We start from the raw sequence: 144,179 nt of genomic DNA, 5'->3' as shown, positions 1-144,179 counted from the left end.
ATAAAGGATCTATCTAGATCCTGTGGAGAGACGGGAGTTTCTTGTGGGTGAAGTTCAGGAAATAGCTTGAAGGTGACAGGGGAAGACTCAGGCCCTGGGTGCCAGGCTGGGTCCTAGAGGTCCTCATCACACATCACTCACTAGGTTCCCTGAGCCTCTCAGGGGTCCTGGTCATGTTTAACATTCAAGGTCCTGAGTGATGTAGCAGTCAAGGTCAGACTTCACTCAGCCAGACTGGTCCCTGCATCCACAAGGCCTGCAGTCACCCCTGCACAAGGCCCCACATTCACAAGGCCTGAATGTGACCCATCACACTGACTTGGGATCTTGACAAAGGCAGCTGGTTCTATAGTTGGAATCCCAGGCGAATATACAGCAGGCCATATAGACTCTCAGTACCTTGTTTTTTCCCACTTGGAAAGTAGGTGTGGATCTTCCTGGCCCACTCTCAAGCAGTGTTCCTTCAGTTGTCTGAGGATGGCCTTTCAGGTGTGATAGAACTCTGGGATGTAGTGGGATTTCTGATGATGATGATTTCACTTGCCTCTTGTTTTACTGAGGTTCTGGTTCCACTTACCGTCTCTTCAGTCCCACATCACCCAGTGTCTGCTCAACAGTCCCAAACATGTTTTTGGGGGTGTTTTGAGGGTGCTCCCCACTTTCCACAGGGTGGCTGCTTGCATGCGGCTGAGCTTGAGGTCTGGGAGTGTAGCCATAGCCATCAGCTCCCTTCCCCTCTGCTGAAAGCTGTCTCTGGAGATCAGGGATGTGTCCTGGTGGATTTCCAGGGCTGCCTGTGGATGGAGTCAGGCCCAACTAGGCCACTGTCCTTGTCAATTATCTCCAGGATTGGGGCCTTTATCTTCTATGCCAGTCCTTGCACACTTGCTCTTGAGCTGGGCTTTGACTGGAAAACTGGGAAATGGTATGCTGTGGACCAAAGGGAATAGGGAAATTTCCAGAGTCTCATGTTTATCCATGTATCCATGAACTCATTTACAAACCAGGATTGAAATTCCACATCTATAAATCTGACTTAATCTGGATACATTTAGAAAGTGTTCTTAACGCTCATTTGTAGTCTCTTCTTTGGATAAAGACTTGTCCTCTTTTTCTCTAATACGGATATTAAACTCACACCTGATTGGCCTAGCACAAGTGATCCCAGTGAGCTATCTGTGACTGTTTTTATGAAAAGGTCCTGGGGCCTCATGACCTCCTTGACCTTCTAGAAGGTCCTACGGTGTTTCTTCTTCAGCAGTTACCCCTTACTTGGGAAGTAGGGTACCACTCTGCCCGTATGGTCTGACTGGCAGAGACCACTTGACATCTGCTTAGCCCCTTCTGAGTGTTCCTTTGCCCGTTCTCCTACCTTGAGGTATCCCAACCACCCTCATTTCCTGGAAGAAGACAGGATGAAACATGCCCTTAATCTGGGGTTATCATGAGGTCATAGCACCCTAGCCAGTCTGGCCATCATGATGTCACAGGACATAAAATTATCTGTACAGGCCTGTGGCAGATGGGAAAATATGAGTGGGTGGCTATCTGCCTCACGAGATCCCACTTATGATGGCCTCAGCCTGCATAGGGGAACCCAGGAATGCAATGCCTGGACCCCTTGGGAGTGCCTGGAGCTGCTCCCATACAAGCCCTATATAAGAGCCTCAGAGGGCTGGGCATGGTTGGGCACATGGTGCCCATGGGTATCTGCTCCAGTCTCTAATGGCTCCAGGCTGACTTATGGGGAAACAGCCACTGAACCTAGGTCTGAGCTCCTCAATCACTGTGAGGTATGCTGGGCACTTTTCTATCTGTAGCTAACCAACAGATAACCTTAGGTATGTGGGACTTTTTTTTTTTTTTTTTTTTGAAAATTATCCTCCAGTGAGCAGGATTGACAGAGGAATGTGAGAAGGATGACAGACCTCAAGTCAGCCAATAGCCTCATTTCACGTTGTCCCTTGGCCTGTCTACTTTGGGATCCCACCACCTCCAGGGTCCAGGTAGAAAGAGAGGAGGATCCTCTTACTGGATTTCAATTTGTATTTTCTGCACACAGGGTTTGGGGATGGGGAGGGGAGTAGCAAATAGATGACTGTGACTTTTGTTTCTCTCAAGCTGAATCAAAGTCTGATTTCCAATGGTTAAGTCCTTGATAAGGTTCAGGGCAGTTGAGGTTCCTGGTGATGGTAAAGGATCCTCCCTGCAGGAACATGATGGAGTGAGAATGACAGGGTGACTGGTCAGAATGACCAGGCCCCCAGGATACAGAGCTGCCTCCCTTTCTCTTGCCCTCCCTATTTTAAAAATCTATTTTCCAAATGTTATTTTTATTCCAGTATAATTGCCATAGTGTTAGTTTCACATGTACGATATAGTGATTCAGCAATTCCATAGTAACCCAGTGCTCATTATGATACATGTACTTTTAAAATTTTTTAATGCTTATTTTTGAGAGAGAGAGAGAGAGAGAGAGAGAGAGAGAGAGAGAGAATGAACATGAGTGGGGAAGAGAGAAGGAGACAAAGAATCTGAAGTAGGCTCCAGGTTCTGAGCTGTGAGCACAGAGCCCATTGAGGGGCTCCAACCCACAGACTGTGAGATCATGACCTGAGCTGAAATTGGGTGCTTAACTGACTGAGCCACCCAGGCGCCCCATGATACCTGTGCTCTTAATTCCCATCACCTATTAACCATTCCTCCCACCCACCTCCCTTCCGGTAACCATCAATTTGTACTTTATACTTAAGAGTCTGTCTCTGATTTCGCTTCGCATTATATTCTAGCTCCATCCACTTGTTGCAAATGACAGATTTCATTCATTTTTATGGCTGAATGCTATTTCACTGTATGTGATACACATATCTACACACCACATCACCTTTATCACATCAGTTGATGAATGATTGGAGTGATTTCATAATATGGCTGTTGATAATGCTGCTATAAGCATAGGGTTACATATTTGGATCAATATTTTTATCTGTTGAATAAATACCAGTAGTGCTATTATTAGATCTTAGTGTACTTCTATTTTTTATATCTTCCACAGTGGTGCACCAGTTTGCATTCCCACCAACAGGGCAAGGGGATTTCAGTTTCTCCACATCCTCATCAACATTTGTTTCTTGTATTGTTGATTTTAGCCATTCTGACAGGTGTGAGGTGATATCTTATTGTGGTTTTGACTTGCATTTCCCTGCTAAGTGTTACGCATCTCTTCATGGGTCTATTAGCTATCTGGATGTCTTCTTTGGAAAAGTGGCTATTCATGTCTTCTCCCCATTTCTTAACTGGATTATTTGGGGGTTTTTTTGGTGTTAAGTTTGGTTAAGTTCTTCATAGATTTTTGGATAGCCCTTTATCTTATATGTCGTTTGCAAATATCTTCTCCCTTTCTGTAGGCTGCCTTTAGTTTTCTTTATTTTTCCCCCCACTGTGCAGAAGCCTTTTGTCTTGAAGTCCCAGGAGTTCACCTTTGCTTTCATTTCCCTTGCCTTCGGCAATGTATCTAGTAAGAAGTCGCTGTAGCCGAGGTCAAAGAGAATCCTGCCTGTGTTCTCCTCTGGGATTTTGATCGTTTCCTGTCTCACATTTAAGTGTTTGATCCATTTTCAATTTCTTGTGTGTGGTATAAGAAAGTGATCCAGTTTCATTCTTCATGTTGTTGCCCAGTTTTCCCAACACCATGTATTGAAGAGACGGTCTTTTTTTTTTTTCCATTGGATATTCTTTCCTGTTTTGAAGATGAGTTGACCATATAGTTGTGAGTCCATTTCTAGGTTTTCTATTCTGTTTCACTGGTCTATGTGTTTGTTTTTATGCCAGTACCATACTGTCTTGATGACTACAGCTTTGTAATATAGCTTGACATCTGGAGTCATGATGCTTCCAGTTTTGTTTTCCTTTTTCAGAATTGCTTTGGCTATTTGGGATTTTTTCTGGTTCCATACAAATTTTAGGATTGTTTGTTCTAACTCTGTGAAGAATGCTGGTGGTAATTTTATTGGGATTGCACCAAATGTCTATATACTGCCCAAAACAATCTACACATCTTAACAATGTTTTTCCAATTCATGAGCACGGAATATTTTTCCATTTCCTTTGTCCTCTTTAATTTCATGTCCTTTATAGTTTTCAGAGTACAGATCTTCTACATTTTTTCTTTATAATTTTTTTGATGTTTTACTTATTTTTGAGAGAAAGACAGCATGAACAGGGAGGGGCAGAAAGGGAGACAGAGAATCCGAAGACAGGCTCCAGGGTCTGAGCTGTCAGCACAGAGCCCGACATGGGGCTCGAACCCACGAGCCATGAGATCATGACCTGAGCTGAAGTCAGACGCCCAACGGACTGAGCCACCCAGGTGCCCCTGGATCTTCTCTTTTTAAAAAAAAATTTTTTTTAACGTTTATTTTTGAGACAGAGAGAGACAGAGCATGAACGGGGGAGGGTCACAGAGAGAGGGAGACACAGAATCTGAAACAGGCTCCAGGCTCTGAGCTGTCAGCACAGAGCCCGACGCGGGGCTCGAACCCACAGACCGTGAGATCATGACCTGAGCCGAAGTCGGACGCTCAACCGACCGAGCCACCCAGGCGCCCCTTCTACCTCTTTAGTTAGGTTTACTCCTAGGTATCTTATTATTTTTGGTGGCCTTGAAAATGGGATGGATTCCTTGATTTTTTTTTTTCCTGCTGCAATATTGGTTATAGAAGTGCAACAGATTTCTGTATGTTGATTTTATATGCTGTGACTTTGTTGAATTCATGTATCAGTTTAGCAATTTTTTGGTGGAGTCTTTCCTATTTTATTTGTAGAGTATTATGTCATCTGCAAATAGTGAAAATTTGACTTCCTCCTTGCCAATTTGGATGTGTCTGGCTGAGGCTAAGACTTCCAGTACTATGTTAAACAGTAATGGTGAGAGTGGACATCCTTGTCTTGTTCCTGACTGTAGCAGAAAGGCTTTCAGTTTTCCCATTGAGGATGATATTATCAATCATCAATGGGTCTTTCATATGTGGCCTTTACGATGTTGAAGTATGTTCCATCTATTCCTACTTTGTTGAGGGCTTTTATCAAGATTTGAGGCTATATTTTGTCAAATGATTTCTCTGCATCTATTAAGAGGATCATTTGGTTCTTAACCTTCTATTAATGTGGTGTATCATGTTGATTGACTTGCAGAACCACCCCTGCAGCCCAGGAATAAATCCCACTTGATTGTGGTGAAGAATTCTGTTAATGTACTATTGAATTCAATTCGCTAATACTTCATTGATAATTTTTACATCCATGTTCATCAGGGATATTGTCCTGTAATTCTCCTTTTTAGTGGGGTCTTTGTCTGGTTTTGGAATCAAGGTAATGCTGTCCTCATAGGAAGAGTCGAAGGACAACTTCTAAACTCAATCTTTTTTGAAACAGTTTAAGAATAGGTATTAACTCTTCTTTAAATGTCTGCTAGAATTCCCCTGGGAAGCCATCAGGCCCAGGACTCTTGTTTGTTGGGAGATTTTTGATTACTGATTCAATTTCTTTGCTGGTTATGGGTCTGTTTAAAATTTTCTATTTCTTCTTGGTGCATTTTTTGTAGTTTGTGAACTTCTAGAAATTTGTCCATTTCTTCCAGATTGCCCAGTTTGTTGGCATGTTTCATAGTATTCTCTTACTGTTTGTATTTCTGTAGTGTTTGTTGTGATCTCCCCTCTTTCATTCATGATTTTTATCTATTTAGGTCCTTTCTCTTTTCTTTTTGGTAAGTTTGGCTGGGGTTTTATCAATTTTGTTAATTCTCTCAAAGACCCAGCTCTTAGTTTCATTGATCATTTGTTTCTATATCATTTATTTCTGCTCTAGTCTTCATTTTCCTTCTGGCGTGAGGCTTTATTTACTGGTCCTTTTCTAGCTTTCTTAGGTGTAAGGTTAGGTTGTGTGTTTGAGACCCTTCTTGCTTCTCAAGATAGGCCTGTATTACCATATGCTTCCCTTTTAGGACTGCCTTTGCTGCATCCTAAACCATCCTCTCACTTTTAATCTGCAGTTGTCTTTGGGTCCGAAATGAGTCTCTTGTAGGCAACACGTAGATGGATTTTTTTTTTTTTAATCCATTCTGCCACTCTGTCTTTTGATTGGAGTGTTTCGTCCATTTAAATTCAAAGTAATTATTGATACTCCCATTTTGTGTTTTGTAGTGTTTCTCTGATCCTTTCTTGCTCTTTCATGGTTAGCTCTCTAGTGATCTACTTGGATTTCTTTCTCTTTATTCTTTGCATATCTATTACTAGATTTTGATTTGTGGTTATTAGGTTTGTATGTAAACTCTGCATATAGCAGTCTATATTAAGTTGATGGTTGCCTATGTTTGAACCCATTCTTCACTCCTCTCCCCTCCACATTTTAGGTATCTGGTGTCATATCTTATATCTTATTACATGAATGCCTTGAATTATTTTTTACAGAAATACTTACTTTTACTGTTTTTTTTTTGTTTTGTTTTGTTTTACTTTTCATACTGACTTATGGTCTTTCCTTTCCACTTAAAGTCCCCTTTAATATTTCTTGTAGGGCTGGTTTAGTGGTCATGAACTCCTTTGACTTTTGTTTGCTTGAGAACTCCATATCTCATTCTATTCTGAATGATAGACTTGCTGGATAGTTTTTTGGCTGCAAATTTTTTTCCTTTCAGCACTTTGAATATATCCTGTTACTCCCTTCTGGCCTGCAAAATTTCTGTTGAAAAATCTCATGATAGCCTTATGGAGTTTTCCTTATATGTAACAGTCTTCTTTGCTCATGCTGCTTTTGAAATATTTTATTACTTTTTGCCATTTTAATTACCGTGTATTGGTGTGGACCTCCTAGGGTTGATTTTTTTTTTTTTTTCCAGGGGGTGCAGGGGGAGGGAGGGAGGGGTGATCTCTATGCCTCTTGGATCTGGATAGGTTTCTTTCCCGAGATTAGGGAAGTTTTCAGTGACGATTTCTTGACTTTTTTCAGGGATTCCTTAATGTGTATGTTATGCTTGATGGAACCACTGAGTTCTCAAAGACTATTCTCATTTTGAATACTTTTTTTCCTCTCATTGGCTCAGCTTGATTTCTTTTCATTACTCTATTTTCCAGGTGGTCATTAATTCATTTCTCTGCTTCTAGCCTGCTATGTATTGAATGTGTTTTAAATTTCATTTATTGTGTTAATCAGACTAGTTTTTAAAATCTCTTTGTGAAGAGTCTCACTAGTGTCCTTCACTCTTTTCTCAAGTCCAGTGAGTATCATTATGGTCATTACTTTAAATTTGCTATCGGGCATATTACCTATGCTGGTAATATAGGTCTTTTCTATCATTTTGTCCGGTTCTTTCATTTGGGACATATTCCTTTTTCTCATTTTACTTGCGTGTCTTTTTTTGTGTTAGGAAAGTCAGCTGTGTCTCCTGCTCTCAAAGGTGATGGTCTTATGAAGAGGTACTTAGTGCCCTGCAGTTCAGTGTCCCCTGTTTCCCCAAGACCTGGTGCTATAGGGAGTGTCTCCTCTGTGTTGTGTATGTTCTGTTGTTGGGTCCTGGCCTCTTTTTCCTTCAGTGCAATTGTTTACAGAGGATCTCTCTGCCTGTTGTGGGCAGTGTTTAGCTCCCAGCCAGATGGGGTACATTGAGTAATGTGCGTGCTGGTTTGCTTGTGAAATGTGACCTGCCAGAACCAAGGCCCTACAAAAGGTGCAGGTGCAGAGACCTGGTGCTGGCAAGATTTGCACCAGTCTTTTGGGGGATGGGGCACACATTGCCAGGACTGAGGTATGTGTGACTGACTGGAATGGGAAGATCTGCCAAAGCACAGGGTGGGTACAGCTTAAGTAGCAACTTAAGTAGCGAATGTTGGTGCCCTGTTGGTTCCTCTAGCTGGCTCTGTGTGCAGAGTGGGGAAGTGGTGTCTGCCTCTCCAGGCCTCACACTGATAGGAGTAAATCACCCTTCCTCCTGTCTGCCTTTTGGGTTTTTCAAACTGCTGCTTCCATGCTCTATTTCCCAGGCCGTTTGTCCTGCTGTCTCTTTAAGGGAGGAGACTCTGCTTCCTAATGCTCTCAGAGCCAAGCCAGCTGATTTTTAAAATTCCAGGCTTTAAGTCCTGCTGGTTCTAAGAATTCATTAGGTTAAACCCGTCTCACTTTCAAAGCCAAATGATCTGGGGATTCATCCTCCTCATACAGGCTTGCTGGTGTGATACTGTTTTTCACCCTTCTGTGTCACTGGCTCCCTCCCCATTGGAGACGGCCATGGTCCTTTGGCTCCCAAACCCATGTCTACCCTTCCCTACCCTTGTTGTAGTCTCTTCTCTACCTGTAGTTGTGGAGTTTGTTCTGCCAGTCTTCAGGTCACTTTTCAGGTAATTTACACTGATGTGAGTGTTACCTAGTTCTAGTTATGGGACGAGGTGAGCTTAGAGTTCTCCTATTTTGCCATCCACACACACAGCACCCCACTATCCCTATCTTTTTTTTTTTTTTTTTTTTTTTTTTTTTTAGATCCTCTCCAAGCCCTGGCTACAAGGCAAAATCAGAAGATGATTTATTTACATATCCACTGTTTATTGGATTTGGGGAAGAGAAGTGTGTTGGGATCTCTCATTTTTCCAAATAGATTCCAGTGAAGGATGTGGATCATACCAGGGGAGATGGACTATGCTGCTGGGATATGGAGGCTCCTGAGAGAAAGGCAGGAAAGGGCATGGTCATGACCATGCAGGGTTCTGGGATCAGGCCTTTCCTGATGGTACCTGTGGATGTTCCACCTAGATCACAATTGGGGTAACGACAGCACTCTCCAAATGGAAGGTGGGTGGTAATGGACTGGAGCTGGTACCTTGAGATGGGAGACAGCTGCATTTGTAGGGAAGACCTGAGAGAGGGATAAAGGCACATAGAGAGCTCTTGAAGGCACTACTTACCTTCTCCCTGAATCTTTGCCTAAGGCCAGGCCACTCCTGTGGGCCATATCCACTCTGAACAAGTCTTCAAGGCCAATGCTTTATTTGGCAGGTTAATACATTTTAATGAAACTAAGTTATTAAAAACAAACAAACAAAAAAAACCTTTTATGAATGTTTAAAACCCTTAGCCTTCTGGGAACTATAAAGAGAGCGGTAGGAATATATCCTTGTGTAGATTAGTTTGAATTTATTTTTTTTAATGTTTTATTTTTGACAGAGCATGAGTGGGGGAGGGGCAGAGAGAGAGGGAGACACGGAAACCAAAGCAGGCCCCAGGCTCTGAGTTGTCAGCACAGAGCCTGACGTGGGCTCAAACTCATGGACCATGAGATCATGACCTGAGGCAAAGTCAGATGCTCCACTGACTGAGCCACCCAGGCGCCCCAGATTAGTTTGAATTTAAAGCCAGAGATGAACATTTTGAATTTGTGACTTAAACTCAATCAGCTTCCATCTTCATCAGCTTCTTCCTTAGTCGTCTTCCTCAGGTAACCAAAGTCAGCCTTGTCCCTGCTTCCTGTCAAGTGCCTGGTTTTCTGTCTGGTAGACCTCTTGGTACAATAATGGCCTACAGCCCTGGACAAAGCTTTGGTGACCAACTGGCTATATTTCCTCCCAGGGTGTCAATCCTGTGAAATCAGTCTGATTTACAATACTTAACTTCACTAGAAAACAAAGCCAATATTATTCAAGGGCACCACATTCTCCAAGTCCCAACAAGTAAAATATCCAATGCTGACTTCTAAAATCAGCAGGCACACAACCCCCTACAAGCAGAATCAGTGAGAAATGACATAGGGTGGAATCAGTAGGACTTGAAAGCTTCTCTGACCACAGCAGTCTATTTATCAAGCATGTAGGGAAAGCATGAGCACAGGAGGTAGGACAAGAACCTCATCAGGACTTAAATGGAATATTGGAGATGCAGAATAGAGTGAGGGAGCCCACAGATCAGAGCAGACCCACAGTCCCCTTAACATCAGGAATGTTGCAGGACCAGCCCAGGAAGGTGTCAGGAGCAGCGTGTAGCAGCTTTGTGTGTTGGGGCCTCACTGCTGAGAGTCTGTCTCCAGCTCTGAGAAGTGCAGCTGGGTCAAGGAGGCTACCACCTGCTCTGCCAATGAGGGTAGTAATAGCACCACCCACCAGGCATGTCTTGAGGATCAAATGCATCCGTATTTGTAAGGTACAGAGAACTGTGCATGGCACGTATTTCTCAGTTGGGAAAATGCTTGTGTAATGAGATAAAAGACAAGTGACTTCTCGTCAACACACAGGAAGCTGCCTCCCTGGGATGTGCCTCCTTTTCATTCCTGAGTTTTCCCTGTGATACATCTCTTGGCAGCAACTAGGCTGTATGCAGAGCTCATAGAGCTGGCACTTACTCTGATTTTTCTGGAATTTGAGAGTCAGGAGTTCCTGAGTATAGAAATGTGTTTGCTGTCGGCGTCTGGCTGGCTGTTGCAGGTGAAAGCCCAGTCACTAGTAAAAGTCTTGGATGTGATAGACCTGTCCCGTGCACAGAATAGCTGGTCAGCCTACAGTTAAGACAATTCCCTCTAGAACCAGTGTTGTGCCCTGGGAGTGAGCCTCAGTTCCAGGGAGAAGTTCTGAGAGGAGTCTCAATGCTCCCAGGTGCCCTGATCTGTGCCCATCCTTTGTTCCCCTGAGTTACGAGCATTTTGCATTGCAAAGGAAGAGAACTTCTATCTCATCCACCTGACTGAATCAGGCCAATCCATGAATCCTGTGGTTAAGGACTCAGGACGTGGGATACATCTCCTAAATCATTTACCCTGAACTAGGTTTTGACTGGGCTCCTGGGAGAGGGTGCGTCTGATCACAAATAGGGCAGTGATTGCAGTGTTCACGGGCTCCACTCTCCAAAGAGCAAAATGAGCGGTTATGGTGTTGGTAGAAATGCACACCCTGATACCTGAAGTCTCTATTTCCCTGACATTTCCAGGATTTTGACTCCATGATCTATGATCTGAAAGCTGCTATGATGGATACGCAGTTTCTGTGCAGGAAGACAGGGAGAAGGATGATGGGTCCCAAGGCATCAGAAAGCTGTTTTCTCCCTGCCCCTTGGTTTCTATGTTTATGTTACCCACTCCCCAAGCCCCAGACAAAATCAAGAATTAGATGTCTTGTTCAATTATGCATCTTACTTTCATTCTGTTGGGTTTGGGGCCATGACCTCCCTTGTCAAGTGCAGTGGGGTTCAATGTTCAAATTGTCTTAAAGTCAGGGTCAGAATAGTCATCAGAGTGGCTGACTGCCTCTCGGGTGGGGTCTGCTGGGGAAGAGGCAGGAAATAGGTATGGAGATACCATGGACAGCTAAGGGGGCAGGGGTCTCCCCAGGGACCTTAGGATGTTCCATGTAGGTCACATGGGAGGGCCCACAGCATCTCCTCATAAGGAACAATTCCTGAATTCCTTTTCCCTCACTCACAGCTTCAACTTAAGCAGAAACATTGAAATCCTAGAACACAAATACTTAGTTATGAACTAGTCTTTCTATAGTAGAACTAAAAACTCCTGGTATGAAAGGCCACCCCCATAAACAGCCATAGCATTCTGATGGGGACTCTGCTTACATGGTCCCTGGTATGTGGACCAAATCTCTTTGAAACTTTCCAGGACAGCAGTTTCTTTCTTCCATGTCTGTCTACTGGATAGATCAGATCAGGCTGATGTCCCTCCATTATCCATACTCCAGGCACAGTAATCTTCTGCACTATCTTTAGTATAGGGAGCTGGCTTTTGCTGGGCAGCTCTGCTCCTTCTGTGTTAGTTGCACATCACCGATCAGGGCCATTCATCAAGCTGGCTCTTCCCCCTGACTGAGGTGTCTATCACCTTGTGCATAGAGGCCATCCGACTGTGACCCCTTATAGGATGTCCGCCCCCCACCCCTGCAGTCTGTCATTGATCTCAACCCACACTTAGGAAATTCCAATGCCCTTCCCCTGAGACCTGTGGGAGGTACCAGATGCCACTAGAGGGCACTAGGGACACCAAAGGGCTGGTGGAGGGTCTATAGTGAGGGAGGCAAGGCTCCTCTAGCAAGGCACCCTCTAGTCTGGGTGAGGCTTCCTCTCAGCACAAAAGAAGTGGTCAAGTCCACTTCTCCCACTGCTCTGCAAGGTCAGTGATCTTTTGGATTATGTCTCTATGTGAATTCAAATGCAGAACAGCTTTTCATCCCTGATGCTACAGTGGACTTCTCTTCGAAGTGTTTCAGGGCTGTTATGTTGTGCTGGGGTGCGGGGAGTTGTATTTTTCAAAAGACTCTGAGTGATACAGTAAGGGCGGAGATCAACTCCCTAGAGGAACATTATGTACATTGTCATAAGCTGCACCTGAGAGCAGGGCCTTCCTGGCACCTTCTTACCTCACTGTGCTCAAGATGGGCAGAGACTTCAAGAACTGATCACACCTAGGCTGTAGATTAGAATTAGTGTATCTGGCAAGGCTATCCCAGTGCTGGTGAGGGTCCTTTCCTCAATGAGTTTGTGATAATCCAGCTGGGGCCCAAATATCAGCAGTTCTGAAGGTCCCAAGTGATTCTAATGTACAATCAAGGTAGCAAGGCTCAGCTGCAAGATGGTTCAAAATGGCTAGGTTTTTACTTCTTTTCTTTTCTTTTTTTGAGAGACTAAAGATATTTGTAAGAATCAGAGCATTTTGGGAAAGAGGATGAGGGCCATACCTAGAAATTCTTCTTGAGATTGACTCTGGAGGGGTGTGTGGATTTGATGAGAATGTGTATTTTTAGAGGTCTTTAAGGACATGAGGAAATGCTTGTGTCTAGCTTTAAAGCTTATGGCATATGATCACTGTAAAGGAAATTGTGTGTCTTGCCAATGTAAAATAACATTTTTAGTAAAATTATAACAACTTGAGCTAAAATCTGCCTGGGTAAATCCATTTAAGTTCTTGGCTGAATACTTGAATACAAGGGGGCACTGTGTTAGTATCTTACAGGCAAAGCACTTAAAGTGAATGAATATATTAGATTTTCCTGGAGGAAGGTCTTTACAGGTCAGAACTGTGGGTTCCCGGGTGAGCCCAGGACAGTTTATCAAGTGCCGTGGAAGTGACTGGAAGTGTTTGGAGAGATCAAGTCACCTCATATTCCTGGATGACAGAAGGAAAATCCTATTTCAATGGAGACGAAAGGTCAGAGGGATAAGGGGGGCAGAGAATAAAACTGATTTGGGTTAAAATTGCCTCAAACATTGTCTCAATGTGTGATGAAAAGCTGAGTGTAGGTGAGACAAGGCTGGGGTCAGGGGATTCAGACTCACAGAGGGACCGCTTTTGTGCTGAGAGGGAGCCTCACCCAGACTAGAGGGTGCCTTGCTAAAGGAGTCTTGACTCCCTCACTATAGACCTCCAGCCCTTTGGTGTCCCTAGTGCCCCCTGGTGGCATCTGGTACCTCCACAGGTCTCAGGGGAAGGGGTGGAGACCAGGTGGCCTTGACTGCAGGGTCTTCCAGGTGCAAACCTGGATCAGAGTAGCATGTTGATTCCTGCTTCCTTGGATTCTTCTTGAAATCTGAGGGCAGCCAGTTGTGTCTAGTAGACCTCTAGGTGGGTGGTGGGTCAGGGAAGGGTACCAGCCTACAGCTACTGTAGGTACAAGACCTATCTATGAGCCAAGATAGAATACAGGTCCTGGTGAACCTGGGGTTGATGCTTCCTTTCTGTGCCCTGGAAGAAAAATCTTTGAACAGCTTGGTGGGACAAGTACTTGGAGCCCAGGACTAGTTGGGTTCAGTCAGCAATGCTTCCACTTGTTCAGAGGTCCTTCCAAGGGGACAAGCTCAGAGACACGGTGACTAGACTCTAGTCCCCCCACATGTATCTGAGCCCATGATTGCTGACTAATCTGTAGGGGGCTTGCCCACTCCATGGGTCCTAGCAGAGTCCCTCTCTGGGCTTTGACACACAAGACAGAGGGTCCAAGTCCCTGAGGATGTTCCTTTTCATATCCTGGCCATTCACAGGTGTCCTCTGATGACCACTAGGCCAGCTCAGTTTTCCTGCAGTTTATGTTCTGCATAGGAAAGCAATATTTGTCAAAAGACTGAATCCTAGTGATTGATATTCTTAGTAATAGAGTGATGAATTGTTAATGGCAGCTTTTCAAGAGAATGATTCAGGTAAGTTGGGATTTAAACTGGGAGAGGAAAAAATTCACTTCTCAGCAGAATTAGAGAAATAGATGCAAGACACAGTGACCCAACATATCCAATATACAGGTGTGCATATACACAGCACAGAAACAGTATAATGAGTCAGAGTATTTAAGAAACCTCAGCTCAATGTCAATGAGAGGATGAGGCACACTGCTGGTAAATGAATGGTCGATGCTGCCCTGCTGGAAAATGCAGAAGGCGGGATGGAAGAGCTATCCTCTTGGAATGTGCAAGTTACTCCTTGAAGGTTCACGAGGTTCTGAGCACTAAGAATGAATGAGATACCAGCCGGAGAAGGGTGACTGATCTCCAGGCCCCAGAAAGCTGAGCCCCTCCCAGCTCCTTGGCTTCCCAGTCTCTCTCCTCTAATCACGGCCACCAAGGAGAAGGAGATAAAGCTTGTCTTGTTTCCATTGTAGATTCTATCTCATGACACTAGCCTTGGGGAAGGAAGAGTTCATGGCTACAGGGGACTGTGCTAATATCTTGTCTCTCCAATGGAATCAAGATACTCTAGAGAATCTCAAATCCTCCAGATCTGGTTCACAGGAGAATTTTAGTTCTGCTCCTGGGGAGAGCTGGCAGCTTCACTTGGGTATAAACTCAGGAGATGGATGTGTTGGTGACTAGGGAAGACTCAGGCCCTGGGTGCCTGACTGGGTCCTGGAGATCCTCATCACCTATCACATACTGGGTCCTCTGAGCCTCTGAGGGGCCCTGGTCATATTTAAAGTTCAAAGAACAGAGCAAAGTAGGAGTCAGGGCCAGAGTGGCCTCAGCTATGGCAGCTTCTGCAGCTATGAAGACTGCAGTCCATGAATGTGACCCATCCCACTTGCTTGGGGAACTTGGCAAAGGCAGCCAATTTCAAAGTTGGAATCGGGAGTCTGAGTACATTGCAGGTGATGCAGACTTCATGACCTTGCTGTTTCCACTTGGCAATCAGGTGTGCCCTGTCCAGCCTTCTCTTAGGCAGTGTTCATTGAGTTGTCTGCTGATGGCCTTCCAGGTGTGACAGAGCTCTGGGAGGTAGTGAAATTTCTGGTCATGGACCTTGAACATGGGCCAAAGAGATCCCACTTGCCTCTTGCCTGAGGTTCTGGACCCACATGCCTCTTCAGACTCAAGTCACCCAGTGTCAGCTCATCAGCCCCCAGCCATGTGAGGGTTGGTATTTTCCAGGCTGCTCCCCGCTTTCCACAGGGAAGCCACTTGCATGGGGCTGAGCTTAGAGGTCCTAGAATGTAACCGAAGCCATCAGCCTCCCTTCTGAGAGCTGTCTCTGCAGCTCTGTGTCCTGGTGGATTTCCAGGGCTGCCTGTGGATGGAGTGGACCCAACTCGACAACTGCCCCTGTTGATTCTAGGATCAGTGCCTTTGTCCTCCTCTGCCAGTCCTTGCACACCTGCACCTGAGCTGGGCTTTGACTGGAAAACTGGGAGATGTTGTGCTGTGGACCAGAGGGAAGATGGGCGAGTCCAGATTCACGTGTTCAAATAACTTTCGAGAAAACCATTCACAAACCTGGATGGAAACTCAATGTCTATATATTGGACCACATTTTGAAAGTATTCCCAAAGCTTCTTGATAGCCTAGCCTCTTTGGCCAAAGAAGTAACCTATTTTCTCTAATATGGATAGAGTTGGTCTAACATGGGTGATACCAGTGATACCAGATATGATACCAGATATGCAGTTGTCTTTAAAGATGGGTCCTGTGTACTTCATTGGGCAGTGTCCCTTCCAGAAGTTCCTCTAGGGTTTCATATTCAATAGGTGTCACCTGACTGGGGAGGTAGGGTACCACTCTGTCCATATGGTCTGTCTGGCAAAGCCTGGTTGGCATCGGCTCAGCCCAGTGAGTGCTCCTTTGTCAGGTCCACTTCCTGGGCATATCTCACACACACCTTCTAGAGGAAGGTGAATGAACTCTGGCTCATCCTGAAACACAGCACCATGGCAAACCTTTGATACTGTGAGTATATTCCATACTATCACATGATGCAGAAATGTCCCTGGGGTCCAGTGGCAGATAGGAAAAAAGTGGTTCAGTGGGTATCTGTATTTTAAACCTCACCTCAGGATGTCTCAAACTTGCATAGGGGGTCCTCAGAGATGCAGGGCCTGGATTCCCTGGTGGTGCCCGGGGCTGAGGCTTCTATACAGTCTCTGCAGAAGAGTTTCAGAATGCTAGCCATATTTGGGTACCTAGAGTCTATGGGCATCTGTTTCAGCCTCAGCCTCTTTTCAATACCCCCAGCAAGCCTAGAACCTGACTCCCTGGGAAAGAGCCACTAAGCCTCAGTCTGGGCTCCCCTATCAGGGTGAGGTACACTGAGCAATTTTCTTATCTTCTGGCTTCCTCAGAATTAGCGCCTCTGTTGGTCCCAATCTACTTGGACTTCTTGGTCCAAGTAATCTGAAGTTCCATATACAGAGGGCAAGGAGAGATGGAGAAAAGCGGCAGACCACTCCAGATAGTAGGTAGCAGGTTTAATAAACAAGGGAACATATATGAGAGGCTTGTTTTAGGTGGCCACAAAACAAGTAGATCTCTGCACCCACCTGACAAATGTTTAAAGTTTATAGAGCGGTTTTAACTTGGTTCAGGCATGTATGCCATTTAATTGTTCTCAACACCTTATACTCTCAAAAGTTATGTCCTTGGAACAGCCCCCACAGTGGAGACACTAAGCAGGGTGTACATTCCAAGGACAAGGGAAGAGGTGAGAAGGCTTTGACTGCCCAGGTACTGGTGGAGGGTCAACCAGGGGCCACTCCTCTTGATCCTCTCCCCCAACATCTTCCCAGCCAGAAGACCCAGCAAACTTTTTTTGGATGGAATTGTTCAACTCCCTGGCAGACCATGGACCCTTTTCCATGGTTTTCTTGTCCACGTTGTGCTTCTCAAAGGAGCTAGACCACCAATTTCCTCTTTTCTCTCTTGGTTCAGCTCTGGGTCTAGTCTAGCTCCCGTTCCTGACATCTGTCCCGCACCAGTCCCAAGACATGTTGGTCACAGAGGGCACATTATCTTCAATGAGTTTGAAAATCTGTCAACCTCTGGAAGTTTCTTTTCCAGTCCTCTTTATCCTTCATCTTGACTTTTTTTTTTCTCTTGGGGCTAGGATCCTGCCTTAGGTAGTAAAGGGTCTCTGAGCTCGCCGAGTGTCACCTGTGTTCATTGTGGATTGGGTCTCTGTGGTGGGCCAGTCTGCCTTGCTGTGGAGGAGGCAGGGGATGTCTGTAAGAGCACTCTCCTCTGGGTCCATCATGTGGCCCAGTGGGACCAGCTCATTCCTGTTTTAAGTGTGGCTCCTAAAGAGCATGTGGTAAACACTGGATCCCGGAGGTGTTTTAAATCTTCTGTTCAGGATCCTCACCTTTGTGCATTTCCCCATGTGGATTTTCCATCAGTTCTTCCTGCTCTTTCACTTTCCTGGAAGTCCTAGCTCAGACCATCTGAAGCAAAGCAAAATACAATGTTTTCACAAAATGGTGAAATCAGTCTCTTTCACAGTACTTAACTTCACCACAGAACAAAGCCAATATTATTGAAAGGCACCAAATTATCCAAGTCCCAACAAGAAAAATTTCCTATGCTGATGTGTGTTTATGATCAACAGGCACACAACTCATTACAAACAGAATTGGTGGGAAATGACAGAGGATGGAATCAGTAGGGGACTTGAAAGCATCTCTGATAAATAGACTGCTGTGGTCAAGCATGTAGGGAGAGCATGAGCACAGGAGGTAGGACAAGAATCTCATCAGGACCTAAGGGGAATGTTGGAGATGCAGAATAGAGTGAGGGAGCCCACAGATCAGAGCAGACCCACAGTCCCCTTAACATCAGGAATGTTGCAGGACCAGCCCAGGAAGGTGTCAGGAGCAGCATGTAGCAGATTTGTGTGCTGGGGCCTCACTGCTGAGAGTCTGTCTCCAGCTCTGAGAAGTGCAGCTGGGTCAAGAAGGCTACCACCTGCTCTGCCAATGAGGGTAGTAATAGCATCGTCCACCAGGCATGTCTCAAGGATCGAAAACATCCATATTTGTAAAATACAGAACTGTGCACAGCACATATTTCTTAGATGTAAAAATGTGTAATAAGATAATCCAGCTGTCTTTCCATAAAGCACAGGAAGCTGCCTCCCTGGACTTCCTTCCATTTTTTAGTTTTCCCTGTAATGCAGCCCTGCTGCTGCCTGGAGATGCATTTAGGGCCCTTAGAGCCCACACTGATTTTCTGGAATTTAGGGAGTCAGGAGTTCCCTAGTGTAGGAATGTGTTTGTCCTCTGTCCTTTTGTGTTGGCTGTCTCTGTTGCAGGTGGAGACCCAGCTGCTAGTAAAGGGCTTGGATGTGATTGAGTTCGACCCATCTCACATGCAGGCAGAATGGTCAGCCCGCAGTAGGATGATTCCCTTCAGAACCTGTGTCTGCCCCAGGGGTGAGTCCTGGGCATCAAGACCTCAGTTCCAGGAAGAAGGTTTGCAGGAGGTGGGGGGTGTCTCAGCACTCCCACGTGCCCTGATCTGGACCCATCCCTGAGTCTTGGTATCTTGTACTGCAAAGGAGGATTTTTATCTCACCCACCTGAGTCAGGCCAATTCATGAGTCCAATGTGGTTAATTTAAGGACTCAGGACTTGAGTGACATCTCCTAAATCACTCGCCCAATCCAATACTAGTTTATGAGGTCCTATAACAGAGAGGGTGTGTCTGACCACAATGAAGGCAGTGATCACAGAGCAATATTGAGCGTTATGTGCTAACTGCAAAAGTTCTTGAGGCAAAATCGTGCTCGATGTATTCAGGAAGACATTGCCTTGGAAACTTTGCTCCTTCTGTGTTAGCTGTTCATCACCAACAAATGCCAGTCATTGAGCTGGCTCCTCTGACTCAGGTGTCAGGCACCTGTGCATAGAGGCTTTCTCAGAGGAGGACACCCTCCTAGGCCCTGCCCCCTCATTCTGTCCCGGACCACAGCCAACTCTTAGTAAATCCCAGTGCAGATCCTTGGCCAAGTACATCTCTCCCACTGGTCTCCAAGCTCAGTCAGATCATGGATCATGTCTGTAAGTGAAATCAGATGTAGAATGGTTTCTCAGCCCTGATGCTACAGTGGACTTCTTTCTTAAAAGCCCATCCCAGTGTTTCAGACTTAATTATTTTGGGCCTGAGGCCCAGGGATACGTGTTTGTAAAAAGTGTCTGAGTGATCCAACACAGTCTGGGTAGAGATCTCCTTTAGAGGAACATACCTTCTCATGAGCTACACCTGACGCAGGGGCCTCCTTGGTCTTTCCCACCCCACTGTGCTGCAGGAAGGATCAGGGAATTAGTAACTGAGTCCCACCCAGGCAGTAGACTAGAACTGCCTGGAGAGGCTTTCACAGTGGTGATGGGGTCCCTTTGCAAGTGATTCTGATGTGATGATCCAGGAAGGATCCATAGTGTCAGTGCTAAATGTCTCGGGTGGTTTTTAAAATTTTTTTTTTAACGTTTACTTATTTTTGAGACAGAGACAGAGCATGAACGGGGGAGGGGCAGAGAGAGAGGGAGACACAGAATCGGAAGCAGGCTCCAGGCTCTGAGCCATCAGCCCAGAGCCCGACACCGGGCTCAAACTCACGGACGGTGAGATCGTGACCTGAGCTGAAGTTGGACGCTTAACCGACTGAGCCACCCAGGCTCCCCAAGTCTTAGGTGGTTTTAATCCACAATCTGGATGGAAAAGCTCAGCTTTAAAAGGATTCAAATGGTCAGGTTTTTCTGTTTTTGTTTTTCTTGAGAAATTGAAGAGTTTTATGAGAATCCTTGTGACTTGGGGCAGAGGACTAGGGCCTGACCTAGGAACTCTTGAGACTGAGATGCCCCACCAGGGGTGGGGAGAGGGGCTCAGACAGGTGGCTGCTCTCAAGTCCCAGCAGATCTTCCTGCACCCATGCCAGTCACTTATCTGTGAATAAACTGCCTACCTCATCAGTTCCTAACAGAGTCCCTCTGTCTGCCTTAGACACACTAGACAGAGGCTCCTGTCCCCAAGAATGTTCATTTTTTTTTAAATGTTGCCATTCATATGCACCCTCTAGCAACTCTGTTCTCTCAAGGCTTATAATCCTCATGGAGTATTTGTCAAAGGACTACAAATCTTTTCTTTTCCCAAAGGATTGCAATTCTAATTATTTTCTAATTTTTTTGGTAATAGAAATGTGATTGTGTATAATAAAGTTTTTCAAAAGAAAGACTAAGTCAAGATTTTCTATAAAAACACTCATTTTGATAGGTTTCTCCCAGAAAATGTACAGAAATAGGTGTAAGAGACAGTGAATTTGCAATATAAGAGATACAAATACTTATAAAGACATTATCCCAAAGCTTCTGCTGCTTCTAGAAATTTCAGTTCCAATTTGAAATGGTTTTGAGGATCAATAATGTTAAAGGAAGATGCTGCTTCTGCTAGAAAATGCTGAAGGCAGGATTGAAGCCTCTCCTCTCTGAATGTACAAGTTTTCACATGTTGGTCACTGGGCCTCTGAGCACTAATAATAAGAGAGTGGGGAGGGAGGGATGGCATATCTCCAGGCACCTGGAATCTGAGCTCCCTCTCTGTCCCTTGGCCCCTATATTTTTTTCTCAGTATAATTCTGGGTCCCACCCAAGCCACTGACACCAGGATGAAAAGTGATGAGGGCCACTTACAATTTCACATATTTTCATGACCTCGGGTTGTGGAAGGGAAGGAATCATGTGCATAGGAAACTATGATTTTTCAACTGTCTCAAGTGCAGACAGCATCACATTTAAATGGTCTTTAAGTTCAAGACCTGATTAAGAGTCAGAAGAGGTCCACATCTTCTGCTGGGGCATGAGGTCTGCCAGCACAAGTATGGGAAATGAATGCAGAGATGACCAGGCAGGACCCAAAGTTCATGAAACCCATCTTAGTACTTGGATGTCTTCAATATATTTCACTTGTCAGGGGACTCGGAGCTTGACATTGGAATGTGGATGGGCTTGGAGCTGGTCCTGGGAAGTAGGAGAAGGTCATGTGCACAGGAAATTGCTGAGTGGAACAGACCCTTTCAGGGCTGGCTTAAATGGCCCAAACCCTCTTCCTGGATCACTGCCTCTGAACTTGCCTTCCACAGGAGCCATGACCTCCTTAGCACCATTGCTTTGGGCCCCAGTTGTAGAAGGACAAACTCTGTGATAAGTCCTTTCCAGTCTCATGAAGACAGGACCATGGGCAGAAGCTGGTCTTCTAATTCTGCACTCTGCTCAGGGCACAGTGTGATGGCTGGGCCAGCCCATGTTGGTCACTTAAGAGCCATAAAGTTCAATATAGAAGAAACCTACCTGAGACCTAGGGTCTACTGCAGGGCTTCTCCATAACTATGGGCCAGGGTTCATTTGTTAGCCTTCTGTATAGTCCCGTGTAAGTCCTGCAAAACCATCAGCATCTGGGGACACCGTCGCCAGCTCTTCTCTATGGCCCTGGGCTTGGGCACAAAGGAATCTTTGTCAGGATGGGATTCTTCTCCTTTGTCTCAAGATGAAACTCATTTCCAAAGATTCCCTATTCTTGTAAGAAACTCTAGGTTTCCTGGTCTCTCCAAGGACTGGTCTAGAAGGGACAGAGAAATGTGGATGCACCTTGGCATGACTGTGTATCTGAGTGGTTTTCAGAGATTCTTCTTCTACACTGACAAGGCCCACACATGCCTTTGTCTGCTGGTGGGAGATGATAAATCTTTAAATGGGAATGTCAGGAACTGGCATCACTAGGAGAAGCAATGTCCAATACCTCTACTCACGGGTATGTCAGGAAGCATCTCTGCCTGGATATTGCTTAATAATGAATAGGAGTCTGAAAGCCTTCAGTTAAAAGGATTGTAATTACTGATCTAGAAGGGATCTTCCTTTGTTTCAGGGAGTGTCAACTGTCCTCATGAAAGGCCTTGTTCTCCTTTAGGTTGCCAGGATTTTGTGGACGAAGTCAGAGCTCCAGGTATGTGGAGTCACAGGCCTGTCATCCTCGCAGCTGCCCTGTGGGCTGGAAGGGGAACTTAGGGCTGATGAAGGTGTTGAGGCTAGGACTGGAAATACAGAGAGAAAAAAAAAGTGTCTGTTCAATTGTTGTGACCAGAAAGAAAACCTTGTTTCTTTTTCTTCCATTCTGTGTTAGAATTTTTTTAAGCTTATTTGAGAGAGAAAGGGGGGAGAGAGGGGGGAAAGAGGAGAATCCCAAGCAGGCTCTGTGCTGTCAGCATGGAGCCCAACATGGGGCTTGATCTCCTAACTCTGGGATCATGAGCCAAAATCCAGAGTTGGATGCTTAACTGACTGAGCCACCCAGGGGCCCCTATGTTATAATTTTAGATTTCTGTGAAGAGTCACCTAATGTAAAAAATAGATTGTTTAACATGAAATAGCAGATTCACAGGCAACCCATTATAAATTAAAATATAATATTGAAAATAATGACTTTATTAACACTAAGAACTGAGAAATGTGTCATTTTAAAGTAATGAAGAACCTCAGTCCCAAGTTAGGAATCAATAATTTACCTCAAAATTCTTACAGAGCTTCCCCTTCTGCCTATGATGCAATAACAAGATCCAGATTCCCTCCAGCATCAAACATAAAAAGCCAGATGAATGACATTATCTGCATGTCTCAGACACTGGGCAAAAAGATGAAGGACAGTATCCGGAGGCAGGAAGCAGGTTGGGGTGCCCAGCTAAGAGCTTGCTAAGCTTCCAGGATGCAGTGAGGAGGGGATCCAGGCAAAGAGTGGGGGGAGGTCTCCCTGAAGTAAGGAAATAGGGATGAGAATATGAGGAGGGGAAGGCAGCTGGGAATCCAAGAACAGACTTACAGAGAGGAGGAAGGAGTGGCTGAATTGGGGGGGGGGGGGGAGGTTGAAGAGCAGCCAGGAAGAGGGGTCATTGAATTATCTTCAGGTATAATGGTGAGTGCAAATTGAAAAATAAATTCATTTTCTGGTGCCAAACAGGAAAGATACTACCCCTCCTTTTTCTTTCAGAGCATTTTTTAAAGAACACCTGTATCTGCAAATTCTTTCTCTGTCCTTTGGTATATATTTTTAAAAGCAAAATAACCTTCTTGCCAGCTTTTCATAGATCTAGAATGCCTTTCTCTAGTACCTGGGAGCCATCTCTATAAAACTGCATTTCACACAGAGTGTCCTTCTAACTTCAAATATGCCATTGAGAAACTTCAGAAATTATTCACACAGAGTCTTCTTAATTGTAATCAAGGAAGGTGGAACCCCCTATGCCACCATCATCCTGGGAGGGTAGAGCCTTAACTCCAGCAGGTGCCTGGCTCTAACACACAAGCATACCTTTTAAAATATTAAAAATTATTTTTCCAGGAGAAGATGACAGCAGAGTAGGAGGACCCTAGGCTTGTCTCATTCCACAAACACAACTAGATCAAATCATCCTAAATACCCAAGAAATTGACCTGAAGACTGACAGAACAAATTCTACAATTAAAGGGGGGAGAGGAGACCATATAGAAGAAGGCAAAGACTTAGACAAAGTGCCAAGATGGAGGAATCCATCCCAAATGAAAGAACAAGATAAGGACACGGCCAGAGATCTAGGTGAAACAGATATAAGTAACGTGGTTCATGGATAATTTAAAGCAACAATCATAAGGATACTCACTGGGCTTGAGAAAAGAATGGAAGACATCAGTGAGACCCTTACCACAGAGATGAGTTAAAAAAAAAATCAGAAATGAAGAATGCAGTGAATGAGACTGGAGATGCAATGAACAGCAGTCTGGAAGAAGAATGAATAGGTGATATAGAAGAAAAAACAATGAAAAATGATGAAGTTGAACAAGAGAGAATTATGCAACATGACAATAGACTTAGGAAATTCAGTGACTCCATCAAACAAATATAATAACATTCATATTCTAGGAGTCCCAGAAGAAGAGTGAGAAAAGGGGCCAGAAAATGTACTTGAAGAAATAATAGCTAAAAACTTTTCTAATTTGGGGAAGGAAACAGATATCCAGGTCCAGAAGGCACAGAGAACTCCCATCAAAATCAACAAAAGCAACCCACATTAAGGCATATTTGTAAAACAAAGTGATTAAAAAATCTTAAAAGCAGCAAGACAAAAGAAGTTCTTAACAAGAGAAAACCCCATAAGGCTAACTGCAGATTTCTCAACAGAAACTTGGCAGGGAATGGCATGATATATTCAAAGTGCTGAATAGGAAAATACAGTAGCCAAGAATACTCTACCTAGAAAGGCCTACTCATTCAGAATAGAGAGATAGTGTGTCCCAAATAAAAACTAAAGGAGTTTGTGACCACTAAACTAGCCCTACAAGAAATATTAATGATGACTACATGAGTGGGGGGGAAAAGAGACCAAAAGTGACCAAGACAAAGGATCAGAGAAAATCTGTAGAGACCACAACAAAACAAGTAATAAAATGGCAATAAATAAATATCAATTATTTTGAATGTAAATGGACTAAGGGCTCCAATAAAAAAAAAAAAAGGGTGTCAATGGGTAAGAAAAAAAGACCCATCTATATATTGCCTACAAGAGACTCATGTTAGACATAAAGACACCTGCAGATTGAGGAAGTTGAGAAACAATTATCATGCAAACGAATGTCAAAAGTAATACTTAACATCAGACAAACTAGACTTCTTTGTTATTGTTTTTATTCTGCTTTGGTATCAGCGTTAATACTGGCCTCATAGAATGATTATGAATGTTTCCTCTATTCCAAATTTGTAAGATTTTGATAAATATTGTCATTAGTTTTTTTGTTTTTTGATGTTTGGTGGAATTCAATGAAACCATGTAGTCTTAGATTTTTTTGTCCTGGGAGATGTTTGATTCCTAATTCAACTTTCATTCTTGCTACTGATCTAAGATGATTTCCTATTTTTTGGATTCAAGATTCATGATTCAATCTTGGTAACTTGTGCATTTTTAAGGAATTATCTGCTTTTTTTCTGAAGTTATCTTGGTGTGATAACAGATTACTATAAATAGTATTATACTATGTATTTCTGTGGTATCTGTTGTATTTTCCATTTCTCATTGTTTTTTGCAATGTAAAGAATTGACAACTTAAAAAAAACTGGCCATTACTTTCAATATTTTATTTATAAAAAAAATTATTTCCCCTTTGGTAAAGGTAATTAAACATAAGTGGTAACTCAAGTCACCAGGTGAATTTAAGGTGAATTATGTATAGGGCACCTGGGTGGCCCAATTGGTTGAGATTCTCTTTCTCTCTCTCTCTTGCCCTCCCTAACCCTCCCCAACACTCCCCTGCTCGCACTGTCTCAAAAATAATAACCATTAAGAAATTAAAAAAACCTGTGACAAATGGTGCTGTCAAGTCTTCTTGCTTGAGAACCAGCTGTGCTTTATCTTGAGAAAATGTGATGCACTGGGTTGTCATTCTCTGGCTGAATAAAAGGGTGGGATTCCTTCTGTCTTTGCCATCTTGTTAGTGGATTGTCTGTGATGATTGTCTGGTTTAAATGTATTTAATAATTTCAGGTTTTCTCCCACCTTTGGTGGATAGATTGGTGTGGCAAGAGGTCTTGTTCTTAACTATTTCTTCTCATAGGAAGTGGATATCCTTGTGCTAGAGGGAGCCCAATACCTCAGCGGCAGGAAACTTTCCCCTCCTTATGCAGCAGCCAAGGCCCAGCACCCAGGAAAGGAGGCCACCACCTGCAGTGGAGTCCCTGCTGGAGCAGATCCCCTGAAATGCAGCCTGGAGGGGCCCTGTCTCCTCCTCTTCCTGGCTGTTCACCTCTTGTTGCTCCACAGCAGACCTCTGGGGCCATTGGTGTGGTCCCCTTAATTCTTGTGATAACAAGATGCCGCTGCTCCTGTTGCTTATAACAACACCATGAACATTCATGGGTATGATTGGAAGGGTATGGAGAAACAGAAAATGAAGGAAGATGTGAAGGGTGTGTGTGTGTGTGTGTGTGTGTATGAAAAGTCACATGCATATTTTATAATGTATACCAAACATGAAGTTCATTTTGACAGAACTTAAAGACTCTTTTAACATTCTTTATGGAACTGAACTACTGACAGAATGCCCTGATGTTAGTAACATTTGCTAAGTTCTTATGAAAATAGGCCAGGTTGACATAGTGCATGTTGGTTTCTTCCTTGTATTTTTACTTGTACCTTTAACCTTCTCCAAACTCCTCACCAAAGACAGAGACCTGTAATTATGGTCATGTCTTAACTGTGCCATTGAAAGGAGAATGTATCAACTCAACTTATTTCTTACCCGTGCTGGAGGCTCTGAACAGCTGTCACTTGTCGGAAGTTGTAGAGCTTAAGTAGTGCCCTCATCTGGCCAGATAAGGGCAATGGGTTCCCTCCCATAACAGCTGCTGACTTGGCCTGTCTTGGGCAGCTGTAACTGGGGACAGTTGGATCTCCTCCAGGAAGCCACCTTAGGGAGTTCTCCAAGGTCCCACTATCCCTGTGATAGGCATGGTAGACAAGGAATCTCAAATGTTGGGCAAAATATCATGGCTTCTAATGATGTCTTCGACAGCAAATTCTAGAATCAGAGCCCTGCAGGGACTGTTTGTAAAGCCACCTGCCGGGAAAGGAGAAAGTCATCCATCAATCCACTCTGGGATTTCATGGTACTGTTGCCTTGGTTTGTTTTAGGATTTTTTTTGAGAAATTTTAGGTTTACAGCAAAATTGAGTGGAAGGTATAGAGTTCTCATATGCCCTCATGCATGCATATCCTTCCCTACTACCAACATATTGTACTGAATCTGTAGATCAAGTTGGGAAGAATTCTTGACACTATGGAGTCTTCCTATCCATGAATAAAGATTGTGTATTTAGTTCATGGATTTCTTTCAATTTTCTTTAGTTCATGGGTTGTACCCCTATTTGGCCAGATAAGAGCAATGGGTTCCCTCCCATGACAGCTGATTTGGCTTGCCTTTGGCAGCTGTAACTGGGGCAGCTGGATGCCCTCCAGGAAGCCACCTTAGGGAGCTATCCAAGGTCCCACTATCACTTTATTCTGTGGTAGGCATTGTAACCTTTATTCAGTGATATACTATCATCTTCTATAACCTTTAGTAATTTTTTTTTAAAAATGGCCCTACTATGCAATCCTTCAATCTGGGTTTTATTAATAAGTTACATCCACACATATACTCTTCCCATTACCTGTACCTCTGCTCCCACCCTCACTCCCTGTAAAAGTAACCATTATCAGTTTTGCATTGATTTTTTTTTCCTGCCATTTGTGGTTTTAAAGTATATGAATGTATTAATAAAATATTCTTTCACCTGTATTAAAAGGACATACTTATCATGTTGTATGAATAAGGATTTATTCATTTAAAAGGTTTTTGATATATTGCCATATATTTCAGGTGTGAAACATGATTTGATATTTGTGTATCTCATGAAATCACAATTCTGGTTAATATTCATCACCACACATAGTTACAAATATATTTTCCTTGTGATAACTTTAAAGTCTACCTTCTTAGCAGTGTAATACAATGCAGTAATACAATGGAGTAACACGATGCAATATTATAGTCACTATACTGAATATTACATCCCTCAGGACTTATTTTATAACTAGAAGCTTGTACGTTTTAACCCCCTTCATTTCACTCACCCCAAAATGCTTGCTTTGAACAGATTGGCAATCACTAATCTATCAGAATTGGTTTTTTCTTTTAAGATTCCATATATAAGTGAGATCATACAGTATTTATCATTTTGGACATCCACATACAAAAGAATAAAACTGGACCACCTTCTTACACCATACACAAAAGTTAACTCAATGTATTAAAGACTTGGAGGGGGGCCTAGGTGGTTCAATTGGTTGAGCATCCAACTCTTAATTTCAGGTCAGGTCATGATCTCAGAGTTTATCGGATTGAGCCCCACATCGGACTCCGCGCTCACAGCGTAGAGCCTGCTTGAGATTCTCTTCCCCCACCCCCTCTCTCTCCAAATGAGGAAATGGAAAAAAAACGTGGAATGTAATACCTGAAACCATAAAACTAGAAGAAAACAGGCAGTAAATTCCTTAACATTGGTCTTAGTGGTGATTTTTCCCCCCTTTGGATCTGACACCAAAAGCAAAGGCAATAAAAGCAAAAACAAACAAGTGGAGCTACATAAAACTAAAAAGCTTCTGCATAGCAAAGGAAACCATCAGCAAAATGAAAACACAACTTATGGAATAGGAGAAAATGTTAGCAAATCATTGACTGTTCATACTCTCCATGGGAGCTTCCTGGGTGAAATCTGAAATGGGTCCCTATGTGCAGAGGGTAGGGAGAGACTGAAGAAAGGCAGGAAACTCCAGCTTGACAGGTGGCAGGTTTCATAAGCAAGGGGACTTGCATATGAAGTTTGTCTTGGGTGACCAGAAGATGAGTAGTTTTCCACGTCTGCCCATTAAATCTTAATAGTTTATATATAAGTCTTCACTGAGTTCAGTCACTGAGACCATCTCAAGGCTATGTCCTTGGGGTGGATTCTGGGAGCAGGGAAGGTAAGTGGGCTGCACATTCCAAGGACACGAGGTGCTGTGAGGAGCCTCCAATTTCCAGGTCTAGCTCATGGGTCTAATCATTTCAATGACCTCCTCTAACAATCCAACACTTGTGACCAACTCTTATAATCTCACACTTCTCTTGTGCAGTGTGCCGAGTGATCAGCAATGTGTCCTGTTCCCAATATAAGGATGCCTGGGTGTTTGAATGTCTGTAATCTGACATTTGTAATCTGAGGTAACCTATGAAACCCATTCCAAATCTGGCATCGCCACCATGGCTCTGATGGTAATATTTATAGGGCCATTATGGTCAGCAGTATAATGGGCTGCCTGTGTAGTTTGACAGAAAGGATACCAGTGCCCAGTCTTATTGATGGTGTGTACCACAGACCAAGTTTCTGGATCAGTATAGGTAATATCAGATGAACTAAGAGTACTAGTCCCAGCTCATTTGTTCTCAATGTACTGTTTTTGACCCTTCCAATTCCCTACCTAGAGTGGTGGGTGATACCCATCTTGGTGAGCTACCCACATAATCAACATCCGGGCTGATTTCTTTGTCAGGAATATGAGTGAGCCCACTGTAGAAAGGAATTTGTCAGGTGCCTATCCTGTAACTGGATGCCATAGGAGCAACGGAAGTATAAGGCTGAAGACTGGTACCATTGACTCTTGAACAACAGAGGTTTGAACTGCAAGGTCCGTTGATACACAGCCTTGTTTCAACAAATGCGTTGGAAAACTTTTGGAGATTCGTTACAATTTAAAAAAAAAAACTTGCAGATGAACCATGTAGCCAAGAAGCATTGAAAAAATTAAGTTAGGTATATCGCAAATGAGTAAGATATTTGTGGACGGCAGCCCATTTTATCACTTACTACTGTAAAATATATAAAATCTAAGAAGTTAAAAATCTATCAAAACTTATGTACACAAACACTACCAGACAGCATGTGGTGCCATTTGCAATTGAGAGAAATATAAAGATGCAGTATTAAGTTGTAACTGCATAAACTTAACTTTAGTATACTGTACTGCTGTAATAATTTTATAGCCACTTCCTGTTGCTATCGCAGTGAGCTCAAGTGTGGTGAATATCTGCTTAAAATGCCATATGACACTAATCCATGTCGGCAATTTAACTCTGCAATAAATTGTGTATTGCATTTAAAAGTGATCTCTTGTGTTTCTTGCATATTTTTCATTGGGTTTAGTGCCCTACCATAAACCTCAAATAACACCATGGGACCCATATCAAGTGCTACTAGTGATGCTGGAAGAAGCAGAGAAAAGTCACGACATTATAAGATCAAGGTGAAATGCTTATATGCACCACAGATTGAGGTTTACACCTGCAGTTGCCCACTATTTTAAGGTAAGTTAATCCAGTGTAAGGACCTCTGTAATAAAAGGAAGTTCGTGAAGCCACCACTGCAGCTGCACCAGCAAACACAAAATCCTTGGACTTTTTGGTAAAATATCTCTTGTCTCATACTGAGGGTGCAGTACTTATGTTGGTGCAGAATTGCTACAAGAAAGGCATACTTATAGATTCTAATATTATCCCAGAAAAAGCAAAGTTATTGTATGACAACTTAAAGCAAAAAGCAGGTAAAAAGATATAAAGGTAAAAAGATAGGATATAAAGCTGTAGAATTTAATGCCAACAAAGGATGGTTTGACAATTTTAGAAGTTTGGCTTTAAAATGTCAAGAAAACAGAAGTAGCCACTTCTGCCAACCAAGGGGCAGCACACAAGTTTCCAGATGCCATTAAGAAAACCATTGAGTAGGGGCATCTGGCTGGCTCAGTTGGTGTAGCCTAAGATTCTTGATCTCAGGGTTGTAAGTTCGAGCCCCAAGTTGGGTGTAGAGATTACTTAATAAAATCTTTTAAGGGAGATGGCGGCGTAGGAGGACGCTGGGCTCACCGCGTGTCCTGCTGATCACTTAGATTCCACCTACACCTGCCTAAATAACCCAGAAAACCACCAGAAGACTAGCAGAACGGAGTCTCCGGAGCCAAGCGCAGATGAGAGGCCCACGGAAGAGGGTAGGAAGGGCGAAGAGGCGGTGCACGCTCCATGGACTGGCGGGAGGGAGCTGGGGCGGAGGGGCAGCCTGCCGGCCAAGCAGAGCCCCCGAGTCTGGCTGGCAAAAGCAGAGGGGCCGGACAGAGTGTGTTCCAACAGCAAGCGCGACTTAGCATCTGGGAGGTCATAAGTTAACAGCTCTGCTCGGAAAGCGGGAAGGCTGGAGGACAAAGGGAGGGAGACTTGCTGAGCCTCCAGACGACAGAGCTCAGTTTGGTGGGGAACAAAGGCCCTAGCCAGCGCCATCTCCCTCGCCCATCCCCCAGCCAAAATCCCAAAGGGAACCAGTTCCCGCCAGGGAACTTGCTCACTCCGAGCAAACACCCAACGCTGTGCTTCTGCGGAGCCAAACCTCTGGCAGCGGATCTGACTCCCTCCCACTGCCACAGGGCCCCTCCTGAAGTGGATCACCTAAGGAGAAGCGAGCTAAGCCTGCCCCTCCTGCCCCCCCGTGCACCTTGCCTACCCACCCCAGCTAATACACCAGATCGCCAGCACCACAAGCCTGGCAGTGTGCAAGTACCCCAGATGGGCCATGCCACCCCACAGTGAATCCCGCCCCTAGGAGAGGGGAAGAGAAGGCACACACCAGTCTGACTGTGGCCCCAGCGGTGGGCTGGGGGCAGACATCAGGTCTGACTGCGGCTCTGCCCACCAACTCCAGTTATACACCACAGCACAGGGGAAGTGCCCTGCAGGTCCGCACCACTCCAGGGACTATCCGAAATGACCAAACGGAAGAATTCCCCTCAAAAGAACCTCCAGGAAATAACAACAGCTAATGAACAGATCAAAAAGGATTTAAATAATATAACAGAAAGTGAATTTAGTATAATAGTCATAAAATTAATCACTGGGCTTGAAAACAGTATAGAGGACAGCAGAGAATCTCTTGCTACAGAGATCAAGGGACTAAAGAACAGTCACGAGGAGCTGAAAAACGCTTCAAAAGAAATGCAAAACAAAATGGAAATGACGACGGCTCGGATTGAAGAGGCAGAGGAGAGAATAGGTGAACTAGAAGATAAAGTTATGGAAAAAGAGGAAGCTGAGAAAAAGAGATAAAAAAATCCAGGAGTATGAGGAGAAAATTAGAGAACTAAGTGATACACTAAAAAGAAATAATATACGCATAATTGCTATCCCAGAGGAGGAAGAGAGAGGGAAAGGTGCTGAAGGTGTACTTGAAGAAATAATAGCTGAGAACTTCCCTGAACTGGGGAAGGAAAAAGACATTGAAATCCAAGAGGCACAGAGAACTCCCTTCAGACATAACTTGAATCGATCTTCTGCACGACATATCATAGTGAAACTGGCAAAATAAAGAGAAAATTCTGAAAGCAAGGGATAAACGTGACCTAACATATAAAGGGAGACCTATAAGACTCGTGACTAATCTCTCTTTTGAAACTTGGCAGGCCAGAAAGGATTGGCACGAGATCTTCAATGTGCTGAACAGAAAAAATATGCAGCCGAGAATCCTTTATCCAGCAAGTCTGTCATTTAGAATAGAAGAAGAGATAAAGGTCTTCCCAAACAAACAAAAACTGAAGGAATTTGTCACCACTAAACCAGCCCTACAAGAGATCCTAAGGGGGATCCTGTGAGACAAAGTACCAGAGACATCACTACAAGCATAAATCATACAGACATCACAATGACTCTAAACCCGTATCTTTCTATAATAACACTGAATGTAAATGGATTAAATGCGCCAACCAAAAGACATAGGGTATCAGAATGGATAAAAAAACAAGACCCATCTATTTGCTGTCTACAAGAGACTCATTTTAGATCTGAGGACACCTTTAGATTGAGAGTGAGGGGATGGAGAACTATTTATCATGCTACTGGAAGCCAAAAGAAAGCTGGAGTAGCCATACTTATATCAGACAAACTAGACTTTAAATTAAAGGCTGTAACAAGAGATGAAGAAGGGCATTATATAATAATTACAGGGTCTATCCATCAGGAAGAGCTAACAATTATAAATGTCTATGCGCTGAATACCGGAGCCCCCAAATATATAAAACAATTACTCATAAACATAAGCAGCCTTATTGATAAGAATGTGGTAATTGCAGGGGACTTTAACACTCCACTTACAGAAATGGATAGATCATCTAGACACACGGTCAATAAAGAAACAAGGGCCCTGAATGATACATTGGATCAGATGGACTTGACACATATATTTAGAACTCTGCATCCCAAAGCAACAGAATATACTTTCTTCTCGAGTGCACATGGAACATTCTCCAAGATAGCTCATATACTGGGTCACAAAACAGCCCTTCATAAGTATACAAGAATTGAAATTATACCATGCATACTTTCAGACCACAATGCTATGAAGCTTGAAATCAACCACAGGAAAAAGTCTGGAAAACCTCCAAAAGCATGGAGGTTAAAGAACACCCTACTAACGAATGAGTGGGTCAACCAGGCAATTAGAGAAGAAATTAAAAAATATATGGAAACAAATGAAAATGAAAAAACAACAATCCAAACGCTTTGGGATGCAGCGAAGGCAGTCCTGAGAGGAAAATACATCGCAATCCAGGCCTATCTCAAGAAACAAGAAAAATCCCAAATACAAAATCTAACAGCACACCTAAAGGAAATAGAAGCAGAACAGCAAAGGCAGCCTAAACCCAGCAGAAGAAGAGAAATAATAAGGATCAGAGCAGAAACAAACAATATAGAATCTAAAAAAACTGTAGAGCAGATCAACGAAACCAAGAGTTGTTTTGAAAAAATAAACAAAATTGACAAACGTCTAGCCAGGCTTCTCAAAAAGAAAAGGGAGATGACCCAAATAAAATCATGAATGAAAATGGAATTATTACAACCAATCCCTCAGAGATACAAACAATTATTAGGGAATACTATGAAAAATTATATGCCAACAAATTGGACAACCTGGAAGAAATGGACAAATTCCTAAACACCCACACTCTTCCAAAACTCAATCAGGAGGAAATAGAAAGCTTGAACAGACCCTTAACCAGCGAAGAAATTGAATCGGTTATCAAAAATCTCCCAACAAATAAGAGTCCAGGACCAGATGGCTTCCCAGGGGAGTTCTACCAGACGTTTAAAGCAGAGATAATACCTATCCTTCTCAAGATATTCCAAGAAATAGAAAGGGAAGGAAAACTTTCAGACTCATTCTATGAAGCCAGTATTACTTTGATTCCTAAACCAGACAGAGACCCAGTAAAAAAAGAGAACTACAGGCCAATATCCCTGATGAATATGGATGCAAAAATTCTCCATAAGATACTAGCAAATCGAATTCAACAGCATATAAAAAGAATTGTTCACCATGATCAAGTGGGATTCATTCCTGGGATGCAGGACTGGTTCAACATTCGCAAATCGATCAACGTGATACATCACATTAATAAAAGAAAAGAGAAGAACCATATGATCCTGTCAATCGATGCAGAAAAGGCCTTTGACAAAATTCAGCACCCTTTCTTAATAAAAACCCTTGAGAAAGTCGGGATAGAAGGAACATACTTAAACATCATAAAAGCCATTTATGAAAAGCCCACAGCTAACATCATCCTCAATGGGGAAAAACTGAGAGCTTTTTCCCTGAGATCAGGAACACGACAGGGATGCCCACTTTCACCGCTGTTGTTTAACATAGTGCTGGAAGTTCTAGCATCAGCAATCAGACAACAAAAGGAAATCAAAGGCATCAAAATTGGCAAAGATGAAGTCAAGCTTTCGCTTTTTGCAGATGACATGATATTATACATGGAAAATCCGATAGACTCCACCAAAAGTCTGCTAGAACTGATACATGAATTCAGCAAAGTTGCAGGATACAAAATCAATGTACAGAAATCAGTTGCATTCTTATACACTAACAATGAAGCAACAGAAAGACAAATAAAGAAACTGATCCCATTCACAATTGCACCAAGAAGCATAAAATACCTAGGAATAAATCTAACCAAAGATGTAAAAGATCTGTATGCTGAAAACTATAGAAAGCTTATGAAGGTAATTGAAGAAGATATAAAGAAATGGAAAGACATTCCCTGCTCATGGATTGGAAGAATAAATATTGTCAAAATGGCAATACTACCCAAAGCTACCTACACATTCAATGCAATCCCAATCAAAATTGCACCAGCATTTTTCTCGAAACAGGCAATTCTAAAATTCATATGGAACCACAAAAGGCCCTGAATAGCCAAAGTAATTTTGAAGAAGAAGACCAAAGCAGGAGGCATCACAATCCCAGACTTTAGCCTCTACTACAAAGCTGTAATCATCAAGACAGCATGGTATTGGCACAAAAACAGACACATAGACCAATGGAATAGAATAGAAACCCCAGAACCAGACCCACAAACGTATGGCCAACTAATCTTTGACAAAGCAGGAAAGAACATCCAATGGAAAAAAGACAGTCTCTTTAACAAATGGTGCTGGGAGAACTGGACAGCAACATGCAGAAGGTTGAAACTAGATCATTTTCTCACACCATTCACAAAAATAAACTCAAAATGGACAAAGGACCTGAATGTGAGACAGGAAACCATCAAAACCCTAGAGGAGAAAGCAGGAAAAGACCTCTCCGACCTCAGCCGTAGCAATCTCTTACTCGACACATCCCCAAAGGCAAGGGAATTAAAAGCAAAAATGAATTACTGGGACCTTCTGAAGATAAAAAGCTTCTGCACAGCAAAGGAAACAACCAACAAAACTAAAAGGCAACCAACGGAATGGGAAAAGATATTTGCAAATGACATATTGGACAAAGGGCTAGTATCCAAAATCTATAAAGAGCTCACCAAACTCCACACCCAAAAAACAAATAACCCAGTGAAGAAATGGGCAGAAAACATGAATAGAAACTTCTCTAAAGAAGACATCCGGATGGCCAACAGGCACATGAAAAGATGCTCAACGTCGCTCCTTATTGTCAAAATGGCAATACTACCCAAAGCTATCTACACATTCAATGCAATCCCAATCAAAATTGGGAAATACAAATCAAAACCACACTCAGATATCACCTCACGCCAGTCAGAGTGGCCAAAATGAACAAATCAGGAGACTATAGATGCTGGAGAGGATGTGGAGAAATGGGAACCCTCTTGCACTGTTGGTGGGAATGCAAATTGGTGCAGCCACTCTGGAAAGCAGTGTGGAGGTTCCTCAGAAAATTAAAAATAGACCTACCCTATGACCCAGGAATAGCACTGCTAGGAATTTACCCAAGGGATACAGGAGTACTGATGCATAGGGGCACTTGTACCCCAATGTTTATAGCAGCACTCTCAACAATAGCCAAATTATGGAAAGAGCCTAAATGTCCATCAACTGATGAATGGATAAAGAAATTGTGGTTTATATACAAAATGGAGTACTACATGGCAATGAGAAAGAACGAAATATGGCCCTTTGTAGCAACGTGGATGGAACTGGAGAGTGTGATGCTAAGTGAAATAAGCCATACAGAGAAAGACAGATACGATATGTTTTCACTCTTATGTGGATCCTGAGAAACTTAACAGAAACCCATGGAGGAGGGGAAGGAAAAAAAAAAAAAAGAGGTTAGAGTGGGAGAGAGCCAAAGCATAAGAGACTGTTAAAAACTGAGAACAAACTGAGGGTTGATGGGGGGGTGGGAGTGAGGGGAGGGTGTGTGATGGGTATTGAGGAGGGCACGTTTTGGGATGAGCACTGGGTGTTGTATGGAAACCAATTTGACAATAAATTTCATATATTGAAAAATAAAAAATAAAAATTTAAAAAAAGTCATTGAGTAGAAAGGATATATTTCCTGGACAGGTTTTTTTTTTTTTTTTTTTTTTTTTAGTATGAAATTTATTGTCAAATTGGTTTCCATACAACACCCAGTGCTCATCCCAACAGGTGCCCTCCTCAATGCCCATCACCCACCCTCCCCTTCCCTCCCACCCCGTCAACCCTCAGTTTATTCTCAGTTTTTAAGAGTCTCTTATGGTTTGGCTCTCTTCCTCTTTTTTTTTTCCTTCCCCTCCCCCATGGTCTTCTGTTAAGTTTCTCAGGATCCACATAAGAGTGAAAACATATGGTATCTTTCTCTGTATGACTTATTTCACTTAGCATAACAATCTCCAGATCCATCCATGTTGCTACAAAAGGCCAAATATCATTCTTTCTCATTGCCTACCCCAATGTTTATAGCAGCACTTTCAACAATAGCCAAATTATGGAAAGAGCCTAAATGTCCATCAACTGATGAATGGATAAAGACATTGTGGTTTAGATACACAATGGAATACTAATTGAATTTCTTTCTTTATTCTTTGCATATTAGTGGTTTTGACATAGGTTTACCATTAGGTTTGTATATAACTTCTCTTGCATATAGCAGTCTATACTAAGTTGTTGGTCATTTAAGGTTGAATCCATTCTTCTCTCCTCCCCACATTTTAGGTATGTGTTATTATATTTTATATCCTTTTATTTTGTGAGTTCCTTAACTTATTTTCTACAGAAATACTCATTTTTACCACTTTTGTGTTTCTATACTTCTATACTGTCACTTTTGGTCTCTCCTTTCCACTCAGTCCCTTTTAATATTTCTTGCGGGCCTGGTTTAGTGGTCATGAACTCCTTCAGCTTTTGGTTGTCTGGAACACTCTATTTCCCCTTCTATTCTGAATAATAGCCTTGCTGGATAGAGCATTCTTGGCTACAGAAGTGTCCCATTCAGCACTTAGAATATATCATGTCACTCCCTTCTGGCTTGCCACATTTCTGTTGAAAAATATCTCCTGCTAGCATTATAGGTTTTCCCTTATAAGTTACTGTCTTTTGTCCTCCTGCTTTAAAAAAATTTTCTTCATCACTATATTTTTCCAATTTAATTATAATATGTCTTGCTGTTGGCTTGCTTTTGTTGATTTTGGTGGGAGTTCTTTGTGCTTCCTGGATCTGGGTATCTGTTTCCTTCCCCAGATTAGGGATTAGCTTTTTTTTTTTAATTTTTAATTTTTTTTATTTTTAAAAAATTTTCTGCCTTCTTTTCTTGTTCTGGGACTCCTGTAATACAAATGTTACTACAATTTGATGGAGTCATGGAGTTCCCTAAGTCTATTCTTTCTGTAATTCTTTTTTCTCTTTTGTTCAGCTTGATTTCTTTTCTTTACTCTGTCCTGCAAGTAACAATTTCATTACTCTGCTTCTTCAAGCCTGCTGTTCATTCCATCAAGTGTGTTTTTCATTTCATTTATTGAGCCCTTTATCTCTTCTAGTCCTTATCTCTGTTAAGGGTCTCACTCATGTTTTCCACTCTTAAGTCCAGTGAGTATCCTTATCACCATTGCTTTAAATTCTCTACTAAGCATGTTATATGTTTGACTTAGATCTCTGGCCATGGTCTTATCTTGTTCATTTGTGATAAATTTCCCTGTCTTCTCATTTTGTCTGCCTCTCTGTGTCTGTGTTAAGAAAGTAAGCTATGTCTTCTACTCTTGAAAGTAGTGACATTATTGGGCGCCTGGTGGCTCAGTTGGTTAAGCATCCGACTTCAGCTCAGGTCATGATTTCACAGTTCTTGAGTTCGAGCCCCACATCAGGCTCTGTGCTGACAGTTCAGAACCTGGAGCCTGCTTCAGAATCTGTGTCTCCCTCTCTCTCCGCCTCTCCCCCACTCACACTCTCAAAAAAAAAAAAAAAAGTAAAGTGACATTATGAAGAAGAGGTCCTAGAGAGCTCAGGGTCCCCTGTTCACCAGAACCTGGCACTTCAAGAGAGTGCCCTATGTGTTACACCCTGCTGTTGTGTCTGAGTCCCTTTTCCTTTCAGTATAGTCTGCACTGATTCTCTGCATGTTGTGGGCAGTCCTTGCTCTCTGTGGTGTTAATGGGATACAGGCCAGCAAGCTCTGAAGGGGTGTGCCTTTGGGGAAAGTTGGGACTGGGGTGGTGGTGTTAGCAAAATTTGTGCTAGGCCACTAGCCCTTTGCATCCCCCACGTGTTGCAGGGGTTGGGGGCTGCACACCTGGCAGCTGGGTGCACAAGGCTGGCTGTGGAACATAGTCATGGCTGGGGTCAGCTGGGCTCAGTGCACAACAGTCGGTTGGGGTGTGTGGCCAGGTGAGGTGCAGTGACCAGGCACAGCACGCAGCACTGTGCACCTAGTGGCTAGGCAGGGTGTGTGGCGCTGGCCAGGCACAGCAGATGGCTATGGCTAAGCATGGCACATTGGGTGGATGCGGTGTGGGGCAGCTGTGCACCTCGTAGAGGGCAGGGTATAAGACTTTCACAAAATTTGAAAGGGCTGCTCTTAGGGCTGAGGCTAGCCCTCAGCTGGACTTGGAGTGGGTGCATCCTCCAGAGAACTTATAGGCCTGGCATAGTGCTAGGAGGTTAGGTAGCAAGGGTCTGTGCCCTGCCTCCCACAGGTGGCTCTGTGTTTATGCTCCTGGGCAAGGGAGGAAAATGGCACCTTCCAGCTCCCTTGTTTTCTGGTAAGTTCCCCAACACCGTTCAAAACCAGTGTGAACAGATCTATTTTCCCCTGGTCGTGTGAACTGCTGTTTTGAGGTTGCCTCTCCTCACAGGCTGCAGTCTTTAAGGGTAGGGACCCAGCTATCACTTGACCAGTATGGAGTCAGCTGACTTTTAAATCTCCAGGCTCCAAGTCCCACTGGTTATACCAACTCATGGAATTCAGCCTGTTTTTCAAGACCAAATGTTATGGGGATTAGCTTTCCCTGAGTGAGCTCCCTGCTGTGAGGGCCCTTTCTCTGCCTTCTCCTTGCACACAGCTCCCTCACTCCTGCGGACAGCCTCCCTCTTTCTGAACCTCCTAAACTTTCAGATGCAGCTTCATTTCTACATATTGAGTTGTGGAGTTTGTTCTGCCAGTCTTCAGATTGCTCTCTGGTTTATTTACTCAGATATGGATTACCTCTAGTTGTAATGAGGGGTGGGGTGAGCTCAGGGTCTTCCTACTCTGATGTCTTCCTAAGCTCCTACCCAACTATAATACTTAAATATTTATTTAAAAAATTTTATAATGCTTTTCATTTTTGTGAGAGTGGGAGAAAGAGAGATGGAGTGTGAGCAGGGGAGGAGCAGGAGAGAGGGAGACACAGAATCCAAAGCAGGCTCCAGGTTCTGAGCCGTCAGCACAGAGACCAAAGTGGGCTTGAAATCGTGAACGGCAAGACCATGACCTGAGCAGAAGTTGGACACTTAACTGAGCCACCCAGGCACCACTTATAACACTTATGAAGGTAAATATTTTGAAGGTATTGTGGTATTGAAGGTATTGAAAGGAAAAGGGACTCAGACACAAAATATTTTGAAGGTAAAAAGTGTTAGGAATATTTTTTGTTAAGAAAAACATTTGATTATAAAAGTGAATCAAATCTTAATGTTAAAATTGACTTTAAAATCACAATATGAACTCGTGATTAAAAAAAAAAGACACAACCTACCTCTCTACTCTGAAAAGACATGGAGACAATGACAATCCAATAAACAAGGACCCCTAGCACCTAGATTATGTTCTTTAAATATTATTCTCTACTAAAAAGAACCAAGGATCCTTGGAGAAGAACTGAATCAAAGTATGGGGCAGCACTTGTACAAGAAAAGGTCCTACTAAAGTTCTTGGGGATGAATTGGCATAATATCAGCAAATTTACTTTAAAATATACCAGCAAAAAGAAGGGATAGGTGGATAAAATGGTGGCAAAATGTTAATTGCTAAACTATGTCATAGGCCAATGAATTATGACATATAGACATGAGGAGGACATCACATTTTTATTTTGCTGTTTGAAAACTTTTGTAATAAAATTTAAATTGAAAGAAACTTAATATAAAAAATGTCTAGTTTGACTAGGAGTATCTGCAAAATCCTACTAAAACATCATACTAAATGATGAAATTTCAACTCCTTTTGAGATTTGAAATGAGACTTGGTTATTTGCTATGATAATTTCTGTTAAAAAAAACAGGGTGGGGGATCCACTTCATCAAGCAAGACACAAACTTTTGGCTTTATTGTTCTTCTCTATTATTCCTTATTTCTGTTTAATTTTGAATTATTTTCTTGAGTTCTTAGTTTGGACACTTGATTCATTAATTCAACTTTTCAATTATTTTAATTCTTCAGTATTTATTTTTATTATTTTTTAATGCATGGAACCCAATGCAGGGTCTGAACTCATGACCCTGAGATCAAGACGTGAGCTGAGATGAAGAGTCGGGCATTCAACTGCCTAAGCCACCCAGGTGCCCCAATATCATTTTTAAATGTTTATTTCCATTGATATCTTCTTGTAATCCTGTATTATTTCTAAGTGTATTTTTATTTCACACACACATATTTGATTGTTGGTTTTACCCTTTTCATAGGAACTGCCAGACTGTTTACCAAAGCAGCTGTTCCATTTCACAGTCCTACCAGAAATGTGTGAGGGTTCCAATTTCTCCACATCTTCACCAACACTTACTGTCACAGCTTTTAATTTTTTTATGTTTATTTTTTTAAATTTTTTTAACGTTTATTTATTTTTGAGACAGAGAGAGACAGATCATGAATGGGGAAGGGTCAGAGAGAGAGGGAGACACAGAATCCAAAACAGGCTCCAGGCTCTGAGCGGTCAGCACAGAGCCCGACGCGGGGCTCGAACTCACGGACCGCGAGATCATGACCTGAGCTGAAGTCGGACGCTCAACCGACTGAGCCACCCAGGCGCCCCTATGTTTATTTTTGTGAGAGAGAGACAGAGACAGAGAGAGAAAGAGACAAAGAATGAGCAGGGGGCAGAGAGAGAGGGGTTCAGGCAGAGAGAGAACAGGACAGAGGATAGGTTGGATGGGTTGTTAACATTGCTCGAAAAGAAAAATATTGCATTGAGCCAGTGGTTCTGTTACTGATCGTGAAAGTTGTCCTACACAATAACCCTCCTCTCTCTTGTCTTTTTCACACTAACCACGAATGTTTTCAAAGGTAAGGTCAGGTTAATTTATTTTTCTTTATATTTTATTATTTTGTATTATATTAGAGTATTGTAATCAATTTTTAAAATTTTTTTAATGTTTTATTTTTGAGAGAGCACAAGCCAGGGAGGGGCAGAGAGAGAGGGACAGAGGATCCAAAGTAGGCTCTGTGCAGATAGCAGAGAGCCTGATGTGGGGTTTGAACCCACAAACTGTGATATCATGACTGGAGCTGAGGTTGGATGCTTAACTGACTGACCCACCCAGGCTCCCCAGTTATCAGTTTTTAAACCCATCCTAGTGGGTATGAATGGCATCTCATTATGTTTTTTTTTTTTTTAATCCTTTAAACTCTGCCCATGCTTGTGGTTTATGTCTTTGACCAACAGGTGTTGGTGCTCTGTCCTCTCTCTTGGTTCTGATCTTCCTATGGCTTCCATTTTTGTCTTAGGTAACTCTAAGGTAGAGAAATGCTTGAGTCCCAATTTTATCTTTAGCTTTTTTCTCTTAACAATATTCATACCCTGCCATTTCCAAAGCTCATTAAAAAAATTGTTTTTGTTTTATTTATTTTTGAGAAAGCGAGAGAGAGTATGAGTGGGGAAGGGCAGAGAGACACACACACACACACACAGAATCCAAGAAGCAGGCACCAGGCTCTGAGCTGTCAGCACAGAGCCTGACATGGCGCTCAAACTTATGAACCACAAGATCATGACCTGAGCCAAAGTCAGATGCTTAACTGACTGAGCCACCCAGGCACCCCTCCAAAGCTCATTTTTATTGGAGGGACCAGGTACTTTGCAAACATATTACAAACATATTACAACTAATGCAAAACACTGTTTGATCCATTTATATCAGCAAATCATTTACACAAGTGTTGCTACACTAAGTCACATAATTTATTCCTATGGATAAGTAAGCACTCTTCTCATTTTTCTGGTTGGATAAATTGAGACCTAGGGAAGATAACTTGTATGCCTAAAGTCTCCAAACTAAATAAAAAATTTTATAATAATTTTATTCTCAATATGGTATGGTCAGAGAACATGGTCTGTATGACTTCTCTGAAGTTTGTTGAGACTTACTTTTTGGCTTATTTTTTATAAATGTCCCAAACGGCCTGCTAAAGATTATATATTTTCTAATTATTGATTGCAGCATTTTTTTGTACATTAATGCTCAAAGTCATTAATTGTGCCATTTAAATGTTCTCTATCTTTGGCCAAACAAATATTATCAGCAATCAATATCAGAGCAGGTGTTCAAAGATCACAATGTGATAGATGATTTGTCACTTTCTTGCTAAAGTTTTATCAACTTTTGCTTTGTAAAGTCCATGAACAGTAGGGTCATTAAAATTGAGGTTTTAATATCATAAAATATGTAGCCACAACAATTGATGAACAAGACAAACTGTATGAATATCAAATCTTATTATTGAAAAGTCAGATTTATAAAATGCATTTGTTTGATATAAAGTTTGAAATATAATCTATTATTAGATGCATACAGGTATAGAATTTTTATCTCTCTCATGGATTGTACATTTTTATTATACTAAATACCCTTAACTAATTTTTAAGTCTTAAAAGTCTAGTTCATCTGATATTAGTATAGGTATACCAGATTTTTTAGTTAATATTTGCCAGATGTTTATGTATACTTTACTATGCCCTTATGTTTTAGGCAATACTAAATCCATATAGCTGGATTTAGTATTATTATCACTATTGTTATCATTCAATCTGACAATATTGGTCTTTGATCTATTACATTTAATGAATTAACAGTTATGATTTTCATATATTTGGACTTGTATTTTTTTCTTTCCTCTTTTACATTCACTTATTTCTTCCTGCTTCCAATTTTTTTCCTTTGCTTATTAGGAATTTTTATACTCTACTAGTGGTCATCCTTGACATTTTACCATATAAAACTATAAGACAAACATTTAAAAACATTTTTTTTAATGTTTATTTTTGAGAGACAGAGTGTTAGTGGGGGAGGGGCAGAGAGAAAGGGAGACAGAATCTGAAGCATGGTCCAGGCTCCACACTGTCAGCACAGAGCCTGACATGGGGGCTTGAACCCTCAAACCCTGAGATCAGGACCTAAGCCAAAGTCAGTCGCTTAACCAACTGAGCCACCCAGGCGCCCCATGAAAGACTTCAGCTTTGAAGTCTCCTACCTACATACTACAGTGGTTCAATCTTTCAAATACAGTACTTCATTTTTAATGTCACTAAACAAACACTATGTAACTATTTATGACATTTATTCATTTATTATACCTTTATATAAGCCATCTTTCTGGGATCACTTTTCTTCTATGGCAGTATGATTCTAAGAGTATCTTAATATTTTATTATTTTCTATAAGTACAACTGTAAAAACTACATATTTTTTGGAGGTCATCAGTTCCCTCCATATTGCTGAAACCCACCAGTAGTTTCCTGTGTTATGTCTATTGGATACTTGAGTAGTGACCATGTACACTTCCTTAAAACTCACTCCAATTGCAGAAACCCACAAATATTTGGAAATTCAACAGCACATTTATAAATAATCCATGGGTTAAAAAAGGAAATAACTAGGAAAGAGTATTATAAATGACAGTGTAGATAAAACGGACAAATTCGTAGAAAGTCAAAAATAACAACACTGACTCAAGAAGAAACAAAATTTGAATAGACCTATAACAAGAAACTAAAAAACTGAATAGTTAAGTCCTTCCCCCACAACACGCAAAAATGCTTGGGAGCAAAAATAGGGACTAATGATGAGCACGAGGGATCTCACTGGGGCATAAAAATGTTCTAGAACTGAGTTATGCAAATAGTCCCACCACTCAGTCAAGTTACTAAAAACCAGGCAGGAAGCATCTGGCCAGGTTCTGCTGCACGCGCTTGCTCCCACAGTCAGACTCTGGCAGGAAGTGCACCTGCTGCATTGCACATTGGGGATGGACTTCCGCTCAGTCTCAGGTAAGAGGAAGCAGACAGCTACTGGCCTCCTGTAGAAACGGGGGCGCTGCCTGTCCACACTCCCAGGTGGTCTGAAGGCACTGTGCCCCAGTGCCCCCTAGTGCCCGGGAGGTTTATAGCACTGCATCACGTGCCTGCTGCTGCTGCTCTCCTGCTGCTTTGCTGTCCCCAAAGCTGAAGGCCACAACCCTTGTCCGCTTAGGGACGGGAAGCACTCCTCCCAGGCAGCATGGAGGTGACAGCCCAGCCTCGCCCCTGGTGTCCCCTGTGCCTTCTGCTCCCTCCACCTGTGTTACTGCCTTGCAGCGCCCACACCCTCTCAAAGAGAATGCTATACCTCTCTGCTGGGTGCCTGCAGCCTAAATTTCAGTTCCTTGGAGAAGGAACCTCTACTCTGAGTGTGTATACTCAAAACTGGGTTTACCTCTCAACAAGCAAATATCACTGTAACTGTAACGGTCAAGATCATGGAGGCCAGATACGGTCACCAAGATATAGCAGGGGATCACTCTTCGGTAAATAATGTCTTAGGGTGCTAATGTGAAATAGGGTATGATTGTTTTGGAGAAGAGTGAAGTTTTGGCCTTCAGAGCAGAAAATGAGAAAATAAAACTGGAACTACATCAGTTAAAACAACAATTATCCTCTCAATAGATGCAGAGACAGCATTTGACAAAATACAGCTTTCTTTATAAAAACCCTCAAGAAAGTAGGGATAGAAGGATCATACCTTGAGATCACAAAATCCATATATAAATGACCCAACGCTAGTATCATCCTCAATGGGGAAAACGGAGAGCTTTCCCCCTAAGGTCAGGAAAAAAACAGGGATGTCCACTCTCACCACTGTTATTCAACATAGTATTGGAAGTCTTAGCCTTTGCAATCAGACAACACAAAGAAATAAAAAGCATCCAAATCAGCCAGGAAGAGGTCAAACTTTCACTCTTTGCAGGTGACATGATACTCTATATGGAAAACCCTAAAGATTCCACCAAAAAACTGCTAGAACTGATTCACAAATTCAGCAAAGTCGCAGGATATAAAAATCAATGCCCAGAAATCGCTTGCATTCCTATACACCAACAATGAAGCAACAGAAAGTGAAATCAAGGAATCAATCCCATTTACAGCTGCAACAAAACTCATAAACTACCTAGGAATATATCTAACCAAAGAGGTGAAAAATCTATACACTGAAAACTATAGAAAGCTTATGAAAGAAATTGAAGAAGACACAAAAAAATGGAAAAAGATTCCATGCTCCTGGATAGGAATAACAAATTTTATTAAAATGTCGATACTACCCAAAGCAATCTACGTATTCAATGCAATCCGTATCAAAATAACACCAGTATTCTTCACAGAGCTAGAACAAACAATCCTAATATTTGTATGGAACCAGAAAAGACCCTGAATAGCCAAAGCAATCTTGAAAAAGAAAACCAAAGCAGAAGGCATCACAATCCCGGACTTCAAGCTATACTACAAAGCTGTAATCATCAAGACAGTATGGTACTGGCACAAGAACAGACACTCAGATCAATGAAACAGAGTAGAGAACCCAGAAATGGACCCATAAATGTATAACCAACTAATCTTTGACAAAGCAGGAAAGAATATCCAATGGAATAAAGACAGTCTCTTCAGCAAGTGGTGCTGGGAAAACTGGACAGCGACATGCAGAAGAATGAACCTGGACCACTTTATTACACCAGACACAAAACTAAACTCAAAATGGATAAAAGACCTCAATGTAAGACAGGAAGGCACTAAAATCCTCGAGGAGAAAGCAGGCAAAAACTTCTTTGACCTTGGCCGCAGCAAGTTCTTACTCAACACGTCTCCAGAGGCAAGAGAAACCAAAGCAAAAATGAACTATTGGGACGTCATTAAAATCAAAAGCATCTGCACAGCAAAGGAAACAATCAGCAAAACTAAAAGGCAACTGATGGAATGAGAGAAGATATTTGCAAATGACATATCAGATAAAGGGTTAGTATCCAAGATCTATAAAGAACTTATCAAACTCAACACCCAAAAAACAAAGAATCCAGTAAATAAATGGGCAAAAGACATGAATAGACACTTCTCCAAAGAAGACATCCAGATGGCCAACCGACACATGGAAAAATGCCCAACATCACTCATCATCAGAGAAACACAAATCAAAACCACAATGAGATGCCACCTCACACCTGTCAGAATGGCTAACAGTAACCACTCAGGCAACAACAGATGTTGGAAAGGATGTGGAGAAAGAGGATCTCTTTCGCACTGCTGGTGGGACTGCAAGCTGGTACAGCCACTCTGGAAAACAGTATGGAGGTTCCTCAAAAAACTAAAAATAGAACTACCCTACAACCCAGCAATTGCACTACTAGGTATTTATCCAAGGGATACAGGTGTGCTGTTTCAAAGGGACACATGCACCCCCATGTTTATAGCAGCACTATCCACAATAGCCAAAGTACGGAAAGAGCCCAAATGTCCATCGGCAGATGAATGGATAAAGAAGATGTGGTATATATATCGAATGGAGTATTACTCGGCAATCAAAAAGAATGAAACCTTGCCATTTGCAACTACGTGGATGGAACTGGAGAGTATTATGCTAAGTGAAATTAGAGAAAGACAAATATGACTTCACTCATATGAGGACTTTAAGAGACAAAACAGATGAACATAAGGGAAGGGAAAAAATAAAAACAGGGAGGAGGACAAAGCATAAGAGACTCATAAATATGGAGAACAAAAAGACAGTTACTGGAGAGGGTGTGGGAGGGGGGATGGGCTAAATGGGTAAGGGGAATTCAGGAATCTACTCCTGAAATCATTGTTGCACTATATGCTAATTTGGATGTAAATTAAAAACATAAAACTTAAAAAAAGAAAAAAAAAGAAAAAGAAGTCATACAAGTATAAAACAAACAAACAAAACAATTAAACGGTGTAGTGACCAAAATCTGAACAAATACCAAGTTAGACTTCAATCTAGAAAAGAGCAAAATAATTACATTCATTGAGTAACTGTATTCATTGGAAATAACTGTACTCTGGGAAGCTGCTGGAAATGAGGACAGAAAAGCAGGGCTGCCTTCTCTGCAAGATTAGGCTCTCACCCCGAGACACAGGAGTCCAGGCACTGAGGTGCCAGCCCCCAAACCATGATCCAGTCACATAAGCCTGATAATAAATACAGACCCAGATAAATATTAAAAAAATTTTTTTTTTAATTTTTTTTTTCAACTTTTTTAAAATTTATTTTTGGGGCAGAGAGAGACAGAGCATGAACGGGGGAGGGGCAGAGAGAGAGGGAGACACAGAATCGGAAACAGGCTCCAGGCTCCGAGCCATCAGCCCAGAGCCCGACGCGGGGCTCGAACTCACGGACCGCGAGATCGTGACCTGGCTGAAGTCGGACGCTTAACCGACTGCGCCACCCAGGCGCCCCAAAAATTTTCTAATGTTTGTTTTGAGAGTGCATGAGCAGGGAAGGGGCAGAGAGAAAGGGAGCAAGAAAATCCCAAACAGCCTCGGCACTGTCAGCACAGAGCCTGACATGTGGCTGGAACTCACAAACCATGAGACTGATCTGGGCCAAAATCAGGAGTGGGACGCTTAACCGACTGAGCCCCCCAGGCACCCCAGCAGCGTCTGTGTTTAATGTGCCTAATAGTAGCTCTGGAGTTTTATCCCTATGGATATACTAAAGTATCTAAAGAGGAAAAAAATAAGTTACTAAAAACCACTGGCTATGAAAAAAACAACGAAAAACTCATTCCATCCTTGGAATCACAACTCCCAAGTGATTTTCTTATGATTCTCTGGTCAGGGTGCCAGGGTGGCTCAGTTGGTTAAGCATCCAACTTCTGCTCAGGTCATGATCTCACCGTTCCTGAGTTCCAGCCCCGCATCAGGCTCTGTGCTGACAGTTCAGAGAGTGTGGAGCCTGTTTTAGATTCTGTGTCTCCCTCCCTGTCTCTGCCCCTCCCCCACTCATGCTCTCTCTCTCAAAAATAAACATTAAAAAATCTTTAAAAAAAAGTTATGATTCTTCTGGTCACTCCTGAGTCTCTTCTACAGGGCCATGTTCTTATGTTGTTCCATAAATATAAGGTTTTACAGAGCTCTATTCTAAGCCTTCTGTTGTTTACATTTAGCAAAGAGTTTAAATATATATGTAAATTATATACATATACATACATATATATATATATATATATATATATATATATATATGTTTCTCAAAAAACATCCAAGACTTTAAATATGGATTGTACATTGAAAAATTTTAAATTTCATTGCCAGCCTGTCTTGAATAAGGTCTAAAATTATATTTGTAACTAGCTATGGGACATATGCAGTATGCTATACTGCTAATACAACAGATTTGCAAGTAAAATGCTAATTTTAGGCCTACAAATAGAGACGTTCTAGGGAAGATGTAGAAATACCTTCCCAGATTGCTTCTCTCCCTTCTATTTCTACTACACCCACCACCTCTGTGAGAACCGTTCAAATTCAGAGCCCAGTCTCTAGAGTTCACGTAAACTTATCTAAACCACTCAGGACCTGACAAGTGGCTTTATACCCTGACCTCTGTCTGGTTGCATGGTGGGTATCATCTCAGCTGTTATTCTCTGAAAGTGCAGCCAAACTGAGTGGCCCTACAATTTTGAAGTGAAGGCAACAGTCCCCAATCAGCATGTTCATGTGAATAACTGGAAATCGATGCTATTATTTTCATATCCTTAATAATCCCAATGAAAATGCTATATTCCAGCCATCTCCTTTTTATGTTCTTGACCACAGGAAGATTTTTATGTTTTTGACCACAGGAAGGTTTTTTTTTTTAAAGTTTCTTTGAGAGAGTGAAAGCGAGACAGAGTGCATGCACATGAGCAGGGGTGGGGCAGAGAGGGAATCCCAAGCAGCTCCGTGCTATCAGCACAGAGCTTGATGCGGGGCTCCAACTCACAAACCAGGAGATCATGACCTGAGCTGAAGTCAAGAGCTGTATGCTTAACCGACTGAGCCACCCAGGTGCCCCAAGATTTTTTTTAACTACAAACTACCTGACTCCTCTGCCCCAGAGATTTCAGGACCAAGGAGAGCAACCAGGTGGGGCACTCTGTGAAAGGGACACTCCTTACAAGTTGGCTCTGATCCCAGGGCCATCATCCCTGATCCTTCACTGAGAGGATCACTCAGACTCTGGAGACAGAAGGACCAGGTCTGTGGGTTGTGCTTATGGGCTCAGGGAAACCCCAGGTCCCCACCCTCCCTCCCCCAAAGACAACCCCCATCTCCCAGGAGTGCCCTGAGCCGGACTGGGTGGATACAGCCAGGGAAAAGCCTGAGAGAAGTTGAGGAGCGCCCCCTGCCTATGGCTTTGTTGACTGTCACTGTGCTCACCTAGATCCTGCTTCTGTTTCTGCTCTTGGGACAGGACTGACTTTCAGCACCCTGGAAGGAGCTGGGATGGTTTGTGCCTTCAGCTTTGCATTTTAGGGTCATGCAGAGTTCAAAGATGGCTGTCACAGACTACAGGGTACAGAGAAAACTAGTGCTCTCCTGGATGCTCCTCCAAGTGCTGGGAGGAAAACGAGCCCATTCAATAAAAATACCAGAGACACACACTTATACAAAGTACACACAAAGTGTCTAAACAATTTCCTGCCAGTAAAGCTGCTCACTCCAACTCATAGGAAAGGGAAAAAAATCCACAATCACCAGGTTCCCATCCCTGGAGAATCCAGAGCTGAGTTGCTAGAAGCAGGGTGACCTCTGCACTGCACACTCCATGCTAGGAACCCACAGGGACAGGAGGAGCAGAGAATATCAGTGCAGCTTCCTTCCCTTCCCAGACCCTGGGCTCTGCATCTAGAAAAGCAGGAGCAACTGACAGTAGCTCCAGCTGCTTCCAAAGAGACTTCACAGGAGATGGTCTCACTGGGCTGGTAACCCCTGCACTGGAATGTTGAACACAACTGAGGAAACAGGGACTTGCATCAGTCCTGTGGGACTAGGACAGTTGTCAAGGGCCAGAGGGCTATTATGAGACTTTGCTTGTGCTTAGAGGACACTCCCAAGGGCACTTGCTCTGGGGAATAGGTGAACCAAGCTGCCTCTCCCACCCACCCTGGTAGTGTTTCTACCTGCTCTGGGCAGAGTCACTCTTGGCTCTGGGATCAGTCCTGCCAGGGCACTGCACCTGCATTCCCAACATTTCCTGGGAGTCTCCTTTCCCTAGCCTTTCTTCCCTCACTGGTAACCCTGGGGACATAGGTAGGATGCTCTGTGTTCCCTGTATTCCCCACCACTCCCAATGGTGGAGCATGCTGACCCTGGTCTTCTTGAGCTTTAGTGACTCAAGAGGTTTTAAGAAACATCTGTATGGGAGTGACAAAGTCAAAGAGATTTTAGGGTGGCCTAGTCTCCCGAGATGGGACCCTAGAACACAGTGGGCCAAAGTCCTGCTCTTGGAAACTAAACACATACAGGGACTCTTCCTCTTCCGAGACTAGGCACCACAGGGTCACACTGAGCTTCAGCCCTCCTGGACCACTATGGAGAAGTCTGCAAGCCATTTCTGCTTATCTCTGCAACTTGGGAGAAGTTCAAAATGACACTCCAAGACAATAAGCCTGGTCTTACAGGAAACTGAGAGGTACATAAAAATATTCAAAATGGTTGTCTCATTCCACCAGTTGCCTTTTAAAACAAATTTACAGTCATTTTAAGGGTCTTAATACTTATTAGACAAGAGTTCAGTGGAAGGCAGGAGGAAAAGGTTCATGAAATGTTTTCCCTGGTATCGAACACTACAATTTGGTTTGGTTTTTATGACTGCCTGGGGCCCCACATGCAGCCATACAGGAACCTCAGTCCTTTATCCAGCATGGAAGCTCGCTCTTTGGGAATTGGGGAGAGTCTTCCTGATGCTTCACAGGGGCCACATTCTAGGGAACCTTGTGAGGATAAGCTCCCTCCCACCTGTCATCCACTACTTGCTTTTTCCAGTGTTTTTAAAAATAAGGTAATAATAATTTGGCTTTCATAAATTTAAGTTCATTAATCACTAACTTCCATAATATTTTTTAGAAATGATAAAGTAGAATATAGCCAAATGGTAGCATTAGTATCAATGCTAATATAAAACGCTAATAACAACACTAAGAATTATCTGCAAGGTTAACAGCATACTTAATGGTGAAAGACTGAGTTTTCCCTCTAAGAACAGGAATAAAATAAAGAGAAAAACAGGGGATCTCCTTATCTATTTATTTTGGAGAGAGTGCACAAGTGGGGGAGGAGCAGAGAGAGAGGAGACACAGAATCCCAAGCAGGCTCTGCACCATCAGTGCAGGGCCCAATATGGGGCTCCAACCCACGAACTGTGAGATCATGACCTGAACCGAAGTCATGAGTTGGACACTTAACTGACTGAGCCACCCAGGTGCCCCTCACTGCTTCTCTTTAACACTGTACTCAAGGTTCCAGCCAGAAAAAGAGAGAGTGGGGGGTAAAGAGAAGGAAAGGGTAGCATGGGGAGAGAGAGAGAGAGAGAGAGAGAGAGAGAGAGAGAGAGAGAACAAAAAATAAAAGGCATTCAGGTTAGAAAGAAGTAAAACCATCTTGGGGTGCCTGGGTGGCTCAGTTGCTTAAGCGTCCGACTTTGGCTCAGGGCATGATCTTGCTGTTTGTGGGTTCAAGCCCCATGTCAGTCTCTGTGCTAACAGCTCAGAGGCTGGAGCCTGCTTCAGATTCTCTCTCCCTCTCTCTCTACCCCTCTCCTGCTCATGCTCTCTGTCAAAAATAAGTAAATGTTAAAAAAAAAATTTAAGAAGTAGAACCATCTCTATTTGCAGATGGCATAATTTTGTGTATAGTAAATCCAAAGGAATTAAAAAATATATGAGAATAGATGATTTCAGCGAGGTTGGAAGGTACAAGATTGTATATAAAATCAGTTGTATTTCTTTAAAAGTAAGCAATTTGAAAGTGAAATTAAGAAAGCATTCACTTACAGCAGCATCAAAAAGACAGGTGTAAAACCTGTATATTGTGAACTATGAAACACTGAAATTAAACAAAATTAATAAAATTCAACCAAAACAATCTAAAAAAGAATAAAGTTGGAGGATTCATGTTTCCTGATTTGAAACTTACTACAAAATTATAGTAAGACAGAGTGCAGAGTTAAGATGGGAGAGTAGTAGGGGACCCTGGGCTTGCCTCATCCCTGAAACACAGCTAGATTAACATCAAATCATTCTGAATACCTAGGCAATCAATCTGAGGATTAAGGGAATAATCTGCACAATTAGAGGGGAGAACATGGCAGGTACAAGGTGAGGAGATGTGAGTTGGGGGAGAGAAAAGCCATAGTGCCACAGAGAGGGAGGGAAGTCTTTTCATGGAGGAGAGAGGGAGAGGGAGGGAGGGAGAGGGGGAGAGAGAGGGAGGGAGGGAGAGAGAGGGGGAGAGAGGGAGGGAGGGAGAGAGAGAGGGAGGGAGGGAGGGAGGAAGGGGGGGAGAGAGAGAGAGAGAGAGAGAGAGAGGGAGAGAGAGGGAGAGAGGGAGGGAGGGAGGGAGGGGGAGGGAGGGAGGGAGAGAGGGAGGGAGGGAGGGGGAGGGAGGGAGAGAGGGAGGGAGGGAGGGGGAGGGAGGGAGAGAGGGAGGGAGAATAGTGCCTTGGGTTCAAGCAAGAAAAACACTCCCCAAAAACCAATGACTGGGGAATCAAGAGAAGCTGACTACCGTAAGATTTTACAAGGAGCAGAGTTCAAATTCTGAGGTTTGAAAAGTCCTCACCATTTGCCAGAGTCAAGCCAGAACAGCAGTGGTGCTCCTGGGGAGAAGGACGGTGGAGGCCCGGGAGTGGACACTGTGGTATGCAGATCCCCTGGGAAGCACTGGGAGAGAATGTTCCCCTTACTGGAGTGAATTTGGAAGAAGGTATATTGCCTTTCCAAGGACAAAAGATTCAGTGGGAGCCACCAAGTGGCTCTTCATCAGCAAAGGACATAGGTTTGCACAAAAGGCAGATAACCTGGTCACTGGTTTTGGCTGTGCTTCACCATAAACTCCAGGCACATCCCTGGCTGTGTGATCGCTTTTCTGGGACAGAACGGTGCCAGGCACAGTGCTGCAAGACTCTCCTCCAGAGGAGGGGAACGAGTCTGTGCCTCGCCAGCTCTTTTAAGATTTCGAGTTTTGAATCCCAGCTGTGTGCCAGAGATAAAACACAGGAGAGCTATGGCGCCGGGTGTGTTGACAGCCTGGGCACAGGCAGTTTGAAGGCAGGGATCTGATGGAAGCCTGGGACGCAGGAGGGGAGACTGTTCGCTTGTCTTTGAGGGTTTCCTGAACAGCAGGGGTGCAAGCTCCTCTCCCTAGGGACAAGAGAGCAGGGTGACACCATCTTCTCCCAGCCCACCAGCATGGTCAGGCTGGAACCACTTATCCCAAACCCCACCACCCTGAGCCCTGCAGGGCATCTTTACAAGGACAGGTCTATGAGCCAGATCACAGGCCTCTTGCATGTATCAAGTCAACGGATCATAGAGTGCTCCAAAGCATCAGGTTCAGTTCTGATAGAAATAGGACTAAGCTGGGGTGCTTGGGTGGCTCAGTCAGTTGAGTGTCCAACTTCAGCTCAGGTCATGATCTCACAGTTCATGAGTTCGAGCCCCGCATCAGGCTCTGTGCTGACAGCTTAGAGCCTGAAGCCTGCTTCCAATTCTGTGTCTCCCTCTCTCTGTCCCTCTCCCCCTCACGCTCTGTCTCTTTCTCTCAAAAGTAAATAAACATTAAAAAATTTTAAAAAAATAAATAGGACTAAGCTTTTTTTTCCTCCATCTTTGGAATCAAGCTTATAGTTTGTTTTTTAATTTCCTTTTCTCTTTTTTTGGATCAGGCTTCTTTTTTACCCTTTCTTTCTTTCTCTTTGGAATCAGGCTTATAGGTTTTTGGGTTTTTTTGTTTGTTTCTGTTCTTTTTACTTTTCTTTTTGGATCAGACTTTTCTTTAAAAAAACCAGGCTTATTTTAAAAAACAAATCAAAGCACACCTAGTTAAAGGGTCAAACACTCCCCACGGCAAGCAGGGAGGAGTTCTATAGAGGACTGGCCAGTGGGAATGAGCAGCCAAATCACAACAGCAGAGTGCACACAGCATACACCAGAAACACTTCCTGAAGTGCCAGGCCCTGGACAGTCTTACTATAGAAGTATTCTCAGAAACAGGAAACATAACAAGCTTTCACAACACGCAAAAGACAGAAACCTAGACAAAATGACAAGATGGGAGGAATGCTCCCTAAAAGATCAAGAAGAAATCACAGCTGGGGATTTGCTCAAAATAGATATAAGCAATATATCTAAACAAGAATTTAAAGGAAAAGTCATAAGAATACTAGCTGGGCTTGAAAAAAAGCAGAAAAGACACCAGAGAAACCCTTGCTGCAGAGATAAAAGACGTAAAAACTAGTCAGGCCAAAATAAAAAAATGCTATAACTGAGAAGCAAAACCGACTGGATATAATTACAATGAGGACAGAAGAAGCAGAGGACTGAATAAGTGATGCAGAAGATAAAATTATGGAAAATAATGAAGCTGCAAAGAAGAGTAAAAGAAAACTATTAGATCACGAATATAGACTTAGGGAACTCAGTGATTTTGTGAAGCACAAAAGTATCTACATCATAGGAGTACCAGAAGAAGAGTGGGAAAATGAGGCAGAAGATTTATTTGAACAAATAATAGCTGAGAACATCTCTAATCTGGGAAAGGAAATGGGCATTCAAGTCCAAGAGGCACAGAGAACTCCCCTCAAAATCAAAAAAACAGGTCAAAACCAGGACACATCACAAGCGAAACTTCCAAAACTCAAAGATAAAGAGAGAATTGAAAGCAGCTGGGGACAAAAGGTCCTTAACCTACAAGGATAGACACATAAGGTTAGCAGCAGACCTGTCCAGAGAAACTTAGCAGGCCAGAAGGGAGTGGCATGATATATTCAAAGTGCTAAATGCACACACTAAAATATGCAGCCAAGAATACTTTACCCAGTAAGGCTGTCATTCAGAATAGAAGGAGAGATAAAGAGTTTTCAAGACAAGCAAAAATTAAGTAGTTCATGAACACTAAACCAGCTCTGCAAGAAACATTAAAGGGGACTCTTTGGGTGGGAGAGACCAAAAGCAACAAAGACTATAAAGGAACAATCTATAGGAACAGGCAATACAACGGGGTACTAAATGCCTATCTATCAATAATTACTCTGAATGTAAATGGGCTAAATGCTCCAATCAAAAGACATAGGTTGTCAGAATGAATTTAAAAAACAAGAACCATCTATATACTGCTTACAAGAGACTCATTTTAAACACAAAGACACCTCCAGATTAAAAGTGAAGGGATAGAGGGGCAGCTGGGTGGCTCAGTCGGTTGAGCGTCTTGTGTTCAGCTCAGGTCATGATCTCAGAGTTTGTAGGTTCAAGCCCCACATCAGGCTCTTTGCTGACAGCTCAGAGCCTGAAGCCTGCTTCAGATTCTGTGTCTCCCTCTCTCTCTGCCCTTCCTCTGCTCGCACTCTCTCTGTCTCAAAGATAAACATTAAAAAGAATTTTTTTTTAAGTGAAGGGAGGGATGCCTGGGTGGCTCAGTCGGTTGAGTGTCTGACTTCGGGTCAGGTCATGATCTCACAGTTCATGAGTCCAAGCCCGACGTCGGGCTCTGTGCTGAGAGCTTGGAGCCTGGAGCCTGCTTCCGATTCTGTGTCTCCCTCTCCCTCTGCCCCTCTCCCACTCATGCTCTATCTCTCTCTCTGTCAAAAGTAAATATACATTAAAAATAATAATAATAATAAATAAAAAAAATTTAAAGTGAAGGGAGGGGTGCCTGGGTGGCTTAATTGGTTGAGCGTCCAACTTCATTCAGCTCGGGTCATAATGGGTTCGAGCCCCACATCAGGCTCTGTGCTGACAGCTCAGAGCCTGGAGCCTGCTTCAGATTCTGTGTCTCCCTCTCTCTCTCTGCCCCTCCTCTGTCTGCACTCTGTCTCTGTCTCTCTACAATAAGTAAACGTTTAAAAATTTTAAAAAAATAGTGAAGGGATAGAGAATAATTTATCACACTAATGGACATCAAAAGAAAGCTGGAGTAGCCATACTTGTATCAGACAAACTAGATTTTTTAAAGTATATTTTATTTATTTCAAGGGAGAGAAAGCATGCATAGGAGGGGCAGAGAGAGGGAGAGAGAATCCCAAGCAGGCTCTGCACTGCCAGCATGGAGCCCAATGTAGGGCTCAAACCCACAAACCATAAGATCATGACCTGAGCCAAAATCAAGAGTCAGATGCTTAACCAACCAAGCCACCCAGGTGCCCTGAAACTAGGTTTTAAACAAAGACTGTAAAAAAAGATGAAGATATCAAATAAAGGGGACTATCCAACAAAAAGATCTAACAATTGTAAATATTTATATCCCCAACTTGAGAGAAGCCAAATACATAAATCAATTAATAACTTGAAGAAACTGATTGATGATAATACCGTAATAGTAGGGGACTTCAACACCCCACCTACAAAACAGATTATCTAAGCAGAAGATCAACAAGGAAACAATGACTTTGAATGACACCCTGGACTGGATGGACTTAGGTATATTCAGAACATTTCATCCTAAAGCAGCAGAATACACATTCTTTGCAAGTGCACATGGGACATTCTCCAGAATAGATCACATACTGGGTCACAAATCAGGCCTCAACCAGAACAAAAAGATTGAGATCATACCATGCATATTTTCAGACCACAATGCTATGAAACTTTGAGTCAAACACGAGAAAAAACTTGCAAAGACTAAAATTACATGGAGGTTAAAAAACATCCAACTACAGAATGAATGGGTTAACCAGGAAAAAGGACATGAAGAAATAAAAAAAAAAAATACATGGAAGCAAATGAAGATGAAAACACAACAGTCCAAAACCTTTGTGATGCAGCAAAGGCAGTCATAAGAGGGAAGTATATAAAAATACAGGTCTTACTCAAGAAGCAAGAAATGTCTCAAATATGCAACCTAACCTCACACCTAAAGGAGCTGGAAAAAGAACAGCAAATAAAGCCAAAAACCAGCAAAAGGTAAATAATAAAGATTAGAGCAGAAATAAATAACCCAGTAGAACAGATCAGTGAAACTAAGAGCTGGTTCTTTGAAATAATGAAATTGATAAATCAGACTTACCAAAAAGAAAAGAGAAAGGACCCAAGTAAACAAAATCACAAATGAAAGAGGAGAGATCAAAACTAACACCACAGAAATACAAACAATTATAAGAGAATACTATCAAAAATCACACGCCAACAAACTGGGCAATTTGGAAGAAGTAGAAAAATTCCTAGAAACATATAATCTACCAAAGCTGAAACAAGAAGAAATAGAAAATTTGAACAGACCTATAATCAGCAAAGAAATTGAATCAGTAATCAGAAATCTCCCAGCAAACAAGAGTCCTGGGCCAGATGGCTTCCCAGGGGAATTCTACCAAACATTTAAAGAAGAGTTAACACCAATTCTTGTGAAACTGTTCCAAAAAATAGAAATGGAAGGAAAACTTCCAAACACACTCTACGAGGCCAACATTACCTTGATTACAAAACCAGACAAAGGCCCCACTAAAAAAGGAGAATTACAGACCAATATCCCTGATGAACATAGATGCAAAAATTCTCAACAAGATACTAACAAATTGAATCCAACAGTCCATTAAAAGAATTATTCACTACAATCTGGTGGGATTTACTCCTAGGCTCAGGGCTGGCTCAATATCTGCAAATCAATGTGATACACCACCTCAATAAAGGAAAGGGTAAGAACCATATGATCCTCTTAATAGATGCAGAAAAAGCACTTGACAAAATACAGCATCCTTTCTTGATAAAAACCCTTAAGAAAGTAGGGATCAAAGGAACATACTTTAACATCATAAAGGCCATATAACAAAAGACCCATAGCTAATACCATCCTCAATGGGGAAATACTGAGAGCTTCCCCCCTAAAGTCAGGAACACGACAGAGATGTCCACTCTCACTACTGTTGTTCAACATAGTACCGGAAGTCCTAGACTCAGCAATCAAACAACAAAAAGAAATAAAAAGCACCCAAATCAGCAAGGAAGAAGTCAGACTTTCACTATTTGTAGATGACATGATACTCTATGTAGAAAACCTGAAAGACTCCACCAAAAAATTGCTAGAACTGGTACATGAATTCAACAAAGTTGCAGGATATATAAAATCAAAGTACAGAAATCTGTTGCATTTCTATACACCAATAAAGCAGCAGAAAGAGAAATCAAGGACTCAATCCCATTTACAATTGCACCAAAAACCATAAGATACCTAGGAATAAATCTAACCAAAGAGGTAAAAGATTTGTACTCTGAAAACTATAGAACGCTTATGAAAGAAACTGAAGAAAACACAAAGAAATGAAAAAAACATTCCATGCTCATGTATTGGAAGAACAAATATTGTTAAAATGTCTATATTAGCCAAAGCAATCTACACATTCAATGCAATCCCTACCAAAATAACACCAGCATTTTTCACAGAGCTAGAACAAATGATTCTAACATTTGTATGGAACCAGAAAAGACTCCAAATAGCCAGTCATGTTGAAAAAGAAAAGCAAAGTTGGAGGCATCACAATTCCAGACTTTAAGTTGTATTACAAAGGTATAATCATCAAGTCAGTATGGTACTGGCAAATAAAAAAAAACAAAAAACAAAAAACAGACACATAGATCAATGGAGCAGAATAGAGAACCCAGAAATGGCCCCACAACAACTATATGCTCAACTAATCTTTGACAAAGCAGGAAAGAATATCCAATGGAAAAAAGCCTCTTCAACAAATGGTGTTGGGAAAACTGGACGGCAACATGCCGAAGAATGAAATTGGACCACTTTCTTACACCATACACAAAAATAAAGTCAAAATGGATGAAAGACCTAAATGTGAGACAGGAAACCATCAAAATCCTAGAGGAGAACACAGGCAGCAACCTCTTTGACCTCAGCCATAGCAACTTCTTACTAGATGCATTGATGAAGGCAAGGGAAACAAAAGCAAACAAGAACTATTGGGAGCTCATCAAGATAAAAAATCTCCTGCACAGTGAAGGAAACAATCAACAAAACTAAAAGGCAATGAACAGAATGGGCCAAGATATTTGCAAATGTCCTATAAAAAATACACTTATCATAAGATAAAATGATTGAAAATAAAAGAAAATAAAAATAAATACCAAGAATTGTGAGAACTCACTGAGAGTGTTTGGGCTGGGGTAGGTGACTCTTTGCTGACCTAAATAGCTCTCCAGATATCTTGAGACATTTGTTCCTGCTATGGCCAGGCCATCCTCAGTGAGCAGTGGTGTAAAACCATACAGCAATTTCAGTAGGAGAAGGGCATCTGTTCCTCCCAGCGAGGCTTCTTCTCATAGGCAGAGCAGTCCACCTGGTCTGTCAACACTGGTGCTATCATCTGCTAGCTACATGCCCTTGGGTGAAGGGAACCAAGCCAGCGGCTGATACCCAGATTTTACTTGGAAGGAGTGACTCCACAGAGAACCAACTGGTAGAAAGGTCCACTTCAACTAAATTTGGACTTTATTTCTTCCATCTCCCCTTTGCCTTGAACAACAGTGTAATTTATCATTGGTTTGGAGTAAGTTATTGCTTTAATGGCTAATTAAGAGACATTATCCTACATACCACTGGCTTGTGAAATGGTACTATTATAAATTATAATAGTGAATAGTGAATAGTGAACCTATGTTAAATATACTGGCAAAGACAAAAAAAATATCATGTATTATATAATTCCATTTATATGAAATGCCAATAGGCAAGTTTATAGAAACAGGAACTAGACGAGTGACTAGGGCTGGCAGGGGATGGATAGTGACTGATATGAGAGTTTCTGTTAATTGGTGTAGGGTTTCTTTCTGGGGTGGCGAAAATATTTTTAAAGTAGAGTCTGGCCATAGTTTGCACAACTCTGTGAATATATGAGATGCCACAGAATTTGACACTTTAAAGAGTTCATTTTATGGTATACGAATTATATCTCAATAAAGCTTTTTCATCTTTTTCTTAAAATGTTTATTTTTTGAGAGATAGAGCACAAGTCTGACACTTAACTGAGCCACCCAGGCGCCCCAATAAAGCTTTTTTAAAAAACACAATTGGAGTGCCTGAGTGGCTCAGTTGGTTGAGTGACTGACTTCGGCTCAGGTCATGAACTCATGGTTTGTGAGTTCGAGCCCTGCGTTGCTCTGTGCTGACAGCTCAGAGCCTGGAGCCTGCTTCTGATTCTGTGTCTCCCTCTCTCTCTGCCCCTCCCCCACTCATGCTCTGTCTCTGTCTCAGAAATAAATAAACATCAAAAAAATTAAAAAAAAAACCACACAATTACAGGACACCTGGGTGGCTCAGTCAGTTAAGCATCCGACTTCAGCTCAGGTCATGATCTCACACTTGGTGGTTCCAGCCCCACGTCGGGCTCTGTGCTGACAGCTAAGAGCCTAGAGCCTGCTTCAGATTCTGTCTCCCTCTCTTTCTGCCCCTTCCCCGCTCATGCTCGCTCACGTGCGCTCTCTCTCTCAAAAATGAATAAATATCTTAAAAAAAAAACCCAAACCACAATTGCTGTGGGGCATCTGGGTGGCTCAGTCAATTAAGCATCCAACTCTTGATTTTGGCTCAGGTCATGGTCTCACAGTGGTGACATTGAGCTCCGCATCAAGCCCCTGCTGTGGAATCTTCTTAAGATTCTCTTTCCTTCTCCCCCAGCCCCTCTCCCCTGCTTGCTCATGCTCGCTCTCTAAAAAAAAAACAAAACAAAAAAAAACCCCAAAACCCAAAACATAATTGTTTAAAATTTTCACCAAATTTAAAAGAATGACTTGTGGGCTTCTATTATAAAACTGTTATATTAAGATGCTGGGCTAGGAACATAAATCACCCATAACACTTTAATTGTTATAACTACGTATTTTAATGTGCTTGGCACAAGGGTAAAGTCAGGAATTCAGTGCTCTAGCCTCTGCTCATCTATTTAAATCTTATTTCCACACACTAGTTTCATTACATTAAAGTCTAATGAGTAAATGGTCATCTATTTCTTCTTGCAATTAATTTTTAAAATTATTTTTTAAAGTTTTCAGTGTCTGTAGGACATTGAAGAGGAAATTGTGTGTGTGTGTGTGTGTGTGTGTGTGTGTGTGTATGTCTATACATGAGACATCACAGAGGTCTCATCTCTAAGGGGTGAAAGGTTAACTGGTTGAGACAGCCTCTAAAAGAAATGCATGTCTGAGTGACTGGGTTCTAATCCCAGATCTATCATTGATTACCTGTGAAGCCTTGAGCAAGTTATTATGCTCCCCATGTCCCCATTTCCTCATCTGTAAAAGACAGTGATGATTCCATTTGTCTCCCAAGTTATCCGAGGACTGAGTTACCCGATAAGAAGCACCTGGCAATCTCTTGCTCAATAAAGTGTTGCTATTATTAGTAGTAGGGGTCCTGCTTAATTTATTTATGTATTATTTCCTGCACTCTTTATAGTCTTGTCACTCACTTGATATTCATCAGAAGCTGATTTCTTTAAAGGTGCCCAGACAATGTATAGTTACTCTTAGCTTTGATGGTGAGATTGCTGAGAATCAGAAACTTAAAGTTCCTGACACAGTTCCTAACTCACCAAGCTTGCTTAGAACCCAGGCATTTTGAGTTTTAGTCCAGAGATTTTTTTTTCTCATTTTTTCCCATTAGTCCATTTTTTTGATTGCCCCATACTCAGTAATAGGGAAATGGAGAGGTGGTCAGGAGCAGAGAATTTGTTCAGGAGGGTATATAGAGTGGTTCACTCTCTCTTTGTCAGTGCTTCCATGACAGAGGATGGGGAAGTGAGGACAGGGTCCCAGTGGGGAAAATGGCGGGGGGGCGGTGAGGGGAGACATACAAATGAGAAATGATGCAGGAGTTGCACGGGGCGTTAGGTGAAGGGGTTATACTACCAGCTACAAGTAGTCTCTCAAATGCTCTTTTTAAAAAAATTTTTTTTTCATTTTATGCAGTTTGAAAGAGAGAGAGAGAGCGGGGCGGAGGGAGGGAGGGAGGGAGGGAGGGAGAGAGAGAAAGAGAGAGAGAGAGAGAGAGGGAGGGAGGGAGAGAGGGAGAGGGAGGGGGAGGGGGGGGAGAGAGAGAGAGAGAGAGAGAGAGAGAGAGAGAGAGAGAGAGAGAGAGAGAGAGAGAGAATATTCCAATCAGGCTCCATGCTCAACACAGACCCCGACGCAGGGCTCAATCCCATGATGCTGGGATCATGATATGAGCTGAAATCAAGAGTGGGACACTGAACCAGCTGAGCCACCAAGGTGCCCCTGAAATGCTCTTTTTATCAAATACAAAAAATTATAATATTATAAAAATTATCAGCCATAAGTTTAAAAGCTGTCAATGAAACACATTTTAAATGAGTATTTCTGTGTAATTTAGTGAGTGTTTAGTGTTTCATTTTTTTTCTTTCCAGGCTTATTGAGGTATAATTAACAAATCTAAAAACTATATTTAGGGTGTACAAAATGATTTAATATAGGTATACACTGCAGAAGGATTACTACAATCAAGTAACAAATCCATCACTCACATAGTTACCATTTTGTGTGTGTGTAGTGAGAACCCTTAAGATCCACTTTCTTAGCAAATTCCAAGTATACAATACAGTATTATCTAAGATCAATCTGCTAAATATTAATCTCATTAATACGAGATGCGATTACTCATCTCATTAATACGAGATGCGATTACTCATCTCATTAATACGAGATGCGATTACTCATCTCATTAATACGAGATGCGATTACTCATCTCATTAATACGAGATGCGATTACTCATCTCATTAATACGAGATGCGATTACTCATCTCATTAATACGAGATGCGATTACTCATCTCATTAATACGAGATGCGATTACTCATCTCATTAATACGAGATGCGATTACTCATCTCATTAATACGAGATGCGATTACTCATCTCATTAATACGAGATGCGATTACTCATCTCATTAATACGAGATGAGATTACTCATCTCATATGCCATGCTTGTATAAATGTACATGAATTCTAATCCAAGTATTGATGGCTGATTAATGGTTAATAATGGGTTAACTAACCATTCCATTGAAACTTCTAATTTTTAGTGAATTATATTAAAGCTTCATGGGGCCTTTGGGAAGTGATAAAGTCATGAGGGGTAGGTTCTTATGAATGGGAGTAATGGGCTTAAAAAAGAGTAGTCATGAGAGGACACAGTGAAAAAAACACCTGTCTGTGAAGAAGCAGATACCAAATTCACTAGATACCCAATATTCTGGTTCTGTGATCTCGGACTTCCCAGCCTCTAAAACTGTGAGAAATAAATGTTTGTAAACAAACAAACAAAAAACAAACAAAAAATCTTAAATGAATCCTCAAACTGTTTTTTGTTGTTGTCATTGTTATTTGACTTGCTTTCTCCTCCTTATGATAGATTCCTTGAAGTATTCCATGAAAGAACATGAATATTTATGACCATTGCTACATATAACCAAGGGACTTTTCAAAAGGGTTGTGTTAATTAACATTACCATCAATATAGGCAAGACTACAACAGTTTTACAGCACCACTATGCATACTGCATATTGTCATTAAAATATATTTTCCTACCAAAAATAACAAAACAGTACCTCCTGGATTCCCCTTTAAACTCTTTTGATTATTAGTGAACTTCCACATTTTCCTGCATGATTTTTCCTTCATTATGAATTATTTTCCATTGTGTAGGGCGATGCCATGCATGACAAGACAGCATTTCTGGCTCCTGGGCTAGAAATAACAATATCACCCTCTATCTTGGTCAGTGTGGCAGCCAAAACTCCCCCATATATCTTCACATGTGGCACATGTACTTTTGTGAGATACCAACCATTGCCTGCTGATCTAGCTTAAGATCTGGACCAAACATAGGCCCAAGTATCTATTCCAAGCCTTCTTTTCCTTGAGTTCTACTCTGGTTCCAGTATGGCCTTCAGGGGAAGAGGAGACCTCTTGCCAATAAAGAATTAATAAGGCACCTCTAAGAAAAAACGGCTTTGTAACCTCATTGACCAGTTTGTCCTCTGACACTTACAACAGATTCTGTCCTTGGTTTTCACCTATATTAGAACTTCTCTCAGCACAAAAACAGACACTTAGATCAATGGAACAGAATAGACAACCCAGAAACAAGACCACAGTTATATGGTCAATTAATCTTTGACACAGGAGGAAGGAATATACAATAGGAAAAAAACAGTCTCTTCAACAAATGATGTTGGGAAAACTGGACAGCAACATGCAAACGAAAGAACCTGGGCCACTTTCTTACACCATACACAAAAATAAATTCAAAATGGATTTAAGACCTAATGTGAGATCTAAAACCATAAAAATCCTAGAAGAAAGCACAGGCAGAAATTTCTCTGACATTGATGGTAGCAACATTTCTCTAGATAAATCTCCTGAGGCAAGGGAAACAAAAGCAAAAATAAAATATTAGAACTACATCAAAATAAAAAGCTTCTACACAGAGAAGGAAGCAATCAACAAAGTTAAAAGGCAACCTACAGAATGGAGAAGATGTTTACAAATGACATATCTGATTTGGTTAGCATCCAAAATATATAAAGAACTAATAATACAACTCAACACCCAAAAAAAATCCAATTTAAAAATAGGCAGAAGGTATGAATAGACATTTCTCCAAAAAAGACATCCAGATGGCCAACTGATACATGAAAAGATGCTCAACATCACTTATCATCAGGGAAATGCAAATCAAAACTACAATGAGATATCACCTCACACCCGTCAGAATGGCTAAAATCAAAACCACAAGGAACAACAGATGTTGGTGAGTATACGGAGAAAAAGGAACACCCTTCCAGTTGATGGGAATGCAAATTGGTGCAGCCACTGCAGAAAGCAGTATGGAGGTTCCTCAAAAAGTTAAAAGTACAACTACTTATGATCCAGCAATCACACTACTAGGTATTTACCTAAAAACTACAGAAGCACTAAATGAAAGGGATACATGCATCCCTGTGTTTATTTCAGTATTATTTACAAGAGACAAATTATGGAAGCAGCCTAAGTGTTCACTTAGGATGAATGGATAAAGAAGATGTGGGGTATGTGTGTGTGTGTACATATATATATTCATATGTATATATATATATATTCATATGTATATATATAATATGAATATAATATGGAATATATATAATATGGAATATTACTCAGCCATACAAAAGAATGAAAAGTTGCCATTTGCAACTAAATGGATAGAGCTAGAGAGTATAATGCTAAGCCACATAAGTCAGAGAAAGACAAATACCATATAATTTCACTTATATGTGGAATTTAAGAAACAAATGAGCAAAGGAAAAAAAGAGAAGATGCAGATTCTTAACTATAGAGAACAAACTGATGGTTGCCTGAGGGGAGGTGGGTGGGGTGATGGGTTAAATAGGTGATGGTGACTGCGGTGCATGGGTGGCTCAGTCAGTAAGCATCTGACTCCTAGTTTCAGTTCAGGTCATGATCTCATGGTTTTGTGAGTTCAAGCCCTGCATGGGGCTCCTTGCTGGCAATACAGAGCCTGCTTGGAATTCTCTCTCTCCCCTCTCCCCAACTCACGCAGTCTCTGTCTCTCTTAAAATAAATAAATAAACTTTAAAAAAAAAATAGGTGATGGGGATTAAGTAGTGCACTTGTGATGAGCACTGGATGATGGATGGAGGCTGTGAATCACTATATTGTACACCTGAAATTAATATTACATTGTATGTTAACTAACTGGAATTAAAATTAAAGACTTAATTAAAAAACTAAAAATTTTAAAAAGGAACTTCCCCTCCCTGAAGGAAGCTTTGAGCTCCCCTAGAGAATGAGCAGGCTCAGCCAGCATCTGTTTCTCACTCCAGGCCAAAACTTGGTATCAGAAAAAGGAGAGTGGCTCTAGGGGAGAAGACAGGGAAGGAGAGCAGGTTGGGGACTGGGATTCAGACTGACAATCCACATGTCAGCCTTTAGGTAAAAATTGCTTACACCACCCTGATCTCCAATATGAATGTAATTCTGCCCTTTCCAAACCAAACGCATTAGAGCCTTAACCACAGTCTTTCCACATTATACAAACCCTTTTGCTAAAAGGCAGTAAAATTCCTTTGTTAGCTTACGTGAACACTATTCTCTTCTGCTCATTTTTCATGGATCCAAAATTCTTTTGTGGGGGATCTATCCACTCACGTCTAACTTTTTAAATCAGAGTTATCATGTTTTCCTAACACAGCAAAGGTGCTACAGGAAAGCATAGATTTTGTTTCAGTAAGTGGAGGTCCAGAGTTACTGGATTACAAGAGATTCCATGGCAATTAATTCCTTTAAATTCCAAAATAAAGACTCAGAAATTATTTTTAAAATCTACCAGAATTCCAATTTCAATTTCAACTTCCGTCCTCACAACAGGAAAAAGCTGAACACACTGGACTTCAATGAGTTTTCTTAGATTCATTAGAGAATTAAGGTCACAGGACACACTGCCACCCCAAAATCTGGACAAATCTGCACATACAGAGAATCCCAGGCACGATCAGTTTGCCTGATCTTGTAGTGTAGGAACTGTACTGACAGGACTGCTGGTATTTATAGGCACACATAAATGGAAACTGATGAACCTGATGCCGAGTGTGGTGGGCTAGACTGAGAGTTTATAGCTCCTGGGAATCCAGTCTTTGAGGGGCCCTCAGACTTTCATGGGTTTTATCTCCAGGAATCCCAACAGGTTCTCACAGAGAAGAGAGAAAAATCCTCTTATGTTTTTGGCAGAGGGAGGGGAAAGTAACCATTTTGAAATATGGGTTTTGTCCATAGCAAAGGCATACACTCTAAGGGAAGTCACTTTGCCAGAACCTTATGTATATTTTTAATTTTTTATTTAAATTTCAGTTAATATATAGTGTAATATTAGTTGCTTCAACATTTCCATACATCACCTGATGCTCATCACAACAGGTGCCTTCCTTAATCCCCATCACCTATTTCCCCCCAATCCCCCATCCACCTCCCTACCAGAACTTTATTTGATCTGAGAGAAGGACGATTAAGCAACTCCAAACATTTCTAGCTTTCCTGCCTCATATAAGGGGAGGGGGGAAAAAAGCTAAGAAACGCTTCTAAAGGTCACAGCAACACAACAGGGGAGGGGGGAAAATAAGAAAACTGAAGGCTCTGGCAGTTACAACTATAGCAAACAGTAAACATACCCCCCAAGGCCCCCCCCAAAACTTCACACTAAAAGTCAGTTACTTCAGTTTCTATGACCTGATACATCAAGTCTGGCTTTCAACAAAGCTATAAAGCCCTGCTACAGCCTATAGAAATAGTCTGAAGAGACAAAGCAAGCATCATAACCAGACTAAGATATGATATATTTTTATATTCTCAGTTACGGACTTTAAAATAACTATGATTAATATGTTAAGGACTCTGATGGAAAAAGTAAGTACCAGGTAAGAACAGATGGATAATATGAGCAGAGAGATGGAAGCCTGAAGAATTGAAAGGAAACAGTATTTGGGACGCCAGGGTGGCTCAGTCAGTGAAGCATCCAACTCTTGATTTCAGCTCAGATCATGATCTCAGGGTAGTGAGATAAAGCCCTGTGTCGGTCTCTGTGCTGGGCGTGGAGCCCACTTAAGATTCTCTCTTGGGGCACCTGGATGGCTCAGTCAGTTAAGTGTCCGACCTTCAGCTCAGGTCATGATCTCACAGTTCATGGATTTGAGCCCTGCATCAGGCTCTGTGCAGACAGCTCAGAGCCTGGAGCCTGCTTCAGATTCTGTGTCTCCCTCTCTCTCTCTGCCCTCCCCTTCTCACTCTCTGTCTCTCTCAAAAATAAAATCAACATTAAAAAAAAAAGATTCTCTCTCTTCCACGTGTGTCAAATAAATAAATAAATAAATAAATAAATAAATAAATAAAACTAGAAATAAAAAGACCCTGTAAGAGAGATTAACAGAGGTGAAAAATAATCAGTGAGCTTAAGATAAGTCAATAGAGATGTCTCAAGCTTAAATGCAAAAAAAAAATTTTTTTAAACAGAATAGCTATCCAAGAACTGCTGGACAATTACAAAAAGTATAACATTCACATAATGCTCCAACCTAGAGATCTAGGGTTACTGAATGGATAAAAAACAAAAAAACAAAAACAAGATACATCTGTATGTTGCCAAAAAGAGACTCACTTCAGACCTAAAGACACACAGAGACTGAATGTGAAGGAATGGAAAAAGATATCCCATGCAAATGGAAAAGAAAAAAAGCTGGGGTAGCAATACTTATGTCAGACAAAAAAGACTTTAAAACAAAAATTGTAACAACAGAGAAGGAAGGGAATTTCATAATGAAAAAGGAATCTATCCAACATGAGGATATAACAATTGTAAATATCTGTGCACCCAACATAAGAGCACCTAAATGACACATTAGACCTGGTGGAATGAACAGATATATCCAGAACATTCCATCCCCAAACAACAGAGTACACATTCCTTTTACGTGCACATGGAACATTCTCCAGGAGAGATCACATGTTAGGCCACAAAACAAGTCTCAATAAATTTAAGAAGACGGAAATCATATCAAGCATTTTTTCCAACCATACAGTAAGAAACTAGAAATCAATTACAAGGAAAAAGTGGAAATAAAAAAAAACAACAGGCAGAGGTTTCTAAATGGGTCAATGAAGAAATCAAAGAGGAAATTAAAACCAAATCAACCAAACAAACAAGCAAAAAAACCCACCACAGAGACAAGTTAAAATGGAAAAACAATGGTTTCAAATCTTTGGGACACAGCAAAAGCAGTTTTAAGAAGTTGATAGTGATACAGGCCTACCTCAAGAAACAAGAAAAATCTCAAACTAGCATTCTAACTTTCCAAGTAAAGGAAATAGGAAAAGAAGAACAAAGCTCAAAGGTGGAAGGTAGGAAATAATGAAGATGAGTGTGGAAATAAATGAAAAAGACTTAAAAGGAAAGAGAGAAAGAAAGAAAGAAAGAGAGAAAAAGAGAGAGAGAGAGAGAGAGAAAGAAAGAAAGAAAGAAAGAATCAATGAAACCAAGGCTAATTCTTTGAAAAGAAAATAAACCAAATTGATAAACCTTTAGCCAGACTATTCAAGGCGAAAAGGAAGAGGAACAAATGAATAAAATCAGAAATGAAAAAGAAGTATCAATACCACAGAAATACAAAGGATTATAAGAGCCTTCTACTAAAAGTTTATGCCAACAAAGTGGACAACCTACAAGAAATGGATAAATTCATAGAAACATATAATCTTATAAAACAGAATCAGGTAGAAATAGAGAACAGATCAATTGGTCTGAACAGACCAATTACTAGTAACAAAATTGAGTTAGGAGTAAAACAAAACAAAACAAAAACAAACAAACAAAAACAAAACAAAACAAACACTCCAAAGTCCAAGACCAGGTTGCTTCACAGGTGAATTCTACCAAACAATTATAGAAAATACCTACCCTTTCCAACTATTCTAAAAAATAGAAGACAAAGAAAATCTCCAAATTCAGCACTACCCTGATACCACAAGCAAAGACACTACAAAAATGTCAAACTACAAGCCAATACCCTTGATGAACATAGATGAAAATATCTTCAAGAAAATATCAGCAAACTAACCTGAAATATACATGAAAAGATTATTCCAGGGATGCAAGTATGTCTAATATTTGCAAATCAATCAACGTGATACATCCAATTAACAAAATGAAGGATAAAAATCATATAATCCTCTCAACAGATGCAGAAAAAGCATTGACAAAATTCAATATGTGTTCATGATATAAATTGTCAACAAACTGGGTATAGAAGGAATATACCTCAACATTATAAGGGCCATATTGCAAACCTACAGCTACCATCATACTCAATGGTGAAAACCTGAAAGCTTCTTCTCTAGGATCAGGAACAAGGATGTCCACTCTTGTCACTTTTACTCGATATACCCTAGCCACAGCAATGAGATAAGAAAAAAATAAAAGGCATTCAAATTGGTAAAGAAGTCAAACTATCACTATTTGCAGCTGATACTATATATAGAAAACCATAAAGACCCCACCAAAAAGCTACTAGATGTAATAAGTGAGTTCAGTAATGTTGCAGATACAAAATTAATATATGGAAATCTGTTGCATTTCCATACACTAATACAAAAGTAAAAGAAAGAGAAATAAAGAAAACAATCCCATTTATGATTCCACCAAAAAGAATAAAATACCTAGGAATAAATTTAGCCAAGGAGGTAAAAGACATACTCTGAAAACTATAAGACATAGATGAAAAAAATGAAGTCAGCACAAATGCAAAGATATACCATGCTCATGGAATGGAAGAATTTATATTGTTAAAATGTCCACACTACCCTAAACAATCTAAGGATTCAATGCAAAAGCCCTATCAAAATTCCAATTATATTTTCATGTAACTAGAACAAATACTTCTAAAATACATGTAGAACCACAAAGAACCCTGAATAGCCAAAGCAGTCACGGGAAAGAACAAAGTTGGAGATATCACTACCTTAGATTTCAAACTACACTACAAAGCTATACTAATCAAAACACTATGGTCCTAGCACAAAAACAGACATGCAGATCAATAGAAAAGAATAGAGAGCCCAGAAATAAATCCACACTTATATGGTCAATTAATCTATGACCAAAAAAGGCAAGAATATACAATGGGAAAAGACAATCTCTTCAATAAATGGTGTTGGGAAAAGTGGACAGCTACATAAAATAAAATGAAATTAAAAAAACAAAAAACAAATGAAATTGGACCAATTTCTTATACCATACAATTAAATTCAAAATGGATTAAAGAGTGCTCGCTTTGGCAGCACATATACAAAATGGATTAAAGACCTAAATGTGAGACCTGAAATCATAAAAGTCCTAAAACAAAACATAGAGCAATAATTTCTTTGACATCAGCCTTAGCAACACTTTTTTGGATATGTCTCCTTGCACAAGGGAAACAAAAGCAAAAATAAACTGTTGAGACCACACCAAACTAAAAAATGTTTGCACAATGAAGGTAACCATAAACAAACTGACAAGGCAACCTACTGAATGCGATAATTAATTAATCTGGTAGGGGATTAATATCCAAAATATATATATAAAGAATAAACACACACAAAAAAAGCCTACAAATAATCAGATCAAAAAATGAGCAGAGTAACTGAATGAACATTTTTCCAAAGAAGACATACAAATGGCCAACTGACACATGAAAAGATGATCAACATCATTATCAGGGAAATGCAAATCATTTTGCATAAATGCAAAAACGTCATAAGGAATAAGATATGGAATTGGGAATATTCTTATTAAGGTACCCCCACTACCCATGAAGCAGTCTAGTATTAGCTGAAAGTAGACATATATTAGCTGAAAATGTATATTTCAAATTTAGGGCAACATTAAAAATTTTAAAGAAGTATGCTAAGGAGAAAAAAAATGGAATCATATAAAATGCTCAATTACAACCAGGGAAAGCAGGGTTACCTGGGTGGCTGTCAGTTAAGTATTTGACTCTTGATTTTGGCTCAGGCCATCATGTCACGGTTGTGAGACTGAGCGCTGTGTTGGGCTCTGTGCTGGATATAAAGCCTGCTTAAGATTCTCTTTCTCTCTCTCTCTCTCTCTCTCTTTCTGTGTGTGTGTGTGTGTGTCCCTCCCCTGCATGTGCACACATGCTCTCTCTCAAAATAAATAAATAAACTTAAAAAAAAACAACAACAGAGAAAGCAGAGGGGAATATTTTTTAAAAGAACAGATAAGTAAACTTAAAAAAAACAGAGAAAGCAGAAAAAGAGGGGAATATTTTTTAAAAGAACAGATATAATAGATGAAAAACACTTATAAACATGGTAAATATTAACCCAACTATACCAATTACTTTAAATGTGAGTGGCCTAAATATACCAATTAAAAGACAGAGACTGTCAGAGTAAAATAGGAAAAGACCCACTATATGTTGTCTACAAGAAACCCACTATAAATACAAAGACACATATAGATTAACAGTAAAGGGATGGAGTAAGATATTACCATGCTAAGTCTAATCAAAAGAAAGATGGACAAGCTATATTAATTTCAAAGCCAACTTCAAAACAAGGGATTTATAAGAGACAAAGAGGGACATTACATCATGATAAAGGAACCAATTCTCCAAGAAGACATAATAATAATCCTTAACATGCATGCACCTAACAACAGAGCATCAAACTATGTGAGACAAAAACTGACAGAATTGCAAAAAGAAATAGACAAATTCACTATTATACTTGGAGACTTCAAAACATCTCTTTATCAGTAACTGACCTATCCAGTTGGTAGAAAATAAGTGAGAATAGGGTTTAACTACATAATACCACCAATCAATTGGACATCTATTTGACATCTATAAAATATTTTATCCAACCATAGCAGCATACACATTCTTCTCAAGCTCACTGGGAACATTCACCAGGATATTTCACACTCCGGGCCATAAAAACAGTTAATAATATTTAAAAAAAAATTTTTTTTAATGTTTATTTATTTTTGAAGGAGAGAGAAACAAAACATGAGCAGGGGAGAGACAGAGAGACAGGGAGACACAGAATCCAAAGCAGACTCCAGGCTCTGAGCCCTCAGCACAGAGCCCAACACGGGGCTCGAACTCACGAGCAATGAGATCATGACCTGAGCCAAAGTCGGACACCCAACCAACTGAGCCACCCAAGCACCTCCTTAACAATGTTTTTAATTGAAAATCATACAAGAGTGCAGTCAGACTACAGTGGAATTTAACTGGAACTCAGTAACCTAAAGATAGCTGGAAAATATCAAAAAAATTAGAGATTAAACAACACACTTTTAAATAACACTTGAGTCAAAGAGGAAACAAAAAGAGAAGTTTCAAAATATATTTAACTCAGTGAAAATGAAAATACAACATAGTAAAACATGTAGGCTTCAGTAAAAGCAATGCATATTAGGGAAATTTATAGCAATTAATCCATACATTAGAAAAATAATTTTTTTAATTAGAAACTTAAAATTTCTAAAACCAATAATCTAAGTTTCCACCTTAGAAAAACAGAGGAAAATGAGCACTATAAACTCAAAGCAAACAGAAGAAATAATAAAAATTAGAACAGAAGTCAGTGAATTTGAAAACAGTTAATCACTAGAGAAAAATCAATGAACACCAAACATTGGCTTTTTGATACAACTCTATCAGGGTTAACCAAGAAAAAAAAAAAGAGAGAGAGAGAAATCATAAGTTACAAATACACAAATACTGGAAATGAAAGGGGGTCACCACTATTGATCTCACAGACATTAAAAAGAGATATTACAAATAATTCCATGCCCCCAAATTTAATAGATTCAATAAAATTCTTTGAAAGAAACAAAACTCATGTAATAGAGAAATTCATAAAGAAACTGAAACAATAATTAATAACCTTCTAAAAAGAGAGCAACAAGCAGATGGTTTCACCAGTAATGGTTTTACCACACAATTGAGAAAGAAATAATACCGATTCTCTACAATATCTTCCAGAAAATAGCAGAGAGAACTCTTGCTAACTCATTCTACAAGGCCAGAATGACCCTAACAACAAAAACCATATGAAGACTTTACAAGTAAAGAAAACTACAGACCACTATCTTTCACGAACATAGTTGCAAAAATCCTCAACAAAATGTTAGCAAATGAATCAAAAAATGTAGGGGCGCCTGGGTTGCTCAGTTGGTTAAGTGTCCGACTTTGGGTCAGGTCATGATCTCAAGGTCCAGGAGTTCGAACCACTCCTTGGGCTCTGTGCTGACAGCTCAGACCCTGGAACCTGCATCAGATTCTGTGTCTCCCTCTCGCTCTCTGCCCCTCCCCCTCTCATGCTCACTTGCTCTTTCTCTCTCTCTCAAAAATTGGGGCATTGGGGGAAAAAATTTCAATGTATTAAAAAATTATACATGAATAAGTGGGGTTTATTCCAGGCATGCAAGGCTGCTACAATATTTGAAAATTAATGTAATTCATCACATCAACAGGCTAAAGAAGAAAAATCATACGAAGCACATATATATAAATGCATAAAAATCATTTAAAAAATCCAACACTCATTCATGATTAAAATCAACAAGAATAAAGGGGAACCTCCTCAATATGATAAAGGACATCTATGTAAACCTACAGTTAACAACACACTTAATGATGACAAACTAGATACTTCTAAGACTAGGAAGGGACAGATATCCACTCTTATGACTCCTATTTAACCTTGTTAAAAAATAAAATTAAAGAAGACACATTAAAACTGATACTACAGAGGGGTGCCTGGGTGGCTCAGTTAGTTAAGCATTCGACTTTGGCTCAGGTCACGACCCCTCGTTTTGTGGGTTTGAGCCACACGTCAGGCTCTGTGCTAATGGAGCACAGAGCCTGCTTCAGATTCTATGTCTCCCTCTCTCTCTCTCCACCTCCCCTGCTCTCTCTCTCTCTCTCTCTCAAAAAAAATAAATAAATAAAAGAAACCTGATACTACAGAAATACACAGGATCATAAAAGAGTACTGTGAACAATTACATAACAAAAAATTGGATAACCTAGCAGAAATGGATAAATTCCTAGAAACTTACAACCTACCAAGACTGAATTATGAACAAACAGAAAATCTGAACAGACAGTGCCAAAAGAGACTGAATCAGTGAGCAAAACCTCCCAACACATAAAGCCCCTGGACCAGATAGCTTTCCCAGCTAATTCTAGCAAATATTTAAAGAAGAATTAATGCCAGTTCTTCTCAAGTCTTCCCAATTCATATTGGGAGGCCAGCATCACTCTGATACCAAAGCCAGATAAGGATACTACAAGAAAATTATAGACCAATACCAGTGATGAACATAGATGCAAATATTGTCAACAAAATATTAACAAACTAAATTCAAATGTACATTAAAAGGATTATCCACCAGGACCAAATGGAATTTATTTCTAGGATACAGATACTTGGTTGGAAGACCATGTGACTCTTGATCTCAGGGTTGTGAGTTTGAGCACCATGTTGGGTGTAGAGATTACTGAAAAGAAACAAACAAACAAAAAACATTAAAACAAAAAACAACAATAACAAAAGGAATTCTGACGGTCCTCTTGAATAAGGTAGAGGAAAAGCAGTCCAGCAAGAAAGGAGAAAAATCTCTTCTCTGATGGCTAGCCCTCTGTCTGACATCCCAATTTCCCTCTGGGCCCTTTAGCCTTCCTCTGAGAGTAGAGACCAAAGAAAGAGAAAATTCAGGTTTCTCTTATGAAGAAGGAAGAGGAGTAGAAGGAAAAGAAGAAATAAAGATGTTACATAAGAATGGTGTATATACGGACTTCAAGCTGTATTACAAAGCTGTAATCATCAAGACAGTATGGTACTGGCACAAGAACAGACACTCAGATCAATGGAACAGAATAGAGAACCCAGAAATGGACCCAAAAACGTATGGCCAACTAATCTTTGACAAGGCAGGAAAGAATATCCAATGGAATAAAGACAGTCTCTCCAGCAAGTGGTGCTGGGAAAACTGGACAGCGACATGCAGAAGAATGAACCTGGACCACTTTATTACACCAGACACAAAACTAAACTCAAAATGGATAAAAGACCTCAATGTAAGACAGGAAGGCATCAAAATCCTCGAGGAGAAAGCAGGCAAAAACCTCTTTGACCTTGGCCGCAGCAAGTTCTTACTCAACACGTCTCCAGAGGCAAGAGAAACCAAAGCAAAAATGAACTATTGGGACCTCATCAAAATAAAAAGCATCTGCACAGCAAAGGAAACAATCAGCAAAACTAAAAGGCAACTGATAGAATGGGAGAAGATATTTGCAAATGACATATCAGATAAAGGGTTAGTATCCAAGATCTATAAAGAACTTATCAAACTCAACACACACAAAAAACAAAGAATCCAGTGAATAAATGGGCAAAAGACATGAATAGACACTTCTCCAAAGAAGACATCCAGATGGCCAACCGACACATGGAAAAATGCCCAACATCACTCATCATCAGAGAAACACAAATCAAAACCACAATGAGATGCCACCTCACACCTGTCAGAATGGCTCACATTAACCACTCAGGCAACAACAGATGTTGGCGAGGATGCGGAGAAAGAGGATCTCTTTTGCATTGCTGGTGGGAATGCAAACTGATGCAGCCATGCTGGAAAACAGTATGGAGGTTCCTCAAAAAATTAAAAATAGAACTACCCTACAACCCAGCAATTGCACTACTAGGTATTTATCCAAGGGATACAGGTATGCTGTTTCAAAGGGGCACCTGCACCCCAATATTTATAGCAGCACTATCCACAATAGCCAAAGTATGGAAGGAGCCCAAATGTCCATCAATGGATAAATGGATAAAGAAAATGTGGTGTGTGTGTGTGTGTGTGTGTGTGTGTGTATATATATATATATATATATATATATATATATATATATATATATATATATATCTCAAATGGAGTATTACTCGGCAATCAAAAAGAATGAAATCTTGCTGTTTGCAACTACGTGGGTGGAACTAGAGAGTATTATACTAAGCGAAATTAGAGAAAGACAAGTATCATATGACTTCACTCATATGAGGACTTGAAGGTACAAAACAGATGAACATAAGGGAAGAGAAGCAAAAATCATATAAAAACAGGGAGGGGGACAAAACATAAGAGACTCTTAAATATGGAAAATAAACAGAGGGTTACTGGAGGGGTTGTGGGAGGGGGGATGGGCTAAATGGGTAAGGGGCATTAAGGAATCTACTCTTGAAATCATTGTTGCACTATATGCTAATTTGGATGTAAATTTAAAAAATAAATTAAATTAAAAAAAGGAATTGTGTATATAGCATTGGTGAAAGAAAATGTAAACAAACAAAAAAACAACTGTGGCTTCTTATTTACTCATAAAATTGAGAACACCAACGAAATTGACAACATGGAAGAAAATACATTCAGAAAGAAGCAACATTAAAACAAAAAATAAATAAAATGGAACAAAGAATAATACCCCAGAGGCTTTGAATCTAGATGATTTTACATTTTAGAGATGATTTCCATTGCATACAGAATTTTTTTTAGAAAAAAAACCACAAAAGATGTATATCGATCTAGCTCATTATGCAAAGGAATCTATACCTGAACCTGATAAAGAGGAGGAAAAATATCCTAATAAATAAAATCAGATAACCAAATAGAATCTAAGGTATATTAAATAATGACTAATACATCACGTTGGATTTATCCCAGGGATTCACAGTGGGTCCACTGTGAAGGATTCTATATTACGTATGATGTTAAATGGCAAAACAGGAAAAAGATCCATTTAAATTTAAGTCTTGGTTGAAACCTCATACATTTTCCTACTTTATGTATAAATGAGCACATATATACAAATATCACTAACATGACTAGGATGACGTTTCCCTTCACGTCAAACAGTATCTAAATTAAAGCAAACCCTTGGTGTTCAAACACTATTGGTATCTCCACACCACCTGTGCAAAATCAGGCCGCTTTATTAACACCTTTACGCCACCTGGTTCGAGAAGTGTTTGCCAATGCAGTTAAATTTGAAACCCCAAAAGAGAGGTAAATGTCTTGAACTTTTCCAACACTACTGGAACAAGGAACACATACACAAATATGGTTAAGAATTCAGAAGACGGTTCAGCAAGGTGACTGATACATGAATAAGCAGAAGCTTTCCTATTTGTGACTAATAAAACAATCAAGACAATGTGGTGGAGGGAGGGAGAAGGGCATCGTATTAACGTAGCAACAAAAGCAAATCCCTGGGAGTAATTTTAAGAAGCCACGTGAGAAACTTACAAGCGTTTCCTGAAAATTAGAAAGCATAAACCAGATAAGCAGACACGCGGCAGCTGTTCCAAGACGACGAGACTCAGAGACTCAGTGGCTTCGCCTCTGAAATGGGACAGGCATCCTCAAGGTCAGGAGAGGACTGAGGGACATCAGAAGGGCCCTCTGGAGTTCCGGTTTGGAGCCCATCTGGGCGGGCGTCTCTCCCCTGCTGCTCCGACGGGCTCTACCAAAGCCTTTCCCCGCGGGATCCAAGCCTGCCGCCTCCTCACCAAGACTGCAGCTGAATCAACCCCAGCCAGCCAACTTCTTTCCAAGTCAGAGGCTGCTCCCCTAGGCAACCGCGTGCAGGCGGAAACGCCGCGGAGCATCCTGGGGATTGCAGTCCTTTTGCGCTCTGGCGCACTGACGCTCACCGAGTCCGCAGAAGGGCCGACTTTGGGGAGGAGCTGATCTGGCCCAAATCCCTCCAGCTGTAGAGCCGGGGCAGGGTTAAAAAAAAAAAACCTCCCAAGTGATGGGTTCACTGGTTCCAGTGTCTGCTCTCAAGGGGCCAGGGTTGCTCTGGCCCAAGTTCATCTGTGGGTGCGATGTGGTCTGCGAGTGTGCAGGAAACACCAAGTACGTTGAGAGAAAGCAAAATTTGTTCATCAGCCAATCAACCCTCACGTTTCCAGATCTAGGGTTCTCAGAGTGCTGCTTACAACTCTTCATCAGCTTGTCAATATCTACAAACAAACAGCCTGCAGAGACTTCGATTAGAATTGCACTGAATCTCTGGATCAAATTAGGGAAAACTGACCTCAGAATATTGAGTTTTCTGAGCCATGAAAATGGTATCCTGTATACTTAAGTGTTATCTAGTTATGTTCATTAGAATTTTATAGTTTTCAGCATACAGATCCTGCACATATTTTATTAAATTTATACCTAAATACTGAATTTTGTTGTTACCATTTTAATTAAAAAAAATTTTTTAATGTTTATTTATTTTTGAGAAAGAGGCAGAGTGCGAGCAGGGGAGGGGCAGAGAGAGGGGGAGACACAGAATCCAAAGCAGGCTCCAGGATCTGAGCTGTCAGCACGGAGCCCGAAGCGGGGCTTGAACTCACTAACTACAAGATCATGACCTAAGCGGAAGTGGGACGCTTAACTGACTGACCCACCCAGGTGCCCCAAGACTTGTTTTATATATATATACATGTGTATATATAAAGAACTTTCCTGAGGGACACAAGAGAAGTCTGGAAAAAATGACAGGACACATCTGCGTTTGGATAAGACAATTTAACATTTTAAAGATACCAATAATCCTTAAATTTTTGGCAATTAAAACCCTATGGTAGAGGTGCCAGAACAGACAAGCTAATTGATGGAAGAGAATTAGGTGTCTACAGCTGTCCTGTATATATATGAGAACTTCATGTATGAAAAAATAGGACTTTACAAATCAGTGTTAGACTATGGGATGGATTATATTGGTAAGACTAGCTAGCTGGTCAAAAGGAAATTACATGGCTATTTTGCATGACTGAGCATCCTAAAATAAATTTCAGGTGATTCAGGGTATAATATATTTTTTTAATTTTTTAAATTTTTATTTATTTTTGAGAGAGAGACAGAGTGCAAGCAGGGGAGGGGCAGAGAGCGATGGAGACATGGAATCCAAAGCAGGATTCAGGCTCTGAGCTGTCAGCACAAAGCCTGATGCAGGGCTTGAACTCACAAACTGTGAGATCATGACCTGAGCCAAAGTCCGACACTCAACCGACTGAGTCACCCAGGCACCCCAGGATGTAATATTTTTGACTCAAATAGTGGAGAAAATGTGAGTGAAGCCAGTAAAAACAAAGGGAGATGTCTCCCCTGGGGTTCCTCATCCAAACCACATAATACAGAGAATGAACTGGGTGAACACTTTCTCAATTCTACATAATCAGTACTATTCTAGGTGCTGAAAACAGAAGTTACATACAATTGATACCTACAGCATTAGAGCATGGGCTTACTTCTCTCACAAACCCTTGCTTAGAAAGTCTAAAACACAAAAGAAAACTACCCATTAAGAATCTATGCACAATATAATTGCAAATATGTACAGTACTTTAAAAAGGCCTACAAGGAGAACTTTACAGAAGGAAAGTGGGCTAGGCTCTGTGTTAGGCCAACCAGACAATCAAAACATTAGGCTACAACAACAAACTGCAAATCCTTTGTTTGTAATGTAAATGATTGAATACCTTTTGTTAATATGTTTTTATTCCTGTATTTTGCTATTAAATTTTTTTATAACATTTCCAAGACAAAAAATTACAAGTTTATGCTTTGAAGAATTTATGTAATTAAAATTTCACTAAACTGGGGTCCCTGGGTGACTCGCTCAGTTAAGCATCTAACTTTGGCTCGGGTTATGACCTCATAGTTCATGTGTTTGAGTCCTGCATTGGGCTTTGTGCTGTCAGCTCAGAGCCTGGAGCCTGTTTCAGATTCTGTGTCTCCTTCTCTCTCTGCCCCTCCCCTGCTTGTGCTCTGTCTCTGTCTCTCAAAAATGAATAAACATTAAAAAAAATTAAAAAATTTTTATCACTAAACCAATCTTTCTAGTTTAGGACTTATTTGGGTTTTGACACTGGAGTTGCACCGAGTAAGCATCAGAAATGTAAGATGCTTAAAAATTGCTACACTACTCATCTTGGTTGGGGGCTTGGGTTTGGGCGTTCTTTGGTTTTATTTTAACTTTTCTTTTCAAATGTAAAAGCCTTAAATGTACTGTAAACCTCAGATTGTTGTAAGGCTGGGTTGAGGTTTGTGTACTGTGGCTTGGATGCAGCAGTGGTTGGCCATGGAATAAAGAATGCATGGATCAGAACAACAACAACAACAACAACAACAACAAATGAAAGGCTAAAGCAAAAATAACAAATGGCAAAAAACAGCTGCAACACATATGACCAGATAGTTATATCCCTACTGCACAAAAGCCTCCATCGCTAATAAAAGAGGACCCTATCAATACATAAATGCCTCCAAGAAGTGATGCAGAAAAAATATAAATTGCCAATACGCATGAAACTGTTTAACTCTCACTAGCAGTCGATTAAACGAAAACATACAAATAATCATCAAGGAGACATCACTCTCAGTGAATAAAAATGTCAAAAATGGTAAAGGCCAACAAGGATGGGCTGAAACCAACACTTGGGTACTTTTGGGAGGCATGCAAACTGGTATGATGTTTCTGGAAGGCAGTCTGGCCCAAGGACGTAGTTACATGGGAGAGCAAAAGTATAATAAGGAGGTTTTACTCCAGGCTTATATATAAAACTACAAATAACATGAATATCCAAGCCCTTGGGGCTTATGTACTCAGAATTTTTCTATAAGTCTAACAGTAAGCGAGGTAGGCTTATGTATAAGTAAGTAAATTATGAGTAAAATAAGTACATTATTAGCCATATGGTATATAAATGGTGCCACCAGCTAGGCCACACCATGTTTCTATTAGGAGGGCTCAGGTCAGGGCACTTCACGCTGGTTTTTTTCCTGGGAATGACCTCTTGCGAGCCTTAAGACTCACAATGGCATTTTGGAAAATCAGCCCTAAATCAGATGTTTCTTCTCTATCAGCAACCACATATGTTATGACATGCGGTCGATTAAATTTTGTTTTTACATTAATTTATTTTTGAGAGACAGAGCACAAGTGGGGGAGGAGTGGAGAGGAAATGAGACACAGAATCCGAAGTAGACTCCAGGCTCTGAGCTGTCAGCACAGAGCTTGAAGCAGGGCTCGAGCCCACCAACCATGAGATCGCGACCTGAGCCAAAGTAGGATGCTTAACCGACCAAGCCACTCGGGTGCCCTGACACGTGGTTGATTTTAAGAGTCAGGTTGAAGGTAACGTTGGAGACTCAGATCTTATTTGTTTATTTTTTTTATAAGACATTGGAGAGCAGATCTGTGATGATCAGATTTGCAGGGTCTGGTGGCAATGGGAAAGGCTGGAGCTAAGGGAGTTATTGAGGAGGATTAGTTAGAAGATATGGGGCCAGGAAAGATGAAATTCAAGAGATATTTCTAGAACATTAATGAACAAAAGTTAATGACTGATTTGGGTAGTGGGAGTGGGTGATGGGGGAAAGAAGAGCAGGTAAACTTTAAATCAAAAGCCGTATTGAAATCAGTTAGAAACTGCTGGGTGCAGATCTTCAATTGTGATGTCAATTAATGAAGCCCCAAAAGTTGTATCACGTTCACTAATATCCATTCACCAGTGGCAACAATTGCTTCCATCATCAATACCACCCTTCTACCTGGTTACCTCCACTGAGCATTTTATCTGTATCTTCTAGTAGACTCACCTCTCCACATTCCCTCAACTAATCACCTCAGGATGCCTTCTTCAGATCTCCCATTTTTAAATTCCTATCTCTGAGCTGCCCATCACCAAATTTCTACTTGATCCTTAGAAGGAAGGGAAGCCACCCAGCTTTCCCTGAGTTTCACCAGGGCCACAGGCTGGGAGATTACCTTATCAGCTCCTGTTCAACCTTAGTTCCAGGACTTTGGTGGCTCAAGGCTAAGGGGAAGCATAGCTGGGGGTGGGGGGCAAGGCAGATGACCAGTAGGAGTTGGGTGCAAGGCGGGGTACCAGTCTTCAGACTGGTGGGGCCGAGCAAAGGAACTGCCTGTGGAGGGCTGAGAGGGAAGGGCATGGTTGTAGGGGTGAGGGAAGCAGGTCATGGGTGCAGGTGGTGTTGGGTAGGAGTAGGGACAGGCAGGGGACTCGGGCAAGAAACCAGAGAAGGTGGCAGGAGACAGCTGGGCCAGTGGCTGGAGCAGTGACCGCTCTTGCTTCCTCTGCTTAGCTCTGCGGTTCTGGAACCAGACCTGAGGAAGGGGAAGAATAGCCACATCAACGCCTCTCTCTCAAATAGGTGGCCCTGTCACATCAGAGCCCCCCTCCCCTTCAATGACACAAGCTTCAGGTACAGAGCATAAGCCTCTCTGACCATGCAGAGGAAGTACAGTTCTTCCCAAAGGCATAGGCCAGCTGGGCCTAGATTAACAAAGCAAGACCCACACCATCACTCCCAACCTGTGTCTAAATTTGCCGTACTATGAATTTGGGTGAATTAAGAATATCAACTTCCAACACGAAAGAGATCAATATGACACAATGGCATCTTCCCTCCACAGAGAATAGGAAACTTCCCCTAGGATTATTGATGACGAATTTTATTGTTATAGACAGCTGGATTTAGGGTGGCGGCTTTATACTTAAGATGATTTCTATGGTTCGGATGAAAGGCACATCAGGCTGGCTGAGTCTCAAGGCCATGGTTAGGGACAAGGGTACATATGCATGCAAACGCTAAGATTGAATTTCTGTTGGAATTCACATCACTATTTTTAAAAATGTTTTGTTTATTTTTGAGAGAGAGAAAGAGTGGGGAAGGGGCAGGGGTCGGGGGGCAGAGGATCTGAAGCAGGCCCTGGGGCTTGAACCCACAAACCATGAGATCATGACCTGAGCTGAAATCAAAGGTCAGAGGCTTAACCTACTGGGACATCCAAGTGCTCAGGATTCACATTCCTATGAAGGTTGAGGGTAGGGTGTTGAAAATCAGGTTAGAGCTTAGGGTTACATTCAAGGGACAGTCTCATTTTAGGTGAGGTTATGTTGACTGCTGGGCGAGGCCATGTTCTGGGGAACGTTTAGGTTTGGGTTATAATGCCATATGAGAATTTATACCCCAATAGCTCCTGAGCACCAAATCTACATTTCTTCCCAGGAGAAGTGGGGGATCCTGGGGCATCACCTGGATTCTCGCCTCACTGAGGCCTGTGTCCCGGGCGAGGCCCTCTCGGGCCCAAATGTCAGGGTACTGATTCCTCCCAAAGGCTGCCTCCAGCTGTTCCAGCTGCGCTGGGCTGAAGGTGGTTCGGTGGCGGCGCCTGGAGTGCGGGCGACCCCTCTGTGCACCTTGTGGGGAAAGCCGTGGTCTCCGCACTCCTACACCAGAGAGGTTCCTGTAGGGCCGAGGGCTCATGTCTGAGGATGGAGGGGAGGGGAGAGGTTGTGTGGGGTGGACCCATCCGTCCATCCGGAACCTCGGATGCCGGTCCGCCCAGATCCCCTTTGCCTCCCACCCCCCAAAACCCCTCAGCTCTGTTAAGGAGCTGGATCCGGCTCCGCCTGAGCCCCCACTTCATCTCTGAGTGCGCTTATTCTGGGCTCTCCACCTACATTGTCACCCCTGAGCCTCACTTCTCACCCTGGGCACTTCTGCCTCCTGTAAGTCCAGGCCCATGGAACATTCCCATGCAACACGTGTCCCTCCGTGTGCCTTTCGCCTCTCTGGGAGCATGTACTGTCCTTCTGGGTCTCACCCTCTGGGGCTCTTATTTGCTCTGACACAGTAACAAACTGTCCGGATCTGTAGGACACCTGTGACTTGTTTCCTGCTCTCAAGGCTCATGTTCAATGTCTACGTTCCCTAGACTGCTCCCATCCTCCTCCACCCTTCTTCACCTGGGAAGATGAAACATTCCTCCCTCTTCCACTCAGACACACCCTCCCCTCACCTACATTTCATCTTCTCCCCTGGCCCGGCCCTGGCCCGGCCACCGGGCTGCAGGAACCTGAGCTCGTGGGAAAGGCTTGACTCTCCTCCCTGCAGGCTCACTAAGCCCCCACACTAATTAGTCTGAGAGCCAGCCGGGGAAGAGAGGACACGGAGCGAAAGGAAACACCTGGAAGGCACACACTGAGAAAAGGAGATGTCTGGAGCTGAGGCACCCATCCCCATGGGGACCGAAGGAGCAGCTCCCACCGGGGGCTCAACTGTCCACCTTGGGGACACACGCGTTGAGCCACTGGTGGTCCCCTGCTCTCTTGGGATCCAAAGCCCTGGCCCCTCCAGATGCCCATCTCAGAGGAGGCAGTGCAGTGGGCAAACCACGAGGTCAGGGATGAGGAACCAGATTTCAGCTTCGCCTCTGCCCCACCACCATGTGTGCTGTTCAGCAGTCCATCAATGCCAAGGCTGCGGGTCCAGTCTGTCAAACGAAGACGTTGTCCCTCCCTGTGCTTGCTAAGATGCCCAAGGTTTTTAGCATTCTGGAGGCTGATTTTTATCTCCCCTTCTTGCCTTCCTTGTGGGGAGCCATGCCCTCCCCCAGGAGCCTAAGCATGGAGCCCCCTCACCTGCTGCCTCCTCAGGACCACCCCAGAGATTCACTCACCCACCGTGGAGGTCAGAGTCCCAGCGGCGGGGTAGCCCTCGGGCCAGAGGCTGCTGCAAAGTCGCCCCTTCTTCTGCTTACCCTGCTCACTCCTCCCTTCTGCTTCCATGGCTAACAACAAAGACCAAAAACAGTCCAGGTTCCTGTGTCCCTGAGTCTCTGAGCCCGGGTCAGTCTTTCTCTGGTTCTGTCGTTCCCCTCTCTGCCTGTTTATCTTGCTCCTTCTCCCTGTGTTTATGCCTCTCACTCTCTGGATGGAAATACAGATGGATATCTTTGTCCTTCTCACTGTCTCCCCTATTTTCTAATTTTTTTTCCCTAACTCCCCATTCCTTCACTTGAGTATCATAGCATTCTCTCTGCCTTGCCCCGACCCTGTTTCTCTGTCTTGGCCTATACTTTCCACTGTCTGCCCCTTCTCTCTCTCTCCCTTTGCTCTCAGCTGCCTACTTTCCCAGCCTGCAATCCCACACCACCTCTTTCTCCCTGAGCCTTGGAGGAGTGACCTGCCCCTCGCCCCTGGGGGCCCATCCAATCATTGCCTGGTCACCAGAGCCCCCTTCGTCAGGGGAGGATCACAAGCCGGATGAGGGAAGGTGCTCAGTTGGAGGGTCCAGGGACTGGGGCCAAGAGCTCGTATTCCCAGAGGACCAAGTTCTTTTGTCCTGTTAAATCCCCTCCTGGGAGCAGACAGGATAAGAAGAAAATGCATTCCTCCTAAGACCCTTCCCCAGAACCCCACCGTGGGGAGAGGGGGTGCAGGATTGCACCAGAATGAGGGCCAGGAGTAGGGCCTGCCTGGCATCTCAGCATGTGGGTGAATATCCAAGGATCTGTTTCCAGGTAACTAAAAAACTAAAAGACACAAGTGCATTCTGGCCCCTCCTTGATACCCTGATTCTCAGAATATACTAGACACACCCTCCCCCACCTCAGGACAACCTCAACCATGGGCTGAATCTCCAGGACACCATAGTTCTCAAGGGCTGTCTGCTTTCCTCTCCCAAATGTCACCTCCTCACTCACTCAGAACCCCTGGGACTCCAAGACCTTCCAGGGTCACGCAGACATTCAGAAAACCCTGGCCCTTGAGAGCCTTGGAATTCTGGGTACATCCTGACTGCTTGGACTTTAGGACTCCGTGAGACACTGAGATGCCCACGCCATCCTGACATTCTGAGTCTTCAAGGAAATGCTGAAGCACCTAGGATCCCGGAGCAGTCAAGAAACCCTGACACCCACAATATTCTGCTTCTTGAGATCACTTAGACCCAGAAAGTACATTCTGACATCCCTGGGGGATCCTGACCCTTTAAAGACAACCTGATACCCCAGGACTCTAGGATACTCTAGGACGCACTGAAATCCAGAATGTTCTGCCTCTACTAGAAGATCCCTCTAACCCTGCCATGAGGTTCTAACTTCTCAGGACACCCTACCCCTCATGGAAGGGGCAGTCTGAATCACCACGATCATACTTATCTTTCGCACACATCCTTTTAAAAGCACCCTGACAATTTAAGACCAAAAAAAAAAAAAAATTCTCTAGGATCTTGATGCTTACAGTATGGTCCACAATCAGCAGCATCAGCAGCACATGAAAGCTTCTTAGAAATGCAGAATCTTGGAGTCCACCTTAGTGGGACTAAGGGACAGTCTGAATCACCACGGTCATGCTCATCTTTCGCACACATCCTTTTAAAAGCACCCTGACAATTTAAGACCAAAAAAAAAAAATTCTCTAGGATCTTGATGCTTACAGTATGGTCCACAATCAGCAGCATCAGCAGCACATGAAAGCTTCTTAGAAATGCAGAATCTTGGAGTCCACCTGAGTCCTACTGAACCAGAATCTGCATTGTAACAAGATCCCCAGGATAAACGGGTATCCATTTATTTTCACCAGCTCAGGCTGCCATAACAAAATACCAAAGGATGGGTGGCTTAAACAGTAGACCCTTCTCAAGGTCTGGAAGCTGCAAAAGCCAAGGTCAAGGTGTCAGCTGATTCAGTTCCTGGTGAAAGTTCTATTCCTGGGATGTAGACAGCTGTCTTCTTTGCCTTCACATGGCAGAAATAAAACCACCTTTGGTCTCTCTTCCTCTTCTTGTATAGATACTAATCCCATCATGTGGCCCTTGCCCTCAAGATCTCATCTAACCCTAATCGCCTCCCAAAGGCCCCACCTCCAAATGACATCACATTGGGATTAGGGCTTCAACACATGAATGGAGGTGCAGGAGACACACAAACTTTTGATCCATAAGAGCATTAAAGTTGAGAAGCACTGATGGAAGACACCAACCTTTCTCCCTCTACCCCAGCATATACCATGACCTCCTGGAGCAACCCAAGCCCCCATGACATTCTGATCTCCCAAGACCCAGTAACATGCATCAACTTGAACCTACAAGCAAGTGCTGAATTCTAGTACATCCTGCAGCCTCAAGATACCCTAACTCTACAAGGAAACTGACCAGCTATCTAGTACAGCCTAATTGCCCCCAGGGTACTCTGATATTACAAAGAAACTCTGACCCATTACCCCTGCTCCCCAAAGACACTGAGACACTGCAAGTTTGACTTGACATTTCAGAGAACCATAACCCCTCAGGGGGCTGGAAGGCTTAGAGGCATTTGGTCTTCCAGGGCATCCTGATTCCAACCCCCAATCCTGACCTCCAAGGAAGCCTGACACCCAGGATCCTCTCACCCCACAAGAAGGAGAATAGTGTGGAAGGAAGGAGTATAAGTTCGGAAGCCAAACTGCCCCAGGTTCGAATCCCAGCTGTACCACTTGCTAAGCTATGTGATCCTGGGCTCATTTCTTAATATCTCTGTGCCTCTGCTTTATCATCTGGGGAAAGTAATATGGTTGATTCTCTTTATTTGAGGTAGTCTGTTTCATAAAGTCACTACGAACACTGAATTAGTGGATGTTGAACCATAACTCCAAAAAATAGGTTTCCGAGAGCCTCTGGCCACAACATTTTCATCACCTGATCCATACATAACCTTGTTGTATGTGTTTCTGTTTAAAGATATCTTATTTTAATGTATATTGCTAACTTATTAACGTTGAACCCATGGCCAATGACACTGTGACTCATGCCTGAACGAGGGTTGTCTAACACATGTATTTTCTCCCTGAAGCACATCATGGCTTTCCTGCACTTGAGAACACCGGACAGCTCTTCAACACTATGCTTGGAAGCTGCCTTAACAGCGAAATTACCAGGAAAAGCACAAATATGTGAGAAATGGCGGCACTTAAGAGACCGCAAAAAGACATCTATTTACAGTATGACAGTTAAAACAGGAAGCCAGAGTAGTTGCTCTGTTTGACCTCAGCTGGGAACGCGGCAGCTCAAAGTAGTTGCCTCGCTGCGCACGCGCATTGCTGCAAATGACCATCCAAGTGCCAAAGCGTGTTGCAAAAGGGTACTGACCTTGGGGTTTCAAATAACCCTCAGTGACTTCCCAAATGCGGGATCCACAAAAAATGAGGATCCACTGTACCTACGTGGTGAAGACACAATGATTGAGAGTTAATGGAAGAGAAGCATTTAGGACTGTTCCTTGAACATAATTACACAGGCAAAAATGTTACTTTATTGTCATTCTAATTTTACTACCATCCCTAAGAGCTTCCAGCCCTCAGAGTCATTCTGACCTTACCTGATTCCTGAGTCCCTAGGGCACAGGGTTGAATTCAGTCTCTCAGACACATGAGCCCTCCAAGAAGTTTTGACTTCTGTACCTTATAGTCAGCATGATAGCCTGAATTCACGATGTTCCTCACAACCTTTTAGGACACCCAGAACCTAGACCCTGGACATGTCCAGACAAAGCCGTGGTGAGGTTTGGGACACTCTGACCATATAAGATATTCCCTTACCTTAGGGCGCCTGGGTGGCTCAGTCAGCTAAGCATCCGACTTTGACTCAGGTCATGATTTCACAGTTCATGAGTTTGAGCCTTGCATCAGGCTCTGTGCTGACAGCTCAGACCCTGGAGTTGGCTTTGGATTCTGTGTCTCCCTCTCTCTCTCTGCCCCTCACCCACTCATACTCTGTCTCTATCTCTGTCAAAAATAAATAAACATTTTTAAAAATTTAATAATAATAAAAAAGGATATTCCCTGGCCTCAAAGGATCCAGACACTCAAGGGAATCCTGCCCTCTAGTCCATTCAGAAACACACCCCGCCCCCCCTTGCTCTTATCTTGCAAAGGGCATGCTGACACTGAAAAACCACCCAGCCCCCAAAGCCCAACCCAGGAGATATTCTCTACACACCAGCTGACCCATAGGACATTTGTACCATGTAAAGACATATACTGATCTGCCTAGGCACCCTGACCATATGATGTCCACTGGTACTCTAACCTTCTCAGGTACTCTGACTCTCTCAGTCCCCGGCTTCTCAATAGGTACCCTATTCACTGCCACTTCCCCCTCCCTCCCACACACAGACAGCCCACCAGGACCTCCCAAATCCATGAGGTGATAATTCTTCTTTAAAAAAATTTTTTTTTCATGTTTTTTATTTATTTTTGAGAAAGAGAGAGAGATAGAGCACGAGCAGGGGAGGGACAGAGAGAGAGGAAGACACAGAATCCAAAGCAGGCTCCAGGCTCTGAACTGTCAGCACAGAGCCCTACATGGGGCTCGAACTCAAGAACCATGAGATCATGACCTGAGCTGAAGTAGGACACTTAACCGACTGAGCCACCCAGGCACCCCAAGAACAGTCTTTTTAAAATGATAAGCTTCCTGTGCCAGGCTGCCAGTATGAAGTAAGGAATTCTGCTTAGAAGCAGTGTCTTCAAGATGGGCTCACTCCAGCCCCAGGCAGATCACCAGAGTTAAAGAGAGAAACATTCAAGGACCCTTGCTAAAGGTGATAAGTCAGATTTTATCCAGAACCACTGGAATAGGTGTAGGGATCACTGCAATGGGACTTCACAGTGGGGGAGAGAGAGTGGGCTCAAGGCCAAATTCAGCATGGGCAAATGGGAATTTATATCCAAGCAGCAGAGTGGAGGGCAGTGAATGGAAAATTGCTAGGAAGAAACCTCGGGGGTCGTGAGTGGGAGATTCTAGCTAAAGTGACCTAACAGGATCCTTGCTGAAGACAGGCCAGCGTGGTCAGACATCATCTGGGAGATGATGAAGGATGAGGAATCCTATCAGATTTGGAGGGTGACAGGATATCAAGGTCTGGGAGTTCTGGTTAGACTGACTTTGCAGGTTTCTTGAGAAAACTGGCTTTTATAAGGAAGTACACAGATGGGCCTAGAAGAAGGTTCATGGAGCAGGACTAAGGTTTGAGTCTATGTCACCAGTGAATGGCCTGGGTATCAAAATATCTAAATATCTGCAATATAGGTGGGGTCCCCATCAAGATTTTGGTTTTATAGTAAAAGACAGCTGGATAAAGATTCAGCAAAAATACTTCTGTGGGAAAGACAGTGATTCAGGCAAAATTAAAAAGAATTTTAGAACTTGAGGTGTCAGCTTAGAGCTCTAGAGACATGTATTCCATCCATGCTCGTAACAATAACAACCACAAAAGGTGGACAGGCAGAAATTAATGACTTCTTGAGAACCCATCCAAAAACTGAGGTCACCACTGATGGCGCAAACAGCCATCTTGAAATCTGGGGAGAGAGAGGCACCTTCAATGAGACATGGAACCTGGGACATTTTCTTTACCTGGGACAGAAGTTGCTGCCCTCCTCATAAGTCAGTCAAAACATTAAACTAGAAATTTTGATGTGATGCTAGAGGCCGAGGGTAGGCTAGCTCAAGAGTGGGAAGCTCCCTGAGGCCACAATCATGGGAGGAATTCCTACTTTGTCATAGGCTTTTCTTACAGGAACCCCACCAGGCTCTCCCAGGGAGGATGGGGACAATCTGGAGAGAGCTCCCCCACGGTGCTGTCTTGGAAAGGGGAACAGTTACCATTGCAAAATTTGCCCAGACCAATTCCCTTATCGGAAAAAAAAAAAAAAAAAAAAAAAAAGAGTCTTAATCTGCAGGGGAAGAACACCAGCTGAGGGCATTGATGAAATCCACTGCAGCTGGGGAGATAAACTCCACTCAGACCTAACCCCCATCTCACTTAAATTAACAAAAGGAGCCTCAAGGCATAAAACTGGTAAGAAAGATAATTGGACTTCAGGAAAAGCTCTAATCCTAGAGGAGCAGAAACACTGTGACCAGATCACCCAAACACAGACCCACTGTGTATTCCAAGCACCGAGACTTAATCTCAACATTAGAGAATGCCCCCTGATCTTCCTTTCCCCATTATCATGGTAACAAACCTCCAATAATAATAATTGTGGAGGGGCACCTGGGTGGGTCAGTCAGTTAAACGTCCTACTTTGGCTCAAGTCATGATCTCACAGTTCATGAGTTTGAGCCCCACATCAAGCTCAGAGCCTGGAGCGTGCTTCAGAGTCTGTGTCTCCCTCTCTCTCTCTGCCCTCCCCCACTCATACTGTCTCTCTCTCTCTAAAAAAAAAAAAAAGAATAAAAACATTAAAAAAAGCAATATTTGTGGACTACAGGTGGGAGAGTTCAAGGGACAGACTCTCTCTGGGGATCCACACAAAAGGGATCCCAAGAGGTTAGACAAAAACAAAGAGACTAGAGAAATTTAAAGTTTCTAGTTCCCCTAACAACAACAACTTTCAGAACTGGTAATCATTGGGAAAACAAATCTCAAACACAACCTAGCTTGTGGCTAGATTAACATAAATCCTCATACTAACAGCCTATTACCTCAGTATTTACTACTTTATACAACACAGTCCAGCTTTCAATAAAAAGTTACAAAGCATCCAAAAAGCAAGAAAAAAACACAATGTGAAGAGACAAAACAATGATCATAAACAGACATAACATAGACATTAGAAGTATTAAGGAGTTTAAGATAAATATGATTACTAAATTAAAGGTCTAATGGAAAAGGTAGACAAAATGCAAGATCAGATGGGTAATTTTAGGAGGCAGATGGAAACTATAAAGAAGAATCAAATGGAAGTGCTAGAAATCAACACACAGTACCAGAAATGAAGGATGTCTTTGATTGTCTTATCAGTCAACTTGATGCAGCTAAAGACACAATCAATGAACTTAAAGACAGGATGATAAAAGACTGAAAAAGATAAAGGAATGAAATAAGTGTCCAGTAGGAATGTTAAAGCAACTATTTCAAAAAGGAAGGGACACATGATATCAGTCAGAAACCTAGGTCTGCACAAAAAAATAAAGAGTGCTGGAAAAGGAGTTAAGTGAAGGCAAAGGGGTCTTTTTTTTCTTATTTTTAATTTCTATTAAAGATAGTCACTTGTTTAAAGCAACAATAGTAATAATGTATTTGACTGCACATTTTATAGCATGGAAATAACTACATGGTTACATAAAATGTTCTCTTATGATTTAAATCTCTGTAAAATATAGTCGTTAAAACAACAATATTAACAATGTAGCATGGGGCTTATAATATATGTAAGAGCAAAATGTATGACAAAGATCAGGAGAGGAGAAGTGGAAGTACACTGGCACAAGGTTCTTGTATTATGCATGAATTAGTCTTGTATCAATTTCACGTAGGATGTGATAAGGGAAAGATGCATATTACAAACTGTGAAACGCTGCTTATATTAGAAAAGAAAAACTATACATACATAAAGTCACCACCAATTACACCTTATCTTACAAGTTTATCACTAATACCTCAATAAAGTTGGACAAGAGAGAAAGAGAGAAAGGTCTCAAATCAATCACCTAAATTTTATCTTAACAAACTGAACACATGAATGTCTAGTTGCAGACATTCTGCAAAGTAAGCAGAAGAAAGAACATAATAAAGATCCGACTGTTGACAAAGATTTTTCCCTGGACCAAACTTTAGTCAGGCTCTGGAACCTTCTCTTAGGTCCACTTGTGTACTTCCTTCTAAAATCCAGTTTTACAAGAACCAGGCACAGTCAGTTTAAACAGAATCTCCCACCCTTGATATCTGGCCACTCCCCATAACTGGTAGGGTTCCTCATCTTCCATCATCCTCCAAGTGAGGTCTACTCACTGTGGCCTGTCTTGAGCAAACAATCCTGTTCGGTCGGTTGAACTAGAATCCTGTTCAGTCGGTTTGTTTGTTTATTTATTTTAATGTTCATTCATTTTTGAGTGAGTGAGAGAGACAGAGCATGAGCGGGGGAGGGGCAGAGAGAGAGGGAGACACAGAATCCAAAGCAGGCTCCAGGCTCCAAGTTGTCAGCACAGAACCCGACGCAGGGCTCGAACCCACGAACTCTGAGATTATGACCTGAGCTGAAGTTGGATGCTTAACTGACTGAACCTCCCAGGTGCCCACCCCCCACCCCGTTTGCTCAGCTTAACTAGAGTCCCCCATTACACCTGGTGTCTCCTCTTAGCAATTTTCCAACCACTGCCCTTCACCTTGCTCCTTGACGATAAATTCCCACTTGCTCATGCTGTATTCTGAATTAAGCCTGGCTCTGTACTGAGGATTCTATCCCCCTATTGCAATAATCCTGAATAAAGTCTGTTTTTGCCACTTTAATTAACATCTAGTTCTGATTTTTTCTTTGACAGTGTGAATCAATGAAATAGAAAACAGATAGGTAACAGTGAGAATTAATAAAACTGAAGGCTGGTTCACTAAGAAGATGAAAACACCAGTAAACCTCTAGCGAAGTCAATCAGGAAAAAATAAGACAGAAATGACGAATACAAAGAATGACAGAGGTAAATCAGTATAGATTATACAGATATCAAGTGGATAATAAGAGATTATTACGAACAACTTTATTCCACTAAAGTTGATAAGTTAGATGAAATGGACAGTTTAAAAAATTTTTAATGTTTATTTTAGAGACAGAGAGAGAGGCAAAGCATGAGCAGGGGAGGGGCAGAGAGAGAGAGAGACAAAGAATCTGAAGCTAGCTCCAGGCTCTGAGATGCCAGCACAGAGCCTAATGTGGGGCAAGACCCCACAAACTGAGATCATGACTGGGGCCAAAATTGGACGCTCAACCAACTAAGCCACCCAGGTGCCCCAATGAAATGGACAATTTTATGAAAGACAATCTATCAAAGCTCACTCAACAACAGATAACTGAACTAGCTCAATACCTAATTAATAACGGAATTTGTAGTTAAAAATTCCCCCCCCCCACACACACAAAAACACTTAATGCCCAGATGGCTTCAACTGCTGAATTCTATCAAACTTTTAAGAAATGTATAATAAAACCCTACACAAATTCTTTCAGAAAATTGAAAAGATGTGAATGCTTCCCAATTCATTTTATGAAACATTATAATAACAGACCAATGTCCTTTATGAATACAGATTCAATAATCCTAGACAAAATTTTAGAAACTCAAATCCCATCATATCTGAATTGGATAATACATATGACTATATGGGCTTTACCCCAGGAATGCAAACTTGGATTAACATTAGCAATTCAATCCGTATTATTCACTGTATTAATTAAGTAAAAAAACAGGGCACCTGTGTGGCTAAGTCCATTAAGAGTCCAATTTCAGCTCAGGTCATGATCTCCTGGTTCATGAGTTCAAGCCCTGCATGGGGCTCTGCGCTGACAGTGCAGAGCCTGCTTGGGATTCTCTCCCTCTGCCCCTCCCACTTGCCAGTGACTGTGTGTGTGCACGCTCTCTATCTCAAAATAAATTTTAAAAAACTTAAAAAAAATACAAAGTTAAAAAGGAAAACGATCCCAATAGCCCTAGTAAATGCAATAGACAAAATTCAGTATACATTCATAATAAAACCATTCAATAAAATAACAGAAGGAGATTTGCTCAACTTGATTAAAGTCACATATGAAAAACCTACAGCTAACATCATACTTAATGTTGAAAGGGTGACTATTTTCCCCTTAAAATTAGGAATAAGACAGGGATGTATCTTCTTATCACTTCCATTCAATATTGTACTGGATGTTCCAGCCAGTATAATGAGGCAATAAAAAGAAATAAAAATGTGATGTAATTGGACATATATATTTAATCTTCCTCCCTAGTTCCTGGCACATGAACTTTGAAAACCATTGGGATTTCCTGAGTGGTGGGGATGAAAGGACCATATTTTGTTATGCATAATAATCCCCTTGGATATTACCTAAGTGCATGCTAATGAAGTGACCCTTGGTGTGCCCCAAGATAGCCTCCAGATGGGGGCTGGTTGCCAGAGGAACCAACTAGGTCATTAGACAGTTGAAACCTTTTTTAAAAAATGTTTATTCATTTATTTGGAGCAAGAGGGGAGGGGAGGGGCAGAGAGAGAGGGCAAGAGAGAATCCCAAGCAGGCTCCACACCGTCAGCACAGAGTCCCATGCGAGGCTTGAACCCACAAACCATGAGATCATGACCTGAGCCAAAACCAACAGTTGGATGCTTAACTGACTAAGCCACCCAGGTGCCAGACAGTTGGAACTTTTAGCCCCAGTTCCCCAACTCCAGGGAGGGAGGAGTCACTAGAGACTGAGTTAATCACCAACGGCCGATGATTTAACCATTCATGCCTACATAATGAAGTCACCATAAAAATTCCTAAACAACAGGATTCAGAGAGCTTCAGAGAGCACCTGTGTGTCAGGAGGGTGGCACACCCCAAACTCCATGGGGGCAGAAGCTCCTGCATGAGGGCCACCCTTGGCCTTTCCCTATGGTGCTTCTCCATTTGGCTATTTATTTGTATCTTTTATAATGTCCTTTATAATAAACCAGTAACAGTAAGTAAAGTGTTTCCTTGATTTCTATAAGCCATTAGAGAAAATTATCTACCCTGAGGAGGAGGTCATGGAAACCTCAATTTGTAGCCAAATTAGACAGAGTGTGGGTAACCTGGGGACCAACTAATTGTAACTGGTATCTGAGGTCAGCCTTGTAGGACGGAGCCCTTAACCTCTGGGGTCTGTGCTAGGTCAGGATAGTGTCAGCACTGAATTTAATTGTAGGACACTGAGTTGGTATCCTGAGGGTTAGGATAGAGAACTGGTTGTCAGTGTGGGGCGAAAAAAATAAAAAACAAGACAAAACCCATACATTTGTTATCAGAAGTGTTGTGAGCAGAAAATACCTTCATTAAAACACAACTGGATTAGAAAGACAGAAGTAAAATTGCCTGTGTGAGTGGAAACAATAATCATTCATGTAGAATTTCTGGTGGAATTATAAACAATCTACTAAAGTTAATTTCACAAAGTTTCAGGATTCAAGATCAATATTTTTTAAATCATATAAAAACAAATAATAAAAAATTCAAATTAAAAATTAGTACCACTTACAGTAACATAAAAATATGAAATATTTAGGGGTGCCTGGGTGGCTCAGTTGGTTGAACATCGACTTCGACTCAGGTCATGAATTTGTGGTTTGTGGGTTCGAGCGTCACATCGGGCTCTGTGCTGACAGCTCAGAGCCTGAAGCTTTCTTCGGATTCTGTGTCTCCCTCTCTCTCTGCCCCTCCCCTACTCGTTCTCTGTCTCTCTCTCTCTGTCTCTGCCTCTCTCTCTGCCTTTCTCTCTCTCTCTCAAAAATAAATAAAACATTTTAAAAAGTGAAATATTTAGTGTTTAAAGCTGTCAAAAATATGAGCAATCTGTACACTAAAAACTAAAAATAACATTCATGAGAGAAATTAAAGAAAACCTCTTACTTATTTTTTTAGAAAACCTTTTAAAATGTAGAAATATTCTCTACTCTTAGGCCAGGAGACTAAATATTGTTAAGCTGTCAATTCTTAATTGATAAAATTCCATGCAATCTCAATCAAAACTTCACCAGGATTTCTCATAGAAATTGCCAAACTGATATCATAATTTATATAATAATTCAAAGAACCTATGTGGTCCTGAAAGGGTACTAGCTGTAAAGGGAAACAAGAAAACCTTTAGGATGATGGAACCATTTCATACCTTGATTGTGGTCATGCACACGAGTATCAAAAGTCATCCAAGTGTACCCTTAAATGAGTAATGTTTATTGCCTATCAAATAAAACTCAAAATAAGAAAGAACTAATTTTGGAATAGGGAAAGAATAAAGGCATAAAAATCAAACAAATGAAAAAACTAGGCAATGATTAATTTCAGGGACATTCAAAAGTTGTACAGGAAAATAATTAAGATAAGTACACCAACAGTGAATAACAGAGTCAGAATGTCAATAATAAATATTGACATGCCCCCAAAATGCGATGTGCCTGTATTAAAAGGATTTGAGGAAGAGGAAATGGGACAGTCACCCTTTCAAATGGGAAGAGGGTATAGATAAGATTGCAAATCAAAAATCAAAGATAGCATTATAGGGGTGCCTGGGTGATTCAGTCAGTTGAACGTCTGACTTTTGACTTTGGCTCAGGTCATGATCCCAGGGCCATAAGATGGAGCCCATGCGCAGTGCGGAGCCCACTTGGGATTCTCTCCCCCCCACCCCAAATAAAACAATTTTAAAGAAGCATTATATACCTGAAACTAATGTAGCATTGTGTGTCGCCTATACTTCAATAAAAAGTAGCATTATAGGTATACTATTCAGAAAAATATAAAAGTGCTTACACTGGGCAGTGGGACCCAGGGGTGGAGAGATGAACATTAGGGAACTGGGTTTTCCATCTAAAGACTTGTTTGACTTTCAAAGCTGTACTAATATATTTATTTGACTAAAGTAATTTAAAAAATAAAATGCTTGAGGGGTGCCTGGCTGGCTCAGTTGGTAGAGCACACTACTCTTGATCTCAGAGTCATGAGTTTGCGCCCCATGTTGGGTGCAGAGATTACTAAAAAAATAAATTAAATAAACTTTTAAAAAATGCTTCACCAAATACTTGATTTATTTATTTTTTATATTCATTATTAACAAGAGCATTGAAAGCCATTTTCCCATAGGTTTTTATATTAATGTTTTCTTTAATTTATAAATTATTTGGTTTTAATATTCTTTTTGATATGAAAATTATAAACAATGCTTTAAACTTTATCAACTGGACACTTCTTTTTACATTTGGATTTTTGGTTTCCAATTTTTGATTATGTAATGGAGACTGTAAGAGAATGTAGCCTCTAAAATCACTGTTTGGGGACTCTGTTAATAGCTTTTGTGGTAGCCTAAAAAATGGTCACTATTTGTGATTGTTCCTTGGGCTTGAAAAAGAATGTGTAATCTCTATTTCCAGAGTGGAAATGGATGTATTTTAAATCAAAATTTCTTCACTGTTTAAACAAAATCTCTGCCATTATGAGCTTTTGCTTTATGGAAACTATTGTTACATTGCTTCATTTGATGTTTCATTTGAGTTTCTATGAGTTTTTCCTCTATTATAAAATATTACTCTTTTATGATTTATGCTTCTGGTTAACTTTATTACTGCTTTATCTGTAATTAATCGTGTCACTCTTTTTCTCTAATTTTTTACATAAACATTTCTGGCCAACTTCATATTTGTGTACTTTTTAAAATTATTTATATAGTTTTAAAGGTTTTTATTTTTTAAAGTAATCTCTCCACTTAACATGAGGCTTGAACTCACAACCCCGAGATCAAGAGTTATACACTCTATGTACTGAGCTTGCCAGGTGCCCCTCTTTTTTCTTTTTTTAAAAGGTGAGTTTTGTGGGGGCATCTGGGTGGCTCAGTCAGTTAAACGTCTGACTTCGGCTCAGGTCATGATCTCACGGTTCGTGAGTTCAAGCCCCACATCGGGCTCTGTGCTGACAGCTCGGAGCCTGGAGCCTGCTTTGGATTCTGTGTCTCCCTCTCTCTGCCCCTTCCCAGCTCACACTCCGTCTCTCTCAAAAACAAATAAACATTAAAAAAAAATTTTTTTAAAGGTGAATTTTGAAAACTCACCTGTTAAAAATTTTGCTTTTTGGGGGCGCCTGAGTGGCTCAGTCGGTTAAGCGGCTGACTTAGGCTCAGGTCATGATCTCGCGGTCCGTGAGTTCGAGCCCCTCGTCAGGCTCTGTGCTGACAACTCGGAGCCTGGAGCCTGTTTCAGATTCTGTGTCTCCCTCTCTCTGACCCTCCCCCGTTCATGCTCTGTCTCTCTCTGTCTCAAAAATAAATAAATGTTAAAAAAAAAATTAAAAATTTTGCTTTTTGTAGGACATACAAATGGAAACTTAGAAATACACACCCAAATTCCAATAGCCAGTAGATAACTATTTAAATGACTCCATACACAGCCCATACCCACTATACCCTACCCTCTGTCTTCAGGCAAATATCTCTAGGTGGTGCCTCTGATTTCCTGTGCCAGGGACACAGTCACTATTACATGTTAAAATACAGATTTGAGGTTCTGCTCTTAATATTCACTTTCTTAGGGGGGCATCTGGGTGGCTCAGTCAGTTAAGCATCTGACTCTTGATTTTGGCTCAGGTCATGATCTCATGATTGTGAGATGGAACCCTGCGTGAAGCTCCGTGCTGGGCGTGGAGCCTGCTTACAGTTCTATGTCTCCTTCTCCCTCGGCCTCTCCCCTGTGCACATTCAATCTCTCTCTCTCTCTCAAAACAAAACCCATAATTAATTTCTTAGTACAAACCAACAGATCAAACTTTGTATTTGAAAGAAGAAAGAATCCAGGGTCCTAAAACCTTACAGATTATACAAAAGAGTCAGTTCAGGGGCAAAGTGTACAGAACAGAGATGCTACCAATGTATGTGGGCCAATTTCACTTGTTCTACAATTTTTCTTCAGGTCTATTTTGGGCACAGAACAAGATACAAGGTGACACAAGCAGGAGAGGAGACATTCTTGAGGCAGTGGGAAGCATCAAGTCTGAGCACTAAAAGGAGTTCCCCTCAAGCAGAGATAGCTGTGTCCAGAGAGAATAGGAACAGAGTGGTTGGTAAGTGCGCCTCTAGTGGAGCCAGGGGGAATCCACCCTGGGGATGCCCAACCTTGGCAACTATGGCTGCCCTGGTCCCTAAGGGAGTCTCAACCTCCAGGGAAGGAAGATCTATTTATTTGTTCCCAATCATCGAAGCCAGACCTGAGAGAACCACATTATCTATCTAACTCTAAATATTCTCCTCCAGTGAGAACAGGTTCCTCAGTCTTCAGCCCTGGCTGACACTGTTGAATCATCCAGGGTCAAGCAAGGAGCCAGTGGAGATAGGGGTTCCATGACCACATTTCACAGCAACAGAGAACAGCCAGGTAAGAAGGGCTGAAAAGCAGGTGTGGACACGGGACCTCCAACAACAGACAGATTCACGTGAACATAAACATATAGATTTACCTTCGGAATAACAGACACGTAAAATCCCTTTGCACCTGACCAAGTTCAAAGGGGGCATGTGTCCTGGTTTGACATGTACAAGTCTCTCTTTTCAGGATGTGCTGCCCACTGCAGGACAGAGCAGGCACGTTTCCAAGGAGGACGTAGAAAAGCAGCAGTGGGAGACGAAGGAGACAGCTCAGGTTAGTGGCGCTAGGGTCAGTGATTGCAGGCTCTTAAAAGAGCCCCACAACAGAGAGTCTTCTGGCAGACATTCGAGACCCTCCCATGCTGTCCCTACTCTGCACCTTTCTGCCAGTTGCTTCCTTGTGTTTGTCCATCCACTATTGTCTATGACCACGTAATTGAGGTGTCCCAGAAGGAGAAGCTCCTTGGATGCCACAAAGAGCCCCACAGAGTGGAGCTGGCTTGGGCTGGGGTCTGGGCACTCAGCAGCTCTGGTTTTGAGGTCCAGGAACACAAACCCTCAATGCTGAAGACCAGATGTCTCAGAGACAGCCACGTGCTACCGAGACTCAGAAGAGATTAGTGCAGGAAACCAGGCATCCACATAGGTAAGTTATATAGGGGTGCCTGGGTGGCTCAGTTGGTTAAGCATCCATCTTTGGCTCAGGTCATGATCTCACAGTTCTTGAGTTTGAGCCCCGAGTCGGGTTCTGTGCTGACAGTTCAGAGCCAGGAGCCTGCTTTGGGTTCTGTGTCTCCCTCTCTCTCTCTGCCCCTCCCCTGCTTGCACACACTCTCTCTCTTTCTCTCTCAAAAATAAATAAATAAAATCTTTTTAAAAAGATTAGTTAGCACTCTTGTTAACAGGAAGCTGCATGGGAGATTGAATGAATATTCACGGGGTGGGTGGTGAATATCCATTCAGAGTAAGAGGAATTGCCATATCTCCTACTCACTGTGGAATCTCCACCTGCTGGGGTTTAAACCATGAAACAAGAGATTATTTTTTCTAGTAACTGATCTTCTATTGGCAGGTCTCCTAAAAACATCCTGGCCAGATTCATTCATTTTAAGCCATTGCATACTATAAAAATGGTGCTTTAAAGTGGTCAAGAACAGTCTAAATCTTCGATCTCTTGTGTTCTACTCTCTCACAATGTGCCTTGGCTTGGAGTACGGAAGGGGAGGGGGATGCTGGTAGATGTACTCTTCCTGATTTGGAGAAAGAAAGAGAGGGGGGAAATCTAGTAGGGGTACTCTCCTTGACCAAGTAAGGGAGCTGTCTCTCCTCTGTTCCTATTTGCTGCTCTTCTGGCTTGTCTGTCTTACTTATGGGCTTTGTTGTTGTTGTTTGTTTATTTTTGAGAGACAGAGAGAGACAGCACGAACAAGGGAGGGGCAGAGAGACAGGGGGATAAAAGATCTGAGGAAGGCTCTGCCCTGACAGCAGTGAGCCCAACTCGGGGCTCAAACTCAGGAACTCAGGAACCATGAGATCATGACCTGAGCTGAAGTTGGATGCTTAACCTACTGAGCCACCCAGGCACCCCTCACTTATGGGCTTTTATCTCTGTGGGCTGCTCATAGGGGATTTTCCAGGGATTACCAGAGGGTCTCAGAGCGGGCTCAGAGAAGGTCAGAGAGGGTCTCAGAGAGGGTCTCAGCTCTCACTCAACCCCTGTAACCTCCCGCCCCTTCCCCAGTCCCACCCAAATGGCGTTTATGTTACTGAAGAACTCCCCTTTCCTGGAAGGCACAGATTTTGTCCTATGAAGTAGCTGTCACATGTCTTCCACAGGGGCCACCAGCGCTCGGGGAACTCACACGTCCTTGCAATGGCACACAGCTAGCTTCTCTGCCAGCCTTCTTCCTTCTCTCCGTTCTCCCATCTCTGCCCATTTTCTCTTCCCTGCTCTGGGAGAGTGAGGGCTGATCAGCAAGCCCATATGCCCAGTCAGGAAACCAACAGATGGTCTCCCCACGGTGCAAGCATCTCCAGTCTTTGGTGGGACTTTTTTGGAGGTCTCCACACTCAGAGTTGGGGACCAGGAAGCCCACTTCCCTCTCCCTGTGGGGTGTAATGAGAGGGCACAGACTTTCTCCAGAATCATTGCTCTTTCTGCTCCCATCTCTCTCACGACAGGACTTGGGGGTTTGGGGGCAGTATTAATTGTGCTCCTGATAGTATTATCCCAGCAAACACTGGCAGCAGGAGCTAACCCTAATGCTGGCAGATTTCCCAGCACAGAGTTTGGGTTATTTAGAGCCTACTGACCTAAAAGGCCCTTATGGACCTTTTCCACAGTTCCCAGACAAGAGGAAAAGACCCACTGCCATTCTACTATACCACTTCCAGCTTTTACTCCCATTTTCATTATGGAGAACAGCCTGCAATTAAAACCAGAATATTCACATGTGCTGTTCAGACACAAGGGAAAAGGCTGCATAAATACAACTTTTTTTTTGTTATAAACAACTATTTCAGAGTGAGATCGAACAATTCTTTTTTTAATTTTTTTAAGTTTACTTATTTATTTTGAGAGAGAAAGTATAAACAGGGGAGGGGCAGAGAGGAGGAGAGACAGAATCCCCAGCAAGAGTCCCTGCGATCAGCACAGAGCCTGAAGCGGGGCTGGAACTCACAAACTGTGAGATCAAGACCTGAGCCAAGATCAAGAGTCAGATGTTTAACCAACTGCACCACCCAGGCACCCCAGGTTTGGGTTTTCCTTGACGCAAGCCCTGCCCTCCAACTTCTACGTCCCCCATTAGGCATCCTTGCCCTGGAGCGCCTACTTTCAGTAACTCTGGCTACAACCTGGTACTGCCTTTCTACACTTTTATCCTGTGATATGACTTATGAGAAAATGCCTTCAGATGTCAGAATTTTACAATGGTTTTACTAATTTAACTCTGAAAGTGCTAGAACACTTCACTGTTGCTATACTACAAACATCCTATAACCAATCCCCCTAAAATTATACCTGTAACATCTGTTGCCCCAGCCAGTCAAGCCACTTAACCTGTGAGTCTCCTCCCTTTCCTCCTTCTGCTTACCACCCCGGGTTTTAGTTCTTAATCAGGAAGGCCATGTCCCATCCTCTTTACCATCCAAACCCTGAATTCTTCCATGGCTATCACAGCCACAGTGCTTTATCTGACTCCTCCTGCCTATACTAATTTCTTCATGCTAGGAATGTCACTCAGATATACCCCATAATTTCACCCTAGGAACTTGCCTTCCTCTTCAAAAATAATACCAAGTGCCACAATCCAGCTGATTGCATTTTGGCTAGCACAAGAGGGAAAAGAGGTCTCTTTGCAAAATCCTGTGCACAGCGACCTCACCAGCACACTTAGCTTATTCAAGCCAACAGTTGTGAGTGATAGCAAGGACGTTTTGATGCCATGTGGTCACAACATTGAGGACAAACCTCCAGGCACATCCTTCAAAGCCTAAAAGTAGAATAATCCTGGGAAAATGTAGGAGACACCCAGAAAGAATTTGAGGGAGTTGTATACAGTAGCATTTTATTCAGGTGTCGTTGACTCTAAGTCTAAAGTTCTCTTTTGGCCAGCAAAAGAGCAGACGCAGGATTAAAGTGAGAGATGGCTAATTTCCGGGAAAAAGACAAGAGCCCTGAATAAGGGTCCTTGCCCCATATTTATTCAGATCAGAAGGCTTACAAACGTGATGGGCATGTACAAAAAGACAAAGAAACTATGGACATTAACTTGGGGACGTGAGGGAAAAGGGGGTTTTGAAGGTATACAGTGTTTGGGGTTTGGGTCAATATAAAACAAAATCCGGGCACCAGACAGATGGGGAGATGGTTGTTAACAGCAGACAGGAGGCACTGTGCCTGTGTATCTTTGCTAGCCTAGGGGATGAGACAGGGGGAATAACCACAGGGTTAATAAGGCACCTTTTCTTTTGTTAACCATCTCCACTCTGGGCTGTTTTGCCTGCAGCGCAGTGGTCCATAGTCCAATTCACCAATTTACCTAACCTGGTCCTATCCTCCTGTGAAAGCAGCTTTTCGCTATAGTACTAAATTTGGGGTGCTTTCACCCTGAATATCTAATCTTGTTTATTTCATATACCTATGTATTGGGCAACTTTGCACCATTCTTATTTTAGGCCTTTGCCTCTCCCTCTCTATTCTGGGGGCTCTGCACCCCCTCTCTATTTTGGGGTGCCTTTGCATCTCCCTATTCCTGGAACCTTTGTGCCTCCCTATTCTCAGGGTGTCTTTGCAATTCCCTATTCTTGGGGTGCCAGTCTGGTTTACCCAAACTCGGGTGTGAGCATTTATGACTTTATAGTTCTTTATGCCTTGTTAACCCATTGGTGTAAACCCTGGGGATTCCTAAGCTTATCCCCCACATTCAGGTAAAAGAACTTGTGGCCTTGAACAAAGGGTTAAATCTCCTGGCTTTATTTATTCCTTCTGTTTGATGAAGCTTGTTATTCCTAAAACTTACAGATGTTAATAAGGATAAAGTGATGAACTACATGTAAAGAAGGAGTCTGGATGCCTGGCTATGTTGGTTGTTTTTTCACTTGGCTGTATTCTCCATAAATGGTAGTTAATCAAAATGTAGAGGTAAAACTAAGGAGGAGTTTGAAGAAAAGGGAATTTAACTGTTTTAGGACTGTAAATGTTATGAGTTCTGTCATTCTAATGTGCTATCACTGAATCTCTCTGAGTCTCAGGGTTTTTATCTCTGATTCCTCTTCTCAGTCTTCCTATCTATGAATGACTGAATTCATCATTCATAAACTAAAAAATTATGTGTGGGAAAATAGCTCCACACACCGGATATTCATTGAATGTTAGTGAAGTATGAAGTAAGCTGTATGTAATCAAAGATAATAAACATAAATTAAAATTATGGAAATTAACCAGCAATTTACTTCAGGAAAGCTAACTCTGTAGAATTATCTAATGTGTGTTATCAATGACAAAACCAGTATCATAAAAAATTTACTCAAATGATGATGTATTATTGTTTATCTACTTTTATATTTAAAGTGAGATTAATTAAGAAGTAAACTTTGGATCTGGTACCATTAAAACATTACAATCTCTAAATGGTAAATGGAACTCAATTAAACATTTCCTTTTACTTAAAAAATTTTTTTAAATATTTATTTATATTAGAGAGAGAGAGGGAGAGAGAATGAGAGGGGGAGGAGCAGAGAGAGAGGAGGACAGAGGATCTGAAGCAGGCTCTGTGCTGACAGCAGGGAGCCTGATGCGGGGCTTGAACCCATGAACCATTAGATCATGACCCAAGTTGAAATTGGACACTTAACCGACTGAACCACCCAAGTGCCCCATATTTCCTTTTATTTCGACCACATTTTCTCCCCTGCAGACATGGATAGAGACAACCAGACTACGGTCACAGAATTCCTTCTCCTGGGACTCTCTGGGCAGTCAAAGCAGGAAGAGATTCTCTTTGGGCTGTTCTTGTGGATGTACCTGGTCACCATCATTGCGAACATTCTCATCATCCTAGCCATCAGCTGTGACAGTCATCTCCATACCCCCATGTACTTCTTCTTGGCTAACCTCTCCTGCATCGACATCTGCTTTTCATCAGTCACAACCCCCAAGATGCTGCTGAATCACATACTGGGAAGCAAGTCTATCTCTTATGTGGAATGCATGACCCAGATCTACTTCTTCATCACTTTCATCAACATGGATGGGTTCCTTCTGAGTGTGATGGCCTATGACCGTTATGTAGCCATCTGTTGCCCACTCCACTACAGCATGATCATGAAGCCCAAACTCTGTATCCTTCTGGTGGTGGTCTCTTGGGTCATTACAAACCTGCATGCTCTCCTACACACTCTTCTCATGGTCCGACTCACCTTTTGTTTCAACAATACTGTGCATCACTTTTTCTGTGACCCCTATGAAGTTCTAAAGCTGTCTTGTTCTGATACCTTTATCAATGAGTTGATGGTATTCACTGTGGGTGGACTGATATTTCTGACACCATTTACATGTATCATCATTTCATATGTGTATATCCTCTCTAATGTACTGAAGTTGCCATCTGCCCATGGAATAAGGAAATCCCTGTCCACATGTGGATCCCACCTCACTGTGGTGTCCCTCTTCTATGGGGCAATCCTGGGGGTCTATATGCGCCCTTCATCCTCCTACTCAGTCCAAGACATGGTGGCCACTGTCATCTTCACAGTGGTGACTCCCCTGGTCAATCCCTTCATCTACAGTCTGAGAAATCATGATATGAAGGGAGCCTTAAGGAAACTGATCTCAAATTCTAGAAAATTTTAGAGTTTAGAAGATTTTTGGCTATTATACATTGTTTCATTTTATAAACAGAGAAACTGAGCCCCAGATAGATATAAACTCACTCATGACTATTCCTCCAATTAATGATACATGATCATGCTCATGCTTTTAATATGAGGCTGATAGTTGCTTGTAAGTCCTAAAACTGTTAAGTTTGTTAATTATAAAAAGGGCTCATTCTAAACACTCATTTTACCAACAACCAAAAATTCAGGACAAGACATATTTGGATAGTTTTGGGATGATTCCAGCAACCCCATGAGACAGTGGCCACCACAATGGTCTGGGAATTTCAGAGGACTTTAGAGCTGGCTCTAAATCAATGCCCTCTTGGCTTCACATTAGGAGATGTTAAAATTATCCCCAATTTACTGAGTCACAGAAAGGTTATCATTACCAAGGCTGTACAACTAGTAATTGTTGGTTACAGAATGATCCTGTTGACTCTCAGGGTCACTGGTTGTTACTGAGTTAGGTAATTTTCCCTCTATCCTAGGCTCAAGTCAATCTCCCAACCTCTTACAGTTCAGAACCCTACCTGTACACTACTCTCCCTCACTACCATCCTAAATTTTTGGTGCTTTTTTGCTCAGAATGGGAGTCAGGAAACTTTAGATAGTAGCTAGACTTCCTCATGGAACTCTTGGTATCCCTTCAAGTCAAAATGGTCTAAGGGAAGGGGCACCTTGGTGGCTCAGTCAGTTGAGCATCTGACTCTTGATTTTGGCTCAAGTCATGATCTCATGGTTTGTGGGATGGAGCCCTGCATCGGGCTCCATTGTACTGACAGTGTGAAGCCTGCTTGGGATTCTCTCTCTCCCTGTGTCTCTGCCCCTCCTCTGCTTGCACTCTCTCTGTCTCTCTTAAAATAAATATATAAACCCTTTTTAAAAATGGGCTAAGGGAATTAGGATCCCTTGATGCTGAAGTGTCCAGAGTTACTATAGCATCTTAGGGACATGAAAATATGAATTAATTATAGAATTTGGATTGGGACCCAGGATTTCTGATTCAAAGCCCAGAGTTTGTTCTACTCCATGGGGCCAAGTGTCCAGGAGTCCTAGCCTCTTCTACTCTACACCTGAGGGCTCAGAACCCACAAGGAATTTCCCACCTCCTCTTTCCTGGTGTCCAGAGGGCACTCATCTAATCTCCAGTGGCCAATCTTCAATATTCCTCCCCTCACTGGCCTTCTTGCCCTTGCTTCTCTCCTTTCTCAAACTCCTCCAATCTCCAATCCCCAAACTCCGATAGGACTGAGTGCTAATCAGTACTCATTGTTCTCACCATCAGCTCCTTTCTGACTTGGTCCTAACAGTGACCAACTCTTACCTTGACCACAGCAACAGCCTTATGGTAAATCTGACTGCCTCCTGCTTCTCCCTACACATCTACCCTGCACACAGGATCTGTCTGATCATCCTAAATCACTGATGGTATTTTTCAGTCAGTCCTTATATAAAATATTGAAGAGGCCAGGATAAATCCAAATATTACCTTCAAATAAAATGTCTAACATGATTTGGCCTCAAGCTATACCTACAATTTTGTCATCAACTCACATATTCATCTGTTCCATGACTTGTCTCTCCTATTTTCCTTCTCTTTCCTTCCTTCATTCTCTGCTGGAAGACTCCCCAGATTTTTTTAAGACTGGAATATTTGTGCATTTCCCTGAACCCATTTACTGATCACATCCCACAGACATTTATGGAGCACACAATATAGTGCTTCTCAGATATAGCAGGTGAACTTCCTAATGTATGTTGGTGCTGATGGAAACCTGACTATATGTGGTAAACCTGATGTATCTTCCTGAACTAGGAGTTTGACTTTAGAAGTAGTTTAGTGCAAATGTTCGAGATATAACAGACCAACATTGGTGTTTAAGGTTATAGGACCATTTTAGGCTCATCATATTTTTTGCATTGCCCATATCTATCTGCATACATGTCTCATACGGTTATTACACAATGCACTTATTCAAGAAAGTACCATAGATTATGCATGGGCATATCCCCTACAATGCTTAGTAGACCTTTTCTTCATCCCAAATAATCATGTATTGAAAAATCATTGATGATGTGGTAGGCAAGTGTAATGGGAAACTGGAAAGCGGACATTCCTAGACACAAAAAAATCAGAGTAATAGAATTTACATCTAGGGATCTAGAGTACTGACAAATTTACTCTGGAACATGGAAACATTTCACTGAATTCTAGGACCCAAAGAGGCATCAGGGTTGAATGGAAAGAGCCATGTTTTGGGGTATGGTTTTATTCCTCAGTCCCTCTCTCCCTCAACTTTCAGTCAAAGGTTGGGTATGAGGAGGATGAAGACAGAGGGAAGTCAGTACTTCCCTCTGTACTAGATGGTACAGAGGGAAGTCAATACTTCCCTTCTGTACTAGATGGTACAGACTCTGATCACTCTGTATCCACATGGTCCCCATCAATTCATCTTAGGGCAGAAGCCATCATTCACCATACAGCAAATTTGCCTTAAAGGGGAAAAGAATCCTCTAAAATGTCAGCGTCATGGTGTGAACAGAAAGAGGAAAGGCCTTGGTCTGGGTCAGACTGGCTACGGTATGAGAGGTTATATGCTGGTCAATTTACCAGAGCCTCAGAACTTTAACCTTCCTACTTCTGTAGACCACCTTCTACTGAATCTTCACTGGCTCCCTGCATTGCTTTTCACGGGCTGACTACATAAGGGGATTGTAGGGGAGACAGTGAAAGGAGTTTACTCCAGGGGCCTGGGCAGAATCGGCCTTTATTGTGTTTTTTTGCATGTGAGGCACCCATAGGATATGAACTCATGAAATTCTGAACTCATAAATTAAAGCTCAGCATCATCTGGGGCCTCTAGTGCCCTCTCCTCCATAGAACCAGATGCAGGACCAGGCTGGCAGAGTCCACCCTGGGTGCAGTCAGGAAATCAGGACTGTGTTTGGGAATTCACCCTCCAGGGCCTCTTCTCTGCAGGTGGGACTCCCAGCAGACACTATCCCCCTTCCTCACAGGCAACTTCCATCCAGCACTAATTAGCCACTAGGGGCCAGCTTTTTGCAAACAATTGAAACAACTTGGGTAGTTGACTTCAGCTCAGTGAATGTTGAAAGAGAGGCTTATCCCTCTTCCCAGCATATTTCCCCAGACACTGGCCATTGCATATGAGATGTTTTCCAGTGACATGGGATCATCTCCCTACAACTTGTGCTTCAAGTGTCTGCTCCAAGGCTACGCCAGCCCAGGGAGCCTTCCAGGAGAGCCTGGTACTATCTCTTATGAGCTGAAGCCTTTCACTGGTATTGCAACCTCATAAAGATTGTTACTGTCCTGCATGTAGTATCTTGTCTCCCTGTGCTTGAGGCCAGAAACTAAGCTTCACATGGACTTTGTCTCTCACAACATCAATCGGCCTTCAGTAGATGACCTTGTCCTTTTATCCCATGAATATTAAAAACCAGTTTGGCCTAACTGATGAATTCTGATTCCTAATAAATCTAGTTATCTATATTAACTTTTCACAAGCCACAAAGAATCAGTATCTTGCCAAACCCATTTTCAAGACAGGCCATCTTTTATTTGCTCTAAACTTTAGGCATATCATGTTGACGGCCAAAAACGACTGGTCCAGGCTTATCTTGATTTTTAGAGCTTTAAAAAAATTTTTTTTAATGTTTATTTACTTTTGAAAGAGACACAGAGAGACAGAGTGTGAGCAGGAGAGGGTCACAGAGAGAGAGAGGGAGACACAGAATCTGAAGCAGATTCCAGGCTCTGAGCTATCAGTACAGAGCCCAACATGGGGCTCGAACTCACAAACAGTGAGATCAGACCTGAGCTTAAGTCGGACACTTAACCAACTGAGCCACCCAGGTGCCCCAAGGTGTCTTGATTTTTAAATGTGAGATACAGTGATATGTAGGCAGATCCCTACTACTGTATTGTGAAAATATCTGGCAAGAAGGATGTGACATTATTTTTATTCTTTCTTAGGTCTTTGAGTATAAACAAAATAAATAGCTTTTAAGCCAAGTTATTTTAAGCAAGCACAATACAGACTTCCCATAACTGATGTTGATATGCAATCTGCCATTTAATACCTTTTAGAATTTAGTTGAAAGAGCAGTTTCCTGAAATTGTCAGCAGACATGACATGAGGTATAAGAAAGTAAGGAAGGGGCGCCTGGGTGGCTCAGTTGGTTAAGCGACCGACTTTGGCTCAGGTCATGATCTCACAGTTTGTGGGTTTGAGCCCTTCGTCAGACTCTGTGCTGACAGCTCAGAGCCTAGAGCCTGCTTCAGATTCTGTGTCTCCCTCTCTCTCCCTCTCCTGCTTGTGCGCGCTCTCTCTCTCTCAAAAATAAATAAACATTAAAAAAATAATAAAGTAAGGAAAAGCTAAAAAAAAAAAAAAAAAAAAAGATGGGAGCATGACAAAGAGACATAGCAGGCAACAAGAAAGAGCTCCCAATGACCAACACTAGAACAAGTCAAGCAACAAATAAAGTAGTACTGCATTATAACCCAAAGTATAAAGTAAATAAACATGAGTCCATACTAATAAAAACAAATGATTGGATATACAAATAAATGGGGGAGAAGGGGTACATTTTTCTTACAGAAAAACTCCAAGTATTATATGTAGATACTTCTCCCATCCCAACTTGCCAAAAGGTGGAAGCTAATCCTCTTCCCCCTCCTTCATGGCGGCTGGACTTAGTGACCTACTTCCAAAGACCACAGTACAGAAAAGGGACAACAGTAACTTTAAAATACAGAAACCTGACCATGATACTACCTTAACCAAGTAATCAAAGTTAACATCATTCAAAGTCACAATGATATCGTGTGCTCCCTATATGACATGATGAGAAGGGTCCTCCACCTCTGTGGGATTCTTCCCCCAAAGCCATAATGATAGCCTAACCATGAGAAAATTTCTAAAACCCAAAACTGAAAGGCATTGTACAAAATACCTGACCAGAACTCTTCAGAAGTGTAAAGGTCATGAAAAACAAGGAAAGACTGAGGAGCTGATACAGATCAGAGCACACATAAATGAAATAGAAACTAAAGAAAAAACAATAGAAATGACCAATGAGACAAGAGCTGATTCTTTGAAAAGAGAAACAAAATTGATAAATTTTTGGTCGGACTAATGAAGGAAAAAAGAGAGGACTCGAATAAATAAAATCAGAAATGGAAGAAAAGTTAAAACCAACATAACAGAAACACAAAGGATTATAAGAGACTACTATAAAAAAATTATATACCAAAAAATGTGCCAAACTAGAAGAAATGGGTAAATTTCTAGAAACATAAAATCTTCCTAGACTAAATCAAAAATAGAAGATCAATCTGAACAGACCAATTACTAACAAAAATTGAATTTAAAAACTTCCAACAAACAAAAGTATAGGACACTTATGCTAACATTTAAAGAAGAGTTAGTACCTATCATTCTCAAAGTATTCCAAAAATGTGAAGAGGAAGGAATGCTTCCAAACTCATTCTACAAGGCCACCATTACCTTGATATTAAACCCAAACAAAGATAACACACAAAAGGAAAATTACAGGCCCATATCCCCAATAAATATAGATGCAGAAATCCTCAACAAAATATTAGCAAACTGATTTCAACAATACATCCAAGGAAGAGTATTACAGATACTTACAAGAATCAAAAGGATCAAGTAAGATTTATTCCAGGGATGTAAGAATGGTTCCATATCCACAAATCATTCAACATGATATACCATATTAATAAAAAGATTAAAAATCATATGATGACCTCAACAGATGAATAAAAAGTGCTCAAAAAGTGGGTATAGAGGAAACATACCCAAACATAATAAAGGCCATATATGACAAACCCACGGCTAACATCATACTCAATGGGAGAAAACTAAAAGCTTTTCCTCTAAAATCAGGAACAAGACAAGGATGTCCACTCTTGCCACTTACACTGAACACAGTGTTAGAAGTCCTAGCTACAGCAATCAGACAACAGAAAGAAATAAAAGGCATCCAAATTAAAGAAGTAAAACTATCACTATTTTCAAATGACATACTATATATACAAAACCCTAAAGACTCCACCAAATAAGTTTAGAAATAATAAATGAATTCAGTAAAGCTTCAGGATACAAAACTAATATACAGAAATCTGTTGCACTTTTATACACTAATAACGAACTCTCAGAAAGAGATTAAGAAAACAATCCCATTTACAATTGCATCAAAAAGAATAAAACATCTAGGAACAAAGTTAGCCAAGAAGGTGAAAGACCTGTACTCTAAGACTATAAGACAATGATAATGAAAATTGAAGATGATATCAATAAATGGAAGGATATACTGTAGATTAGATTCATGGATTAGAATAATATTGTCAAATTGCACATACTACACAAAGCAATGAACAGATTCAATGCAATCCCTATCATTTATCACAGAAGAAGAACAAATAATCCTAAAATTTGTATGGAACCTCAAATAGCCAAAGCAATCTTGAGAGAGAACAGAGGTGGAGGCATCTCATGCCCTGATTTCCAACGATATTACAAAGCTATAGTAATCAAAACAGCATGGGACTGGCACAAACACATAGATAAAATGTAGATACACAGATAAATGGAACAGAATAGAGACCCCAGAAATAATCCCACACTTATATAGCCAACTAATCTTCAATAAAGGAGGCAATGGGGAAAAGACAGTCTCTTCGATAAGTGGTGTTCAGAAAACTCAACAACTACATGGAAAAGAATGAAACTGCACCACTTTCTTATACCATATACAAAAATAAACTCAAAATGGGTTAAAGATCTAAGTCTAAGGCTGGAAAACTGGAAAACTCTTGGAAGACAACAAAGGCAGTCATCTCTTGGACACTGGTCTTAGCAATATTTTTTTGGATTTGTCTCCTCAGGCAAGGGCAACAAAAGCAAAAATAAACAAATGGGACTCCATCAAACTAAAAACATTTTTCACAGTAAAGAGAACCATGAACAAAATGAAAAGGAACCTACTGAATGGGAGACAATACTTGCAAATAATATAACCAATAAGGGATTAATATCCAAAATATATAAAGAACTCACACAGCTCAATATCAGAGAAACAAACAATCCAATTTAAAAATGGGCAGAGTACCTGAATAGACATATGTCTGAAGAAGATAAATAGATGGCCAACGGACACATGAAATGATGCTCGATGTCACTAATTATCAAGGAAATACAAATCGAAACCACAATGAGATATCACTTCACACCTGTCAGAATGGCTATTATCAAGAAGACAAAAGTGTTGGTATGGATGTTGAGAAAAGGGAACCCTATGCTCTGTTGGTAGGAATGTAAACTGAAGCAGCCACTGTGGAAAACAGTACAAGGTTCCTCAAAAAATTAAAAATACAACTACCATGTTATCCAGCAATTCCACTTCTGGGTATTTATCCAAAGGAAAAAAAAACCATTAAATAAAAAAGATATATACACTCCTATGTTCATTTCAATATTATTTACAATAGTCCAAGAAATGGAAACAATAGATGAATGGATAAAGACGTGGTATACACATACATGGAATATTACTCAACCACAAACAAAATTGTGACATGGATGGATCTAGATGGCATTATGCTAAATGAAATAAGTCAGACTAGATTTATAATGACATGATTACTTCCTTATATAAACATTGCACAACTAACTATGCTATACACCTGAAACTAATATAATATTGTATGTCAACTATACTTCAATTAAAAAAAAACCACACAACTAGTAACTACGTACACCTGGGAAAATCTTTTTTCAGTGTTTTTTTAACTTATTTTTTTAAATTAACCTATTATTTTATTTTATTTTATTCTATTTTATTTAAAATTTACATCCAAATTAGTTAGCATATAGAGCAACAATGATTTCAGGTGTAGATTCCTTAGTGCCCCTTACCCATTTAGCCCATCCCCCCTCCCACACCCTCTCCAGTAACCCTCAGTTTGTTCTCCATATTTATGAGTCTCTTCTGTTTTGTCCCCCTCCCTGTTTTTATATTATTTTTGTTTCCCTTCTCTTACATTCATCTGTTTTGTCTCTTAAAGTCCTCATATGAGTGAAGTCATATGATTTCCGTATTTCTCCGACTAATTTCACTTAGCATAATACCCTCCAGTTCCATGCAGGTAGTTGCAAATGGCAAGATTTCATTCTTTTTGATTGCTGAGTAATACTCCATTTGATATATATACCACATTTCCTTTATCCATTCATCCATCGATGGACATCTGGGCTCTTTCCATACTTTGGCTATTGTGTATAGTGCTGCTATAAATATTGGGGTGCAGGTGACCCTTCTAAACAGCATACCTGTATCCTTTGGATAAATACCTAGTAGTGCAATTGCTGGGTTGTAGGGTAAATCTATTTTTAGTTTTTTGAGGAACCTCCATACTGTCTTCCAGAGTGGCTGCACCAGCTTGCATTCCCACCAACAATGCAAAAGAGATCCTCTTTCTCCACATCCTCGCCAACATCTGTTGTTGCCTGAGTGGTTAATGTGAGCCATTCTGACAGGTGTGAGGTGGTATCTAATTGTGGTTTTGATTTGTATTTCCCTGATGATGAGTGATGTTGAGCATTTTTTCATGTGTCAGTTGGCCATCTGGATGTCTTCTTTGGAGAAGTGTCTATTCATGTCTTTTGCCCATTTCTTCACTGGATTCTTTGTTTTTTGGGTGTTGAGTTTGATAAGTTCTTTATAGATTTGGGACACTAACCCTTTATCTGATATGTCATTTGCAAATATCTTCTCCCAATCTGTCAGTTGCCTTTTAGTTTTTGCTGATTATTTCCTTCGCTGTGCAGAAGCTTTTTATTTTGATGAGGTCCCAGTAGTTCATTTTTGCTTTTGTTTCCCTTGCCTCCGGAGACATGTTGAGTAAGAAGTTGCTGCGGCCAAGGTCAAAGAATTTTTGCCTGCTTTCTCCTCGAGGATTTTGATGGCTTCCTGTCTTACATTGAGGTCTTTCATCCATTTTGACTTTAGTTTTGTGTCTGGTGTAAGAAAGTGGTCCAGGTTCATTCTTCTGCATGTCACTGTCCAGTTTTCCCAGCACCACTTGCTGAAGAGACTGTCTTTATTCCATTGGATATTTTTTCCTGCTTTGTCAAAGATTAGTTGGCCATACGTTTTTGGGTCCATTTCTGGGTTCTCTATTCTGTTCCATTGATCTGAGTGTCTGTTCTTGTGCAAGGGAAAATCTTTATGTACCCATAGTCATCTGCAAATCCTTGAAAAACTTATGAAGGCTACACCAGTGTGTACAGAATGTTTTCAGCAGCAGGATTTTTTTGAAAAGTTTTTTATTGTGGCAAATTACAAATATAAAAATACACAATACAATTTACAATCTTAACTACTTTTCAGTGTACAGTTCTGTAGTCTTAAATTCATTCATAGTGTTATGCAACCATCACCACCACCCATCACCGCAACTCTTCATCTTGCAAAACTAAAATGCTGTACTGGTTAAACATTAACTCCCCATTCCTAGCCCCTGGTAACCACCATTCTACTTTCTGTTTCTATGATTATGACCACTTTAGGTACCTCATGTAAGGAGACTTATAGGCTATTTGTCTTTTTGTGACTGGCTTATTACAGCAGCATGTTTTCTTCACAATTATTATTACTCTTATCAGGCAATGAAAAAAAACCTTGGGACAGAGTCAGTATTTAGCCTATTGAGAGCCATTTGATTAATGCGAGACAAAGGAATTTTAGTTAGTTTTCAGTTTGTTTCCTGCTTCTTGTTCCTCTGTTTCTCTTTTCTGGTCATTTCGTGGGTTACTCTTAAGATTTTCAGATTTCCATCCTGATTTATAGAGTGTTTTAGAGTGTATCACTTTGTAGTTTTTTTTTTTGATGGTTGCTCTAGATATAACAATATACATTCATAACTTATCAGTCAGCTGAGTGCAGAAACCTTACTTCCATGCCTCCTCACTTTTAAAATATAATTATTTCCATTATATACATCGAAAATGTCAAATGGTGTTATTTTTGCTTCAACCATCATGTCTGACGTAAGAAACTCATGAGTAGGATAGTGTATTTTATAGTATCCGTTTTTTTTTTACCCCCCCCCCTTAAAAGCTTTTTAAATGTTTATTTATTTTTGAGAGAGACAGAGTGCAAGGGGGGTGGGTCGGGGTAGAGAGAGAGGGAGACACACTATCTGAAGCAGGCTCCAGGCTTTGAGCTGGAATCACATGAATGAAATCACATACAGGGAGATCATGACCTGAGCCGAAGTTGGATGCACGCTTAACTGACTGAGCCACCCAGGTGCCCCAATCCCCCATCCCTTTTTTAATCCATTTTTATGTTCTTTTCTTTCATCAGTTTCAAGCCTTTGTTGTTGTTACCATTTACTTCGTTTAGAGTATTTCATTCAGTTATTCTTTAAGGGTGGGTTTGCTGGCAATCAATACTCTTAGTTATCTTTTGAAAATGTCTTTATTTCCTTTTTATTCCTGAATGATATGTTCACTGGATATAGAATTCATTGTTGACAATTTCTCTCGTTCCACTTGAGAAACATATGCTATTTCCTCTGGTTTCCATGGTTCAGATCAGGGCAAGAGGGTGTTTTTTCCACTGGTGTTTGAAGTAAGGTGGGCATTACCAACAAAGTTCTCTGTTAGGCCACCCTTTTCCTGGTTTTGACAAGGAGGGACAGGTTTAGAGCTTTTTTGGTCTGTGTCTGTTGGAGGTTCTGGTATGGCAGCTTCTGGAACACATTAGCAGAAAGATACGGGAGAAGATAAGAAAAAACAAAGGTAATTTATCACCATGTTGCTCCTCAGCCCTGAAGTTCTTACAATTTGCCTCCTTCTTTTCACATTTCAGAGTCTTCATATGCTTGTTTGTTGTTTGCCCAGGATTTTTTAGTTGTAAGAGGAATGACTTAGGAGGAATGGTGGTCATCTGTTTTGTCTCAAACCCCTGATACAGAGTTTTTCCCAACATTATGAAAACTTTCAAACACAAAGTTGAAAGAATTTTATAGTGAACACCCATATACCATCACCTAGATTCTACTATTAATATGAGAAAGGGTCTACTTCTCAACTTGGGTAGATGTCTTTAGAATTAGGTGTTGGGGTGCCTGGGTGGCTCAGTTGGTTAAGCACCCGACTTCAGCTCAGGTCACAATTGCATGGTAGGTGAATTGGAGCCCTGCATTGGGCTCTCTGCTGTCAGGTAGAGCCTACTTAGAATCCTCTGTCTCCCCCACCCTGCCCCTCTCTGTGTGCACACTCTCTCTCTCAAAAATAAACATTAAAAATTTTTTTAATTATTTTTTATAAATTTTATAAATTATATATAAATTATTTTTTAATTAAATTATTGTTGGATTGTATGTTCCAATTGCCTTTCTGGATATTTCACATTTTTAAAAGTATGAAAAATATGATTCTATTTTTGTTTCATACACACAAATGTGTGTAAGCACACACAGTAGCATATATGAATAGACGTAGCGTTTCTTTATTAATATTTCTTCATTCCACATACTATGTGTAAACTTCTTATAATTTTATTTTCAAAATCAGGTAAACAACAAAGAACATCTCTCTTTACAAAACTTGTGCATATGCAATATACCAAAATTTTGAAAACTTTTTTTTAAACGTTTAGTTATTTATTTTTGAGAGAGAGAGAAAAAGCATTAGGGGAGGAGGAGCAGAGAGAGAGACAGAGAGACAGAGAATCTCCAACAGGCTCCACACTGATGTGGGGCTCAAACCCAGAAACTGTGAGATCATGAGGTGAACCAGACTTCAGATGTTTAACAGACTGAGCCACCCAGGGCCCCTTGAACATTTCAATATAAAGTACATATACAAGCAATTAAAATTGGAAAATATTTAAATGGTTCGATAAATATGAGATCATACTTAATTTCACAAGTACTCAAAATTAGATATAAAAAATTTGGCTTACTGAATAAACAAAAGCTTTTTCAAAAAAAATGTTAAAAAAAAAACAGTAGGCATGGATGCTAGGCACAGTACATATTGTCACCAACTGCTTATGGAAATAAAAACTGTAAAATCTTCCAGGAACGCAACTAGACAATGGGCTTAGAATTCCACCAGTCTTTGATCCAGTAACTCAAGAATTTTAAACTAAGAAAACAATCTTCAAAGATATAGGTACAAGAATATTAATGGAGCAAAAAACTGGAAATAATTTAACAATACGGTTAAATAAATTGAGCTTAGTTCAATACACGTAACTAAAAAATTTAATTAGTCGTAGTGGGATGCGCTGAAGCCATTCAAAATAGTACTGAAGGAGACTATTTATTGGCAAATTCAAATGCTCAAACCACATTCTTAAGCAGGGAAAAACCCAAAAGAGGTTACAATTGCTATCTGCAAGATTCCATTTTGTTAAAAGTAGGTCAGCAGTGATTGAGAGATTAACATGGAGTTTAAAGGGCTGTTAAAAGACGTTCACCAAATCGTTAACCTCTTCTGTGTACTGGCATCAGGTGCAAACCTTCCAAATGGGACATATTCCTAGTACGAAAAAAAGGGAGAAAAGGGAGGGAAGGAAGGAAGGAAGAACGAAAAGATAGCCTTTGACTTCTCTGCACCTAGAATGCCCCTACCCTCCTTCACTGCCCCAGAATCTTCCCTCCATTGCCTCTCCTGGAGGGCTGCCAGAGAAACCCCACTCTTCCAAACCCACCCAGATCCTCCGACCCTGCTTTCCTTTCGCTGTTTTCCATAACGTGTATTTTCTAAAATGTTATATAATTATGTTCATGGCTTTTTGTCTGCTCTGTACCAACTTCCCCAAAAGATCTCGAAAACAATGATCTTTGCTTTGTTCACCAACTGATTTCCAACCAATGGTGTTTGGCACCTAGCAGGTGCTAGATACCATGCGGTTGAATCACTGAAGGGAAAATACGTTTGTTCTCGGCGGTTGTCTACTTGCCTTACTATCATTTACCCAGATGCACAGCTTCAAGGCACCGCCCTTGGCGAACCTACGTTTGCATTCCGTGGAACTGGAAGACACAGCTTCGCAGTTCAAGGACTGTGACCCCCGAGCCCGGAAGTGGGATCTGGGCACGTGACAGGCTATCGCGCAGAACTACACTTCCCAGAACGCTTGGGTCCTCGCGTGAACTACATTCCCCAGAGGCCTTAGCGGCCGTCCCTAATTCACCCCCTGCCCCGCCTCTCTGGACACCGGCTTCGGCAGCAAGCGGCTCCGGGCCTCAGATCCGCGCAGGCAGCGCCCAGGCATCGCCAGGGGAAGGATTCCGACCCCGGGTTGCTGTCCGCCGAAGCAGCGCTGGAGCCTCAGCCTGCGGCGCATGGCCGGGGAGGCGCGGTGCCCAGAGCCCCCGAGGTCTTGGCGAGGTGAGCGGCGGAGGGTCGGTGGAATGAGGGAGGGAGGACCGGGGCCTCGGGAGGATGCGGCGCCGGGGCGCGGGGCACAGGCCCGAGAGGCACTAGCGGGGTCTTTGTAGTTGTGGGCTGGCCAGGGGCCGGGCATCCCCGATGTGCCCGCCCGGCACCGGCCGTCCCGCGGTCGTGCCCGTGACCGCGGCAGGTCGGACACTTGTCCCCACCGGCCCAGGCCCCCCTCCGCTCCCTCCCAACCGGTTTCCAGAGTGCTACCTGCCCAGCTACCGGCTGTCAGCAAACGTGAGGAATTGTGTTTCCGCCCCTCACCGGCGCCACTGCCCTCCGGGCGGCGGGCGCAGAGATGCGTTTTCCGCCAGAAGTGAGTTGTCCGCTTCCCCCCACGGCAGATCCTGTACGGGAACCGAAGTTTTCGGTTTCTGTGCCTGTTCTCCAGATAGCAGCCATAGGAAAACTGATGTCATCCCTTTCCGAAGCAGTTTTCTCCAAAAATCTGGAGATTCCTTGACAGGAGGGGAGTTGGGTGGGGAAAGCTTGAGGTGGAGAAAAGTTGTCCCATGCAGGCAGCGAGGTTGGGGCAGGTGTTCTGGAGGCGCGTGGTATAGATCCCGGTGCACCCTCCCTGGCTGTGTGAACTGGGACAAGGTGCTCCCGCTCTACCCTTGATTTCCTGATCTGTAGAATGGGGGTGCTGACAATGGCATCTGTGCTGCTGGACTAAACCGGTGTTGGCAGTCCCTGGCATGCGGTGAGATTCAGTGAGTCGCTGCGGCTGCTGATAGTCCTACACCCTTTTTCTCTGAGCCAGAGCGACCCGGCACTTCTCTGGTCCTGTCTGCTCACAGCTCCTTATTTCCCTCTCTGAGGGCACATGGGGTCATTCTCAGGTGGTGTGAGGATTTCAGATTTGGTGATTCTGAGGGGGTTTGAAAGCAGAAGGGGCTTCTCCCTCCTGGCTCCCTTTTTCTTCTTTCAGATCTGCCTTCTGGAGACTCCACCCATCCTAAGGGAAGAGCCCAGAAAGAAGATATGGCTATTGGACAGAGGGAAGCAAGGCCTCGGGTGAGTTCATTGCCATCTCAGATCTTAGAGACAGATTGATTGATTGATTGACTTTCCTACTTACCCACCCGGGAACTGAAGTTCCCTACTCAGTATAACCTTCTCCAGGGGTTGGAGCCCAAGCCCTTTTCTCTTTGAAGAGTTGGTCCACCCTGGTGGATGGCAGATTGTGTAGGGAATGCTAACCGCCTACCCGCCATGTCCAGTGTTTCTCTTTTCTTTTCCTAACAGACACTCTTTTATTCATCAATCACAATATACTGTCTGATTACTAACTTGACAGGTAGATGTCACATGGGGACAGAACAAACATGCACACTTGGCAGTTCCTTTCTGGCCTTGCTTCCTTGGCTTGCCCTGGTCTCCCTCCCTACCTTTGACTTTTCTTTATGATACCTTTCCTAGGCTCTTCCAGACCAGTGTCTTTTTCTCTCTCTTAACCTTTTGGATCATGTGCCTTGCTTCTGCACTCTCTTGAAAACTGTTCTTGACCTGCCATTTTCATCTTCATGTTGTGGAACGGGGGAGGGACCCCATCCCAGGAGGCCCGTGCATGAACAAGGAATAGCCATGTTGGAGGGGACACAGTTGGAGAGGTCTCTTGACTGCGAGGGCAGAAAGATGACTCCTCAGGAAGCAGCGGGGAGGATTTCGTGGGGTATCAGTAGTGGAGAGGCAGGGTATCCAGTGGCTGACAAGTGGGGCTTTTAAGCCAGACTGCCAGATTTGAACCCATCTCCTTGGTTGTTGTCTCTGGGCCTTGGACAAATAGCTCCATCTCTCTGTGCCTATTTCCACACCTGGAAAGTGGGGATCACAACCATGCCTACCTCATAGGGCAGGTGAGAGGATCACGTGAATTCAAGTGCATGGAAAGTGTTTAGATCGGGCCGGGCCCTCGCAGATGGTCACTGTGTGGCAGCTCTGGGAGCTGATGATGTTACTGCAGTAGTAATATCAGTGCTGACAGACGGGAACTGCCATCCAGTGTTTCCAGGACCCGGGAGATACAGGTCCTTCCATGACTCACCTTCACCTGACAGTAGCAGTTAATGTCCCGTGGGGGGACTTCCTGAGGGCTTTGCCTTTGTTCTTACTCTCCTGCCTGCGCAGCAATTATCATACCCATTTTATTTTATTTTTTTTTTTTTTTAACGTTTATTTTTGAGACAGAGAGAGACAGAGCATGAACGGGGGAGGGGCAGAGTGAGAGGGAGACACAGAATCGGAAGCAGGCTCCAGGCTCTGAGCCATCAGCCCAGAGCCTTACGCGGGGCTCGAACTCGCAGACCGCGAGATTGTGACCTGAGCTGAAGTCGGAGGCTTAACCGACTGAGCCACCCAGGTGCCCCATCATCCCCATTTTACATATGAGGAAATGGAGGCTCAAGGAAGCCCGGTGACCTGATTTCAAACCCAAGTGTGTCTGGCCTCTGGGTTCATGCTCATTACTGTCCAGCCATTCCCCTGGTGCCTCTCTCAGAACTCAGGGCAGACCCAGCCCCCATGTCACCAGCGCCCTTCTCCACTGTGACATTGTGTTTCGGACCCATGAAACTCGCTAGTGTCTGATCTTTGGGCCGAGGCCTGCCATTGCATGTTCCAGCTGCTTTTCTGTAAGGCTTTCCTCTTCCATTCCATTGGAGCCATGTTACTCTCTTGGCCAGAATCTTCTCCATCCCTGCATGTGAGTGAATCCTCGTGGCATTCTCCCTAACCTCACCTGCCACCCTTTTGTCACCTGTACGGGCTTGTGTGTAAAAGTCAGTGACAGGGTGTTTAAGAGCAGAGAGAGAATATACCGAGTGCTGGGTTAAAGGCAGACTTGAATTATTGTCCTGCCTGTGCCACTAAGAAAGTATGTGACCTGGGTCTTGACTGCCCTAGACCTTCTGGTTCTCATCCCTAAAATGAGGATTGAACTGGGAAACGGCATACAGGCCTGTCCAGCTACACAGTTTCCTTTCATTGAGCAAATCATTGCACACGGTTTTCTTCTGGTCTGTCAGTTGGATTGTAAATTCTTATGAGGGCTGAGATTATTTCTATATATCTATATTAACTATTTCTAAGTTACCTTTTTATGCATGTATTGCATGCTCATGTTTAAAATTTCAGAGAATAGGCACGCATGGGTGGCTCAGTCGGTTAAGACTCCAACTTCGGCTCAGGTCATGATCTTGCAGTTTGTGAGTTCAATCCCCACATTGGGCTCTGTGTTGACAGCTCAGAGGCTGGAGCCTGCTTTGGATTTTGTGTCCCCCTCTCTCTCTCTGTCCCTCCCCTGCTTGTACGCTCATTTGCACTCTCTTTCTCTCTCTCAAAAATAAATAAACTTTAAAAAAATAATTAAATTTCAGAAATAAAAAATATATACATAAAGAAGAAAGTGAAATCACTCAACGCAGCATCGAGAGATAGTTGCTGTCACCCCTTTGGTATATGTCCATCAGAATCCTTTTCTATTCACTTTTGTGTTTTGTTTATGTATATATTTATATGTACATAGGTATGCATCTGTTTTACCATTTTAGCTTTTTTATTGTGATAAAATATACATGACATTATCACCTTAGCTTTTTTTGCATGTATAATTCAGTGGCATTAAGTACATTCACATTGTTGTGCGACTATCACCACCATCCATCTCCGTTGTATAGATTATCCCATTTATTTCTTAACCCCTTGAGGTAGACATTGAGAGGCAGTATTGCAGAGTTGTTAAGAATGGAGCCTTGGATGTCCTCCAAATTGCAATTCTACCTCTACCTCTGACCAGCTGTGATACTGTGATTCATAGTATGAAATATATATTTGGTCTTCATTCCTGTTCCTGGCACATAGGAGATTATAAGCGTTTGGAAGCTAAATGATGAATAATAATAGTTGGTTTTTATTCTTGAAATAACTTCAGAGCAACAAAGGTGAAATTGCTGTGTTTTGTTACTCATAACAAGCCATTTCAACCAAGCCAAAGTTGATATGAATGAGGTGACTTTTGAAAAGCCCCTAAGGATCCAGTCCAATCAGGGGAACCAACCTTGATTAGAGGGTTCGATCTTTCAGGCTCTCTACCCCAGCCTGGGGCCATTCATGCCTATGTAATGGCCAGTGATTTGATCCATTGTGCCTATGTAATGAAGCGGCCATAAGAACCCAGAAGGACAGGGTTCGAAGAGCTTCTGGGTTGGTGAACAGTTGTCGGTGGGGAGAGTGGTGCATCCAGGGAGGGCGTGGAAGCTCCACACCCTTCCCACATACCTTTCACCTCTTTCCCGGGTCTGTTCTCAATAATATCCTTTTGGAATAAACCAATAATCTATTAAGTAAATGTTTTCCTGCATTGTGGCACTTTCCCTGCATTTACCACTTGAGCGAGTTAATTAAACCTGAGGAGGGGGGTGGTGGAAACCTGTGCAATTTATAGCCATTTGGTAAGAAGCACAGGTTACCATCTGGACTTGGGATTGGCATCTGAAGTTGAGGCAGTTTTGTGGGACTGAGCCTTAACCTGTGGAATCGGGCTCTCTCTCCAGGTAGATGGCATGAGAATGGAATTAAATCGTAAGACACCTAGCTGGTGTCACACAATTGCTTGGTGTGTGGAAAACACACATGTCTGGTGTCAAAAGTAAAGCAGTATTGTAGTATTGAGAGTCGATACACAGGGGGGAGTGAGTCTTCCTCTATACCAGCTGTTTGGTTTGGACAAATTTCTTTTTTTTCTTGTGTAAGATGGGGGCAATATAGTACCTATTTTATAGGGTTGTTGTAAAGATAAGTATTTACACTAAAAGTTAATACAAATCTCTTAAGAAGAGCTTGGTCCAAAGAAAGCTTTCAATAAATAATACTGTCCATTATTATTTGTCCATTATTATTGTCCTCTGGCTTCAAGATAGCATCTCAAGTTAGTTAACCTAACTTAAGCCTGCAGTGATTTTATCAGTAACATCATGATAAACACCTTGGAGGTGCATTTTTGCACACTGTTCCTTGTGATGCAAATATAGTAATTGGTAAGTTAAAAGATCCACACATTTTAAGTCTTTAAATATCTATTATCAAATTGTCATCAGAAATGTTATTCTAATTAACATTCCCACTAATGTCCTTAATTCCTCCCCACATCTCCTTACAGTGTTTAACACAGGGCCTGGTTAACAATTCATGCTTTCATGAACACTTCAGTATATATTTGTCACTGGCCGATTGTTCATTAAACAAATGACCTGAAACCTTCAGAAACCAGAATAACATCAGAAGCATTCATGGGAGCCCATCTACCCCCCACTGCCACCTTCTTCACTCTGTGTGATGGGAGGTCCTGGGTGAGCTGGGATGGCTTGTCATTACAGGTGTCACTGACGTTCGAGGATGTGGCTGTGCTCTTTACGCGGGATGAGTGGAGAAAGCTGGGTCCTTCTCAGAGAAACTTGTACCAGGACGTGATGCTGGAGAACTATAGTAACCTGGTCTCATTGGGTAAGGAAATTTTCTCTGTAGATAAAAAAAATTCAGAAATTAGGATAAGTCAACACCTGCTTCCCAGGATAAAAGCCATGGGTCATCAGGAACTTTTAGCTGAATTTTGCCTTAAGACTGTACAAATTGTTAATAACTATTTAAAACTTTTTTCCCCTTATAGGCATGGATTTCTCCCATGACAGGACAACTGACATACTTTTATGTTAGAAGTTCCCTCTTGGTTAGGCAACATTTTCCCGCTATAGGAGTTTCTGTGATTTGTTTGCTTGGCTCACAGCAGACAGCATCCATCAACTGTCTTCATTAACCTACCACCGGCCTTTCCCAATTCGCTTTTACATCCCAATGAGCATTGTATGATCCATCTTTGAAAGGGAGTCAGATAGTGTTTTCTCGTTTAAAAAAACTAAAAAGAATCTTTTTTAATGTTTATTTGTTCTTGAGAGAGAGAGAGAGAGAGAGAGAGAGAGAGAGAGAGAGAAAGTGAGCAGGGGAGGGGCAGAGAAAAGGGGGACACAGCATCTGAAACTGGCTCCAGGCTCTGAGCTGTCAGCACAGAGCCCTGTGTGGGGCTTGAACTCCAGAACCATGAGATAATGACCTGACGTGAAGTCAGATGCTTAACCTGAGTCACCCAGGCATACCTAAAAACATTTTTTTTAAGTTTATTTATTTATTTCGAGATAGAGATAGAGCGAGTGGAAGAGGGGCAGAGAGAGAGGGACACAGAGAATCCCAAGCAGGCTCCATGCGTCAGTGAAGAGCCTGACGTGGAACTCGAACTCACAATCTGTGAGATCATGACCTGAGCTGAAATCAAGAGTTGGATGCTTAACCAACTGAGTTATCCAGGCACCCCTGTGTTTTCTCATTTTAAACAGGGGACTTGGTACCTGTTCACAAATATGTAGTCTGTACATCTAACATAGTCCCTCTTCTGTAGAAAGCCATTGATACTCCATGAATCAAAGCTGCATATTTATCATATTTATCTAACATACAATTATTACATAGGTATGTCCTAAAGGTCACTTGCCTTTTCCCTCATACATGCCCTCACATCATGGGGACACAGCGGGAGCACCCCCAGAATCTCTTTGTACCATCCTCTGAGTTTTCTACATAGATCTGTGATGCTTCTTTGAGTCAAAACAAAGACTTGGGTTTTTTTGTCTTGTTTTATTTTTCTTTTTTTTGTCTATGAGCAGGACTCCTGTTTTCCAAACCAAAAGTGATCTCCCTATTGCAACAAGGAGAAGATCCCTGGAAGGTAGAGAAAGAAAGTCCTGGAGGCCCCTCTCTAGGTGAGTGGCTGGGACGGAGGAGCCCGGGAACTGCTTTGGGCAGCAGTCTGTTTACTAAGTGACGGTGGGGCTTGGCGATGTTGGTTGGGGAAGTTTCTCTGTCCTCAAGAAGTGGTGGGGAGGGGACACTAAGGCCCCAGACAGGAGCCTCCTCTTATTCTGCGGGAATCACTTCCCAAGTGAATCTCTCGGGATCTCCTCTTATTCTTTCCTGTTTTCAGAGGAGGGCGGCACATCAGGTATACAGTCAGCAAACAGTGTATTTGAAGAGTGGCAAAGAATTCATTCTGATGGAGGCTCAGGGGATGCATGTGAGACCAGGAGCTGAGAAAGGAAAGGGTGTCAGAAAGCTAGCAGGGGCCATGTTACAATGTGCTTTAACAAGATTCTTGGAGATGGACTGTCCCATGGAAAGAAAGGATTTTAAGCAGGAGAATGATATGGTCTTGGTGTTTTAGAAAATTGGCCTAAATCTGAAACAATGTAGAGGTCTTCCAATAAAGGCATGGCTTAAGAAGCTGTGGCAAGTCCCTTGCCCTGGCATGGAGCGCCATGTCAGACAGAAGAGCACGCTGGTGTGGCCAGAGCTCCAGGACAGGTCACAGAGCATGATGGTGATGTGCCCCCATTTGTGTTTAAGGAAAATTACGTGGCTGTTTGTATGTATAATATGTGTGGAAGTGCAGAGAGAAAGGTTAGGGGACACACCTTAGCTGGTAACAGTAGTCCCACTTGGAATGGAATCGAGAATGGGGGTGGGGGTGGGGATCAAGAATGGGCAGGATGAAAGAGGGCTTTACTTATGTGGAATCTTAATACTTCACAGAGAATACATTCATGGAGTCCTTATGTAATTTGAATTTAATAAGAATGGTCACCTTGGAAGCATTGGTGGGGAATAGATTTAAAATGAGGGAAAACGTGATGTGGAACCTTCTGGAGACACTTAGTCATGCAGGCAAGATGTTTCTAGTGGGCTCCAGGAGGGAAGATGAGGGGTACCTTTGTTAAGGGTGTAGCTGAGTTCGCTGTGGGATGGGTCTCGCTTGAGGCAGGGTGGAATGCTTCAGTAGAGACGCTGGTGGACAGTTGATTGAGGTCTGTGGGGACTCGAAAGGGATGTCAGGGAGCTATGGGTACAAAGGTGGCATCTGAAACCTTGAACTGACCAGGTGAGGGCACAGGGTACAGGACAGAATACTAGGAAACCTCACCATTTACGAGGTGGGTTAGGAAAGAGGAATCTGGCCAAGACTGAGAAGTCATCAGAGGAGAGGAACAGGAGAGGCTGCTGTCATGGAAGTTTGCGACAGATAGCTGATGAATGTTGGGGGGGTGGGGGGTGCTTGGCCTCTGGAGCATCTGGGTTCAAACCCTCACCCATGGCTTTCCTGTCGGTAATAAATGGTGAGTGAGCTCCACCCTAGGCACTGGCAACGTTACATTGACAGAAAGACACAGGTCCCGCTGGCTGCAGGTCCGGGTCAAGTGGGGGCACAAGTGTTCAGGAACTGAGTGCACACAGGGTGTGGAATGACAGCTGGTCAGGCCCCCACTGGAAAGATGCAAAGTGCTGTGAGAGCTTGTGGCCAGAGGGGACAGGCCCAGCAGGAGGGGGGACGGGTGCAGCAAGAGGGAGACAGCTCAGTGGGAGGGGTGGGGTGGGGGGTAGAGCAGGAGGGCAAAGGTGCAGGCGGAGCGTGCCCAGTGGGCAAAGACTTCCTGAGGAGGTGGGATCTGAGGATGCAGAGAAATAGTCCAGGCACAGAAAAGGGCATGTGTGTTTATGTAGAGAAAGGAAGCCAGCAGGTGCTGACAGGAGCTGGGAGAGAGCAGCAGGGACCAGAACCCACTGAGCCAGGGAAGCCCGGACACAGGATTTGGACTGTGTCCAAGAGCCACACACAGTGCGTGAGGAGTCGGAAGTAACTGGCCACGGACCCAGGTTTACCCTCTGCAGAGATCAGCCTGCAGTGGACAGGGAGCCTGTTGGCGTAGAATTGGGGACTGGTCCCGGCTGTCCTCAGGTCCACACGAGTCAGTGACGGCCCCCCACGCTATGGGCCCCACAGAGGACCCGCAGGATAGGTGGATTCCTTCTCCAAGTCCCCAGGTCAGGGGAGCCTTCTTCCTGCCATAGGTTGAGGTTTTTGATGTGGGAACCACCCTTGTCTGTATTTCTATCTTTTTAACTTTGATTTGGAAGAAGGACACAAATTCTGTGGAAGCTGGTAGAGGCCACCACGAAGTGATCAGAGAATGCAGGCCACCAGGTGGGGTTGAGGAGGGTCCTCAGTCCCACTGTTGGGTGTGAGCCGGGTCTGGCATGGAAGGTCAGAGGAAGAGCAGGGCTCCCTTTGCCCTGACCTCAGGAGCCTCTGATCCATTAATGAATCTGAGTGAAGTGAGTATTCGTTCAGTTAAGGGGAATAGATAGTGTGACTGGAGTCCAAAGCTGTCCTGAGAGGCTCTGGGGCCACCGGGTGGTGGGGTAGGAGTCCAGTCAGCCTCCTCCTCCATTTTGGGGAGACGTCCCTGAGGGTAGACCGTGGGTGGACGTCGGATGGACATAAGGACATCACAGCTGACCAGTATGTGGGTGTCTCTAGATGGGATGAACCCCCTCTCTTCCCTCAGGTGGAAGTCACATGGGCCACCCTGGGAGTCCGGGCATGTGGCTGTGTCTGTCCTGTACCCGTGGGGGGTTGGGGGGCTCCATCTGTCTGGACTGAGGTGACCTCAGAGCAGCTTCCCCTCCCGAGCGCAGCTCACTCCCCTGTGAGCACGGGTGAGGGAGCCGGTGTTCATGGGAGTGCCTCAGCTTATTCACTCTAGACCCAAACCAAAACCTTCCCCTTGGGCAGCCAGTGATGGAAAAGCCCGTGCTCCCGGGCTAGGACTCCTAGAACCTCTAACTACCTCCAAATATCCTCTTTTAAAAAAAATTACTTTTATTTCAATACTATTCACAAATAGGAAAAACAAAACAAAAAAACAAAAACGAACTGTCATCCCAGGTATGTAGGCTTTAACTTGAGAGATGGAAGGAGATGGCACGCAGGGTGTGTGTCTCTTCTGAGTCTATGAGCCTAAACTGTAATCACTGAGGTTGTGCTCTTCTGGAAGAGTTGTAATAAGGTGATACACATCATGAGTTTGCTTTACACCCAAACGTGGAACTATTCTTGAAATCTAAAATTCAAAAAATGCAGGGAGGGGTACCTGGGTGGTTCAGTGGTTGAGTGACTGGCTCCTGGTTTCAGCTCAGGTCCTGATCTCGTGGTTGTGAGATCGAGCCCTGCGTGGGGCTCCTTGCTGAGTATGGAGCCTGCTTGGGATTCTCTCTCTCTCTCTCTCTCTCTCTCTCTCTCTCTCTCTCTCTCTCCCTCCCCTCTCCCTCTCTCCTCTCCCTCTCTCTGCCCCTCCCCTGCTCGCTTTTTCTCAAAATAAATAAATATTTTTAAAAATTCAAGAATGACCTAGGTAAACAATTACCTCCAATGAAAATATGTTCTTCTTTCCCCATCATTTTCTCTTTGTTATTTGAACGCAAGAAGCCTTGTAGGGTGGACTGAACCTCGGCTACGTGGTCAGCCAGGGGGCCACCTGGGAGTTGCCTTCCACCCACCAAGCTGTGCTAGGACTGCCCCTGCACAGGGGGCAGGGGTCTTCTAATTTGCACGAAAGTGCTGCCCTTAGCAGCCTAGTGACCCAGCAGGTGGTGGTTTAAAGAGTGAATCTCTTAAGAGGTAAAAGCAGAGCCAGGTGCTCCGGAGCTGTGTCCAGTATGTTCAGGTCAGTCTTGTCCTTGTCCCTTTCACTCCCCAACAAGACCCCTGCATGGCCCTGCACCTCCCTACTGCCACCAGCATCTCTTCTTGTAGCTGCCAGAATGCTCTATTAAAAGGTAAATCAGGGGGCACCTGGGTGGCTCAGTCGGTTGAGCGGCCGACTTCGGCTCAGGTCATGATCTCGCAGTCCCTGAGTTCGAGCCCCGCGTCGGGCTCTGTGCTGACAGCTCAGAGCCTGGAGCCTGTTTCAGATTCTGTGTCTCCCTCTCTCTGACCCTCCCCCGTTCATGCTCTGTCTCTCTCTGTCTCAAAAATAAATAAACGTTAAAAAAAAAAAAATTTAAAAAAAAGAGGTAAATCAGGTCATCTCACTCCCCTGCGCAAAACTCCAGGCTTCCTTCTTGATGCTTACCTTTCAAAGAGACGGCTCCCAGCCTCTTAAGAGCATCTTTGGGTTATAATGTTCACAGAGGCTTTACAAGATTTATATACATATCCTATCAAAAGCATAGAGAAAGATTTACAAATACAAATTTTCTCAAAGAAATGCTTTAAGAAAAAGGTAAGGACACATGGTTCCCTTTTGAGGTGCTGCCACACTATTTTCCAGAGTGGTCGTACTCCTTGACATTGCCACCAGCTGTGTATGTAGTTAGCTTCCAACTTATCCACAGTGTTGACAAAACTTTCTGTCATCCCCTAATGATTTTTTTATTATGGTACAAATGTAAAATTTACCACGTTAACCATTTTTAAATGTACAGTTTTGTGGCATTAAGTTCATTCACGGTGCTGTGCAACCATCCCCACCATCTAGCTGCAGAAGTTCTTCATAATCCCTTCCTGAATTGTCCCCACTAAACTAATTCCCCATCCACCTCTCTCCTCATCCCCTGCTAATCACTGTTCTATTCTCTGTCTCTCCGTGTTTGACTATTCTAGGAACCTTACAGAATTAGTATCCTGTAACACTTGTCATTTTGTGTCTGGCTTATGTCACTCCACATAATATCTTCAAGGTTAATCCATGTTATAGCATCTGTCAGAACTTCTTTTCTTCTTAAGGCTGAATAATATTCTGTTAATATGGATATACCACATTTTGTTTATCCATTCATCTGTCACTAGAAATTTGAGTGTTTTCCATGTTTGGCTATTGTGAATAACACTACTGTGAACATGGATGTATAGATACCTCTTTCAGTCCTTGCTTTCAGTAATTTTGGGTACATAAGGAGTGGAATTGCTGGATCACACAATAATTCTCCACTTAACTTTCTGAGGCACTGCTGTATTGTTTTCCACCATGGCCCCTTTCATTTTTATTCCCACCAGCAATGTATACGTGTTCCAGTTTCTCCATATCCTTGCCAACATTTATTTTCTGGTTTGTTGTTTTTTAATAATAGCCATACTAATGGGTTTAAAGTGGTATCTGGTGGTTTTGATTTGCATTTCCTTACTGATTAGTGATGTTGAGTGTCTTTTCATGTACTTATTGGTCATTGGTATATCTCCCATAGAGAAATGTCTGTTCAAGTCCTTTGCCCATTTTGTTTTTATTTTCTTTCTTTTTTGTAATTCCAGTATAGTTCACATCCTTTGTTGTATTAGTTTGAGGTGTACAATGTAGTGATTCAACAATTCTGTACATTACTCAGTGCTCATCAAAAGTAAGTATAGTCTTTAATCTTCATCACCTATTTCACCCATCCCCCTCACACCTCCCCTCTGGTAACCATGTTTTCTCTACAGTTAAGTCTGTTTTTTGGTTTGCCTCTTTTTTTCTTTGTTCATTTGTTTTGTTTCTTAAATTCCATACATGAGTGAAATTATATGGTATTTGTCTTTCTCTGACTTCTTTCACTTAGTATTATACTTTCTAGCTCCATCTATGTTGTTGCAAATGGCAAAATATCATGCTTTTTTATAGCTGAATAATATCCATTGTATGTATATATATGCCACTTACTCTTTATCTGTTCATCAGTTGGTGGACACTTGCTTTGCCCATTTTTGAGTTGTTTTTTTTTTGTTTGTTTGTTTTTTACTGTTGAGTTGTAGGAGTTCTTTGTATATTCTGGATATTAATCCTTTATCAGATATCAGATTAGCAAATATTTTCTCCCCGTTCTGTATGTTACCTTTTTATTCTGCTGATAGTGTCCTTTGATGCACAAAAGCTTTAATTTTGATGAAGTCCAATTATTTGTGCCCTATCTCAGAAATCATTGCCAAATCTAATATCATGAAGTTTTTGCCCTGTTTTCTTTTAAGAATTGTATAGTTTTAGGTCTTCAAGTGATAGATCCATTTTTGAGTTACTTTTTTGTGTGGAGTTGTTAAGGGCCTAACTTCATTTTTTTGCATGAGGATATCCAGTTTTCCCAGCACCATTTGTTGAAAAGACTGTCTCTTCCTCATTGAATGGTCTTGGCATCCTTGTCAAAATCATTTATCCTATATGTGAGGGCTTATTTCTGGATTTTGTATTCTATTCTATTGGTCTATATGTCTGTCTATGCCAGTACCACACTATTTAAATTACTAATAAGTTTGTAATAAGTTCTGAAATCACTATACTTTTGTAATAAGTTGTGATACTCCCAACTTTGTTCTTCTTTTTCAAGATGATTTTGGCTTTTTAGGGTCCCTTGAGATTCCATATGAAGTTTAGGATGGGTTTTTCTATTTCTGCAGAAAAAAAAATATAGCATTGAAATTTTGATAGGGATAACACTGAATCTGTAGATCACTTCAAGTAGAATTGCTATCTTAATAGTAAGTCTTATAATCCATGAACACCTGGTGTCTTTTCATGTCTTCTTTACTTTCTTTCTGCATTGTTTGTAGTTTTCATTCTGTCACCTCCTTCTTTGAGTTAATTCCTCAGCATTTTATTCTTTTTGATGATATTGTAAATGAAATCATTTTGTCTATTTTCCTTTCGCATTGTTCATTGTTAGTGTATAAAAACACAGGTGAGTTTTGTGTTACTACTGCTGCCTTGCTGAATTTGTTTGTTAATTCTAACAGTTTTTGTGTGGAATCTTCAGGATTTTCTACGTATAAGATCATTCCATCCATGAGTGAGATAATTTTATTTCTTCCTTTCCAATTTGGTATCTTTTAATTATTTTTCTTCACTGATTGCTCTGGCTAGAAATTCTAACACTATGTTGAAAAGAAGTGGTAGCAGTGGACATCCTTGCTTCGTTCCTGATCTTAGAGAAAAAGATGAGTTTTTCATATGTGGCCTTTATTACCTTGGGGTAGTTTCCTTCCATTCCCAGTTTGTTGAGTGTATTTTATCACAAAAACGTATTGAATTTTGTTAAATGCTTTTTCTGCATCACTTGAGATGATTGTGTGGTTTTACCCCTTCATTCTGCTAATGTGATACATTACATTGATTGGTTTTCATGTGTTAACCATGCTTGCATTACAAGGATAACTCTCCTTTGGTCCTGGTGTATAATCCTTTTATTATTATCCTGAATTATGTTTGCTAGTATTTTATTGAAGATTTAAAAGTCAGTATTCATAAGGAATATTGGTCTTCAGCTTTCTTGTAGTGTTTTTGTTTGACTTTATTATCAGGGCAATGCTGGCTTCATAGGAAAAGTTACAAAGTGGTTCCCTCCTCTTCAGTTTGTTGGAAGAGTTTGAAAAAGATTGGTGTTAGTTCTTTAATATTTGGTAGAATTCACCAGTGGAAACCATCTGGAGCAGGGCTTTCCTTTGTTGGAAGGTTTTTGAATACTGATTCAATCATCTTACTAGTTATCTGTCTATTCAATTTTCCTCTGAATAGTATAAATTTTCCTCCTAGCACTGCATTCCATAAGTTTTGATAAGTTGTGATTTCATTTTCATTTGTCTGTATTTTTCACTTCCTGTGTGATTTCTTCTTTAACTCATTTCTTTAAGATCGTGTTGTTTAATTTACACATATTTGTGAATTTTCCAGGTTTACTTCTGTTATTGATTTCTAACTTCATCCCATTGTGGTTGAATACCTGTGTGATACCTGTATCTTTAAATCTGTTGAAACTTGTTTTTGGTGTAACATATGGTCTGCTCTGGAGTATGTCTCGTGCATTTGTGAAGAATGCGTATTCTGTTTTTGATGGATAGCACATTTTGTATGTATCCATTAGATCTAGTTGGTTTATTGTATTGTTCCAGTCCTTTATTTGCTTTCTTCTTTTCATCTGGTTTTTCTGTTCCTTATTGAATATGGGGTATTGAAATCTCCAACTACTATTGTATAACGATTTCTCCCTTCAGTTTTGTTAATTTTTCCTTCATGTTTTTTGAGGTGTGTTACTAGGTATGTAAATGCTTACATTGTAATATCTTATTGCTGAATTGAAACTTTTATGAATATACTTTATCCTTCTCTGTCTCTTGTAAGTTTTTTTCTAAACTTTATTTTGTCTGATACTATTATAGCTACTCCCGCTCTCTTTTGGTACTTCCATGTATATGAAGTATCTTTCCATCTTCTCACTTTGAACCTATTTATTTCTTTGGATCTAAAGCAAATCTCTTATTCAAACAAAAAACAAACTCTGAGATACAGAGAACAAACTGTTGCTTGAGGTGGGTGGGAAGAGGGGTGAAATAGATAAAGAGGATCAAGAGTACAATTATCTTATGAGCACTGAGTAATGTGTAGAATTGTTGACTCATTATATTGTACAACTGAAGCTATATGTTAATTCTACTTCAATAAAAAGAAAAAGAAAGAAATGAGCCTTTTAGACAGCATATAGTTAGGTTATGGGGTTTTTTTTTCCCCCCATTCTGCCAATATCTGTATTTTGAAGTAATTACTGATATGGAGAGACTTACTTCTGCCATTTTGCAGTTTGTTTTCTATATGCCTTATATTATTTTGTCCCTGGTTTCCTGCATTATTGTCTCCTTTTGTGTTTAGTTAATTTTTTGTAGTGAAACATTTTAATTCTCCAATTTTTAAATATCAATTGTATTTTTTATTACATTGCGATTATGTTTAACATCCTAAACTTATAACACTCTGATTTGAATTTATACCACCTTAAGTACAATAATGTACAAAATCTCTGCTTCTGTACACCTGTATCCTCATCCCCTTTTCAGTTATTGTTATCACAGATTGCATCATTATGCATTGTGTGCCTTAAAAACACAGTCTTGTGTTTAAATACATATAATTTTTAAATACATTTGTCTTTTAAATCATGTAGAAGATAAAAAGCAGAGTTATAAGCCAACATTACAGTAATACTGGTTATTATATTGACCATGCATTTACCTTTACCAAAGATCTTCATTTTGTATCACTTTGCTTTGCATCCTTTCATTTCAACTTGAAAGACTCCCTTCAATAATTCTTGCAAGGCAGGTCTCAGCATTTGTTTACCTGGGAATATCTTAATTTCTTCATCATCTTTGAAGGGCAGTTTACCAGATGGAGAATTCTCTGTTGAAAGTTTTTTCCCTTTCTTTCAGCACTTCGACTAGATCAGCTCACTACTTTCTGGCCTTTAAAGTGTCTGATGAGAAATTTGATAATCTTATCAAAGATCCCTTGTATGTTATGCGTCTTGCTTCTCTTTTGCTGTTTTCAATATTCTCTTTTTGGCTTTGGGTTTTTGACAGTTTGGTGATAATGTGTCTCAGTGTTGGTCTCTTTGAGTTTATCCTTTTTGGAGTTCATTAAGCTTCACAGATTTGTAGATTCATATCTCACATCAAATTTGGAAAATTTTCAGCCACTGTCTTCAAATGATCTCTCTGCCCCTTTCCTTCTCTTTCCAGGACTTCCGCAAGGCTATTTTGGTCCACCTGAGGGTGTCCCACAGGTCTCTTAGGCTCTGTTCACTTCCTTCAATATTTGTTGTTGTTATTCTTCCTCAGACTCAGTAATTTTTAATGACCTATCCTCAAGCTTGTGGATTCTGCCTGCTCTAATCTGATTTTGAATCTCTCTAGTGAAATTTTCAGTTATTGTACTCTTTGACGCTAGTATTTCTTTTTGGTTTCTTTCTGTGTTTTCTATCTTTTTATTGATATTTTCATTTTTTAAATCATCTTAATGACTTTACCCATATCTTTCCTTAGCTCTTGAAAACTATTTAAAGTTTAAAAGTTTTTGTGTAACATGCCCATCATCATCTCTTCCTCATAGATGTTTTTTGTCTATTTATTTTGTTCCTTTGAGTGAGTCATATCTTATTTTTTTAATGCCTTGTGAGTTTTGTTTGTGTTGAAAATCGGACATTTGAATTTTATAATGTTGTAACTCTAGGAATTATATTCTCCCCCTTCCCAGAGTGATTTCCTTCTCATACATTTCCTCCTTTTCACAAGGATAGGACTAGCTTAGCTATTTGATAAAGCCTCTTCCAGGCCTGAATCTCCTGACTATGATTTACTGTAGTGTCTGAATACTTTTATGTCACAGTAGCATGGAACATTAGAGAACAGCCTAGATTTTTAGCTGATAGAGAATCAGCTTAAATATCACCAAATTTTAGTTTTAGGAAAAATTGGTTTTATTTCCAGCTTTATTACCATTAGGTATTTGAGCTTGTGTAAATCGCTTAATCTTTGAGTCTAGTTTTCTTAGGAAATGAAAATATTATGCTAAATGATTTCAAAGTTTGCAGCTAGTCCTAGAGTTGTGTATTTGTACAAAATTGAAATATTCTATCGTGCTATTGCTGGGGAATACAACCAACACTTTTGAAGCTACTAATTTTATGTTGAGCTTTAAAGTCCATAATTGTTGTCTTGGAAAATAATATTTGACCTACCGTATGTCCACATAAATTCAAGAAAATCACTTTATAACAGGGAAAAATGGTAGCTGTGTGTGTGTATGTGTGTGTGTATCTTCATATATACAGCTGATTTTTTGTTGTTTTTGTCAGGTGTCTCTGTGCCATGGACCAGCCTGAGATATAAACTAAAGGTTTTCTCATGTCTTTTCTGAGCCTTTGTCTTTCCCTTGGCATGTATGATGACTTTCTAAATTCCCCGTGTATGCAGTTACTTTTGAATTTCCTTATACTTAAATATGTGGTTCCCCAAAGTAGGAAAAAGGTAACATGCAAGTGGGAGAGGGTAGGGGGAAGACAGACATGGGCCCTGAAATTCCCTGGCAGCTGCTTCAGCTAGTGGGGCAACAATGGCAGCTTGCCTTTCTGTCTGTACCTCCATGATCCCAAGCAATAATCCTCAGACAGAACCCAGATCTACAATAATTGGAGAACAAGGTTCTTTTTGTCATCCTGGCTCCTGCAAGCCATCTAAAGAATGCCAGTACAGCTGCCTCTGCCTGCCATGGGGCTGGAGGCTGGGGCATGGTAGCTGCTACTGACTGAAATTAAACTGCAATTTCCTGATCAAGCCTTCCCTTAGAAGCTGCCAGCCTTCAAATAGATTCCACAGTTTCAAAATCCTTCCATCAGTCAGATTCTGCCAGTTCATTCGTTGTCTAGGTAGGGAGGCAGAATCCTAGAGCTTCCTACTCTGTAATCTTCCTTGATGTCCACTTTTCCCTCTTTTTTTTAAAGATTTTATTTTTAAGTAACCTCTACACCCAACCTGGGGCTCAAACCCACAACCCGAAGATCAAGAGTCACATGTGCCACCAACTGAGCCAGCCAAGCACCTGCACTTTTCCCTTTTTTAACTCACATTTTACAAGTTTTAGTATTTTCTTTCTTCTTTCTCAAGTAATGTTGAAGATGAGGACTTGGATAGAAATCTCATAGTTATGAAGTTATTTCTTATCATTTGGGGAAGCAATTTTGATAATTTGCTTACACTGAGCTACCATTGTCTTCAGTTATCCAGAAAGCTTTGGTATTTACTATTTATTTTTTTAAGTTTATTTATTTATTTTGAGAGAGAGAGAAAGAAGTGAGTTGGGGGGGGGGGGGCAGAGAGAGAGGGAGAGAGAATCCCATGCAAGCTCCGTGCTGTCAGTGGAGAGCCCAACACAGGGCTCAATCTCACGAACCATGACATCATGACCCGAGTCGAAACCAAGAGTTGGATGTTTAACCAACTGAGCTACCCAGGCACCTCAGTATTTACTATTTAAAGATAAGTTTTATAATTCTATAAGTATTCTAATTTTCTACTTAGGAAGTATGTTTTTTAAGTAAAAGTATTTTTTTAAGATCTTGTCTTTTGTATATTGATATTTTTAAATTCAGGTGTGGAACACTGACTTTTAAAATTGCAGGTCTCAGGGTGCCTGGGTGGCTCAGTCGGGTAAGTATCTGACTCTTGGTTTTGGCCCAGGTCATGAGCTCATTTATGGTTCCTGAGTTTGAGCCCCATATTGGGCTCCATGCTGACAGTAAATAAAGTTGCAGGTCTCTTATTAGATATGATCTTTAAGAGGAAAAAGATTAATCTATTCACTCCTATTGCAATAAATAACAGAAAGTGGAAGAAGAGTTAATTTTTAGTTTTATTATGGAAAGTGTAAACATGGGAAGGTAAGAGTGGTAGAAAGGGTAGGTGCTAAAGCACAGGGCAGCCCCACAACAAAGAATTATCTATCCCCAAATGTCATCTGAGGTTGAGAAATCCTGATCTCTACACAGGATTTAAAATATTTTTATGTATTTTCTTTAAAATATCTTTATATTTTTATAACAATAAGTTGGTCCATCCAAGAATAGAAGAGGTCATTCCATTCGTTCAGATGTACTTTAATGTCATTCAAGACTGTTTTCAAATTTTCTTCATAGAAGTTTTTTTACATTTCCTGTAAATTCATTCCTCTAATCCTTTGTTAGGGTCAGTGAAGGTTATTGTCTGTAGCATGTTAATTTTCTATCCTGCTACATCACTGACCAAGTTTTTATTGTTGGTTTTCTGGAGTTAAGTAGATAGAGTATAATATCACCGGCAAATAGGGCTAGTTTATTTCCTCTTTACTCATCCTTGTGCATCTGATTTTTCTTATGTAACTGTATTAATACAATACAATACAACACAATACAATACAATACAATTAAGTGAATACAATAAAGTGAAAATAATGGGCATCCTTGTCTTGTTCTTGATCACAGTGGAAATGTGTTTCTTCATTAAATAAGATACTGGTAGGGGCGCCTGGGTGGCTCAGTCAGTTAAGCATCCGACTTCGGCTCAGGTCATGATCTCACTATTCGTGAGTTCGAGCCCTGCTTCAGGCTCTGTGCTGAGAGCTCAGAGCCTGGAGTCTGCTTCATATTCTGTGTCTCCCTCTCTCTCTGTCCCTCTCCCACTTGCACTCTGTGTGTCTCTGTCTCAAAAATAAATAAACATTAAAAAAATATTTTTTAAAAAAGATACTGGTTTTAGGAGTAAAATATATGTATTTTAGCATGTTGAGAAAGTATCCCTAAATTCTTATTTTCTTCAATGTTTTTACTACTGAATTTTTTTGAAGGCTTTCTCATTGTCTCTGAATATGCTCATAATTTTCTCCCTTAGGTATATAAATTAAAATATATACCACAGTAAGTGGTATAATAAAGGGAATGGATTGTGAAAGGGTACTGGAGCCTCCAGTGAACCCAGTGCCCACGGCACTGGAGCCTCCAGTGAACCCAGTGCCTGCGGCACACAGGGTACACAGGGTACACAGAGGAGTTAATGCTGGAACTGAGTCTGAAGGCTACAGAAAAGTTTGGAGGGATGACATTCATTCAGCAGTAGAAATAATTGCATTAATGAGAACAATGTCATGGAAATAATGTATAAGTCTGTCATAGGCTTTGGATGCCAGACCACATGTCCTAATCCTCCAATCCTGCCTCTCCATTCATTCTCCTGGTCACTTGTACACTCTCACCTTACTTTTTTTTTTTTTTAATTTTTTATAATGTTCATTTATTTTTGACAGAGATAGAGAGAGACAGAGCATGAGCATGGGAGGGGCAGAGAGAGAGGGAGACACAGAATCTGAAGCAGGCTCCAGGCTCTGAGCTGTCAGCACAGAGCCCGACACGGGGCTTGAACCCATGAACCATGAGATCATGACCTGAGCCGAATTTGGATGCTTAAGCGACTGAGCCATCCAGGCGCCCCAACTCTCAGCTTCCTTAAATGAGCTTCTTTGATTTTTTTAGTCACCCTTGTCCTTTGCCATCATCCGTTATTATTTATTTTTTTCTCTTGCTAGGAAGCCAGAAAGCAAGCCCTTATTTAGGTATCATTAACATTTATTCTTTGTACACATTAAGTTTCAGCCAGTCATGTGAATCATAAGCACTTTTTTTTTCCAGGATATAAGAGCAGTCCTAAAACTACAAAGTCAACTCAAACTCAAGATTCATTATTTCAGGAGCTAATAAGGAAAAGACTCAAAAGGGATGAACCCTGGAATTTCATATCAGAAAAATCCTGTGTATATGAAGACAGATTAAAGAAACAAAAGGACAAAAATGAAAGTTTACAAATAATTTCAATCACCCATACAAAACTCCTCACTGTAGAAAGAAGCCATAAAAATACTGACTTTGGCCAAAATTTCAGCCTGAGATCAGTCTTTGTGAAGCAACAGAGGGTCGCTAGAGAAGAAGCACCCTCAAAATATGAAATACAAAGAAATAGCTTCAAGCAGAATTCAAATTTACTTAACCAACCAAAAATCAAGATAGCAGAGAAACGCTATAAATGTAATATATGTGAAAAAGCCTTCATTCACAATTCATCCCTTCGTAAACATCAGAAAAACCACACTGGAGAGAAATTATTTAAATGTAAAGAATGTTTGAAAGCCTTTAGCCAAAGTTCAGCTCTCATTCAACATCAAAGAACTCATACTGGAGAGAAACCCTTTATCTGTAAAGAATGTGGGAAAGCTTTCAGCCATAGTGCGTCCCTTTGTAAACACCTTAGAATCCATACTGTGGAGAAATCCTATAGATGTAAAGAATGTGGTAAATCCTTCAGCAAGAGATCTGGCCTTTTTATACATCAAAAAATCCACGCTCGAGAAAATCCCCATAAATATAATCCAGGTAGGAAGGCATCCGGCCTTCCTGGATGTCAGAGAATTCACCTCAGAAAGAAGTCCTATTTATGCAATGAATGTGGCAACACCTTCAAGTCTAGTTCATCCCTTCGTTATCATCAGAGGATTCACACAGGAGAGAAACCTTTTAAGTGTAGTGAATGCGGGAGAGCCTTCAGTCAGAGCGCATCTCTTATTCAGCATGAAAGAATTCACACTGGAGAAAAGCCCTATCGATGTAACGAATGTGGAAAAGGTTTTACTTCGATTTCCCGACTGAACAGACACCGAATTATTCATACTGGTGAGAAACTGTACAATTGTAATGAATGTGGTAAAGCCTTAAGTTCCCACTCGACGCTGATCATCCATGAAAGAATTCACACTGGAGAGAAACCGTGTAAATGTAAAGTGTGTGGGAAAGCCTTCAGGCAGAGTTCAGCCCTCATTCAACATCAGAGAATGCACACTGGAGAAAGACCCTATAAATGCAACGAGTGTGGGAAAACATTCAGGTGTAACTCATCCCTTAGTAACCACCAGAGAATTCACACAGGAGAGAAACCATATCGATGTCTGGAATGTGGGATATCTTTTGGCCAAAGTGCAGCTCTTATTCAACATCAGAGGATTCATACAGGAGAAAAACCCTTTGAGTGTAACACATGTGGGAAAACTTTCAGACAGAGCTCATCACTTATTGCCCATCAAAGAATTCATACTGGAGAGAAACCCTATGAATGTAATACATGTGGGAAACTTTTCAGCCAGAGGTCATCCCTTACTAATCATTACAAAATCCACATTGAAGAAGATTCCTTGAAAGTAGATTTGCATGTGTGCAAGCCTTAAACCAAAGCTCATCACAAGATACATATTTGAGACTGATTTAATAAATGTAATGAACATGAGAAAACATAACTATTTTAATTTTGTTTTCATCAGATATTAAATTCTAAGGATAAAAAGCTTTGAGTATGTAATGAGTATATGGAAAACTTTTGTACCTTTCTCTCACTTTTGAAAATATCCCAAGACAAGTAAATCACAGTTGCAAATACTGATTTTAACCACTTGTAAGATAAAAGATGGGGATTTTTCTATCTCTTTATAGAGCATTATACACTATATGTGATAGGTAAACATGAGAAAAATCTGGGGGTAGGAATTCTGGGTTTCTCAAAGACATCCACTGTATGAGCCAGTAGCAAAAGATAATTGGTC

General features: G+C 41.6%; 3 protein-coding genes across 5 annotated transcripts; 2 read left to right on the top strand and 1 right to left on the bottom strand.

Moving 5' to 3' along the window:
* Positions 1 to 83,508: 83,508 nt before the first annotated feature.
* PROP1 (PROP paired-like homeobox 1) lies at positions 83,509 to 86,337 on the bottom strand. Its single transcript, XM_042905472.1, has 3 exons — positions 86,229 to 86,337; positions 84,803 to 85,035; positions 83,509 to 83,870 (listed from the first exon to the last, which is right to left on the bottom strand). Exons 1-3 carry the CDS (start codon positions 86,335 to 86,337, stop codon positions 83,532 to 83,534), a joined length of 681 nt encoding a protein of 226 aa, XP_042761406.1. The 3' UTR covers positions 83,509 to 83,531.
* Positions 86,338 to 106,871: 20,534 nt separating this feature from the next.
* On the top strand, positions 106,872 to 107,804 carry LOC122200048 (olfactory receptor 1361-like). The gene has a single exon (XM_042905461.1). The coding sequence runs from the start codon at positions 106,872 to 106,874 to the stop codon at positions 107,802 to 107,804; it is 933 nt and encodes a 310-aa protein (XP_042761395.1).
* Positions 107,805 to 121,116: 13,312 nt separating this feature from the next.
* On the top strand, positions 121,117 to 143,923 carry ZNF354B (zinc finger protein 354B). 3 transcript variants are annotated; one of them, XM_042932888.1, is made up of 5 exons: positions 121,117 to 121,290; positions 122,273 to 122,358; positions 126,717 to 126,843; positions 128,055 to 128,150; positions 142,225 to 143,923. In XM_042932888.1, the coding sequence occupies exons 1-5, from the start codon at positions 121,245 to 121,247 to the stop codon at positions 143,805 to 143,807; spliced, it is 1,938 nt and encodes a 645-aa protein (XP_042788822.1). In that variant the 5' UTR covers positions 121,117 to 121,244; the 3' UTR covers positions 143,808 to 143,923. The 3 variants fall into 3 exon arrangements, with proteins under 3 accessions (XP_042788822.1, XP_042788814.1, XP_042788832.1); XM_042932880.1 differs by lacking the exon at positions 121,117 to 121,290 and adding an exon at positions 121,299 to 121,657; XM_042932898.1 differs by lacking the exon at positions 121,117 to 121,290 and adding an exon at positions 121,664 to 122,054.
* The last annotated feature ends 256 nt before the right edge of the window (positions 143,924 to 144,179 follow it).

Source organism: Panthera leo, chromosome A1 (assembly GCF_018350215.1).
Source record: "Panthera leo isolate Ple1 chromosome A1, P.leo_Ple1_pat1.1, whole genome shotgun sequence".
Lineage (NCBI taxonomy): Eukaryota > Metazoa > Chordata > Mammalia > Carnivora > Felidae > Panthera > Panthera leo.
This window is presented reverse-complemented; position numbering and strand designations above follow the sequence as displayed.

What these genes read in the sequence shown, in the direction of transcription:
- PROP1 (XM_042905472.1), bottom strand. Translation starts at nt 86,337, where the DNA reads ATGGAAGCAGAAGGGAGGAGTGAGCAGGGTAAGCAGAAGAAGGGGCGA. An exon ending in GACTCTGACCTCCACGGTGG is followed by an intron (nt 85,036 to 86,228) that starts GTGAGTGAATCT and finishes CTCCATCCTCAG; the next exon opens with ACATGAGCCCTCGGCCCTAC. An exon ending in TCAGTGAGGCGAGAATCCAG is followed by an intron (nt 83,871 to 84,802) that starts GTGATGCCCCAG and finishes CCCCTTCCTCAG; the next exon opens with GTCTGGTTCCAGAACCGCAG.
- LOC122200048 (XM_042905461.1), top strand. Translation starts at nt 106,872, where the DNA reads ATGGATAGAGACAACCAGACTACGGTCACAGAATTCCTTCTCCTGGGA.
- ZNF354B (XM_042932880.1), top strand. Translation starts at nt 121,432, where the DNA reads ATGTGCCCGCCCGGCACCGGCCGTCCCGCGGTCGTGCCCGTGACCGCG. An exon ending in AGATGCGTTTTCCGCCAGAA is followed by an intron (nt 121,658 to 122,272) that starts GTGAGTTGTCCG and finishes TTCTTCTTTCAG; the next exon opens with ATCTGCCTTCTGGAGACTCC. An exon ending in TCCTGGAGGCCCCTCTCTAG is followed by an intron (nt 128,151 to 142,224) that starts GTGAGTGGCTGG and finishes TTTTTTTTCCAG; the next exon opens with GATATAAGAGCAGTCCTAAA.